The sequence below is a fragment of the Ostrea edulis genome, chromosome 8 (assembly GCF_947568905.1).
Source record: "Ostrea edulis chromosome 8, xbOstEdul1.1, whole genome shotgun sequence".
In the NCBI taxonomy this organism is placed as follows: domain Eukaryota; kingdom Metazoa; phylum Mollusca; class Bivalvia; order Ostreida; family Ostreidae; genus Ostrea; species Ostrea edulis.
In genome coordinates this window covers 36593066-36711057 of record NC_079171.1, presented here as the reverse complement: position 1 = coordinate 36711057, position 117992 = coordinate 36593066, and the positions used below count along the sequence as shown (strand labels likewise).

Below are 117992 nucleotides of genomic sequence, written 5' to 3'. Positions count from 1 at the left end.
TCTCGCAAGTCGACATAGATAAGTTAAATGTCTACACAAATAAGTTGCATGTCAACATAAATGAGTTGCGTATTGATATAAATAAGTTGCATGTTAACATAAATAAGTTGCATGTTGATAAATAAGTTGCATGCTAACATAAATAAATTGCATGTTACATGTAACATAGATAATTAAGTTGCATGTCAATATAAATAAGTTGCATGCTGACATAAATAAGTTGCATGTCAATATAAATAAGTTGCATGCTGACATAAATAAGTTGCATCTAGCATTTTGGAAGTCACATGTGGACGATATTTGATAATTTTGGAATATTTTACAAATTCTCATCTGATTGAATTTTTCTTCCATGTCAAATTCAACATCTATATTGCATGTTGACATGATAATTATCCTGCATGTCCACATATTTATCTTGCATGTAGACATAAATTATAGAAAAATAGCTTGCATACAAGGGGCAGAAATATGTCACGTACGTAGTGTAATTGTGACGAGAAATAAATTCAGTTTGCAGTTTAATTCATCAGTTTAAGCTTACAGTAATATAGTCCAGGGGCGTAGCTAAGATCGACTATTTGAGTGTGTAGGCCGAGGGTTTCGTGGACGCGCCGAGGGGTAGTCCCCTTTTGCTAAGTTTTTCAGGGGACCATCCCCGAGAAATGTTTGAAATATTATAGGATTTATTTGCGCTACTCTGAGCATCACAAAAATTACCAAGATCTTTAAACTGTTGAGTCGAAAGTTTATCAATTTTGATCGCCATAAGTTTAATAGAAATATATCATCATGCCGATCGAAGTTCAGACGGGCCGAAGGCAAGGCTTTAACGGTAACACAGCACATGCATCTTACTAATTTGGATGAGAATATTTTCATCTTCATTAGTCAAAATATGTGTATAGGCACGTGCCTTAATTTAGAGCCTAATGAAGTTTAATTATAAATATAGGCCTACGTACGCCCCTGATTACTATGAAAAAGTGGGGGTGATTGGAAACAATCATGCATCTAACATGTGAAAATAAATATTAAGCTGAATTTGCGCATTTGCATGTCACAGGTCATGCAGATTACATTTGCATTTGATTGAGCACTGCACTAGCACCTAGCTGTTTGGTTTTCCCTTGTTCTAAAAATAATTAAAATATCTAGGCCTATACAATTTAGAATAATTAATGTTTAAACATATTTTTCAACTTTTATTTTTAAATAGTTAAAAATGAATTTCGCAAGGATACATGTCTTATATTCTTAAAGCTTTATATATATATGTGTACTTTCTGCAAATTATACAAAAATGTTTGAAGATCACGTGATGTTGTGATTCGCTGAGCCTTTTCGTTTTTTTCCGACTTGACGGAAAAGGCCGAGCGATAATTTAGAAAGTAGGTCTATAAACAAATATGGCGACGCGAAAGCGTGGACGTCCCGTAGGCGGAGGTCTTACGCGTTCGATTATAAGGGAAAGAAAAAGAGAATCGGACAGGGAAAGGAGCCGCGAGAAGATTTTTATTGGTAACCACATAGACCGCTGGTGTCGGGTGAAGAGGGAGTTAAATTTCCTGTATAATTATGAGCTCGCGGGCTATCTGCTTGACAGGTCGGTCTATTATTACTTTCTATTTGTTCAGTTTTGAACGAAACTTCAATAAGATGGAGATTACTTGCTGGTGTGCATGCGTGGAAAAAGAATGTAGAGAATATTTAACTAATTCAAATTCAAGGTATGATTAAAAAGGACATAACTTTACGTGACTGAACGGAGCATCAATGAAGAGTGTGGATTTGGTTTTGTTATTGTTTTGTTTTCTTCAAGGCGAGTCCTGGCCTCATCGGTGAGCAGCATGTATCTCACAAAAATTCAATGAGTCTCCAACAAATATTATCATGAGTTCCTTTTGTACAAGAAACGGGACAGAATGTGTTTGTTTTAATTTGTTAGTTTTTCTGTCATAGGCCTAACAAAATGTGTTTGTTTTTATTTGTTTTTCTTTCGTACATATTGTAAGTGAAAGAAAAAACAAATTCAATGCAATCTCCGAATTTATCTGAATACATAGATGATTTAAATTTCCAATCTCCCTAACTCTCACAATCTCATTTAGTACCAACTGCAAAATGACAATATTATAGTTATAACATGCCCAAGTGGTTAGAGCGTTCGCCCCGCATACAGAAGGTCGGGGTTCGAATCCCGGCCTCGACAGACCTAAGTCGTTAAAACAGGTAGTGACAGCTCCATCGCCAAATGTTCGGCATCAGGTGTGAATGTCACAGGTCTTCGGAGATGACCTTAAAAACGGATGTCCACAGAGGGTGTGGCACGCTAAAGAACCCTCACTGTTCAATGACCGTAAGCACCGAGCAAATAACTAAATTTTTATTTAAAAGACCTTCACCAGTGTTGATGATGTCTCCATTTGAGTGAAAAATTCTCGAGAGATGTGTTAAACAAGATACAATCAATCAATGGAAACATGCTTGGGTATTAGTTAGATTTATGATACTCTGTTACTTCTGGTTCTAACAATAGCTACTGGGGGATGCACTATTCAGTTTTATTATACCTCAGAATGTTTTTGCTATATAAATGTTAGGTGAATAAATTTGCTATTTCTTCTGGATACAGTCCCTGAAACGTTCTACTATGTTTACACATAGATAATAAAAATAGTAAATTTTGTACTTAAATGTGCATAAATTCTAGGATTATTTCCTTGGGTCGATGTAGCTGCGACAAATGAATGACGCAAAATTTAAGTAAGAATATTTAATATTGTTAGGAGTGTTTTAAGGTGTTGACACAGGGTATACCGTCCGTATTGTTTGTTTACGTACTGCATCTATCTTGACTCCTTTCGGGGGTGTTTGTTAATTACAGGTATCCCAAACGATCGAGCTCGTAAAGTTTGAAGCCATACATGAACACCTGTAAATTCTGGATGTCACTACGCATATAGACTATAGTGTTTTCCTTTTCACATGCATTGTATATATATTATACCCATGCATTAAATGTATCTGTAAACGTAATGGTACATGCATACGCAATGTACATACAAAATTTGCTTTTGTTTGTGTATGACTGTTGCGTGTATTAATGTACAATTTGCGATAATTTCATGAAATATATATACATGTGATGTATACTCGGCACTTGTACAAAAATATATTACATTGAGTATATCCAGAACTGTAAAATATGCCGTCCGGTTTATTTCATTTTTTATTAATTGATGAAATATACATGTATTTTATTACTTGATTATGAAATAAGTAAAATCCCAGGAAAAAATCCAAAACATTCCGAGTAAATAGACCATTTTGCGTTCAGCGTGCGCTCAGCGTTCGTTCACCATTCACTTTGCGCTCTGCGTTCGCTCACTGTTCACCAAATTGCGTTCACCGTTCACTCTGCGTTCGTTCACGGTTCGCTCACCGTGTGTTCACCGTTGGCTCACCATGCGTTCACCATTTGCTCACTGTTCAAGTGGGAAAGAAGAACGTTTCAGGGACTGTAACGATAGCCGTGAAACTATTTACCGAATGCTATATTTTCCTGCGTTTTCTTTTCTGTGACATCTAAGTCTGATAACTCTATAATTAGTTTACCACTTGGATCACCTTGGTCAATTCCATCTAGGCTAATGCCGTATGTTAGTTTACTTCACTTTGGTATGTCTGACACAAGTAAAGTCTACTTCGGTATAATAAAACACTTATTTACTGACTATTCGGAAAATAGCAAATTTATTGCCAATCACTGCCTATAAATACACTTCACCTAGAGAGTATGGCACAGGGTTATTATCAAAATACAAATGAAATGTTAATATAAGAAATGTCTAGTAGTTTTTAAAGTATTTATTAATAAGATGACACACATGTACCTGAGTGTCCGCTGTATCTGTTGACTTGCAATTGTTAAAAAAAAGAATTTTTCGGTGATCTTGTAACCATTGCCTTTTTTGAAAATTGTATAACAGCACTGATATATATATATATATAGATAATAGTTACTTTTCGCAATGATCGGTAAAAGTATAGGTAAAAAATAAAAATGAAACACGAAGACGTTTAGTTTTACATTTAGCTTCTGAAGATTTGAAATGAAAGCGCTAAAGCTTTACTAAACGTCTTCGTGTTTCATTTTTATTTTTTTACCTATATATATATATATATATATAAGTTCTGATTGTAATGAAGTGAGAGGGCCCTCCATAAAATACTAGTCAACTCAGCACCACCAAGTGAAGTGAATTTGGTTTCTAGTTAATGTGACTTGGCAAATGAAAATATTTTTCTTGATTTATAGTACATTTGTATTTGTATATTACTGCCTCCTTGCACTTCATTCTTGTCGGAGATCTATCAAAGTTCAGTTTCGTACTGGTAAAGGTTGTTTTCCCCTTTTGACAAAAAACAATTTCTTTCCCCTTTCACAGGTAGATATCAGTCATTTATACACTTGCTCTTAGATTATTGTAACCAAAGAAGTGTTGCCTTACCCCTTAGACTCACACCTGCATTCTTAAAAAATCCCCTAAATATGAAATGGGCAGTGACATCTAAAAGTTGGATTAAAATCCTCGTAGCAGTTCATTGTATTGGGGCTGTTGGTATGTTTGTGAGTGTGTGTGTGATACTGAACTGGTCGACAATTCACAGTATTGGGACCGTTCGTATGTTTGTGAGTGTGTATAATACTGAGCTAGTAGACAATTTACAGTATTGGGACCGTTTGTATGTTTGTGAGTGTGTATAATACTGAGCTGGTAGACAATTTACAGTATTGGGACCGTTCGTATGTTTGTGAGTGTGTATAATACTGAGCTAGTAGACAATTTACAGTATTGGGACCGTTCGTATGTTTGTGAGTGTGTATAATACTGAGCTGGTAGACAATTCACAGTATTTTGGCTGTTCGTATGTTTGTGAGTGTGTATAATACTGAGCTAGTAGACAATTCACAGTATTTGGGCTGTTCGTATGTTTGTGAGTGTGTATAATACTGAGCTAGTAGACAATTCACAGTATTTGGGCTGTTCGTATGTTTGTGAGTGTGTATAATACTGAGCTAGTAGACAATTCACAGTATTTGGGCTGTTCGTATGTTTGTGAGTGTGTATAATACTGAGCTAGTAGACAATTCACAGTATTTGGGCTGTTCGTATGTTTGTGAGTGTGTATAATACTGAGCTAGTAGACAATTCACAGTATTTGGGCTGTTCGTATGTTTGTGAGTGTGTATAATACTGAGCTAGTAGACAATTCACAGTATTTGGGCTGTTTGTATGTTTGTGAGTGTGTATAATACTGAGCTAGTAGACAATTCACAGTATTGGGACCGTTCGTATGTTTGTGAGTGTGTATAATACTGAGCTAGTAGACAATTCACAGTATTGGGACCGTTCGTATGTTTGTGAGTGTGTATAATACTGAGCTAGTAGACAATTCACAGTATTGGGACCGTTCGTATGTTTGTGAGTGTGTATAATACTGAGCTAGTAGACAATTCACAGTATTTGGGCTGTTCGTATGTTTGTGAGTGTGTATAATACTGAGCTAGTAGACAATTCACAGTATTGGGGCTGTTCGTATGTTTGTGAGTGTGTATAATACTGAGCTAGTAGACAATTCACAGTATTTGGGCTGTTCGTATGTTTGTGAGTGTGTATAATACTGAGCTAGTAGACAATTCACAGTATTTGGGCTGTTCGTATGTTTGTGAGTGTGTATAATACTGAGCTAGTAGACAATTTACAGTATTGGGGCTGTTCGTATGTTTGTGAGTGTGTGTAATACTGAGCTGGTAGACAATTCACAGTATTGGGGCTGTTCGTGTGTTTGTGAGTGTGTGTGATACTGAGCTGGTAGACGATTCACAGTATTTGGGCTGTTCGTATGTTTGTGAGTGTGTGTGATACTGAGCTGGTAGACGATTCACAGTATTTGGGCTGTTCGTATGTTTGTGAGTGTGTGTGATACTGAGCTGGTAGACGATTCACAGTATTTGGGCTGTTCGTATGTTTGTGAGTGTGTATAATACTGAGCTAGTAGACAATTCACAGTATTGGGGCTGTTCGTATGTTTGTGAGTGTGTATAATACTGAGCTAGTAGACGATTCACAGTATTGGGGCTGTTCGTATGTTTGTGAGTGTGTATAATACTGAGCTAGTAGACGATTCACAGTATTGGGGCTGTTCGTATGTTTGTGAGTGTGTATAATACTGAGCTAGTAGACAATTCACAGTATTGGGGTTGTTCGTATGTTTGTGAGTGTGTATAATACTGAGCTAGTAGACAATTCACAGTATTGGGGTTGTTCGTATGTTTGTGATACTGAACTGGGAGACATTGTACATACTTTTTTGCTCAATTGATTTCATCCTTCACATGTTGCTTTGTTTAAAGTCATGGTCACTACGGACTTCATTTTGTAGATCAGGGAAATTTTGTAGATCCTTTACAGGTAACATTTTTTTTCCATAGTTCACATGCAGTTTTGTTATCAAAAGAGGAAGAACCCTAGATTGATTTTGGGGTTAAAAGTTCAAAGGTCAAGGTCACTACGACTTTGGGGTTGAAAGTTCAAAAGGTCACTATAAGACTTCAGAGATGAAGCTTGTAGACTCTCATTGTGAAGGGACATGCCCCGTATTGTTCAGTGTTGTGGTTTTCTGTCATTAATGAAATAAGAAAGGAAGATGAAAGTCACATAATTTAAACACAATAAAACATTGAAGTTAAGTTGATAAAATTTTTGCTGGAAAATAGTTAAATATTCTTAAGGAAATTGTTAATTTTGTTGGGAAAATTAAAAATTTTTTTTTTTTCAAGTTTTGATGCAATATGTTATGTGTTGATAGTGTGTTTTAAAAAGTTAATTAATCTTGCATAAAGAAGCGCAGTTATAGATTTTGACTATGATGTATGGGCAGCCTAAAATAAGCTATGCCTGTTACACAATCCCATTCACTGTGTAATTCAAATGAATGTATAAACTAGTTTATTCTGCAGTATTGTTTTAACATACACTTTTCATTGCTGGTATTGGCAGTGTGGGATTATTGAAGCCCGCATGTGGACTGAACTCTTCATTACCATCCTCATAAGGGTGATAGCCTTACCTTGTTTATTGGAAATACACCATTCTAGCCACCATGCTGTTTTACTGATTTAATCAGTGGATACATAGTACAGTGAAAACTGCCTAATCCGACACCTGTGCAATCTGTTTTACTGGGCATTCTGACCCTTATTTCATATTTTCATTGTTTTTACATCGTTTATTCCAACACACTGAGTGTGTATTCTGACCAAAAAAAAAAACCAATTGTCTCCCAGTGCATGTCAGATTACTAGACAGGTTTTCCTCTACAATGCACTTTGATTTAACAATTTAATTCAACCTTATTAATCACTCAAAGTTTTTCTCTATAGGATCAGCTGATATAGATTAAAAAAAAACACAACAAAAATGTTACCTGTAGAAAGGAATTGTCATAAACACACACACACACAATAAAACAGTTGCTAGTCGACCAGATAGTGGTGCTGAATTCTGTAAGTGGTGAGTTAAATGAGTGCTGAATTCGCTTCATTGTGTTGAGTTTTATTGGGTACTGGCTGAGTTGACTTGTACTGGTCTGCCTGAAAGGTGTTATTTTGATGTTTGTGTAAGTGTTATTGTAATCATGGTAATATGTTTGTATCTCAGGTATGAGCATGATGTGCGATGGCAAAAGACCACACAGGTGGCGCCCTCTACGCCACCGCCTGACCAGTCTCATCTCGGGAAGAGGGTAGAGCCAGCATCGGAATTCTCATCCATGGAATTCGAAAGACATGCGACATTGTATGTTACTGATTTAGCAACACAATATTGATTGAGACTGATTGCTTTAAATTTTTTTTAGTCACCTGAGTCACTCAGGTGACCCATCACTATTGGTCTGTGTCGATTAACAATTGAACATCAATTTCTTCTTGATAACCACCTTTTCAATACTTTTCAAGTTTTGTATGAAACATCTTTTGGACAAGGGAGACATAGATTGTAAATTTTAGGATTCCTGCACCCACAGGTTCTTAAAGATGGGGCAAAGACTGTCAAAAATTGACCGATTTTCAAATATTTTCTTCTCTTTATCTGAAAAACTAAATGCATAGTCATGTAGAGCAGAAAGGCCTCTACAAAATTTGTAAATTTCATGATTCCTGGGGAAGAGATTCTTACTCTAGGGTGGGGCCAGTTGTAAAACAATTAGATAATGCCTTTATTGTTATTGGTAGTAAATTTAATCTAAATGGATATTTAGAAAGAACAGGTTACCCATTAGGCCAATTCAACTTAATTGATAGATTATCATCCCCGTCCGCCCCTCAAAAATGGACCCGCCCCGAATTTTTTTATTTTGCAAAACTTGCGATTTCCGGAAAGTGTTCATGTCCAACTCCAGTATTTACACTTCTTGTTTACATTTCCAGTAAAACAACGTGAAAAGCCACGTGAAGAAAACAGATGCATGGTTTTCTTAATTTCTTTCGTTCTTACGGGCATAAATCTTTGTGTTTGAAATTAAGGAATTCTTCTGTGGAATAAGGATAGATATATCCATCTGACATTAAATGATGCACTTCTGTTGACAAAAATTCGTTTGTCATTAATATTTTTCTCAGAAAATAAAAATTAGAAAATAAAATCCTCCCACTCGCCCCATACTTTTTGGTGACCCTGGATGATAATATACTAATTAAGTTGAATTGGCCTTACCAAAATTGTAAATTCCAGGGGGTAGGGGTTTTGGTATCAGGGTCAAAATGGTCAAAGTGATTAAATACTTTTATCATTTGAAAGAATTCTTCAATTTTACTCCTACTGTATAAAAATAGGAAAAGCAGAATGGGATGTACCAAAATTTTGAATTTCCTAACCCCAGATTTCAGACTCTAGGATGGGTCTAGAATAGTCATGTAGTGTCCATATATGAAATAGTGATTTCAACAGTATTTTAGTCATGTATTTATATAGAAAATACATACATAATTAAGATTTGGCAGCAGACACAATGCCTGTATAAGCCCTTTCCATATGAAATATACGATATAAGCAGAATTTTTAGGAAGGATTTAATTTCGTCGTGATTAGCGAGAGTATGAGGTCACTAAAATTTAATATCGCTAACAATTTATTCCATATTGGAGGTCATAGTTATCTTTCCTGGATTAAAGTCGCTAAAATTAGCTCTCGCGAAATGTACATACCCATTTTTGATGGGAAAATTGCTTAATTTGTGTCTGGCTAAAAATTGCTTTTATACGGTATGATAGTATATAAAATCTTTCATCAGTTGAGCACTTTATGGGAGCAGTAGTGTTTTTGAAAAGAACACATCTTGTTTTATACTGTTGCTGAATAGTAAACTTGTAGATTTTTAATTTTTTTGGGGTAAATGTCTTGTGTATTTGTAATTAATTATTTAGAATGTTGATATGACTCGCATCATGTCCTAGGAGGTCATGAGTACTGAGCCCCACTCGTGCCATGGCCGCATCAAACGTGAGATGTAAACTTAACTAGTGATATCTCCTTTGCCGAACACTTGGCCAGACCTGGTTTTCTTCCGCTTTTTAGCGGAATTCCACTCTTTAAATTTGTGAAGTCTGCATATAAATTTGTATTCCGCTTTTTAAAAATAGATAAAGATAACCGTTTTTGTCCGGTGAATCTATTTTAGATCCCTTTTATACTATCTTTCTTCATTGGACGTAACACGCAATTTCATTGGTTCTTGGAAGCTAGTAGTGTATTGTTTAACCAATCGTTGGTAATTTAACTGAGAATGTTGGTCGCGGTAAAAATCTAATGGATGTCAAAATTTTACAACATGGGTTGGAGAATAAAAGTGTTCAAAAAGTCAATAAAGGTATCAAAACACCATGGAGATGGGAATGGTTGGAGAAAAGGTGAACGATGATTAATGTTAGCGGGAAGGGCTTTTGCCAATCATGCCATGAAGAAATCAATTACTCGTCACGTAGATGGTTGGTACTGAAACAGTACATCAACAAGACAATTGCATGAAATCTGGTAGAGCCAATCAAAGCTTTTCTGGTAACTACAAAATAATATAAATCCATTGATTTACGATAACAATTAACAGGGATTTATCAGTACCTTCTTGCGGGAACCGAAATTCGTCTCCCTAATATTTTTTTTATAGTCTTACCTCCCCTAAGTGTACAGTACCTTTCATGAGAAAACAAAGTAAAACTGTCATATCATCCATAATTCCCCCTTATTCACCTTATTTAGCAATACTTCATGATTAATATGTTATAAAGGGACTATGTAAAAATCTGCCAACTTTTATAACCCGAATTTTCTTAATTTCCTCTGTTATGGTAATTGCTATGAAGATAGCTCATGATATCATTTTTATGCCCCCCTTTGAAAAAGAGGGGGCATATTGTTTTGCACCTGTCGGTCGGTCGGTCGGTCTGTCGGTCGGTCGGTCGGTCTGTAGACCATGTGTTGTCCGCTCAATATCTTGAGAACCATTCACTTGATCATAATGATATTTCATATGTGGGTTAGTTATGAGTAGAAGAGGATCCCTATTGTTTTTCAGGTCAAAAGGTCAAAGGTCAAGGGTCAATCTACTCTCGACATAGGAATATAATGTCCGCTCAATATCTTGAGAACCCTTTGCTTGAAAGACATCAAACTTGGCACACTGGTACATCCTAAGGAGTAGATGACCCCTATTGATTTTGAGGTCATATGGTCAAAGGTCAAGGGTCAAACTGGGCATAGGAATATACTGACCATTCAATATCTAGAGAACCCTCTGCTTGACAGACATCAAACTTGGTATGCCAGTACATCTTCAGAAGAAGATGACCCCCATCGATTTTTAGGTCACATGGTCAAAGGTCAAGGGTCAAACTGGACATAGGAATATACTGTCCGTTAAATATCTCGAGAACCCTTTGCTTGACAGACATCAAACTTGATACACTGGTACATCTTCAAGAGAAGATGACCCCTATTGATTTTGAGGTCACATGGTCAAAGGTCAAGGGTCAAACTTGACATGGGAATATACTGTCTGCTCAGTATCTTGAGAACCCTTTTCTTGACAGACATGAAACTTGGTACACTGGTACATCTTCAAAAGAAGATGACACCTATTGATTTTGAGGTTGCGTGGTCAAAGGTCAAGGGTTAAACTGTACATAGGAATATACTGTCCGCTCAATATCTTGAGAACCCTTTGCTTGACAGACATCAAACTTGGTACACTGGTACATCTTCAGGAGAAGATGACTACTAATTATTTTAAGGTCACATGGTCAAAAGTCAAGGGTCAAATTGGACATAGGAATATACTGTCCGTTCAATATCTTGAGAACCCTTTGCTTGACAGACATCAAACTTGGTACACTGGTACATCTTCAGGAGTTGATGACCCCTATTGAGTTTTAGGTCACATGGTCAATCCACTCTTGACATAGGAAGACATTGTCTGCTCAATATTTTGAATTGATGATACGACTCTCAATTAAATGATGTGTGTGTGTATAACCCTTTTCAATTTTGCACCATGGGGGGCATATGTGTTTTACAAACATCTCTTGTTACTTTCTCAGTTAACTTATGAGTTATCTAAACCAAGAGGAAGGCTAAGAAACTATGACAAAGCTTCAAAAAAGGCTAGACTGACTCACATCAAACATGTCAGATCATTGTACTGACAGTAGCTGAAATTAGGAAACAAAATAGAAAGTGAATTAGGAATTGGAATGCTGCAAGAATTAATACAGTCACGCATATTTCTAAATGCATGTAAATTGTTGTGTCTATGTAATAAGGTAATACTATGTTGATTAAAATCCCCGTTTACATTGATACATGAATCCATATTAATTATTATTGCTGTAATAATCTAGCGGTAAAGAAAACATAAGAATTAAGGAAGTATATGTATAAACATAAAAGTTTTGTATAAGAAATAGACAATTTGAAAGTGAAAAAAAAGTGCCAGGAAATGCTCAGAACGCAGGATTTTGGACCATTTACCCCAAAGCTTCTGGGGGCCTGGGCCCCCAGACCCCCGGCCTATTACAGGTGATCTTTAAATCAACTTCTTTTATTTCCTTCTGCTTGGCATTAATTTATGAATTTTTCGGATTTTAACCTTAGAAACGGAGGTCCTGTGTTGCGTCAGGCATTGGCAGATTAAAGAACACTCATTGCGACAGCCTTGATTAATAAGCGTGTGTCTAGATCTGTGGTACTTCACCTATAACTTAATGCAAGTGAAATATTCTGGGAGGGATGTATGGACAAACAAATCGTGCTAGACATATTGCACAAATGATCCTGTACATAGTTATCCCAGAATGACTGTCATCCTTCTCTTTTAGTGTAAAGACGGAAGTGGAAGACTTTGACCCAGGTCCACCCAGCAGGTATGTGTCGTGGTTTAAGGAGGAAGGCAACAAGAGATATATGATATAGATGAAAAGTAGAGGATATGTTTAACAATATTTTGAAATTGAAAACTTTAGATTTTACTTTATTTAGAAGTAAAATGCAGTTTTAGTACTAACTTAAGTAGTAATCTGGCCTGAAGGTTATAAAACTTTCTTGAGGACGTTTTCATATTCAAACTTAAACTCCATGCTCTAAATCGTACTCATACTCAAAAGTGAAGGTTATAAAACTTCTCTTAAAATCATTCTCACTCTCAAATGGAGTACATGTGCAATATTTTTTGAGTATGCTTTGGAACTTGCTCAGAGTATACTCAAAACAAACATGGCTGAGTTTGAGTGTGAGTACGGTTACCCTATAAGTTTTATAACCTTCAGGCCTGCTGAAAAAAAAATTAAAACCCCTGCTGGACTTGAACCTGCAATCTATAGATCAGCAGTCGATGTGTTGACTGACTGAGCTACGCAGCTAGACAATTAAAAACATGTATATGAATGGAATAAACAAATATTGTTGATATTTATATTTCCATTCATGTTTTCAAATGAAGTCAGCCATTACGATGCTGTAGTATATACCTCCTTAAAGCTAAGTCTTATATGTACATTGATGAAAAGTGGTTAATTTAAGCTATAAGCTTCATCTTTATTCATTTCAGCAAAAAGGCTAAAGAGGCAGAGCATTCACCATCGGAGGAACCTTTTGAGTCAGTATACATGTATTTTAGAAGTGTTTCATGTTGGGAAATATTGTACCTATAAAGAAGACAATTTGTAAACGAAGTTTAGGGTGGATTAGCGGGTTATATAGGAATCCATTGTCTGTTTGTCCGTGGCATTGTGTCTGGGCCATAAATTCGTAATATGCAAGCACTGGATGCTTGTCTTTTGATTTTTAAAGAAAAACTTTAAGAAAGAGTCTCGAGAGGGACGTTAATCAATACACAATCAATCAAAAATTGCTAAAGACCTTTGGCATATTTTTAGTAATTTTCTGAGAAAGAGATCGTCAGATTGGTCAAATTGGCAAGGATTTTTTCCAAGTATTCTAGCTACATTTGGATTTCTAGAGTCGGAAGTATTTGTTTCATGATTTCTGCATTGCCCTAATTTTAAAATCGAGACAGGCTACGACAAACAAGTTGATGTTACAGGGGTTTCAACAGTCTCGTTTACAGTATTTTTTAAGGTCTGTGATCATTATAATTATACCCCATGCAACAAAGTTGCAAAGGGAATAAATTAAATGTATTTGACCTGACTGTCAATTCCTTTGTTTGTCAGCGCAACTCTTTTAAGACCGCTCAACAGAATTTCATGAAACTTTGTAGTTAATAAGGACACACTGTGTAGATGAGCATATGATGAAATTCGGATTCGATAATTTTTCTGGGAGTTATGCTACTATGGAACTTAGAATTTTGAGCCCGTCTGCCCTGTTCTTGCAGTATTGCATAGAATTATCATTCATTATGTGAGGCGTTGTCAAGCAATGTTGGAGCGTGGGGTATGTGAGCTAGCTCACCTCTGCTTTCTTTCATTATCTTTTCTGCAAATACTACCTGACATTAGGTTGATTGCTGTCCGACGTGTTTCACAACGAATATTAAGCTGTTCTTTACCATACTAATTTTGACTATGCCCAAACTAAATACTACTAATCCAGTGTCAGAGTACTCAATTAACTGACTGACAATAAATTCCTGAGTTTTGTGTTGCAGGTCCAATGTCGGTACAGAAGAATCGGAAGTGGTGAGGATAAAAGAGGAAACGGGTAAATTTTATGGCTTTGTAAACAAGGCTGAAACATTGCATACTGCAGCAATAGGTATTTTTATACCCCCCGAATGAAGTTCTGGGGGGTATATAGGAATCACTCTGTCTGTCTGTCCATCCGTCCTTCTGTCCATCTGTCTGTGCATATTTGTGTCCGGGCCATAACTTCTTTGTTCTTTGACTTAGGCATACCATATTTGGCACACAAGTAGATCACCATGAGACGATGTGTCGTGTACCTTCATGACCTCTATATGACCTTGACCCTTACCCTCAAGGTAAAAATTAAGGTTTTTTACAATGGATTCGTGTACGGGCCATAACTTCGTTCTTTGACATAGGCATACCATATTTGACACATGAGTGTATCACCATGAGATGATGTGTCATGTATCTTCATGACCTCTATATGACCTTGACCTCAAGGTCAAAATTAAAGGTTTTTACAATGGATTCGTGTCAGGGCCATGACTTCTTTGTTCTTTGACATAGGGCATATCATATTTGACACCATGAGACGAAGTGTCGAGTACCTTCATGACCTCTATATGACCTTGAACTTTGACCTCAAGGTCAAAATTGATTATAGGGTTTTGACATAGTCATACCATAAGACATGGGTGTATCACCATGAGACTATGTGTGATGTACATTCATGACCTCTTTATGACCTTGACCTTTGATCTCAAGGTCAAAATTATAGGTTTATGCCATGGATTTGTGTTCGGACTATATCTTCCATTTTCTTCTACAAAAGCATACCATATTTTGACACTCAGGAAAGAGGTAATTTATACCTATTAACAACACCCATTGGGAGATTAGGGTAAGCGGGGGGTATTCTTAGTGAGCATTGCTCACAGTACATCTTGTTTGTATTGGGGGGTGGGGGAGGGGGTAAAATAACAATGAAAGGACGGGTTACTACATTTTACAGTGTGGCCATTATTCCTCATACTTGTGTCCTATTATATACAGGATTTTAATGAATTAGGTTAAAGGTCAAGTGTAATAAAATTAGATTGAAAATAAAGTTTATAATTCATTGAAACCCCTTTTGAAAAGTTAATTGATGTGTTTATTATTTTTTTTAAATCCAGGTGAATGCACAAAATACCTATTTCAAAATCGTTGTTTATAGAAACGAATGAAGGAATTGTTGCCCTTTCTTATTACGCCATTTGAGACAATTGTAGTTGTTTACGCCTGTATATCATCGTTTTAATTTCTGTGAGAAAATGCCAGTTTTAGCAACACTGTGGATAGTGACGGTGAAATACCGTAGATACCCTTGAGTTTAGGGATTCAACCTTTTATGTTTGTACCTGCTCCCGGCGTTTCGAAACCATCAGATAGTAATATTTATATGATATATACATGTATATGTTCGACAAATATCTCATCGGAATCTCAGTTCAAAATTATTTACCAGGCCAGTCCATAGAAAATGGGAATGATATTGGAAAAAAAATGTTCTATCAAAAGATAACCTTGGTATTTTACACAATCTAGGCTAATCAAAATCAGACTTCATAGATACTCGCCGTATACTCTATTGTAGCGATTGTGAGCGTACTTTAGGATCTGATTTTAACTAGATTGACTCTCACAATTGTATTTTTTATGGGATATACTAGTATGAGATTGATCAGATTCAGATTCAAATGTGTTTCGCTAGATGTGTATCTAATTGAAAAATGCCTTTTTGAAAAAAGAACAACAAAAGACAAAAGAAAAAAAACAACTTATTGTGCACGTTATTTGTAACCCCCCCTTTTTTAAACATCTACATGTAGATACAATATCATGAAATGTAAATTAGGCCTATTAGTACATGTAATTTATTCACAACACACGTCAAATGCAAAGTTGAAATATTATGGCACAAAGTTAACGAGTAGAAGCATTTTGAGGTGTGAAATTTTGCCTTAATGATTCGTGATATATTAATTACTTAAAAGCATATTAGGAAAAGAATGAACTTGTACTTGTTTGCACAATGAACTTGGAAAAAAAGCTTTGGAAATTGGACTGACCTCGCAATAAATAAGGTTTTATCAAAATGGGTTTTTTAAATTGAATTCGTTTCCATATTTAGTATATTTTATTTTTTCAAATATAATAGTGAAGAAATGAAATGATGAGTCCCTTATAAATATAGTATGAGTACGACAATATTCAAATTCAAAGATATTTCATCTGATAAATCAGTTCGAAGTAGGTAATGGGTGACATTAATTTTTATGTGCAATCACAAACCCAATGAATACAATGTCGCATTTAAGCATTCAGTGTTGGATGTAGAGATGGATGGATTGCATCCCCCGTTTTGGGTTGAACTTTTTATAATTGAAATACATCCCTCCACTTGTTTTGTAGGATGCCCAGTTAATATCACTTTGCACTTTGTTTGGAGTCAAACAGGATGATGCGTCAGGATTGATGGGAACCTGATCCTCGTTAATTATAAAGTGTCGCTCACTGATCCTCATGGCTTGTCACAAATCTCAGTGTCTCTTTTCAGTTTCAGTGTCCAAATTCTTCGAAATTTAGGGTCTTTTAGGAAAAGAAACATACTTAATCCCTGTATAATAGTGAAGAAATGAAATGATTTCACATTACAGTTTAAAGCAGCGCGTAGTACCATAAATGCAGGACTATTCTATGTAAACACTATAAAAGCCTATCAATGCAATCGTAAGTTGTCTCAGATGACGTCATAAGCTACGAGCGATAACTCACGTCACAACACATTTATCGATCGCTCAGGTAAAAGTTTGATAGCGCCGTGTAATTCACGCCAAGTGATTTTTATCAAAATTGCCATGGAAATTAATCCATAAGTGTACAACAGACATTTTTCTGTATAAAACTCAAGTTTTAGGAAAATCACCGTACTTGACTGTTAATGTTTTTATCAAGAAATAAAACACACTGAAATGATGTAAGTTAATTTTTGACAAAACAACGTTTAAGGTAAGGTTTGCGACATTTTGACATGTAGCGAACAAAGTCATGTTGCATATCAGTATGTTCAGTAGGAATTTATCTTTTAAAAATTAGCTTTTTTAGAAAAATTGCCCGTGTTGTTTTTTGACCAGATGGGCTTATTTTTGTGATGTTTTACATTTTCGGGATCTTTGTACAAAAGGAAATACTAGTGGTATAAAAACTACACCAGGCAAACTTATGGAGTAAAAAGCTGGCGGAATTTTTAAAAAGGGTATTATTTATACTATTATACTAACTGGTAGAAAAAAATGTTATTTTAAAACACAAAAAATAGCACTTTTTATATCTTGAGTAAAATTTAAATCGGTTGCCATGGCAACAAAAAATGTATATTGAGCAGCTTTACAAGGTCTACGTCAGAGAAATTTCACTTCAAACATAATATTTTTACCATAAACATGTAAGAAAGCACATAGAATTACTACCCACTGGGCTTTGTTTCCATGGTAACAGATTAAAAAGAATTATTTCATTTATGCGATTTGTCACTTTGTTTGATATTTGTACAACTTATGAAGAGTGCATTGAGCATTTTCATGAATAAGGTACAATTCCAGCCCAAAAATGATAAAAGATATTTATATTTGATTGTCAAGTATTGTAGTATCACATTTGAATTAAGATGTTGAGGTTTTTTTTCTGAATACAATACAATATTTTCAATATCCCGGCGAGTTTTCCACGATCCTGTTTCGTCATAAATTCATTGTTACATTAGCTCGAACCTGTCTTATATACTACATCTTTGAAATAATTTCCCTTTCCTTGTTCCATTGCTTGATGTTTGTTTACATAGTTGAACTTACAACTGTAACCTTCGCGACAATATAAAGCCCGGTCAGTGGTGGATCGGGGGGGGGGGGGGGGGGGGGGGGGGTAACGTAAAGTTAGTGAAAATGATACTAATGAATCTGTTTTATGTCGACGTTATGCAGGTGTTCCTTAGTCAAAATTAAGACTAAGTTAAGATATGCTAGAGAAGACCCCCCCCCCCCCCCTCTTTTTTTTAAAAAAATTCTTACATGGTCATATCAGTCGCGTTTTCTATATTTCAAAGTTCATGCGGTAAATCGCTCTATCAGCGCAAGTAGGTGTCATAGCATTGAGATAAAAAGTGGATGTAATTAGAGAGCATTGTCAGATTTATTTTAAAAAATGCTTGGGAATAAAAATTCCTAGCATCGTTAATGTCTAACCTTGTCTTTGAGGATACTATTCACAAACAATGATTGATTATGACAGCATGAAAATAAGTCCTACTTTCCCTAGCAAGATTCGCAGAGATTACATGGTCACAGCATAATTTTAATGGAAATTAACCGTAGCGCATACTACATATGTATATATAAAAATTGTAGACTTTTATAATATCAAAGAAAATAATCGATAAATGATCATTTGAGAAACATTAATATTATTTTGTCATAGAGAGTTACACATACGCCGCTTGACACTTGACAGCGGTAGTAGATAACAAGTAAATATTATGTCATTTTCCCTCTATAATCTATGACGTGACACATTTTTTCATTATGACGTCATAAAGCATGAGGGGCATTGAGGTATATCAAGAGTTATCTCCCTGTTGTTGCAAACCTTACCTTAAATGTAATTCTATGAAGATATAAATTTTCAGTTTTTAAAACATCTGCTTGGACAGAAAACAATACCTAAATATTAAAACAGAAATGAAAAAAAAAACAACAATAATTTTTGTTATGTTTTTTGGGCCACATTTAAAAATATGTTTGTTTCCCCTCTCCCGACCCTAAATTTCAGAGGAAGGTCGGTAGGTAGGTAAAAAGTTTTTTTTTTTTTAGCTAGCAGAATTTTATTTATTATGAAATTCCCATAACCATTAACAATGCCCGATACCAAACGTCGTGAAGCACATCATCCATGTTTCCTCATCAAACTCGTATAGTCAGTTCTCGCGTAAATTCTGCTTTGATTGCCACGTTTTGCAATTAGGGAAGGTGTCGATATTTCGGACAGTACTTCATGTATTTTGGAAATGCTCATTATCTAACCACTAAACATAGGCATTGGACTACATGTATACATATTGGTTGATTCGACGAACATTGGGTTTCATCAGAATTTTCTCTGCTATTTATGCCACATACTAACACTTAAATAAAGTTAGGGAGAATGTTGCAACTATGGACAATGGTGTTAGTTTTGGACACATGGTGTTATAAAATTGGTAAACTCGGTTGCTGTCTTTTATTTATGGTTCACTGACATTTTATGCTTTTGTTTTTTGCACATTATCTTAATTTGTATATGATAGTGATTTTGATTATATTTTTAAATGATATCGGTAGATCTAGTTTACCAGAAAACGTTTCAACGGGACTTGATTTTGCCGATCAAACAAAATGGATGCTGACATCAACCAATCAGAGCTGAGTTACACATGTGCATATAATTAGGTGTTTTCCAGTTTGTAAATATAGCATTAGTTCAGAAATAAGTTAAATTGAGAATGCTTCTGATTGACTGTCAAAAATATCGCATCCGTCCGAAATATCAACACTTTCCCCTACTGAAGAACACAACTTGCACACTGGATGCCCCGAATTCTCTTGTTTCCTCGCTCCTCGTATAGACAACATTTCTCCATCTCGATCTTGCAGATCACTAGTCCGAATTGCGAGCCGAATTCAATGTTAAACTCACTTGTAACTAATCAATAAAACAATCATGATTCTTGTACTTATTAATATCGATTAAAAGAAAATATCAATCCAAAATTCGATATTAAACAGAAACCAACAGTTGTAGTCAACCGAATTTTCACTGCCATTTGAGCAAACGAGTCTCGTGACTCAAAACAAAGCTCGACAGTTTGATAAAATGTTTTCAAGAGACTGTTTATGTGATGAAAGAACCCATAAAATCGATATTAGTAAGTACAAGAAGAATCATTTTATTGATTAGTTATGAGCTTAAAATTGAATTCGGCTTGTAAGTATTTGAAATCAGCCAGAGAATGCCGCCTCCAGCTGGAGGCGGCGAAATTTCTAGATTTTGGACCAGAACACCTCCTGTATTCGTATTATTATTTTTTAATTTTGGATCGAAACCAAAGAAGATATAGAAAATTTTTGTCATTATAAAATACTGATCTGCACCAGAAACGACCTTGAAATTTTCTTAAAATTAAATAAAAAAACTTCACCAGAATGGCGTAATAAAAACTTATGGATCGGTGTGAATTTTCAGACTCGGTCGGGCGAGGGGAAACAAACAATATTTTTATTTTGGCCTTGGTTGTAGCATTAACCTGGTTGGTAAGAGTGTAAAATTTTTTTAATTAAAAGAACACAATGAGTCAGACCGGTAATTCTCTGTTGTTGTTTTGATTTCAGAATCCCTGACGTCGGACCATGAATCCCAAGATGTGTCTTTGCATTTAGAAGGTATGATTAGTTTTAAATTCATTCTTCAAATTATATTTCAGTCTTGGGTCGACAGACAGATGCTGAAGGTCGATCACTGAATACACTATATCTAACCAACATCATTGCAATTTAAAATACAATATACAAATTTTTATGCCTATGAGATTGATTATTGAATAATAATGTCTACCCTCTCCTCCAGGTATACATGGTCTACATATAATGATACCCTTAAAATAAATAGGGGGAGTGTGTAGCCAGGGGATATATATAACTGTTTTTTGCAGTACTCGCAGAATGCATTTTAATGTGAAAATTCCGATTCACATACCAAAGCTCAATGCAAGAAATTAAATACAGGTTTCAAACTCTTACCTTCCAAAGTCAGCCGTGCTATGATTGGCTAAATTAGTCCCATTAATACTTATTTTGTTGGGTCACCAGAACCAATGTCGGAAAGTACAGCAGACCAACAATACAAAATCTTTTTATGAAAGAAATGAAATACAAATACGGAGTAAAATAAAAATCAAGGGTACGTATTTTTGTTACTTTGTTGTTGGTTTATAGTAGATCTGTCTGGTCTAACTGCAATAATGTAGCCCTCTCCCAATTTTTTTTTTGGGGGAGAGTCGGTATAAAAAAAAATCGGATAGGACTACATTATTGCAGCTAGTCAGGTCTGTAGAAGTTGTGATGGACCAGTTGTCTATAGTACAAGAGAGTATGTTTTACACAGTGCAGATAGTGACCCTCAATGCTATTTTGTTGGGGTGAAACAGTATGCCTCATTCATGATGTGATACATATTGCGGCAATACTTATGCCATGATTCAATATTTTCAATACAATACATTTTACAGAAAAAAAACCCAACAATTACTTTGAAGAAAAATTTAATTAGGAGTAAGAAGATACAATCAATTTTATACCCAATTTTGAAAATAAAACATATCAAACGGAAGATCGAGGCAATGAATCGAACATTGAATTGAGCTTTTATTAGCTCTTCTGAGCCGAAGTCTCAAAGAGCTAATCATATGTCTGATGTGCGGTGTGCATCAACTTTTTGGAAAAAGGGTTATATCTCAAGAACCCCTTGGCCAATTTTTGTCAAATTTGTCAAAGGGTATCCTTGGCCCAAGGGCTTTCATTTTTACTAAAACAAGGGTTGTGACCCTTTAACAAGGGGAGATAATAAGGAAAATGCAAACAAATGTAGTGGTTGCTAAAAAATCTTCTTCTCAAGAACCACTGGGCAAATTATCACCAAACTTATGCATAAGGATGAGGATAGGTTGTAGATAAAAAAAATTGTTCAAGGCATCATCCTGGGGCAAAGGGTGTGGTCTCAAGGTCACTTCAAAGTTGACCTTAAATTTTGTTTTGTTAAAACTTTGATATTTTGCTTAGTATAAGGACTAGGATCAAATTTTGTCAGTTGATGCATCTTAGGACCTAATATCATTTTGTCTCAAAAGTAGGTCATGGTGACCTACTTTTTGAATTTCGCAGGTAATTATTATTAAATGGATTTTGATGCATATCTTGGACACTTTTGAGCCTATGATCATCAAAAGTTGTCAGTTGATGGATCATGGGACCTTGAAGTGCGTCATGTGAAAAGTACGTCACCATGACCTACTTTCTGAATTTTATGGCTAATCATTTATGAATATATTTTAGGTACTGTGACCTACTTTTGGAATTTGACATTTATATCTGAATATTTCAGATACTATTTGACTTCAATTATCAAAGTTTGTCAGTTGATGCATCTTGAGTCTTTGGAGTGTGTCGACCAAAAAGTAGGTCAATTTGGCCTTCTTTTGGAATTTGACAGCTATATTTGAATACTATTTGACTTGTCAGTTGATGCATCTTGAGTCTTCAATGTGCCAACCAAAAGTAGGTCACCATGACCTACTTTTGGACAGTTACATTTAAATTTTCAGGTACTATTTGACTTAACATCATCAAACTTTGTTAATTGATGAATCTTGGTTAGTGAGAATTTTTGCCTGTTCTACAATGTATCAGAAGAGCGATTCTAGGCCCATGGGCCTCTTGTATTGAACAGTATTGATATTTTAGTGAATCATTTCATCCCTACTATTTCATTAGATGTTAGCATAGTGTTTGTTAGCAGATCCCACTTGCGATGTTGTTAAAAGTCGGGGTACAGTGAAACACAGTTACAGCAAGCACACTTATAATGAATTCATGTTTACAGCGAAGTAATTTTCATAAAATTTAAAGCATATTATGAACGTAGCGGATATAACAAAATATGTTTACACTGATCAAAATTATTCATCCCGAGCACTTCGCTAAAAGTATAGTATGTTAGCAGTTCTAACTCGTGATGTCGTTAGATGTCCGTGTAGTTTGTTAGCAGTTCTAACTCTTGATGTCGTTAGATGTCCGTGTAGTTTGTTAGCAGTTCTAACTCGTGATGTCGTAAGATGTCCGTGTAGTTTGTTAGCAGATCTGACTTAAATTTATTGAGACCAGTTTCATTTCATTGTAATTATTTGGGTATGAATTATGTACTTGATATCATTTTTATTGACAGTGGAAGATGGAGCTGAGTCCATTGATGATGATAGCAGTGGAGAGAGTGATTCAGATACAGAAAGTGGAGAGGTGAGGAAAAGTGTTCAGAGTAATAGTGGAGAGAGTGATTCAGATACAGAAAGTGGAGAGGTGGGGAAAAGTGTTCAGAGTAATAGTGGAGAGAGAGAGAGAAGTGTTCTGAGTATTAGTGGAGATAGAGAGAGATAGATAGAGAGAGAGGTGTTCTGAGTATTAGTGGAGAGAGAGAGAGAGGTAGGTGTTCGGGAGACTTTTCCTTGTCTTTACAATGAGTAATTCCTACATGTATCCTTTCTCTGACTATCCTTTACAGACATTTTGATATTTTTTACAGGAAGTGTGCATTAAGGAGGAAGAGGACCCTTTTGACATTTTATTCAATATGGAGGTAACTACCAGGGATGGAAATCTCTACATGATGCCCATATCTGAGTCAAGGGAAGATAACTCTGTAACGACCACCGAGGCAGAGAATGATAACGATGCATGTCTCTCACAGATACCCCGTCTGGGAGAGTTTGAGGAAAATTATTCAGAATGTTTGAGAAATTCGGAAGTGGATGCAGATAGAACTGAATTGTCAAAGGTTCAATCCACAGAAGATGAGAGAAAGGCTTCTCTGCTCAGATTATTGTCCAACCCAACCTTCACACAAGCCAACCAACAGCTGAAGCTTCTGATTGGAGACAGCACAAAAGCCGGAACAAAGAAGAAAGGGAGGAGAATGGTCAGAAGACCCATAGCTACGCAGACAATCAAAGAACTGAAAAATTTGTTAGAGAAGAGGACAGTTACACAAGCAGACGGTTGTTTTACAAACCTGAAAACCTCAAAATCAAACAGAGTGATGAGAAGTATGAACAGAAATTCCTCTGACTTAAACAGGCCAACTGTAGGTACAACTGGTCCTACTGTTTCTGCAGTTCTCGCGTCACGGACCACATCATCACCCGCTTCAGAACCTCCGTCAAATGCTGCCGATTCTCAGCAGACAGTGAAACGTGATTCTAACGAGAAACAGGCAACCCTGAATTTAACGTTAACAATAAATCCTGTGACTGGGAAACTAATGCTAGTGAAGTCAGAAGATGTAGCAGTTGACGGCAATTTGAAATCAACAAATGCAGACAGTATGAGACAACTATCCTTAGCGTTAGTATCAAACTCTGAAACTCGGAAGGTGAGGGAGTCGTCAGAGGCAATGTCAAAACGGGAACAAACACTTATAGCAAATTCTAGTCGTGAGGAATCTTCGCTGGTGAAATCACCAACGACAAGTGAGGATGGTTTCAGTCGGCTGTCGCCGTCGGAGGCATCTGTGACATCAGATCCCAAGGTAGAGGTAATAGTTAAGCATGATGTTGCGAGTCGGTCATCCATCAATTCAACACTAGGCTCAGACCCACCGACAGGGAATTCGAAGTTATCGACGTCTTCCCAGTCATTTAACAGTGATTGTGTGAACCAGTCATCCGTAAATCTGTCTGTGCCCTCTGACCCTAAAGCAGTGGAACCATCATCAGAAGCAACAGGCTGTGAAAGTTTTAACCAATCACCTCTAGACCTGACGATACCAGACTCAGTGACTAAAACTTCTACAGTAGTGCAATCACCCGATAAGACAAAAGATCGTGAAAATTTCAGTCGGGACCCAATTATCCAAAAATCTGTGTTAGTGACATCACCCAATAGGACCAATGAGAGTAAAAGTCAGTCATTTGAAGGTCTAGATCCAGCGACAGAAACGTCACAAGGAGCAGTTTCAGGAACAGCAGATACTGTAAGTGATCAGGCTGGAGATTCTCGTACGCAAATGTCCGGGGCACCTGCTGGTACAGGATCAAAGTTAATACACAAAAACAACAAGCCGGCAAGGTCAAGGACACAGCACTCACAGCATAAGGTAAGCAGTCATACATCTCATGAGAACAAAGTACTGTGAGTAACATTTGTTTTTGTATTTTGTTTATAAGAACTTTATTTATGTGTGAAGAAATTTGTCGCATGAGACATGCGTTTTGTCTCACAATGCTAATGTATCAAACTTGGATAAAAGGACTCTTGTGATCGTGACCTTTGGCCTCCTTGTTCCAAGATTTATAACTATATTTAATGGTCAGCTACAATGAAAGCATAGTAAATTCATAAATTTCAGATTTGTTGAGACTGTGACCTTTGACCCCACTACTCTGAAAAGAAACATTTAATGTGTATGTAACTTACAACAAGTTTTGTTGATTGTCTTTAGCTGGGCCCTTCTTCCAAAACGGACACATTGTCTCACAGAGGGCAGGTGAAAACAACTCCCGTGCTACAGAATGCAGGCAATGCGGTTCAAGGGGCCGGTTCTGGAGAAACAATAGAGGTAACGAAACCTAAAAAGTATGTCAGGAGCAATCATACCTGCTGGGAGTTTTATGATCGAGAATTACCATAGATAATACACTATGCAGTTTTAGAATATCTTGTTAGCTCACTTTGCTGAAAGCTGAAGGGATTGCTCTGATTGAAAATCATCTGTTCTATCTGTGAACTTAATACATTTATTGCATGAGAGTGAGGGAGATATGAAGATGTATTCACCCAAGAAAAATTATATACAGTCCACTCCACTTATATTGAAGTCGGTTATATTGAAATATCTAGTATATTGAAGTTAAATTAAATCTCCAAGTAGCAATATTTGTGAATTTCAGCATTGGTTAAATTGAACTTTGGATATAGTGAAGAATTCAGGTCGTTCCCCTGAATTTCATTATATCCGGAGTAGACTGTAATTATAATTTTTCTTGGGTGAATACATCTTATCTCTATCACTATCATGCAATAAATTGTTTATTATGCCGAAACAAAGCAAGACTGCAAAAATTGCATTTGAAATTGGAGTCCGCTCATCTATACATTGTATGTAGCTGAGATTTCTTGTATTTCCTTTCTCCTTGAATGCTGATTTACTTGTTTTTGTATCAACCAAAACCAGGTGATTTAACTGTATCAGAAACCCGCATATAACCGAATGCCTCTTGTGCCGTATGAACTATGGAAGCTTATATTTTGATGTCGCAATAAACTATGTTTAGCTTGATGTAAGTTATGGAAAATTCATGATGCTGCCAAAGGGGTGAAATATGATAGGGAGATATGATTTTTGAGAATGAGATATGAAGTTTTATCCTCCCTTGCACCTGACTGTTTAGACCAATCAGATTACCCGTTGCATAGAATTTTCATACTGAGATATATTAATTCATATTTACAAATTCTTTGTGGGCTGGTGATAAGGACGCTTGCTTTACAACAAGATAAGGCTTTCGGAGAAAGTCATAGTGCTGTACAAAAATGACCTCGGTGTACATCACAATGAAAAAGTATGTCACGACGTACAGGCGCTAGAGTCGTATCCCGCGGAAAATGTCATGATATTTTATTATTATTATTATTCATTTATAAAGCGCAAAATTACATATAGTTTCTATGCGCTGAACAATGTTTGTGCTAAGAATCAATGATGATATACATACATGTACCAATAAAAAACCTGCAAGAGCTATAAAATAAATGATAAAACAATAGAAAAACTTTAAATAAAACATGGTAGTAAGATGACAAGGTGGTTAACTTTGACTAGACAAGATACAACTGACACACAGGTAATTGCATTCATATACTGGATCAATGTTCAATTTGTAAGAGATTGCACATGGGAGTCCTTGATATTGCACTGAATTTTACAATTTTACATTCACGCTTTAACAAGAGTGTTTTTAGCTTTTTCCGTAATGCTCCCTGTGCTTCATCTACTATCAAGTTTTAAGCAGTAGAATTACATGTGAGTGTAATCTGTGTGTCATACATGTATGATCATTTAATATTTTTTTACATTAATGTGTATCAAAATTGATGCTGTTCGACCTGTATGGTCAAGTGTTACCAATGGTAGGAATTTTCAGGTCACTTGAATCACCCCGGGGACCTTTTGCTATTGGTCTGCATTAGTTGTTGTCCATTATCCATTTACGATGGAACATTTTAAACTTCTTGATAATTAACCCTCCAACTCTTTTCAGATTTTGGAGTGAAGTCTTTTTGGGACAAGGGAGACATGAAATATAAATTTCAGGATTCCTGCATTCCCAGGCCTTGGGGGTGGGGCAAAAACTGCCAAAAATTGACCGATTTGCAAAAACCTCAAGTCTGTAAAAAAACAAACCCACGTATAGTGATGTTAAATAGGAACTCAAGGGTTCTACCAAAATTGTAAATTTCTTTATCCCAGGGGTTCCAGGATGGGGACGAAATTATCCTAGTAATTATTGTCTTTTTATCATTTGAAAGACTTCATTTTTTTTTCCGTATAAAAACTAAATGCATAGTTTATGAAAAGCAGAAAGGTATGTACCAAATTTGTGAATTTTACAACCACAGGGTTCTGATTGTAGGGTGAGTCAAAAATAGCCCTATAGTGTTATATCGATATGGCCACTTTTGATGGCATTCGTATCTTAAGAACCAATCTTGGTTAAGACTGCTGCTGAATATTAGAATTTAGCTTTGATATGCAGAACAGGAAAATTGTTACAGATTTCATAACTCTTCGGTCTAATAATGCTCAGTAATTTGTATTACTGCATACATCTGCATAGTTGAACAAAAACATCACAGTGTAATGCATTTTCAACAGTGAATACTTATAGGTTATAGACATTGTATGGGAAAATATGGCGACCAAGTTTTTTAGCAGGTAGACGAACCGAGCTTGCGAGGTCCATCTGCGTTAAAAAAAAACGAGGTCGTCTCATATTTTCCAATACAAAGTCCATAACCTTTTTATTATACACTTTCAGTTTCATTTAGAAACTAACAATACTTTTATTTTTAACAATTTTTTTATTGGTTTAAATGTGTAAAAGATGAAAAACACAACAAAAAAAACGAAGTGGTAATTTGATTGTGACGTAATGTATGCGGGCTGGAATGTTTCCGTGCAGATGCCTGCAAACTTTTAAAGAAAGAAGAAGAGATAAAATTGAAAGGATATGATAATATAATTTATCCACTGAATAAAACTGATATTTTCACTGCAGTTAAAACAGCTGATTGTGACGTTATGTTAACTCATTGTGACGTCATGTTAACTCATTGTGATGATATGTTAACGCATTGTAACGATATGTTAACTCATTGTGACGTTATGTTAACTGATTGTGACGTTATGTTAACTCATTGTGACGATATGTTAACTCATTGTGACGTCATGTAAACTCATTGTGACGTCATGTTAACTCATTGTGACGTCATGTTAACTCATTGTGATGTCATGTAAACTCATTGTGACGTCATGTTAACTCATTGTGACGTCATGTTAACTCATTGTGATGTCATGTTAACTCATTGTGACGTCATGTTAACTCATTGTGACGATATGTTGAGTAATACTATACATCCTTTAAGATTTGAAGTAAACATGTTCATACACCAAATGAAATGTAATAGAGAGAAAATTCAGTGCTTTGTAGTTGGATATGGAATTTATTTTACGAGTAAGATGAGATTTTTTTTTTATATTTTCACTCTTTTTCTTATATTTTCACTTGTGCTTCACACTCGTGCTTTACACTCATAAGACAGTATTTTTTTTTTTATATTTTCACTAGTGTCTTGCACTCGTGAAAATATATTAAAAGAAATCCTGTCTCACTCGTGAAATAAATTCCATGTTCAACCACAAAGCAGTGAATATATATATATTTTCTATGGGATTCAGGATTACATGCTGTTTAACACAGAAGGTCAGTAGATTTATCTTTGAATGAATTGTAGAGGCCTCCTTCTAAGACAGTGAAAGGAAAAAGGGATGAGAAACTGGCCCATTTATTTACAACTCCGAAGGACATGACCGTGTGGGGTATGAATATCTTCCAAGGTACAATTTCATTGTTCTACATGTAGAACTCATAATTGTTTTCTATAGTATTATGATGATAAGTCATGTGTTGTACGTGTATTTATAAATAATTCATTTATTTCTCCATTCATGATATTTTTTCTGTAGAAAGTTTTCAGCCTTTTTCTATTCATTTTCCAATAAATTTAATTTTGATACATCGTTAACTATACTTCTGTTTTTTTAGAAATACTTGCGTACATTTGCAATTGTTCAACATTTACATCATACTTTAACATGGTAACCCTCTTGTGTATGTACTGTTTTAGTATGGTACAAAAAACGTATTATTTATTTTTCGAGTATTTCCTTATTCCAATAGTGGACATTTACAAAGGAATGTACTGCAGTCGTAAACAATGTGCATATAGAACTTCTCTATAGATATGGTGCGTCTATTTTAAGGGGTGGAATTTGGACAGAAATCGAAGTAGAATGTAAATATAAGACATAAATTTCAGTTGTGAAAATACATGAGGGCATGAACTACAGTGCTTCATGCAGGCTTACTTTTCATGAAATGCCAATGAGCTTCATGATGCTGGCATGAAAGCATGACAGTTCATACCCTCATGTATTTTCAAAGGTGGAGATTACAGAAATTAACAAGTTTGTTTTTCTCCTATAAAATGAATAAAACGTGTTATAGACGGATAGAAATTTGATAGTTTGTTTAATATTTGCAATATATCATGAATGTAGTCAAATGGACTTTACACTTGAAATAAATCCCCTGGGTTCTCTAAAGTTGTTGAGGGTTCTTTGTATAGTAGGACCGAGTAGTAACAGACGAAGTACTGAATGACACGTCCGGAATTTTAATGTTTCATCAGTTCAGACTAATGTTACTGTAGATGAGATGAACAATGGGTTGGAAGATGGGAATCCTTCAAGAACTTGTGACTCCAAGGAGGGAAAGTCCGCTTCCAAAAGATTTGGAGAGGTCTCTGATGAAGAGTTGATTAAGTACTACGAAGGCAACCAGTCCTCCAGCACTAGGAAAAACACCAGATGGGGACTCAAAGTTTTCCAAGGTATGTTGTATGTTTCTGTTTTGTTGACTGTGGCTCTTAGCATACATTCAGTCATAATGTATCACGGATTTTATCGAATTGTTAGCTGCCATTGAATAATCCGACTGACATGCACAGACACCACCCAGTCTGTAGGTCTTATTTTTATGCCCCCCCCCCCCCCTCCTCCTTTGAAAAAGAGGGGGCATATTGTTATGCACCTGTCGTTCGATTTCTAGACCAAGTCATGCTCTGCTTGATAGACATCAAACTTGGGACACTGATACATCTTAAGGGGTAGATGACCTCTATTGATTTTCAGGTCACAGGGTCAAAGGTGAAGGGTCAATCCAGTCTGGACATATTGTCTGCTCAGTATGTTGAGAATCCTTTGACAGACATCAAACTTGGTACGCTGGTACATTGTAAAGAGTAAATGAACCTCATTGATTTTGTGTTCACATGGTCAAGGTTCACATTGGTCATCTAATGAAGTATTATATTTGTAAATGTCTTTTCTATATTTTGAGAATCATTTGCTTGATTAACACCAAACTTGGTACACTGGTACATCATAAGGAGTAGATGACCTCATATTGATTTTGAGGTCACATGGTCAAAGGTCACGGGTAAATCCACTCTGGATATAGGAATTCCTGATATTGTCTGCTCAATATCTTGAACCATTTTGGAATTACTATAGTTTAAATGATACATGTGTATAACCCTTTTTAATTTTGTAGCAAGAGGGGCATACATGTTTCTGAAACATTTCTTGTTTTCATTCTTATTAATTCAGAATGGTGTTTGGAGACTCAAGAAGAAGCAGTGGATTTCTCATCAATCAATTCCCAAGATTTGGCGACATTACTTACGAAATTTTATTGTGAAGCAAAGCCCAAACCGCTGAATTCTCGACAGAATGCATTTACAGCAGAAGCGGCCGGGGAATACCATAAGAACACCCTGAAAAATATCCGCGGGGCTATCAACCGCCATCTCCAGGATTTAGGACGGAACATTGATATTGTAAACGACAAAGAATTCAGGGCAACGAACAGGACCCTTAAGGGCTTGCTAAAGCTGAGAATGCAGGAGAGACTTTCAAGGCCCTCCTTGCAAGACGATGTTATTAGTGAGGAGGATTTAAAATCTATTTTTGCTTACTTCAAAAATGCTGAATCGCATCCTGTATTACTGCGGCAGTGTGTCTGGTTTAATCTCGCAATTCATTTCGTTACGCGGGTGACAGAATTTCATCCCCAGTTGAAAATCAACTCATTTTTGTTCAAGAGTGATGAAACGGGTGAATACGCAGTCTTGTTGCATGAGATTAAACAAAAAAATGCCCAGGGCGGATCAAACGGTGAGGACGTACTCAGTGATAAACGCATGTATGCTACACAAACACGACAGTGTCCTGTAAAAATGCTCAAACTTCTAATAGAAAAAACCGATAAAAACGCAGATTCATTGTTCAACCAGTACAACAAACCTGCTGTGGAATACCCCACTTTGGAGTCTACATGGTACATCAACAAACCCTTAGCAAAACGATCATTCGCCAACTTTTTATCGGACATCTGCAAATACGCAAAAACAAGCAAAATATATGCCCCGCATTGCCTTCGGACCACAGCTATACGGCATACGAACAACATAGGTCATCATACCGAAGCATCAGTTACATCGGACAAAAGGCACGGCTCAACAGAACAGAAAAAGACTCTCGGTTCGACACTGCCAAAGGTTACAGTAATGGAAGATGACAACTCACCTCCGGCTCGATGTCCGGATCCGGAAGCAGACATACTGGCTCAATGTCCGGCTCCGGAAGCAGACACACCGGCTCAATGTCTGGCTCCGGAAGTAGACACGCCGACAGATTCGTGTTCAGTTCAATTAAGCATGAAAACTCCTGTTGGTTCAACTTCTGGTGATTGCAGCTCTGCTGTGGCTAAGGAAACAAACTCAGATCCCATTAAAAATGATGATTAATCTCCTGAATTCGAAATCTGTGTCAAACACTGTCCAAGGGATCTTAACACGTTCATTTCTTCATGGTTGCACATCCAAGATGATAACCGAATCGCTTTCTGCTTGAATATACCCCGGGTCTGTAAAATGTAGACATACCCACTTGTGATCGAAGTCCAACTTTTATAAAAGGAACAGATAAAGTCAACAAGTCAGACTGAGATCAAAAGTGAGCTTGCCGAATTTTTATGGTCCTGGGGCCAGAACTATTGGCTTTTTAGCTCATCTGAGTTTAAAGCTCAAGTGAGCTAATCTGATTAATTTTGTCTGGTGTTCGTCAATCTGTGTCCTTAAACTTCCCTTCTCCAGAATCATAGGGCTCTTGCTTGTGTTAAGAGGAACAAGTGTGTTCAAATGAAGTGACATGCCCTTTTTTTGAGTGGAGTTGATTAAAAATTAGTAAAATTGTGGCATCTTATAAAGTACACTGGGTCAATTTCAGTCAAACTTGGCACATCTTGAGCTAAGGGGATTCAAGTTTGTTCAAATGAAGGGCCATCCATGTTACCTCCAAACGGGGAGATAATCAAGATAAGGCAAAATAGTATGGGGTCATTTAAAAATCTGCTTCTTAATAACCACTTGCAAGACGGGAGGGGGGATAGAGGATCAAAGTGTTACATGGGTATATATATAGAAATTTTTTATGAAAATCTTTAGAAGAACAACAGGGCCATGATTACTCATATTAATAAGCAAGCATCCCTGGGTAGTGCAGATTCAAATTTGTTCAAATTTGGTCCTTGGGATAGGATGTTGGCCACAGTTTTACGGGAGAATACATAAGGCAAACATCTTCAAAAATTCAACTCAAGAACAGCAGGGCTGTGAATATTTGTACTCATGTTAATCTGCAGGCATCTTCAGGTAGTTGGGATTCAAGTTTGTTAAAATCATGGTCCCCATTGGTAGGATGGGGCCACAATAGGGGATAAAAATTTTTTAATGGGTATATATATATATATAGTGAAACATCTTTTTAAAATCTTCTCTAGAACAGTATGACCACAGTTACTTATATTGATATACAAGAATCTTTGGGTAGAGCAAATCAAGTTTCTTAATTTTGGGGCCTCAGGGGTAGGATTGGGTCACATAAAGAGATAAAAAATGTTATTGTAGGAATTGAAAGGAACTTAATTAAAGCAATTTTTTCATGATTACGTGTACCAGGGTCACACTAAATCATATTAAAATGCAAATGTTGCAAGAAGCTCTGTGTATTGAAGTTTTTAGTATGCCCCCACACCCCCTTGACCAAAGAGTGGGGGGAGAGGGTGTCCTAACTTTTAAATGGTGAGCGATAAGGCTCTCATTTGCATGTGTATTCCTTGTGTCAAGACCTGTCATTTAGCTCCAAAGTTTTTAACCTTGTGACATTGACCTAAGAAAACCTAACTTATTCAATGTCTCCTAAATTATTTATAGTAGGGCTTTCATATTTTGTCTATAGATTTCTTATGACAAGGTCTTGCATTTTATACCATAGTTTTTGACCTTTGTCATTATCTTGTATTATGCATTGCTGTATTTGGACCTTGCAATTGTGTATTGTTGCATTTCATTAAAGAAATGAAGAAATATATACTTTGTATTTATAATTCAGTGGTTACGATTGTGTCAGATGGCATTTTTTAGTGTAACAAAGAATGGAATGGTGTTGGACCTGTGTTTGCATGTTTATTTCGTAAATCACAAATATTTGAGAGAAAAATTGACAAATAATTTAATTTTAAGGAACATCATATTTGCATCATTCTTGTTGGAGGTATTTCTAGCTGTAATAAAAGATGGGTGTGTCTAATAGCGCCATCTGTTGGACAGAAAAAAACAGCCACAAGAAAATAACTGAAAAACAACTACATTATTATCTTTTCTACCTTATAAATTAGAAACAGGATTAAAAATACTTGGTAAGCAGACCTACTGTTTTTGGTACCAGAAAGATAATATTTAAACAATACTTTCTGTGTTGTTATATCAGTAGATGTAGGTACATGCATTCCAGAAAAAATTCAAATCCTGAGTTAGCAGGTTATGCACATTTTTTATCTGCAATGGTTGCTACCTTTATCGACTGGTAAAACAATAGAGACATTTTATTGTTTATATCTATGTCATTTAAAATAAACTTAAACTATAGATTTTATTACTACAGTTGGAAGAATTGTTTTAGCACACTAAAACTGATGTCTCCTCATTTGCCATGGTTTTTATAACCATATTTTAGGGATCATCTATAAAGTGGAAAATTATGAGTTACGGTACATGACAGTTTCCTATAGACTGTAATATGTATAAGTGTTTCAACCAAGGAACTGTTGTAAACATATGATAGTAAATTAAACTTACTAATATGCTAAATATCGAAGACCTATGTCAAAAGACAAAAACGTTATGTCCCAGACAAACTATGTATGATAATAGGAAGAAGAAGAATTCACACTATTTAAAACGATACGTCTCCTTCTGGGAAGGGGATACATAAATATATCGTTGACCCATTAGTTACTTTAAACGGAACAGTCACTGCACCCCTTGACCTTGACGACGTGTCATTCGATAATGGTTACGTGGACAGGTGGTACTAAAAACCGGGCCTGGAGGTTATAAAACTTTTTTGAGGACATTTTCATACTCAAACTCTGTGCTCTAAATTGTACCCGCACTCAAAAGTGAAGATTATAAAACTTTTATAAAATCATTCTCATAACCAAATGGAGTACACGCTAAAGATTTTTCGAGTATGTTTGGAGCTTGCTCAGAGTTGTACTCGAAACAAACATGGCTGAGTTTGAGTATGAGTACGGTAAAATTTTATCACCTCCAGGCCCGGTTTTTAATACCATCTGTCTGTGAAGGAATTACTTTGCAACATACTTGTATTCATTGTCGCCGATGAAAGCAATGTCCATTTCAAAAGAAATACCCGTTATAAGAGAAAAAATTCAGTGGATGTACTGTATAAACATCAGTGTAGTGAAGGGCTGGTGTCAAACATTTTCATTGGTTATAAAGATAATTCATTGCAGTGGTCCCTCAGTATCTATGTTATAAGGTCACCCCCGCTTATTGCCTGAAAATCTTTTAAAAAACAGATTTGTCCTTGTGGTAACACCCCCGCTATATTGCCAACTCCGCATTATGCCATATGCCGCTGATTTGCACAAACAAATGGTCAAATTCTATAGGTTTACCCTTGAGAACCCATCGGTAATCACTTCTGTACAGGGAAGTGCATTAGGTTAATTATTAATTATTGAATATAACTCATGATTATCAAAATGTTTATACAAAATGTTCAGCCCAAATAAAGTAGGTAACTGAATTTTTTGACTGCTCAGTGAATTGTCAGTAATGATGAATTAGATACATTGCCACCCTCACATTATTGAATAAAAATTGTCGATCTATCGAGGGGACACTGTATATCCACAAAGTTCATACATTTGTAATATGATTTAAAACTACAGGGAAAGAAAATCACTGAATACTATTAGCATGAATTCATTATAAGTGGGTTTGCTGTAACCATGTTTTACTGTAAGCATGAATTCATTATAAGTGGGTTCGCTCTAACCGTATTTTACTGTAAGCATGAATTCATTATATGTAGGTTCGCTGTAACTGTATTTTACTGTAAGCATGAATTCATTATAAGTGGGTTTGCTGTAACCATGTTTTACTGTAAGCATGAATTCATTATCAGTGGGTTCGCTCTAACCGTATTTTACTGTAAGCATGAATTCATTATGTGTGGGTTTGCTGTAACTGTATTTTACTGTAAGCATGAATTCATTATAAGTGGTTTTGCTGTAACTGTATTTTACTGTAAGCATGAATTCATTATAAGTGGGTTCGCTGTAACCATATTTTACTGTAAGCACGAATTCCTTATAATTGTGTTCGCTGTAACCGTGTTTTACTGTATGTAGGGTGATGTAGTATAGGGGGAAACTAACGCATTGGAGCTTCAAAGGGTTATCACAGAAAAAACAGTTGAAAGTACATGTATACATGCACTACAAAATGATGCACCATTTCAAGTGAAAGATATACGATTGTTCAAAGCTCATATTGAAAACCCGTGGTATTAAATCTACAAAATATATATTTTATTTACAAACAGCTTTGAAAGACCTTAAAAGAAATTTTAATACTACTTTATCATGAAACTGAATTGTTAAATTACCTATCACGAACTACTGTCACAGGGGAGTAATTACTGTTTTTGCTGTAATGTCAGCACTATCTGGAATTGACTGAGTTACATGCCATAACAGAACTAGTTTTTCTGGCAATGAATTATTTCTTATCTTAGTTTATTATGCCCTCCCCCTTTCTGAAAGGAGAAGCAGATTGGTTTGCTTTGGACGCGTTGGTCGGTCGGTATATCAAGTGTTGCTCGCTCAAAATCTCGAGAACCCTTTGCTGGACAGATATCAAACTTCATATTTTGGTTCCCCCTAAAGTGTAGATGACCCTTATTGATATTAATTCAGGTCAAGGGTCATTCCACTATGGACATTGGACATTGCACAACGACTTTGCCATAAAAAAAACCCAGTAGAATTTCTCCCTGTACTTTTTCAAACAAGCTCTTGGACAAAGACGTATATAAACTGCGAGAAAATGGTTCTATCGAAGCTTCTCACTGTTACATATAGGCCTACCGCATATGCATTCCGTTCTGCTCTCAAATTCAATACACACTCTCACCAACTGACCTTCACCTTGTAACAACATATAGGCAGAACTTTGCTAGCAGTGTCTACCAACTGGTGGTTTTAAAAAAGAAATTTAAAGACAAAAGATAATAGAACTTTCAATTATAAATAATAAAATATGATATTTCCCAACTTTGAATTGAATTATAATGCTTTCATTTTTTTTTAAGGAACGCGTACGTGTTTACAACAACAGCACGCCGCGCTCCCACTTCCTAAGTAACAACGTGTAGATAACAAAATATAATGATTAATAAAATTGCTTGAATAAAATAATTTAAAGGTATTGTGATTTTCACAATAAGTTTGATCATTTTTATTATATTCCCCCCCCCCCCCCCCCCCCCCCCCCGAAATGCACCCGTGACAGTAGGCCTAGTTGTCAATGCTACATAATCGTATTATAATTTAGGCCTATCTAACTTCTCCAAAAATAAATGTTATAATAATTGCACTGTTTATTTTAGAAAAGCAACAGCGCTAATTACAGTTGTTTACAGAAATGGCATTACCAAATAGTGTTTAGACAGTGATCCCATGTAAACATTATTTACTCGCAAATTTATGCAGATTTCATACTCGCTTTCCTCGCTACATTTGGGTCGCTATTTGTATGCACTGGTGGCTAAAAGATATAGGACTCGGGAAATTTGTCAACATCGAAATAAATGTTATCCATGGTAAATAAATTAGGCCCCTAAAACCCGAGTTTTTAAAAATATCTACCACTACTATTACAACAAATTGATCGACGAAGGTCGCATATGACATCACTGTACCACGTGACTACCTATCTAATTAACTAGGCTTTTTGAAATCGGGGCTTAGATTTAAGTCCGTATTGTGGCAAATTATCGCAATACTTTAGTGAACGAACTATTACAATTAATTTCTATAAGCATAAGGAAGACAAAATGCATATAATTCTGTATACTTTGAAAACACGAGATGTGTCCTTTAACATCTGTCTGGATTGTATTTAACTTTTCCAATATATGTTGTCTGGTGTGTTTCATGCCGATTGTTTGGCCGTTCGTGGCACACTGATTTTGACTATGGATAATTCCGTTTACCTAATCAAGATATAGGGTTCACGGCGGGTTTGACCGGTCGATGGGGGATGCTTATTCCTCCTAGGCACCTGATCCCACCTCTGGTATATCCAGGGGTCCATGTTTGACCAACTCTCTATTTTGTATTGTTTATAGGAGTCATGAGACTGATCACTGTTCGTTATCTTCACCTTTATCCTTTAAATACCTTGAGAACACTTTCCTTGACAGACACCAAACGTGGTACACTGGAACATCATCAGGAGTAGATGTACCCCATTGGTTTTGGTGTCGGTATATAATCAATATTATATCAATATGCAAACATCCCCAGGTAGTTCAGATTCAAGCTGGCTCAAACTAAGATCCCCAAGGGTAGCAGGGGACAACAAAAAGGAACCAAAATTTTATATAATAATATTTAGGGAAACATCAATAAATATCTTCATCTCAAAAGCAGCAGGGCTATGGTTAGTCAAGCATCCACAGGCAGTATATGCAGATTGAAAGGGGGGGGGGGGGGGGTAAGAGTACGTGGGACACAATGGGGATAGTTTTAGAAATCTTCTCAAGAACAACAGAGCCATGATTGATCATACTATTATGAAATGATCTTCAGGTAATGCAAATTCAAGTTTGTTAAATTCAAGGGCCCAGGGGTAGGGTGGGCCATAAGAGGAGATCAAAGTTTTATATTGGAATTTTCAGGAAATTGTTTCACGAATAATAGGGTCACACTAAATCATGTCAAATAGCGAATGTTACTAAGTTGTGTGGATTCGCGTTTTTGGCTCACTTGATCAAGTGAGCTAGTTTGATCCCCCGTTGTCCGTTTGTGTCTGTCCGTCTGTCTGTAAGCTTTTCACATTTTCGACTTCTTTTCCAGAACCACTCGGCTAATTTCAAATAAAATTGGCAAAAAGCACCCTTGGATAATTGGTTTTCAAGTTTGTTCAAATGAACAAAAATGTCCATCTCCAAGGGGAGATAATCACGAAAATAGGATGGGGTAATTTAAGTCTTAAATCTTCCCAAAAACCAATGGATCAAGAAAGTTGAAATTTTCACGAAAGCTTTCTTACACAGAGCAGATTCAACTTTGTACAAATCCTCTTCCGGAGCTGTAGGGTTGGGCCACAATACAATTATATAGGGGACATCTTAAAAATCTTCTCAAAAACCAATGGGGCAGAGAAGTTGAAAATTACATGAAAGCTTCCTGACATAGTGTTGATTCCGGTTTACACATTTCAAGGCCCCTGGGGGATGGAGTGGGGCCACAATAGGGGATCAAAGTGTTATACGTTCATATATAGAAAACATCTTTGAAAATATCTCTGAAACAATTTAAGCTTTTGTTTAATATACATTCTTTACGGAAATACCTTTCATGTAATGCAATAGTGTGTTATCTTGTGACCTTGACCTGGAATTTTGGCCTACTGTTGTTGTATAATACTTTAACTTGATTGACACTTGTGACCTAGATTCTTCAGTAGAAAGATGACGTAACACTGATTACATAACTGTGTCTTTCATGAATGTTCCGGAGAGCTCATTTTTGTTATGAATACGCTGTGAATATTATGATGTAAACCCAGGGCCGTAAATTACATGGAGGCGGAGGAGGCAGCTGCCTCCTCCAACTTTTGAGCCAAAAAAAAATTAAAATTTAAAGTTCATTAGAATTTATGTTGTTTCCAATAACTAAGAACATGATACCTCCCTTAAAAAGCATTCCAAATCTTTCTTTTAGAATGAGTTAGTCAAGTAACATCTTAGAAGGCCCTAGAATCAAGGATTTTGCACGAAACGTGTTCAGTGTGCACAAAATGTGCTCAGCGTCTGGGGGCCTGGGCGGCCCCCAGACCCCCGCCTAATTTCCTGCCTCCTCCAAATTGAAGGTTAATTTACGACCCTGAAACCTCAGGAAGAAAGGCACATGAACATTGGTGATTAAACGCATTTTCAGATATGTCTGGGGAGCTATATAAATTTGATTGGAATTGACAACCGCTTTGTGACAATTTGTGTGTAAATTCAGTTCGACATTTAAACATGCAACGGACGTTAACATTGTATGTCTGTCTTAATTTAGTAATTTGTTATTGTTGTACTTTTCTTTCAATAATTGTAAATAAATCGTGTAAATTGTTTAGTTTGCTTTGTTATTAAATTCTGTTGTGTCATTACAGGTAAATTCTGACCCATAACACTTTTAATGAAATCTGACGCATATGATATAACCTGAACTATTTGAGGCAGATCTCTTATACCTTGTTTGATTTCTTATGGCAAGACCTCTCATTTGATATCATAATATGTGACCTTGTGACCTTGAACTTGGGAGTTTGACCTACTTCAAAGAAAACACACTATTAATATATTCGAAACTATTTTAGGTGGGGCTTTCATATTTTGTAAATTGATTCTTTATGGCAAGACATACTTACTGGTATTTGATCTTTTGACCTTGGAGATTGACCTACTTAAAGAAAAAAGTCCTGACCTATTCAATATATCTGGAATAATCAAAGGTAGGGCTTTCATACTAGTATTTTGTATAATTATATGACTTTAAGGCAAGACCTTATCATTTTGTGAAGTTTGACCCTGTGACATTGACCTTAATGATAGACCTACGTTTTGAATATCTAACTTATTTAATATCTCCTGAACTATTTAAGGTAGAACTTTCATGTTTTGTGTTTAGATTTCTTGTGGCAAACCCCTTTCATTCACACTATGACTTTGTGACATTGAAACATTTGACCTACTTTTAAGAAAACGTAACCTGTTAAATATCTTCAAAATTATTGTAGGTGGCGCTTTCATATTTCGTATACATTTTTTTTATGATGAGACCTTGTGATACAATCGTATTTGATCTTGTGAACTTGACCTACTTTCTTTATATCTCCTATTACTATTCAAGGTAAAGCTCTTATAGTTTGTACATAGATTTTTGATACACTTCAGTGTTTTACCTTGTAAACTTGACGTTCCACCTACTTTTAATTCAAAGAAAACCTATTCAATATCTACTGAACCATTTAATGTGGGGCTTTCATATTCTGTATGTATGTAGATTTCTTAAGGCAACGTCTTCGTATCATACCACGATTTATGACCTTGTTTTATCCAGAACAGCTAAATCATGTCAATCATATTCGTGATGAGGCATCTCCGTTTTATGTGAATTCCTTTCCATTTATGTTTTCATTCTTTTGGGGTTAGGTTGGGGCCACAACATGGGGTCAAAGTTTTTTTTAATGAGAATAAAGATTGATAAAAAAAAAATCTTTCAAAAATCACAACAGCTGAACAATGGCAGGGCCAAGGTGACTCAGATGAGCCTCTTGTTTCCACGCCCCTGCAACTAAAGTTGGAGGGATAATATTTTTGTCCTGTGTGACCGTCCAAAACTTTAACCTTGCTCTTAACTCTGGATTAGTGAGGGAAAGGGTTCCCATTTTTCATATGAGTATTCCTTTCCGTTAACACCAAAGTCTTTAACCTTTCGACCTTGGAGTTTGACCTACATGTAAGGCAGTATCTCCTGAACTATCTTATGTGGGACTTTCTTATTTTGTAACTAGATTACAAAGGAAAAGACTGTATATTTCATAACACATACCATGATGTTTGACATAGAGGTCTTGATCTAGGAGTCTGGCCCAAATTTCAGAACGTTTATTTAAAACTGAACCTTGCTCATAATTTTTGAATGGTGAGTGATAGAGCTCTCATATTTCACATACATGTACATATCTTGTGACAACGCATTTATTGTACAAAGGTTTTTAACCTTGTAGTAACCTTGACATTGGAGTTTAACCCACTTTTAAGAAAAACTAAAGAAGACAATATCTCTTGAACTATTTCAGGTGGATCATTCGTATTTTGCGCAAGTCTTCTTATGATAAACATTAATCACTTCAGGTTAACAAAAGATAAAAAAAACTTATTAAGCTGGATCTGGTTTTAGTTTTTCCCCAAAGCTCATCCATGATCAATCTAGACTCACCTAAGGCTGAGTAAATATCGTTGATTGTTTTTCAATGCCTTCAATCTGTGGGCACATATATAACGTTTGATAGACCTCTTGCAACGATGTCCTTGCATGATGCATACATTCTTTAATGCATTTTAAGCTCTGCATGGTATTTCATATTTTTGTTATGGTATACATTTTCCGAATAGCTCCCTACTTAATGAAAGGTGAAGATAACGAACAGTAATCAATCTCCTAACTCCTATAAGCAATACAACATGGAGAGTTGGACAAACACGGACCCCTGGATATACCAGAGGTGGGATCAGGTGCCTAGGAGGAGTTAGCATCCCCTGTCGACCGGTCACACCATTCCTGGTAACAATAAAACGTGTTACTGATGCATATTTGAATGATAAGAATGGTAATCTGAAGAAATACATGTAGATACAGCACTATATTTGTAAATTTATGTTGTTAAAACAGATATTAACTGTTCCATTGCAAGATGGTCGACATTAAATGTAAAAGTCGCAGGTCTTTAATTCGGATACAACCTTCAGTCAGTTGTTATAGGTTACAGAAATTGAGGTGTCTTTTTTTCAGTAGAAATCACATGTTCTGAGTATGATGATATTTATGTAGCAATTTTCCATTATCACCTGTATATTGTGTTTATATATCTCTTTCAATTGATTCGATATGCAAGAGCATGTTCTGCGTATGATCAGACTTTAGATCGAGAAAGGTTACTGATAAACAAGTTGATGTTGCACAGGTTTCATCAGTCTCGCTTAAAGTCTGTATTTTGCATAATCTACGGCCGTTTTAATGATCTAGTTTGCCGATACAACCTAGCTTTGGATCAAATGATGACTGTCGTGTCTCATAAAGATTGTTAGTCCGTTCTGGCATATCGATTTTGATTTCGGATTACCTCTTTTACCTGATCAAGATATGGGGCTCACTGTGGATGTGACCGGTCGACAGGGAATGTTTATTTCTCCAAGGCACCCGATCCCACCTCTGGTATGTCCAGGAGTCCGTGTTTGTCTGTCTATTTCTAGTTCCTTTTAGGAGTTATGAAATTGATCACTTTGTTTTCGTGACTTTTCATGAATAAAAATAGTAGTTTTATGGTTCTCAAGTGAATAGAAATACATTAAAGGGGTATTCTGAAGTCATAAGTAAAAGGAAGGTTAAATGAAAGGTACAAATTCGCTTTGGGTATAATTTATAGGATTACGCTATATAGCCGAATTCTATTGTACAACGCTACCACACTTTCCCGAGTTTGAGTTGCTTCGCTTTCCCAACACGAGTATGTATGAAATAACTATTCAACCTACATAATGCAAGGTGAAGATAACGAACAGTGATCAATCTCATAACTCTTATAAACAATGCAAAATAGATAGTTGGGCAAACACGCCAGAGGTGGGATCAGGTGCCTAGGAGGAGTAAGCATCCCCTGTTGACCGGTCACACCCGCCGTGAGCCCCATATCATGATCAGGTAAACAGAGTTATCTGCAGTCAAAATCAGTGTGCCAAGAACGGCTTAACAATCGGTATGAGACACGTCAGACAGCATTTGACCCAATGCGAGGTTGTATTGACGAACTAGATCGTTATAACGACCATATAATTTGCAAAATGCTGACTTCAATCGAGACTGTTGAAATCCCTGTAACATCAACTTGTTTGTCAGTAGCTTACCTCGATTTAAAAACTGACTATACCCAGAACAAGCTCTTGCATATCGAATCAGTTGAGATATATAAACATCATATGCAGGTGATAATGGAATATTGCTACATAAATGTGGGAAGTTGACGATGGAGAAGCTGAAATCATCCCGTTTGTCATACAGTTGAGTTGTCAGTTTGCCGTTAATGTCTACTTTCAATAAAATATTTAAGTATGAAGCAGAAGTGGAGGACTCTGTGGTGTCCTTTATTTCGAGCTCACAGGGATATATCAAATCTACATATGAATGAAAGCTATCATTGTTAATAGACAAAACGTCATCGATATATACTGTTAAATATAATGACAAATCACATAATAAAACATTTTTATTGTGCCTAATATTCTCCAATTACATGTACACACAATGAAAGCGTATTGAACACAAGAGTGTCACGTCAGTAAAGTGATTATGATTTCGACAGGCCAAAGTGGGTTTACACTCACTAAACAATAGATAACTTGCCTGTAGTTTGAGAATATATTTTTTAAATTAGATATAAAACAGAAATTTCCGTTTTATCTATTACAATGTAACAATAATGATTTTCACTCATACGTCCATTCGATATATTCCTGTGAACTCAAAATAAAAGTCACCGTAAAGTCTTCCGCATCTACTTCTTACTTAATTATTTTAATGAACATAGATGTTTACGAGAAACTTACAACTTAACTTTATGGGACTACTTCAGCTTCTCCATCGTCAACTTCTTATATCTATGTAGCAACATTCCGTTATCAGCTGGATACGGTGTTTGTTTCTCTCGACTGCAAGAGCGTGCTCTGTGTATAATCAGTTTTTAAGTTTTAGGCAGGCTGCTAATAAACCGAGGCCCGTGTCAGCAGATGTTGTATGATAAAGGACCCTTTTCAAAGGCTGAATGCGCCTAGCATAGGCGTAAATTTTACAGCCATTCACCGGCAATGGTCTCCATATGCAGGGGTGAGTCCAGGAATTGCGTTTACGGGGGGTGGGGTGGGGCGCTTCATGAGACAGGGGTTGGGGCCGCCTTGACGCCCCCAGTGGGTCCAGGTGAGGATCCAGGGGGCGATACCCCTGGAAGCTCCAGGATTTTACAGATTTTAAAGGGTTTGAAATATGTTTCCTATTTAGTCATTTGTACTATTTTCTATAATTTTCAATAAGGTGAAATGAATAAAATGACGCCAATTTTAATGCTTTTTGGAAAAAATTAAGTTCTCTACCAATAAAGTAATTCAAGAAATTAAAAGATTTTGTCATTTATTTCTCCGGGAGTGGAAGAAATTATTGCTTCTTTTATCGTTTAGTACATTTTTCTAAACAAGATATCACGATTTACCTTAAATTTGAAAATTTTAGGAGGGGGGGGGGGGGAGCCGGTTGCGCCCACTTAAATCCGCCACTGATATGAGTGAAAAAATCCCGAGCGAATATATAAGAATACATAATACGCAATACCAATCGAGCAAATGATATAATACCTGATTAGTTCACGTCTCTGGGTAGGAAAGGCACAAATGAAAGGTCAAAATAGCGAACAGTGATCAATTTCACAACTCCTATAAGGAATATAAAACAGAGAGTTGGTCAGATATACCAGAGGTGGGATCAGGTGCCTAAGAGGAATAAGCATCCCCTGTCGACCGGTCACACCCGCCGTGAGCCCTATATCTTCGTCAGGTAAAGGGAGTTATCCGTAGTCAAAATCAAAGTGCATAACAATCGGTATGAAACATGTCAGACAGTATTTCACTCAATGATAAGTTGTATTGGCAAACTAGATTATTATCATGACCATTGCATTTACGAAATGCTGATTTTAAACGAGATTGTTGATACCCCTGCAACATCAACTTGTTGGTCGGAAACCTGCCTTGATTCATAAATTGATCATACACAGAAGCTCTTGCGTATCGAATCAATTGAGAGATATAAACATGATAATTGAATATTGCTACATAAATATGTAAAGTTGACGATGGAGAAGCTGAAATCATACCGTTTGTGATAAAATTTAGTTGTTAGTTTGGCGTTAATATTTATTATTTTCAATAAAATATCGAAGTACGAAGCAGATGCTGTGGACTCTATAGCGTCTTTTATCTCGAGTTCACATGGATATATCGAATCGACATATGAATGAAAGATATTAATGTTGACCATATATCTAAGCATTAAACAGCTGAACATTTTGTGCTTTATTCTACTGCCCGTAGGACATTTCACAAATAAATGGATTAAGGTAAGAACAAGGTCGATCATTCCACTTGCCAGTTCTAAGCAGGTCGATACAGTCTCTAATTTCTGCTCCTTTTGGAGAGCCTAGACTCGGTTCTCCTACCTTCCAGGCGTAGAAGGTTATGGGCACATTGGAGTAGCTCCATCGATATTGACCTTCAACATCGACATCGTTTCCTCCCGTCCAAGCTGTGCAGTCGTTAAAAAGGTTTGCAGGACAAGTGCCTAAAATAGATATAACTGATAAGGGCCTAAAATGAATGAAGTATATATACATGTAGTTGTCTATTCTTCAAAATGTTTTTCTTACATAATTAGAAGTTATGTTTATGTGGTAATAAATTAATCTTACTTGTAACACGCAATGAAAAACAGTTTATATTGTATAATGTAGCTGGTATTGGGCACACCCTCTTTACAATGAAGATGACAATACTTTTTTAAATTTCAGCACTTTTGTGAAGCTGCTATGACATTAAAAAAAAACAAAATTAAACTTGCACGATAAAATGCATCGCGGATTATAAAGCGTAAACTTTCCCACGTGATTATATCGTGTAACATAGGTCAAAATTAGGGTCATTCCCTAAATAAATTAAACTAGTTTCCACAATTCCGACATACCTGTTTTTATATTCATATGAAGCAGAATTTATTCAAAAACTTCTACGTGAGAAGAAAAAATCTCTCGCTGTGACCTTCAATTCGACTTTTAGATATATCGATGACGTTTTGTCTATTAACAATGATAGCTTTCATTCATATGTAGATTTGATATATCCCTGTGAGCTCGAAATAAAGGACGCCACAGAGTCGTCCACTTCTGCTTCATACTTAGATATTTTATTGAAAGTAGACATTAACGGCAAACTGACAAATCAACTGTATGACCAACGGGATGATTTCAGCTTCTCCATCGTCAACTTCCCACATTTATGTAGCAATATTCCATTATCACCTGCATATGGTGTTTATATATCTCAACTGATTCGATATGCAAGAGCTTGTTCTGGGTATAGTCAGTTTTTAAATCGAGGTAAGCTACTGACAAACAAGTTGATGGTACAGGGATTTCAACAGTCTCGATTGAAGTCAGCATTTCGCAAATTCTATGGTCGTTATAACGATCTAGTTCGTCAATACAACCTCGCATTGGGTCAAATGCTGTCTGACGTGTTTCATACCGATTGTTAAGCCGTTCTTGGTACACTGATTTGACTGCGGATAACTCCGTTTACCTGATCATGATATGGGGCTCACGGCGGGTGTGACCGGTCAACAGGGGATGCTTACTCCTCCTAGGCACCTGATCCCATCTCTGGTGTGTCCAGGGGTCCGTGTTTGCCCAACTATCTATTTTGTATTGCTTGTAGGAGTTATGAGATTGATCACTGTTCGTTATCCTCACCTTGTATGTGCACATGAAAGACGAAGATAACGAACAGTGATCAATCCCATAACTTCTATAAGGAAAACAAAATAGAGAGCTGGATAATCACGGACCCCTGGACACACCAGAGGTGGGATCAGGTGCCTAGGAGGAGTAAGCATCTCCTGTTGACCGGTCACACCCGCCGTGAGCCTTATATCTTGATCAGGTAAACGGAGTTATCCGTAGTCAAAATCAGTGACAATCAAAACGACCCTAGAGAATGTGGTGTTGTTAACATTCGTGTACGTCGGTTTTAGGTAGATACGTTGGTATGACACTGTACACATGATTAGCGCTCATTTACTACAACAATTCACTTTTCACTCTCCGGGGGTCCGTGTTTGCCCAGCTGTCTGTTTTGTATTGCTTGTAGGAGTTATGAGATTGATCACTGTTCGTTATCTTCACCTTGCATTTAATTCAATGTAAGGTAAAGATCCGAGTTATAAATTACCGTTCACTAAAATAGACAGAATCCGAGCTATAAATTACAGTTTACTTACTTTTGTAAAGAAATGTGGAGGCTAGCCAGTCTGATGTTTCTTGGTCCCCGATCTCCACCAGATGAGAACATCTCTTCGCACACTCCATCTGTAACACGTTTTATTAAATATCATTTCTATATACATGTTTGAATTAGATATACATAGTTGAGCAACTCTAGGAAGAGTAAGCATTCCCTGTTGACTGGTCACACCCCACCGTGTGCCCTGTATTTTCATAAGGTAAACAGAGTAATATGTTATCAAAATTAGCGTGTAGTGTACTGCCTAACAATTGGTATAGACCATGTGACCCCCGGGGGTTTCGGTAAGATCAAATTTTATATGGAAATATGTAGCTGAGTCTTAAACTTTTTTTGAAATTGTTATGAAGTCCTAGGTTATTGATTAGTCATATTGATGGGTAAGCATGTTAGGGTAATGCAGACTCCAGCTTATTGAAATCATGACCTTGGATGGTAATTTTGTCCGGGGCAATGTGTGGGGGAAGTGTCGAATATTCCCGAGAACATCAGGGCCATGACTAGTCATATAGGATAAAAAGTGGAAGAGGAAAATTAAAATCCCATATTTGACACATTAAAACAGAAGTACGTACCATCAATCCTTCTGTATTCAGTAAGTCAGAAATGATGAAAGAATTAGATAGGTTACACGAGGAATATGTTTTGGTTTCAGCTGACAAAGCTTGTAACAATATATGCCTTGTAATGGTTTTTATTGCAACTGTATCTTAAACGAACTTGGCATTAATGCCACATTTGGTACTCCTACTCAAACTGTCCTTACAAAAGATGAAATTCTTCCAAATCAATACTTTAGTTTTAGACACATTTAATATCCCAGTCAATGGGTCGAATGATTATGAGTTACCATACCTATATTGGATTCCTAAACTTCATAAACCCCCCCACAAAAATACATTGCTGGATCCAGTAAATGTTCTAACAAGCCACAATAGCTGCTCCTCACGAACATATTACCAGCTGTGAAGGAGAAACTTCAAACGTACTGTACCACAACATATGACAGATGTCTTGTAAATCAAATTAATGTGAATTCTAAAATTTCTGAAGAAGTAATAGTAAATTTGAAATAAAATACTGATCTCAAATCAACAGCATAAAAATGTATGACTTTCCTACACAACAATTCCTCACGATAAATTATATATCAAACGTTTTCACATACATAGTTGCTTCTTCAACAAATATGGAAAAAGGAAATGTTCCAAATATAAAGGGATGATTTCAGCTTTTCTATCGTCAATTTCCCATATTTTTGTAGCAATATTTCATTAGCATCTTCATATGTTGTGAATATGTCTCTCAACTGATTCGATACACAAGAGCTTATTCTGCGCATGATCATTTTTTTTTGAAAAATCGAGAACAGGCTACTTATAAATATGTTGACGTTACAGAGGTTTGAACAGTCTCGTTTAAAGTCAGCATTTCGCAAATTGTATGGTCGTTATAACGGTCTAGTTTACCAATACAACCTATTATTGTGTCAAATGGTGTCTGACATGTTTCACACCGATTGTTAAGCCGTTCTTGGCATACAAAATGTTAGACCGTTCTTTACACACTGATGTTGACCATGGATTACTGCATTCACCTGGTCGATATACAGGGCTCACGGCGGGTTTGAACTGTAGATAGGGGATGGATACTCCTCCTAGACACCTGGTCCCATTTCTAGTATATTCAGAGGTCCATGTTTGCCCAACTCCTTACTGTTTGTTATCTTCACCTTTTCATTAATTAGCAGGCAACCAAGTTAATGCATATCAAGTTTATGTCTTTTATTTCGAGATGTAAAGAATCGATTAATTGATCTTTTGTTTTACGCCCGTCAGAAATTTTTCACTCATCTTGAAACATCACCAGCTGTAGGTGAAGTACCACAAATTTAGACATATGCTTAACATTCAGAGTTGGGATACGTCTAAATGTTGATCGTTTGGTAAAGGAGCAATTACTACCTATGTTAACATCTTAGAGCGCAGAACTCGAACTCTCGGTTACGAAGCAAACACCCTACCACGAAGCTACCATGAACGACCCTGTATAGAATCGACATATGAACTGAACACAATACAATTGTTACTAGATAAACTGAAAAGAATACAATTATCAATAGATAAAACGTGGTTGACAGGGGATGCTTACTCCTCGTAGGCACCTGATCTCATCTCTAATTTATCCAGGTGTCCGTGCTTGCCCAACTATTAATTTTGTAGATGAGATTGTTCATTGTTCATTGTCTTTAGATTTTCATTACTATGCAAGCCTCATCAGTTACTGCAGAGTTAAGTCCCCTTGAATCACAACCAGAGGGGTCAAATGGGACCTCAGTAGAGGGGTCAAATGGGACATCAGTAGAGGGATCAAATGGGACCTCAGTAGAGGGATCAAATGGGACCTCAGTAGAGGGATCAAATGGGACCTCAGTAGGAGATCAAATTTTAAAGAATTTTTAAAAATAATTATATTCCCTGAGTAGCTAAATCAGGTTTAATCATAAATACAAATCTAAAGTTTTAACAGACATATAAAACAAAGACAACTTCTATAAGTCTCGTTTTATCTCGCGGTCTCCTGTTTTCGGTAAATACACTTGTTTAACTTAACTTACATCCCAAGGTCAAACCTTCCAAATCCTATCACCAAAGCATGAAGAATATCTAGGCCTATGCTCGGCGCTTAAGACCTTTTGCAAACAGGGATGTTTATCGTGCCAAACCTGCTGTGACATGGGACCTTGGTTTTTGTGGTTTCAACCGAAGGACGTACCATCTAGTCGCCTCTTATCACAGGCAAGCGATGCTGAGGACCTATTCTAACCCGGATCCCCATGGGATTTTGCATTCGAAAAAAGGTACGACATTAATTGGTTTGCGAAAAAGTACGGCATCAATTTAGTTGCAAAAATATTTCTAACCTAAGTCGTTTGATGTTTTTGTAAATTGGTCCCGGAATTATTAGGTGACATGAGAAAAATTCATGGTGACTTTCAAACACGCCATTGGCTGAATTTGATAATTTTTTCTTCAGAAAGCGGTGAACTGATTCCAAACTTCAACTTACTTGCTGTTTTTAATAAGTGTATATTTTCTTTTAATAGCATGTCATGGATAATTTTTAAAGTCCTCATCTGTGTTGTTTTTTAATTTGAAGTCCGGATCCGTGTGTATACATGCATTTGATTTAAAATCCAGATCCGTCTGTATATTTAAAATCCGGGTTCGTGTGTATATTTAATTGTCGCAACAATTCTAATTGCATGGATGCATCTCAGAAAAGATAGTGGGAACATAGATAAAAAATAAAAAATACAATTTCTTTACCTTGGCGTGTGTCCAACTGACTCTCTTTTTACCCTTGTAATAGCAATTATCCCGGTACTCTATCCAACCTGGTGCACATCCTGAAGATTTCATCATCATGAATATAAAATTTTAAGTATCGATCTAATTATCCATTCTTCTATCTATCTATCTATCTATCTATCTATCTATCTATCTATCTATCTATCTATCTATGTATCCATCCATCCATTCATCCATCCATCTACATGTATCTATTTCTATCCATCTAATTAACAGTGCAACATTTACTCCGGACACGACAAACTTTTTACACATTTTGATGATAAATATTTTGAGAAAAATCAAAGTGGATATGGTGAGATTTACTTTGCATACTCCAAGTTTGGGATACCAAAGACAACAATCCTACAGGATAATGGAAAGGTTTTTTTCCGATTCCGAAATTCTATTATTATCCTATGGAAAAAAAAAGTCTGGGATAATATATCTGATGAAAAGTATTATCAAGGAAAATATTCTATGTGTATTTGGATTATATTGCAAAGGTGTCGTTTTCCATGATTCCTGACTACAATGCTCATGTTTTAAAATCCATAAAAGCCACTTCCTCTTTGATATACAAATGACAACTTTTCGCCCAGCATTGACCGCTTAATAAACTATCAAGGTATTCTTTTGCAAATAAATTCATTGAATGAGGCTTGTGACCTTTTAGTAGTACCTGTAAGGTGAAGATAACGAACAGTGATCAATCTCATAACTCCTACAAGCAATACAAAATAGATAGTTGGGCAAACACGGACCCCTGGACACACCAGAGGTGGGATCAGGTGCCTAGGAAGAGTAAGCATCCCCTGTTGACCGGTCACACCCGCCGTGAGCCCCATATCCTGATGGAGGACCGATGATCGGGTCAAGGTGGTGAATTAATTGTTTAATTGATTTTTTTTCGAATAGAAATCGCTAATTTCCTATTTATTCATATTTTCTCATGAAAACCCATTCAGTGAACACTTTAACCTTTCTTAATCTGCCCACTTGAACAAATATTGCGTTTGCGATCATGCTTGATTATCTTGCATTAGAGCTCGAATGACTGCATTAACAGAAAGCCGAAAATATCGAACAGTGATCAATCTCATAACTCCTATAAGCGATATAAAAAGAGAGTTGGGCAAACACGGACTCCTGGACATACCAGAGATGGGATCAGGTGCCTAGGAGGAGGAATTATCCCTTGTCGACTGGTCACACCGGCCATAAGTCCTACGTCTTGATCAGATTAACCAATTCGTTTATCAAATTTTGATACAAAAGAAATTAATGTCATATAAAGTATATTGAATTTAGTGGAGCTTTAATGGCACAGTCAACATTTATAAAAGTGCATCACTAATATGCCAATTCTGCTCTGCTAGGTACAATGTTTTTTTCAGAGTTGGATTTTTTGGCCTTGAAATTTATGATGACGGTATTAATGGAAGTAGCTCGTACAGTTATCTTGTTGATATTGAAATGTTTTAGTCACGCGCAATATCACAATAAGGAAAGTCTGTAACATTAACAAGTTGTACATTTTAGAAATGTTTAGATGATCTAACTGCAGATTCAGATATCATGTTTACACTTATTGTAACCTTAGATCTTTGATTATCAATTGATGTCGTAATTTGAGTGATGAATGATGATAATAATGTACTTTTATCCTCACGTAAAATGTTAAAATTAAATTGAATAGTTCAAGAAAGTTAGATTAAGATATTCTGTGTGTATTACCTTTTCGAAAACGCCGTAATCCGTCGTCATCTGGGAGGAGTACCGTCGGACCCGAGATGCCTCCTCTTGGTAGTTCATGAATGCATTGCCTGCTGCTCCTATTGTAAAGATACCCTAGGCAACACGGCTGCTCTGTACACAAAACCGCACACTGAGGGAGTCTGAAACTTCCCGGGGAGAGGAGTGTTTGTGATGAATTCAGTCCTCCATTACTGTTATACTGGGAGAAGAGTACATTATTGTACTCACACGTCACAGGCATAGAAAGACAAATCAGAATATACAACCATTCCAACGAATGACCCATCTAATAACCTTGATGCCCCTCTTCACGAATATAAAGCAGTAGTTTGTTTTCAAGCGGACTTTTATACGAGGAATGTACAATGATATCGAAGTGACGTACATCAACTGTCTGAAAGGATGTGTAGTCTGTGACGTCAATCAACTGTCTAAAAAGTTGTGTAGTCTGTGACGTCAATCAACTGTCTAAAAAGATGTGTAGTCTGTGACGTCAATCAACTGTCTAAAAAGATGTGTAGTCTGTGATAATATGGATACATCGATAGATTTACAAAATTAAAGTTTTGGTCTGAAAATCAATTAAACGTGGGGGATAATATAAGTACTCTGATTGTACTGGCCTCTTACAGTCAGAATAAACCACGACTCACTGAGTACGGTTCAGCTTCATTGAATATAATATAGTGAGTAAAACTCAAGGTAAATAAAAGTACAGAAAAGCGCTAAGGTGAATTATGTTTTAGATATCAATGAGGAGGAGGAACAGGAGAAGAAGTTCGTACATTACCCATGCATTATTCTCGATTTTCACACAACTAGATAATACATTTTCTTTTAGAAAATAACAGATAGAGATGGGAAACATACACTGTTGATAGTTGATAAACAAACAAGTCACTCAAATAATTTAGCCTCATCCGGCAATCAGAACCCTACCCCTGGGATTAAATTACATACACTAAGTAGAAAATGTCAGATATTCATGTTCAAAAACACCAGCATGATAATGAAGAGCTATGAAATATTAAATACCACTTTCCAGAAATCATTTAGATGTACTTAAGTATGTATTTTATACCTTGTACTACGGTAGCAATCAAAACATGAAAGTATAGTTAATTGTTTATTATTAATATTAAATGAGGTCGATTTCAAATCAAAACCTGGTTGGAGAGAATGGGAATCCAAAGAAGCCTGAGATATGCATGTACAAATGAAAGCAAAGTTTAGGAAGTTATTTTAAAAAGTTCAGTATACATATGGAAAACTGATAGCTCTAAACATGAATGTAACTGATCAGTAAGAGTGGAAAGAACTCATTTGTTAAAGGGACACGTTTACGAGTTTTTAATTTCTGATGTAAATATTAAAAATACACCTCATTTAATGTTGACAGCCAAAATTTTGCCCTTCTGAATGCAAGAATAAAAACAGTTTTTTAGCCTTAACTCTGTGTTATGTAAACAAAGACTCGAGTCTTCTTATGTTACAAACAAACCAGAAAAAATATTGATTTCGTACTATAAAGCATAGTCACACATGAAACTTTTAGATAAAACATTTACCTATAGAATACTTGGAATGTGATAAAATTAGACCGATATCCATATGTTTTTAAATTATTGTAAACAATAACATACCACAATCTTTGTTTAGAAAACAATAGATATACTCTTTGAAATGAGCTTTTGTGATAATGTATAACCTTAGTTTTTGGTGAAACCTTGTAAACACATTGGACACTTGATTTTGATCCTTAAAAATGAAAAAAAAAACCTTAATTTTGCGAAAAATCGTGAATCAGTCCTTTAACATGAAAGTTGTACAGTTCATGTTACAAGTGCAAGGGGATATATACATTAAAAACGTTCAAAAGCATATGCTGTAAAATTCAACGCATAACGCGTTACTACTTGGATGCAAGGTGAAGATAACGAACAGTGATCAATCTCATAACTCCTACAGGCAATACAAAATAGATAGTTGGGCAAACACGGACCCCTGGACACACCAGAGGACACACCAGAGGTATTTCGCACACAAACACACAACTTTTACTTAGATACATCATATTTCAATTTCGAGTTCCATAAACATGAATGATAATACATGTACATATATATATATATATAAAACTTATACGGTACCAATTTTGATGCACCAGCACCTTGATATATATCTAATTCACTATCTACTTAGTGTTCTGCCTAATGTAAAACTTATAGGGTACCAATTTTGATGCACCAGATGCGCATTTCGACAAATAATGTCTCTTCAGTGATGCTCAACCGAAATGTTTGAAATCTGAAATAACTATGAAGTATTAGAGCTAAATATAGCCAAAAACATCGTGCCAAAAAAAGTGGAGCCAAATTCGTCCAAGGATAAGAGCTATGCATCATGGAGATAATCCTTATTTTTGAAATGAATTTCTAAATTTTATAACAGCAATTTTAAAAATATACATCCGTATTTTCAAGCTAGTAACGAAGTACTTAGCTACTGGGCTGTAGAGACCCTCGGGGACTAACAGTCCACCAGCAGAGGCCTCGACCCAGGGGTCATAATGTAAAACTTATACGGTACCAATTATGATGCACCAAAATAATTTCAAAACATACCTAATATAAAGCGACTAACATCTATGTGTGCGGATTTACTATCATGCACTGTAGTGATTGTTTGTGATATGGAAATAAAAAAAAAAGACTGTACAAAATTACCTTGTACCCATCAACATGTGTGTATTGCATCTTTTCAAAGTTGCTCAAAATAAACCTGTAATATTTTCTAATGTAGTGATTGCGGTCTCATAAAAAAGATTTTGGATCAGTTCTTTGGACGAATAAGGCATGTCCTAATTCGCTCCTAATTCGCTCCACTTTTAACATTGATTGGCAAGCCTAAAGACCAAAAAACATATAGTCTGCGTTGTAGATACGTTTGTAGATTAGTGTAGTTGTAGTGTTAGATGTATTTATAGGTAGTTTTTGTTTTTATGCTCTGTTGATATTGGCCACATTATGTAATTCTTTTCGTTTGTCCTGAAGAAGGGACGGGTCATCCCGAAAATTTGACAATTTGGTTGTTCGTGTCGTTGGTCATTATAGTGCTTTGTATAATTTTTTGTATTTGACCTTGTATCCATGTTGTGGATCCGACACTTTGAGATATCTATCTATCTATCTATCTATCTATCTATCTATCTATCTATCTATCTATCTATCTATCTATATATATATGTGTGTGTGTATCTGGGAATAACCACCACCCTGTCACTAGATAGAAATAAGATTAAAAAAAATTATGGGATTTAAAATATACGTTCTTTGGAATTCACTTTTGATTTACACCACTTTTGGCTTGTTTATGATGATAATAAGATACAATTGTTTGCTGAAATATATATTGGAGAACAAGAGCAGACATTCTATCTATGTAATTTCTGGTATCACGTTCGCGGTATATTGGGACTGCCTGGAAAGGAAAAAAACGATTAATATTTAATGGTGGAAAGACGTTTTGTGATTTCAGTGTCGTTCCTATCCACTTGTAGATATACTTCAAATGAGTCCATTTATCATTCTACTGGAGCTCATTAACAATTCAGAGGTTATACTCCTGTACCAAACCGTTCTCAGGATCCATGTCAGAGGGGAAATTATACAGGATACGAAATGTCAAAATTAGACAAATATAACATTTGATGGTTGTCAAATAAATGAGATCAATTGATCGTGTTGTGGAGCATCCAGGGGTAATAAATAATGAATGATAGACTAAACATTTTGACATCATAAACAGTTGCTTCTTAAACAAAAATGAAAAAACAACCCAAAATATTCATTTCTAGTGATCAGTCACCCAAAAAATGACTTTGTGAAACACCACTCTGATTCCACATAGAAGTACTCTGAAGTTGAAATAAGCTATATTCTGGAGTCCTCATTGACAATATCTTCGTAGTCTTTGGTGATCAAGTTAACCAAGAGTGTTTAAATTTCCATGGGGACGAATTCTGCTCCTTTGTTAGCTGACCTGTATTTTTGTTCTTATCAAGAGGAATTTATTCAAAAGCTTCTACATCAGAAGAAAAAATATCTTGTTGTGGCTTTCATATCGACATTTAGATATATCGACGACGTTTTATCTATTAACAATAACCATCTCCATTCATAAGTTTAATTAGAATACGAAATTTTGATATTCCTCAGATTCTCCTCATATACAGCCGATCGTCTAGAATAATGTTCAACATAATTCATAATATAAGGAAGTTGTTTCTGTGAATTAAAAGACAGGACTCTATGGAACGAACTTTTAAAGTGATTGATTTTCAATTTTTTTAGTCCCGTGGAGACCCGGGTTCGAATAGGTCCTCAGTACCTCCTTGCTTGTCGTAAGAGGCGACTAAATGGGTCGGTATTTCGGATGAGTCCGTAAAAACCGATGTCCATTGTCACAGCAGGTGTGGCACGATAAAGATCCATCCCTGCTCAATGGCCATAACCGCCGAGCATAGGCTTAAATATTACAGCCATTCAACGGCAATGGTGACGTCTCCATATGAGTGAAATATTCTCGAGTGAGACTTAAAACAATATTCAATCAATCAATTAACTTTATTGACATAACCAGTTATGATATATTAGAAATGCAGGGGCGGATCCAGGAATTGCGGTTAGGGGGCGCAACCTTTTATGAAGCAGGAGATCTGGGGGCCACCTTGAGGTCTCAGCGGGTCCAGGGCGAAGCCCTGGTGGGGCCCCAGGGGCAAAGCCCCTGGAAGCCCCTTGCATTTACATATTTTATAAGGTTTGAAAGCTGTCTCCTATGTAATAATTTTTACCATTTGCTGTCATGAAATTAATACAATGACGCAAATTTTAATGTTTTTTTTTTGTTGAAAAAAAAACCAAGTTCTTTAAAACTAACTCAATAAATAAAAAAAATTGACATTTATTCCTCTGAGACTGGAAGAAATTATTGCTTCTTTTATCGTTTATATTTTTAGACAAGAGACCACGATTTACCTTAAATTTGAAAATTTTATAGGTGTGTGTGTGTGGGGGGGGGACTGCTGTGGCCCCTTAAGTCCGCCACTGGAATGGACTACGGACACCATTGTACCGGAAAAACCAACTTATGGGTTACGTGTGTCACAATTTTGGTAAAGATGCTTCCTTTCTAATTATTATCACGCATATAATATTTGTATTAAACCCAGCCCAGATCTGATACCACCGAACACTTAGCATGAATTTTGCAAATTTGGTGAAGATCTGCATGTTCACTATATACCTAGGTAATTGATTTGTTTTCTAGATGTTCGGGGGTAGATAAACATGATGAATGAGTCCCAACCCGGGATAAGCATGATCTATAGTCTATTTAGAACCTTCGTTAGTTGAACATAAGACCCTTAGTCGATGAATTTCATAACTTTAGTCAAGCCTCCATCCACTGCAGAACTGTACCCAGTTTTTATGGCGGAGGAGCAAATGTTTGATTTTCGCTACTTGGGGAATTGTTTTTACTCATATTCAGAACTCACCAGCGATAGATGAAGTGCCACAAATTTAAACCTATACACTCAGTGTGGTAGCAGTAAAACGTACTCATCGTACAATTGAATTTCTTGACTCAGGAACTCAGTTTTTGTTAGGTCTCATGGTGAATAGCGAGGGTGTGTGGAAAGATGTCCTTTGTTATTCTTTAATTAGGTTGACAAGATATAAACGGGACTCGAACCTAAAATCTCCCTGTTACGAAGCAATCGGTCCTGTGGGATCCCGCGTTAGAATAGGTCCTCGGTACGCCTTGCTTGTTGTAAGAGGCGACTGAAGGGGACGGTCCTTCGAATGAGACCACAGAAACTGAGGTCCAGTATCACAGCCAGTGTGGCACGATAAATATTATTTCCTGCTCAAAGGCTATAATCGCCACTCATAGGCCTAAAATTTGCAGCCCTTCTCCGGCAATGGTGACGCCTCCATGTGAGTAAATAATTCTCAAATGGGACGTTAAACAACATACAACAAAACATACCAACGTAGGAAATAATACAACTGACAGGTTCACGTCTTTGGGGAGGAAAATGAACAACTATCAAACATTTATAGCTGATGATTTGGAGATTTATTCTACTGTCCATAGGGTATTTCACAAATAAATGAATTAATGTAAGAGCAAGGTCTATCATTCCATTCCCCAGTTCTAAGTAGGTCGATACAGTCTCTCTCCTCTGCTATTGTTGGTAAACCTACACTCGGTTCACCTTCCTTCCAGGCGGTGAAGGTTATGGACAAATTGGAGTAGCTCCATCGATATCGACCTTCAACATCGACATCGTTTCCTCCCGTCCATGCTGTACATTTCTCAAAAAGGTTTGTGGAACAACTGCCTGAAATATATATACAGGATAAGGGTTTGTAATTGCTAAAAGGAATGGATTATATACCTGTTTATTCTTCAAAATATTTTACGGATAGTTAGAAGTTATGTTTATGTAGTAATAAATTAATTTTAATTGTAACACGCAATTTGATTGACTGAGCGAAATAAAAAAATTATCTTGTATAATGTAACTTGGTATAGGGACACCGCCCCTTGACAACCAAGACGGCACTACTTTTTATAAATTGCAGCACTGTTATTAGGCTTCTATGAAATTGAAAATTAAGAACATTAAATGTGCACAATAAAATGTTTCGGGGTTTATAACGAACGCGTAAACTGTATTAAGTTCGATCATATTGTATAACATGCGTTCCAAATTTTCAGGAATTAGAGTTGTCAGAGGACACCATACCTCACCAGGAAGCATGCCTCTATACTGAACATATCCCATTAGGTTCAAAAGGTTATATTTTTTGAAAAAGGTCAAAGTCCAAGGTTACTAAGACAAAAGTTTTGATATAATAAGAAAGGCCTGATCATGAGGCATCTGAATATGAAGTATCAAATCCCTATCTCCTTGGTTCAAAGGATATAGCCAAGGTTAATGTTTTTAAGAAGTAGGTCAAAGTCCAAGGTCAATAGGTTTGGTAAGAAAAGAAGTGTCTTGTAATCAGACATCTATTTTTGAAATATCAAAGACCTATCACTCTTGATGCAAGAAATATAACCAAGGTTAAAGTTTTTGAACAGTAGGTCAAAGTTAATGGCAAAGCTCATTAGGTTAGATGTCTTCTACCAAATCAAAAGTCTGTTCATGAGGCATCTCTATGTAAAATATTAAAGCCCTGTCCGTATTAGTTCAAAATATATAGCACAGGTTAAAATTTTTCAAAAGTAGGTCAAAGTCCAAGGTCAAGATCACTAGGTCAAATTTCCTGGAAAAAAACCAAAGGTCGTTTCATGAGGTATCTACATGTGAAAGATCAAAACCCTATACCTCTTGGTTCAAAAGATATAGCTCAGGTTAAAGTCTTTTTACTGAAAGTGGGACGCCGACACCGACACCGGGATCCTGACAATAGCTCTTCGGACAGTCGTTCCGACGCGCTAATCCAAGTAAGATGCATTAACTTGTCATTAGCAGAGTATGAAAAGGAAGAAAGCAAACAGTGATTCTCTCATGACAATCATGCAAAGAACACGAAATCGAGAGAGAACAAACAAATACCAAATGTCTAGATCATGTGCCTAGGAGGAGTGAGTCCCTTATCTTGAACAAGTAAACTTCAGTAATCCACGGTCACAATCAGTAGGTAAAGTACATTTAACAGCATTACACTTCTACCTAATGGTAGCTTGTATATGCAAATAAGATCATTAAAACGGCCATAGAATTTGCCGACATGCTGTCTTTAAACAAGACTGCTGAAACCCCAGTGACATCAACTAGTTTCTCAGTAGCCTGCCTCGGTTTGAAACATAATCACACTCAGCACATATATATGAGAAATTGACGATGGAGAAGTTGACATTATCGTCCAAATATGAACCAGATTTAGAATACCTCATTCTGTTTTTTATTTCGAGTTCACTTTGACATATCAAATTGACAAATGGAATTTTTGGAAAATAATTGTCAAGAGATAAAACACGGCTTACAGGGGATGGTTACCTCTCCCAGGTACCTTATCTCACCCCTGGTATATGCAGTGGTCTGTGTTGACCAATCTCTTAATTTTGTCTTCCTTATAGGAGTTATGAGTTGATCCCTGTTCGTTATATTTTTTATCTACCGTAAATATAGAGCTGAATACCTCTGCAAGAGAGTATATTTCCTAATGTAGAAGTCTGCCTCATAGGATTACAAAAACAGTACAGCTAATAAAGGAGCACAATTCGTGTCCATTAAGAATTACTATCGAAAGAAGTGTTTTACTACAGTGTAAACATAAAAACAATGTCATATCTGCAAGCAATATCTTAGATATAATACATACGAGCAACGAAATAACGTGATCGATATAATAAGAATCTCATGTATATAATTACTACCTGAATACTTATCACTAACTTAGCTTGCGTACCAATAGAGTTCAGGTCAAGGAAGAGTGTTTATGAAAAGCTTACTGAGCACATTCACTTATGCGCTATTTGTTCCACTCACTCCTATAAATAAATCGTGCCTTACTGTGTACGAGAGTTATCCGTTTGGAAGGACGCATCTAAAAACTTTCATATTTAAAGATTTGGACCCCTTTAATGTCTGTGGAACAATATGTAAAGTGAATTGGGATGTACGTATTCAGACCGCCAAATCTGACTCACATATATACTCTGATCCAACATCGTGCATAATTAAGAACAGTCTTTTGTGACATTTTAAGGATAAAAACAAGATGTTTAGGTTTGACGTCAGTTTGAATCGAACTGTACATCGGTTTGAGATAGATACGCTGGTTTTACACTGTACATGTGACTATCAGTGTATGTTATCACACTGTCCACGTGACTAGCACTGTATGGTATTACACTGCACGTGACTAGCACTGTATAGTGTTACACTATACACATGACTAGCACTGTATGGTATCACACTGTCCACGTGACTAACACTGCATGGTATTACACTGTACACGTGACTAACACTGCATGGTATTACACTGTACACGTGCCTATCGCTGTATAGTTCGCGCAATCCACTTAACGTCCACTCCCTTATTTCTGGTTCATGGTGTTCTGTAAATCAGTGATCATTTACTACAAAACTAAGCTTCCCCTGTTGATTTGGGTAATATGTGTCTCACACTGCGATATATTAATTCAGTGTGAGGAAAGAGTACAAAATAAATTTTAAAAAAACAGAGTCCGAGACATGATTTACAGTTCACTAAAATAGACAGCATTCGAGCTATCAATTACAGTTCTCTAACGATAGACAGAATCCGCGCTATAAATTACAGTTTCCTAAAATAGACAGAACCCGAGCTATCGGTTACAATTCACTAAAATAGACAGAACCCAAGCTATATATTACAGTTTCCTAAAATAGACAGAATCCGAGCTATTGGTTACAGTTCACTAAAATAAAATCCAAGCTATACATCACAGATCATTAAAAGTAGACAGAATCCGAGCTTTTAAATTACAGATCATTAAAAATAGACAGAATCCGAGCTATAAATTATAGTTCTCTAACGATAGACACAATCCGAGCTATCAATTACAGTTCTCTAACAATAGACAAAATCCGAGCTATCAATTACAGTTCTCTAACAATAGACAGAATCCGAGCTATCAATTACAGTTCTCTAACGATAGACATAATCCGAGCTATCAATTACAGTTCTCTAACGATAGACACAATCCGAGCTATCAATTACAGTTCTCTAACAATAGACAAAATCCGAGCTATCAATTACAGTTCTCTAACAATAGACAGAATCCGAGCTATCAATTATAGTTCTCTAACAATAGACAAAATCCGAGCTATCAATTACAGTTCTCTAACAATAGACAGAATCCGAGCTATCAATTATAGTTCTCTAACGATAGACATAATCCGAGCTATCAATTACAGTTCTCTAACGATAGACATAATCCGAGCTATCAATTACAGTTCTCTAACAATAGACAGAATCCGAGCTATCAATTATAGTTCTCTAACGATAGACAAAATCCGAGCTATCAATTACAGTTCTCTAACGATAGACATAATCTGATATATCAGTTACAGTTCACTTACTTTTGACGAGAAATGTAGAGGCAAGCCAGCCTGACTCTTCTTGGTCCCCGATCTCCACCAGGTGAGAACCTCTCTTCTCACACTCCAGCTGTAACATGTTTTGTTGAGTATCAGTTATGTGTACATGTATAAATTATATATAAATATCGCATCAGTTCTAGGAAGAGTAAGTATTCCCTGATGAGTGATCACACCCTATATTTTGATAAGGTAAACGATGTAATCTGTTATCAAAATTAGTAAGAAAAGAACGGCCGAACAATTGGTATGAAACATGTGATCCCCCTGGGGGCTACATTCACAATAGGGGATTAAAGTTTACATAAGCATATATTGTAGGAAGTCTTTTTAAAATATTGATGAATTGCTAGGCTATGATTAATCACACTGCGGAACAAGTATCCCCTTTATCGAAATCATGACCTTGGAGGGTAAGATGGAACCACAACAGGGAATTAAATGTATACATGACAATGTTAGGGAAATAGTTTATATATTTTTGGAGAACGGCAGTGCCATAGTTAGTCATATTATTATGCAAAGATCACCAGGTACTCCAAGTCCTTCAAAGCATTATCCGAGTAAATCTTTTGAAAATTATTCTCAAGAGTAGCTAAATCAGGATTAATCATACATGTATCAATATGCAAGCATCTTCATGCATTGCAGATTCAAGTTTGATCAAAGCACCAGGGGTAGGTTTGCACAATTCAAATTCAAAGTTTTACCAGAGTCATACATAATAGAGATTAGCAACTTTCCCAGTCTCGTATTATCTCGTGGTCCCCTGTTTTTCGGTAAAAATGCACACACTGATTCAAATTACACATACCATCCTACGAATGAAAGATATCAAGTTCAAATCCTCCTCCAAATTATATAAATCAAACATCGAAGATTCAATATAATTGGAATATGTTTCATTTTAATATGACACATGATTCAAATTCTGCCATATCAGCGATATTTCTGGAAATGCTGAGCATTTGCCTACGTTTTAGTTTAAAGTATATTTGTTGATTATCAAATCATTTGAAACTTTGATGCTTTTCAATTGAACACAGGAGTGACATAAACTAAAATCAACATTTCAAAATTTACCAAAATTAACAATTTATAGGTGGGAACGTCACATATTTTGAACGATAAACATGCCACCGACAGAGTTGTTCATCTCTTTTATATATGTGTCTGGTTTTACATATGAGTATCTAGGGAACATTTGAAAATCTTCTCAAGAACAACACGGTGATTTGTAGAATGCAATCATCCCCAGGTTTGAACCAGTGGTAGGTGAGGTAGGTTTTGGCATAATGGGAATGATATTTGTACATAGGAACATCTGTATAAAATCCAATGGACTACTGGCCATGGTTTATAGTCATATTGATATGCATGAGATATGTTATGCAAAATGTTAGATGTACAAAAGTCATTTGTAACTATTTATATAAATTCAAATGTTATAAATCCTTCAGGAATTCTGAAGTAAAATATAAAATGATATCATCATAAATGAGTTCATTTTGGAATTATTAGCCGTTGAAATAGAAATCCAATATTCATCAAGATCCATACACGTTTTTCGTTCATAAGGAAATGGCTATCATTATAATTTGTAAAGTTATCACAGACAAAAACATTGAAAAATGCAAACATAGCAAATACGATACGGTTATTTCTGCTACACCATTTGAATCAACATTAAAAGCTATATAACTTAGCAATATAATGATGTCAAAATAGCGTTAATACGTCAATGTATTATATTTCATTGATATATTTAAAAGGAAAGTGCGTGTAGGGAATGGCAAACATTAAATAGTTTTGGGAAGCAGATAACCCATTCACTCAAACAATTACAAGATTTTGGGACTGTCATTTCTAAAAGATAATTTCTGGCTTGAGTCCTTTACTTGAACACCATTGTAATACTAAATATTCCTAAATATACACAAGGTATTTATCATCGCGTAATTTCGAGAAAGGTATTGCTCGCGAAATAAAATTACTTGCTTTTAATTTTCTGTTGCTAAAATACATGTAATATCTCTTGATTAACAAACGACACGGAAATTCACCTTCACGTGATTTTATGTGAAGGAGTCATTTCGCCATATTATGGATAACTCCGTTTACCTGATCAGAATATAGGGCTCACGGCTGGTGCGACCGGTCTACAGGTGATGCTTACTCTTCCTAGGCACATGATCCCACCTCTAGTTTGTCCAGGGGTCCGTTTGCCCAACTATCTATTTGGTATTGCTTATATGGTGCATCAAAATTGGTACCGTATAAGTTTTACATTATAGGAGTTATGGTATTGATCACCTTTCGTTATCTTCACCTTTCATCAAGTACTCGCGTAAATTAAGGAATTTACAGTATATGATATGAAGTGGTTCTATTTGTGTATGGTTGATTTTAGTTGTCTTCTTTCGATTTGGCATAATTTCGCATTTGAAAAAAGTAAGATATTAATTGAGTTGCAAAAATATTTATCATCTTAAGTCACTTGACATCGTTTTGTAAATTGGTAATGAGACTACTAGGTGATAAATGAGAAAAGCGTTTGATAAATTTAAATATACTTCATGCATTGACTGAATTTGAATTCTCTTTCATCAAATAGCGCTGAGTTGATTCCAAATTTCAACACACTTGGTTTTATTTTTATAGGTGCGTATGTTCTTTTGATTCCATGCGAAATGGAGCTGTGCGTATATTTAATTTTCACAATAATTTCAATGGTACGGATGTATCCCGATAAAACATAGTAGCGAATTATAGACACAAAATAAAGATAATGATAAATATTGTAATTGAAGGAAAGGAAAGTTTACCTTGGCGTCTGTCCATTTGACTTTCTTTTCACTCAGGTAATAGTAATGACCCTGGTACTCTATCCAGCTCGATGCACACACTGAAGATTTCATCATCATAGATATAAAAAGTGAATTATGAAAGGCGAAGATAACGAACAGTGATCTCTCATTACTCCTACAAGCAATACAAAATAAAGAATTTGGCAAACACAGACCCCAAGATATACCAAAGATGGGATCAGGTCCCTAGGAGGAGTAAGCAGTCCCTGTTGACCGGTCTCTTGATGAGGTAAATATAGTTATCCGCAGTCAAAATCAGTGTGCTAAAAACGGCCGAACAATCCGTATGAAACACGTCAAACAGTATTTGACCCAATGATAGGTTTGTGTTGGCAAACCAAATCGTTCAAACGACGATGACATTTGCTAACTGTTGACTTTAAACGAGACTGTTGAAATTCCTACACCATGATGTTGTCAGTAGTCTGCCTCGATTTGAAAACTGATCATGCAGAGAACAAGTTCCTACGCATTTAGTTAGTTGAGAGATATAAACACCATATGCAGGTGATAATGGAATAATGCTGCACACATACATGGGAATTCCAACAGACTTGATTACCGCCAATGAGGAACTCCTGCGTATTTTTATTTCCACTTTAGAAAACTTGTGCGTGGAATCAGAATGGTGTTTAACAAAGTAATTTTGTGGATGACTGCTCACTAGATATGAATATTTCTGTTTTCCATTTTTGTTGAAGAAGCAGCTGTCTATGATGTAAAATATGTCTAAAAATATCATACATGAAATATATATATCTACATATTCATCTATATGTGTATCTATCTATCTGTGTATGTACATATCTACAGGTATATATCTCTATCAATGTAAAAGTTATACGGTACCAATTTTGATGCACCAGATGCGCATTTCGACAAATAATGTCTCTTCAGTGATGCTCAACCGAAATGTTTCAAATCCGAAATAATTATGAAGTTTTACAGCTAAATATAGCCAAAAACAGCGTGCCAAAAAAGTGGAGCCAAATTCGTCCAAGGATAAGAGCTATGCATGGGGGAGATAATCCTTAATTTTGAATTGAATTTCTAAATTTTATAACAGCAATTAATTATCCATCCGTATTTTCAAGCTAGTAAGGAAGTACTTAGCTACTGGGCTGTAGAGACCCTCGGGGACTAACAGTCCACCAGCAGAGGCCTCGACCCAGGGGTCATAATGTAAAACTTATACGGTACCAATTTTGATGCACCAGATGCGCATTTCGACAAATAATGTCTCTTCAGTGATGCTCAACCGAAATGTTTGAAATCCGAAATAACTATGAAGTTTTAGAGCTAAATATAGCCAAAAACAGCGTGCCAAAAAGTGGAAAATTCGTCCAAGGATAAGAGCTATGCAACATTCAACTCCGAACAGGACAAAGTCTAGACGTTTTGCTTCCCTTGTACATTTTAAGAAAAAACCAAAGTGCATACCATTGGATTTATTTTGCAGCATTTCTTAGTTCAAGGTTGGTTCTACACATTTCTGCGTATGATCAGTTTTGAAATCTAAACAGGCTACTGACAAACAAGTGGATACTACAGGCGCCCCAACAATCTCATTTAAAGTCAGCATTTCGCAAATTCTATGATTGTTGAGTTGATTTTCCTTAGAATGCCACTACAAAATATTTTTAGTTGAAATGCAGTCTGACGTGTTTCATACCAATTATTAGGATATTTTTGACAACGGATTACTCCGTTTACCTGATAGATACGTAAGCCTAACGATGGGAGTAACCGCTTGACAGAGGATGCTTACCCCTCCTACGCACCTGATCCCATCTCTGGCATATCCAGGGATCCGTGTTTTCCTAATTCTTAATGCTGTATTCTCTTCAGGAGCTATGAAATGAATCACTGTTCGTTATATTCACCTTTTCATAATGTAAACTGATCTAAATAGTGCATATAAGGTGTTTCAATCAATGCCCATGAAATACTGAGCTTGAATTGATGTATGTAGTTTGAGGTCTAATAATTGGTGTATGAAAGTAAAATGTTCCGTAATAGAACGCTCTCGAAATAGCAAACAATCTTGGAGTATTTTAATATTTTTCCTGTTAATATTTTCTATATGGAAAGCGATTCATATACAATGGAGTTCTACTACATATAGGCACACTGATTTTCACTACGGATAACTCCGTTTACCTGATCAGTAAATAGTGCGGATGTAACGGTAAACAGGGGATGCTTAATCCTCCTAGGCACTTGATCCCACTTCTGGTGTATCCAGGGCTCCGTGTTTCCCCAACTATCGATTTTGTATTGCTTCTAGGAGTAATGATATTGGTCACTGTTCGTTAAGAATCGGTGTGAAACACGCCAGACAACATTTGACCCAATGATAACTATGAATTGTCGTACCAAAACTGGATTCCTAAACTTCACAGAACAAAACATAGATACATTACTGGAATCAGGTGCCCAGGGAGTAAGCATTCTCTGTCGACAGATCAAACTCCCCGTTAACCTAAGTCGTATCAAACCTTACACGGAACACAACGTACAAAATGATGAAATGAGAAATGAATAATCAAACATCACTGGAGATCACACCGGTTACTAATTATTAAGCAATGTAATAAAAATTTTATACTAAAAAAATACCGCATTTCAAGTCCGTTTCCCACTGTCCGTTTGGTGCGCAAACAAACAACCGTGAACCAGACTGACTGCAATTTTGGTAACAGTCAAACTTCATGAATCTTTCAATTCCAATTCCTTCCCATCTACCGACGCTGCTCAAATTCATTCCCCACTGGGATGGAATGCCACAATCTGATGGCAATAAAAATACGGTAAAATTAGCGTGTTTTGAGTGGGTCAATCATTTGTTGTTAACAATTTTATTCTGCAATTGTCTCTTAAATAGTTCACTCTAATCTGTATGTTCTTGCAGATTGGCATTCAATGATACATATACTCACAGTGGAACGACGCTACGTCTTCGTAAAGCATAATGAAAAGGAAAGCATAATTCATTACCTGATAAGACACATTCAAACTTGCCCATTGGTAAGGGTTTGCATTTTTCATTGATGGAACAATTTGATGCCGAACAAGAAGATACAATACCCTGCAATAGGAACGGAACAGAAGTAAAAAATCAATAAACTTTAAATTAACGCGAAAACGTCGATTGAATATATTAATAATTAAGATATATATGTATCTCTGGTAGATTTCCTTGAGAAAAAATAAACCGATATCATAATGTAAAAATACTAACAAGTACTCTTGATAAAAATGCTCACACTTTACAATCATTAACAAAACATATTTCCACTAACTTCTCTATGCATCAATGATATCGTTGTTTACACTGAAAGTTCCTTTTTTCAGAAAGAATCACAGGGAACATATGGTGGATTATATTGACATTGACTTTTTAATCCTTTGATGAAACGCTTTAGAGAGTGCTTAATGATGTTTTTTCATAAATGAAAAGACCGAACCACTTAATTCTGTTAGTTGTACGAAAACTGTCGACAATTTTTCAACTATTCCCTATATAGAAGTGACAAACAGATACATAGACACAAGCATATAGACACAGAATGTAGCATGGGTTATTGCCAATTTATCATCCCTGCAAGTTTCAAGTATTTTTCGTCATTCATCTTTGCGAAAATGTCTACATCTCGGCCCACACGAATCGGTAATTTTATAATAATAATATTAAGGGTCTATGTCATACCACCGCCGTAATTAAAGTATTGTTAACCCTTATTATGGAGTGGCATATAGTAGTATAAACCCCTACAGTTATTAGTGCATGCAAACATATACATAGAATATCATAAATAATGTATGTCGTAGTTACATTTGCTGTCGTTTATGTCCCCACTTATCATTTTTTAAAATCAATAATGATGGTACATGTTTCAGATTTCATTGATCCAATATAAAACACATTATTAATAAAAAGTGGCAATGTTTTCTTCATATTCAATAAAGTTTAGTCTTATCATCGTCGAAAGCCACGCCTATTGTATCCGTTGAGACTACGTCAAATGCTGTGCTTGTATGATTAAGAATATCCTTGACGTCATGAATAATGATGTTCATTAGTCAACCAATCGCAACACATCCACTTTACCCCGAATTTCCTGATTAAGCTTCATAATACGATTAAGTTTATTAACACGAAATTTACAAGGGTAACCAATGCTGTTAATGCGAATTTAATTTAATAAACACTTATAACTTTTACTTGCTTTTGTAAAGAGGGATCTCTAACCTGTTTGTTCGTCAGTACTTGTTATGAAATTGATCACTGTTCGTTATCTTCACATTTCTTTAAAACAAATACTGCACGTTTTAGTTGTGGCGCAGCCATTAAAATATCGGAAATCTGTTATTGTGACTGCAATTGGTCAAAAATAATTATTGTGTCATTCCATGAATATTCATAAAAATCGAGAGTTTCTATGATCATGCAGCCACGGTTTGAAGTAGCGTAGGTACAACCGGACTCAGTAACCGTGGCTAGCGATTACGAATCTGATATGTATGTTTACGCTCGTGCACAAAGCTTGCCAATTGAAAATCTGTTATGACATATCAACGACTGCATTTTCAAACACTAATTGAGTATTTGGAAGGGAAATAAACCGATTTTAAATTCGCTATGCTTTTATCTATCAAAACCATCAAAACTATCACATTATTCTATGATTCCACCACAGTGTTGGAAAGACATTTACAATAGTGATCATTTTCACTAAAGTCTACGTGGCACAAGATTTGCAGATGAAATTTAACTGGATAGTTTCCATGTTTGAGAATGTGTAAATTAAAATTAGTCGTCCAATTTTTTCAATCCAAGACTTTATCCAGGGTCGCGGTAAAAAGATCAAAGAGAAATGATTATTTTTGGTCAGCCAATAAAACAGAAGTTGTCCTTGAACCTGGCTAAGAAATATAAAATCATACTCACAATATCCCAATCCTCTTTTTCACTGTAGATCCACCTCGGACTTTCCAAGAATCTGTCATTGGCCGAAGATTTGTTCTCATAGTTTATTTCACAGAAATGTGCTCCTTTGTAATAATTCACTGATTTACATCGTGTTGTTCTCAAACACTCCTCAGCACAGTCTAAAATGCTGAAGTTAACAAAAGAATTGATCAACTTTCTATCCAGTCTGTGTCCATATTGTAACTTTGAGTAGCTGTCTTGTAAACTGGCGTCGCAGTAGATAATGACAATCATCACAAGTACCAGGGTCTGCTTCCTTGCCATTTAGAAGTCGTCGTGTGCTAGTTTGTACAATACATCAGAACGCAGTTTGTACAACACCTGGAGGAATTTCATTAATACTGTAACTCTTTCTGGATGCAGTACATGGGGATGAATGCAAAGACGGGTGAGAATGAGATAAATTGTCATTAGCAAATTGACTGAATGGGTTTATATCAAGATGTATCTACAGGCAATTTAAACTTCAGATTCAGTCCTTTCGTTGCACATTATTGATTTTTAACAACGTTATTGATTTAACAACGTTAGAGCCAACAAATTTTACAGCTTTTACTGTATTTGATGTTCGGGCTCACACTTACACTTGCTGATACGTTAGCTTAAGGGCATGCTTTTTTATTATCTGGCCTGTTTTGATATTCTTACGAGACAGACTGTTTTCAAAAGCTTCTACATGAGGAGGAATTATCTCTTACTGTGACATTTAACTCAACATCTAACCATATCTACAGCGTCTATTTTATTAATACTAATCAATTTTATTCATATGTCGACTCGAAATATCTAAGTGAATTTGAAATATTAAATTCGCAATATAAGACACCGCATTTGCTTTATACTTAGATATTTTATTGAGCATAGATGTAAACGGCAAACTGACAATTAACCTTTATGATATCGGTCGTGCTATGCACGGTGGTTTGCGTAGAAAGTCAATTGTAACACTACCATGGCCTGCTTGAAGTCCAGATATCAACCCTATTGAGCTTATTGGGACATAAATTGGTTACCGAGTTCGCCAGAGTACGCTGTCAGTTCAATATTAAATGAACTGACACAGACACGCAGTAACACAAGCGACAAGCTCTACCACAACGTCAAATTCAACGTTTGATCACTGACGTAAGAAAATACCAAGAGTCCGTCATTCGTGTAAACAGAAGTTAAACTAAATTATGAAAAACTTTTTAATTTGAATCAACTTATTATGGACTTTTGAATCAACAAATAGAGGTTAATTATTTACTGTGAATTTTCCGCAAAATACTACAAGGAATGTGTTTACTGACGGTGATTTTGTTTTTTAGAATATCATAAGTAATGTCAAACATGAATACTGTTATTCATGTTACGGCGTGAAATTAATTATCATACTTAAACTAAAAGAGAGAAGAAAAAAAAGTGTGCTAAAATATTTTTTCCTGTGTATATTTACAAGTATATAGTATTCAGTTATTGACTGGATTCGAGGACAACAACTCTATTGTTTGGCCCGAGGACGTAGGCTGAGGGCAACTGATCCATTCGAGGGTCACCCTAACAGCTGTTGTCCGAGGACACAGTCTATAACTGTTTTGTTATACACTTTCTTTTTTGTATGTTGTTTTTATTTTCTAAATGCACATGGGTTGTTGACTTTGAACTTTCAACAGGACAGTGTGATTGCATACATTTATCACCGTGTCCTTAAGTTGAAAAGAAAACGTACCCAATATCCTAATATCATATCAATAATAATATTTTCCGTGTTTCTGCTCTGCTTTTCGTCTAATAAATTCTGTGTTTCATCATCAGTTAAATCAGTGAACTTCGCAATTACATGTATGTAAAAATAGCAACAGATCAAGAAGTACGTGCCTTGCGTTGTTTATAGAAATAGTCCACGAGTGTGAGAGTTGCTTTAATAGTTTAAATGTTGGTTTTAAATCGTATCAGTTTTATATAGAAAAAAATTAAGATGTATACCAATAATGAATGTACTTATTTTATGGAGACAAGTGTATGTTGAATGACAACACTCCAAATATTTTTTCTTCCTGCTCATTAGTGCCCATTTATATTATATTTTCAGACATTTTGTTTAGACATGTTGTATATATATACCTTACCGTTTACACGAAAACCTATTCCAATTGTATGGCAAAAAAATCTGTATACGTCAAATCACGTGAACATGAAGTCGCGTGTCGTCTGTTAATCAAGAGTTCTTACGTGTATTCTAGTTTAAGAAAATCAAAAACGAATAATTCTATTTTGCAGGTGATACCTCACGCGAAATTATGCGATGCTAAATTCCTCACGTATATTTAGGAATCTACAGTATAGTATCAAACTAATTTTTGTACGAGTTAACTATTAAAAAGTCTCGACCTTCCACGTGGTTCTAAAATTTACGATCAGATACTACTACATTGTTAGTTGAATGTAACTCTATCAAATGCAAAAATATGATACATATAAGTCAAACTGTAAAATCTCAATGAAAAGTGAAGATAACGAACAGTTATCAATCTCACAACACCTATAAGCAATACAAAATAGATAGTTGGACAAACACACATATCCCTGTACACACCAGAGGTGGGAACAGGTGCATAGAAGGAGTAAGCATCCCCTATGGACTGGTCACATCCACCGTGAACCCTATATCCTGATCCGGCAAACGGAGTTATCTGTAGTCAAACTCACTGTGCCAAGATATGCCTAAATATACCTGATAAATTTATTATCGCATAATTTCGCACGAGGTATCACTTGTAAAATAGAACTATTCGCTTTTGATTTTCTTAAACTAAAATACATGTTTGAACTCTTGATTAACAATTAAATTCTAAAAAAAAATAAAGATTTGGATCAATGGTGTTTATATTTACCAAAGTATGCCATGCGGGCTTTGTGTGGTATGATAAGGTGTATGATTTAAATTCTCCCAAGGCCAAAACATTAGCTTTTCAAACAAAATGGATTTTATTCCCAAACATATGCGCTTTAACCATAGTCATTTTATTCAAACTACAGTCAGCGTACATACGATTATATGATTGCAGAGTTTTGTAAATTTAGATTATAGGAATTTTTAATCTTTAAACAGTTTAAGCAGAAGCGATTAAAATCCTTACGTTTGATAATTGGATGAGTAATAGTGTTATTTTGTATGCGGTTCACTAGGTTAGATATATTTTATAGAAACTGATTTGAACATATTTTATTGTCTGGATGTTATAACAAACGGATTGAGCGCAAGTTCTTAAAACTTAGAACGCCCTCTCCTGTAAGAACTTATAGAAACTATATGGAAACTATATAGAAACTTTATAGAAACTAGCATGACTCTTCATGATGACATTATTTCTACAAGACTGTAATGACTTCTCTCTAGAGGACTGTTATGATCCATTCCTACAAGGCTGTAATGACCTATTTCTACAAGGCTGTGATGACCTATTTCTACAAGGCTGTAATGACCTATTTCTACAAGACTGTAATGACCTATTTCTACAAGGCTGTAATGACCTATTTCTACAAGGCTGTAATGACCTATTTCTACAAGGCTGTAATGACCAATTTCTACAAGACTGCAATGACCTATTTCTACTAGGCTGTAATGATCTATTTCTGCAAGGTTGTAATGACCTATTTCTACAAGGCTGTAATGACCTATTTCTACAAGGCTGTAATGACCTATTTCTACAAGGTTGTAATGACCTATTTCTACAAGGCTGTAATGACCTATTTCTACAAGACTGTGATGACCTATTTCTACAAGACTGCAATGACCTATTTCTACAACACTGTGAGGAACTATTTGTACTGTGACACAGGAAATCCGTTTTAATGTAATCTCCGAGGACGCGCGACATTCACATCTGATGCCGAGCGATTGTTGATGGAACTGTCACTACTTCATGTACTTGATTTAACGGTTTAGGTCTGTCGCGGTCGGGATTCGTACCCCGACCTTTTGTATGCACGGTGAACGCTCTACCTCTAGATCACCGTGTCGGTTTCAGAAATAAGAACATTATTGTCACCAAAGGCAAAGCCTAACAACAATGATACGAATTATCATTGTCTCCAGTTTGCAGTCTACGGCATGCAGTATACAACGAGAGATATTCAGAGAATTAGTTAACTTCAAGCATAAACAATTTGTGTATTATAAGAGGAGACTAAATGGGCGATCTTTCAAAACTGAGGTCCTGTTTCACAGCAGCTTCGGCATGGTAAAGATCCCTCCCTGCTCAAAGGACGTAAGCACTGAGCATATGTCAAAATCCTGCAGCCCTTCATCGGTAATGGTCAGTTCTCCATACCTGTGAAAGATTTTCGAGCGAAACGTTTTAAACCATATTTTGTACTACGAACTAACCTAAACAAATCATAATGATCATTTCATTAGCACATAACAACATAAAAGAATATGCATTTACATCAGATGCAATTGATTAACATGATTTATCATTTGATACATGTTCAGCATATCATCTGTCACGTAAAAATGAATTCGAACTATCATGCATATTATGTTACATGACCAAATTCTGAACAAAAATATGTACATGTGATGAGTATGAAACATTCTATAAAATGAATTAAAATACCAGATTTCAAGTTTGTAATGACAATTTTCTACAAGACTGTAATGACCTATGTATATTTCTGAAGGCTGTCATAAGAGGATAACTCCTCACGTAGAATACTGCCCATTTACTTTCCTTTGGCAGGACTACAGGAGAACAGGTCCCGTCCTTTAAGTTAAAAACATTTATAATGAACACACTAACAATTCATAAAACTGTTTCACATTTTATCTGTTTTAGTGTCGAAGTAACATGAAATACTATTTTCATGTAAATTTTAACTTCCATATATGAATCTCATCTTTGTTCAAATCTTCATTTCAATTTCAATTTGCGTATGAAAAACAATTTTAAATGATAAAAGATTGAGAAGTGTGTGTTTCGCCTTTCAACAAAAATAAAGAAAAAAAAAAGAAAAAAAGAAAAAAAAAAAGAAGAACAAAAGAAACAAACAAAAATTCCAAAGTTTTCACAATCGAATATCAAGTATTTTACATCTTCCGTCAAGTTACAGTTATTGAATACATAAATTTGATACGTTTTTATTCAAGGTACTCAAAAATAGAAGTTTAAAAGTGAATTCAGCAAGTTATTTGTCTTTAAATTTTGATATTATTTTATGCATACATTCATTTTTTGTGTTGTTTGAAGTTCACATTGAAAATTTTTGTCACAGTTCTATCAGAATATGGTTTAATCATTGTTTATAGAAATGAATTAAGAAATAAGGTATAATTTTAAAATATTTATCGGGGAAAATACGGGTTGGTCACGTGATCAAATTTTGATCACGTACCAACCCGTATTTAAAACCCGATGAATATTTTAAAATCATACCTTATTACTTATACAATGTATTTACATTTTTGATCGGCAATATTGCTGAATTGTGTTAACAACACGTACCGTTTCCATACATTTCAAATTGTTGACGTCCACAACGAAGCGTTATAGATGTTCAAAATGACGACAACACAAAACAAAGTTCCATCAAATGAAGAACTAGTACTGTTTTAATTATTAAGACGGTAGAAAGCAAGTATATCATCATATACATATCCATTAACTCGGGTTTATGATTGAAAACTTTTCCATATGTCTAATTTTAGGGAATGGGGAATTACGATTTAAACGGGGTGCGCAAGGTTACACTTACAGTTGTGATGCGCTTTCACTTTGAAAAGTGAAAACGTTGAAGATCGACTTTCAACGATAATCTGTGGATATTACGGAGTTAACAGAAGACTGAGGTGGAGGAACATGAAGAACAGGGCGGCAGTCGTCAGGTGTAGGCAAATCATTTATAGACAGGACAGATGACACAGCTCAGACGAATCTCCGGAAAGAACTGAACATTGCAGAGGATGTGGAACTACTTGAAGGTAAGGGACGGTTTGGATTTGGATATGTAAAAATTGACAAACATAAGCTCACTGAACGCTTCTTTCGACTCCATAAATTTCTGCATTATGTTTTTAACGACGCTTCGCTTCGATGTCCCGACATAAACTTGGAAACCGACATCAATCACCTTATGGCTGCTGTGGCACGGAGGCAGTGCGGTGTGTAGGTCTAACGCACTTTAACGACTTATCGGCCATACATCCTGTGAATGACCTTTTTGCTAAAGCCTAATGTCATCGTCTAGCAGTAGGTACAATTCCGCACCACCGATCACCGATGACCAGGCTGAAGTTGTAGCAGACGAAAGTTCAGACATACATTAGGCCTAGTAGGCTAGTAACTAAAGACATTGTTTACAGTTATGCTTTTATCAATTATTGATGAAAGTCCACTACTTATAATACAAATAAAACCATAAATATATTTTGTGATGTTGATTTCATCTATTGTTAGACTTCTGTAGTAAGTGAGGGCGATTGCTAGATGTGTATTGCCTAAGTAAAAGTACTACCAGTTACAAATGTTCATACGCACAGCCGTGACCTCTGTTGACCCCGTAGTGGATTTATGCAGTGATAACTAGTGTACGTATTGCTCGTAATAGTGCTATGTGGGAGAATACAGTTGAAAATGTAAATATAATGCTATAAAACCTCTTATAACGAAGTTTATCTAAATATGTTTGTTCATTGTTGCTCAATGATAATTTGTTACATTTTGTTATATTAATAAACGTTTTTATTGGTGTTTTGTTATCTTTTATAATGGTTTGAAAGTTCGTTTAAGCAACATATACTAGCAAATCCAGTTATATTTGTTTTGTATCATATTAAAGGAATATTCTATATCATGAAAGTTTCATTCTTATATACTGTACGCATAGAATCCCCCTCTTGCCCAATGGGTGTAAAATAATGACTTTTTATTAATTGGAAATTTTCAATTAACCAGATAGGTTGTGATGAAGCTTTGTTTGCTGAGGCATGCGTTTTTTGTTTAAGTTTGCATTTATTAAATGCATAAAAAACTTCAGAATAAAAAGTTTCAAAAAGTACTTTTTAAAAGATCACAGATGTTGGTATTGCAAGTTTTCAACCGATAAATTAAATCTGATAATTTTTTACTTATACATGATTAAAAAATAATAATAATGTAGAATTTGTTTTGGATAAGCGCTTTATCCACACAACTTTTAACAACATGAATTTGCTTTCCAAATCGGCTATCCAGACTCTATCATAATCATTATCAATTTTCCCAATTAATGTTTTTGTATTTTCAGTCTATTACGTTTCCCCCATAGAAAATCAAAAATCAATTTTTGAATAGTCGTCATTTGGGAAATTCAGAATCGTGGTACTATGATATAATTGTGCAAGTACTAATGTATTTATAATTTGTACATTTGCCGTTTTTCTTATAGTATTTTTTTTTCAAGATTTTGTTCATTATATATGTTACAAATCGGACTGGTTCATTTATAATGTTAACATTGAAAAAAAGTTTCATACCTATCTTAAGAAGCCCAACTAAAATACCCCCTTGCTTTCTTTGTTTAATTGTATGCCTGAAGCACGACTAAAGATATCGATGAAAAGTGAAAATAATGAACAGTGATAAATCTAATAACTCCTAATAACTCCTATAATTAATACAAAATAGAGATTTGGACAAACACGGACCCCTGGATACACTAGGGATTAGATATATAGGAAGAGTAATTACCCCTATCACACCCACTGTGAACTCTATATCTTGATCAGGTAAACGGTTAACTGCAGTTAGAATCAATGTGCTAAGATCGGCCTAACATTCGGTATGAAACACGTACGACAGCATTTGACCCCATGATAGGTTGTATTGGCAAAATAGATCGTTATAACCAACCTATACCGTTTTCCTGAAATTTTACATCTAATAATGACAATGCGCAGGATCTGCATACTGTAGAAGTTATATCTCTGTGCCCATAGTGTCGTTGGTGAAATTTTCTGATATTTTCAGAGGATTTAATGTTTAGTGGCATAATTTCTACAACAAGGAGAAAACCATTGCTTAAATTGGACATCCTCTTCTGAATCCCCTTTTCATTAAGCATGTTTTAGAGATCCAACCATTATTGTTTATTCGAAAGACTGGATTTTCATAGAAGTTTTATTCATTCCAAAAACTGAGGACGAAAATTTATTTTTGCTAATGTAAAACTTATACGGTACCAATTAAGCTACTGTGGTCTGAACATGACCTTTTTGCACTTAAAATTCCTTCAATTAAACTTGATTTGTCTGTTAGAGTCAATGCAATATAGGCAACAGAAATCAATCATTACATACATGTGACAATACAGATGAAAAAGTTTAATACAAGTAATTGAAATACATAATGACCTTTTTGCACTTGATATAGGAAAAAAAATTCATGATATCAAATTTGAGAGTTTAAAAAGACGTATTAGGATTCTAAAATTTCACATAAAAGTCTTGTCTTAAAATTTAAAATGGAATTTAAAAAAGTGGGAATTGGAGTCCAAATGTTTAAATTATTGTCAAAAGTATTGAATTTTTATACAAAAATTCAAGAAAATTGATTTAAACTTTTAAAAGAATTGTGTTCTATTTGGAAAAATATATCCACCAAATTAATAAATTAGAACATTTGATCTAGTTCCAAGTCGGAACTACTTATACCATAAATTGTAAACTTGAAATACGAATACAGGGGTATAAAGATATAAGATATATTACATGAAACAGAATCTGTAATACCACGCAGATTTAGAACTTTTTGATTAATGAATCCTTCCACCACAAAATATAGTCCATGCAAAACTCTTTCAAAATTTGAATTGACACAGTTGTTTCAACTGAATAGGGTTCAGTAATATAATATGTACTATGTTTGCACCAATGGGATTAGTGTTGAACCAGTAAATACTTAGTTGTAGCATCCTGCATAGGTGTGCTCAAAAGCTCAGGAGCTAACTTTTTGAAGACGTTCAACCCTTCTGTAACTTGGTCCCAGGATTATTAGGTGATATATGAGAAAATTAATCGTAGCTTCACAATGTACACCATTGACTTTTTTCTTTCAAAAAGTGTTTTGTTGATCGTAAACTTCAACACTTTTGATTTTTTTATAATACGTATTTTCGTTTAATTTCATATGTGTATATTTAATTTTTACAACAAGTATAATGTACGATTGTGTCCTGATAAAGTATAGAGGAAACATAAATTAAGAACTAAGGATAAGACAAAGTATTGTAGAAAAAGGGCAAGAAGTTTTACCTTGGCGTCTGTCCAGTTGACTTTCTTCTCACTCAGGTAATAGCAATGACCCTGGTACTCTATCCAGCTCGATGCACATCCGGAAGATTTCATCATTATACATGTCAAACATGAAACATGTATCTATGTCTATCTATCTATCTATCTATTTATCTATCTATCTATCTATCTATCTATCTGTCTGTCTGTCTGTCTGTCTGTCTATCTATCTATCTATCTATCTATTTATCTATCTATCTATCCACTGATTGCTCCTTGGCCAAACACTCGGTATTTAGAAGTGAGAATCACGGGTCATGAGACGTACATGTATTTGAAGAGCCCATACAACTGAAAAAGAAGAGATTATAATTTTCATAGAAGTTCTCTGGAGATTTTAATAATGAGTTATTTCCCCAAAAGAAAGAAAATATTACTATCATATACTGTAATAAATAGTTTGAAACTAATTGATTTGATTTTAATATAACATAAATGTAACTTTACAAGACTTACAGATGTTTTACATTGACTTTTGCAATAATAATATTTGAAAAACGTTATTCTGTCTCGCATTGAAAATGCATCAACGTCTGGGGATCGAACGTGAATAGGTCGAACCCAATCTCAGTCGGAACAATTTACGTTTTTCCGTCGGGTGTTAGAAAAAATACTCTGAAGTAAATACAGAACACATTGGAACTACTTCTGACCCATCTAATATAAAGTTCCGTTTGTATCATATAAGGCAACACTTATGGACCTTTGTTATTGGTTTTGGTATAGCACATCCTTGCATTCATAAGCTTTAAATCATGAAATATATCATTAAAGTCGAGCTCAATACCAATGCAATCCTCAAACTTGCATATGTATAACATGTTTTCGTTTTCGTAATGTATTTGTTTCTTTTGATATCTACGCGAATATCAATATCATTTAGATAGTAAATATGTACTTCCAATTTACCATTTTGTACATGTAGAATAGTTAACAATATCCCTAAGTTCTAACTGGCTTTATACTTTGTCTCAATACTGACTACTTCTAACTCGTTCGCTGAAACTTTATCCGATTGCCCCAATCTCTACCCCAAAGTCATCGTTCCTGATACACACATATACCTCTGTCAACGTATCAAGAGATTTTCAAGCTTTTTGGAAACAGTAAAATTGTTTCAATTCCAAAAAATATACGTAACTCGATATCAAGGAAATGTCAATTATTTCTGTGACAAAAGAAACATTGAATTGTGTTGAAATGCGTACATGGACGCTTACACTATATACAGTCCCTGAAACGTTCTACTTTCCCACTTGAATGGTGAACGCATTCAGAGCGAACGGTGAACGCGAACAGAACGAAACGGTGAATGCAAGCAGAACGAACGGCGAAGGTAAAGCGAACGGCGAGTGTGCGGTGAAAGCAAAGAGAACGCAAGATGGTCTATTCATTCGGAATATATTGACAATATCTTCGTGGTCTTTGGTGAGCAGGTCTTCAAACATTCTGTTGGAATTCCCAAGGACACAAATTGTGCTCCTTTGTTAGTTGACCTGTTTTTATATTCACATGAAGCAGAATTTATTCATAAACTTCTACGTGAGAAGAAAACATCTCTTACTTTAGTCTTCAATTCGACATTTAGATATATCGACGACGTTTCATCCAAGTTATCATCAGATGCGTGACTTCAAAATTTACGAGCGGGGTCGATTAGATTACACACAATTCAAAAACACCTCCAGAAGGAATCAAGATAGATGCATTAAGCAAACGAAACAGCCAATATAGGTACCCGTATGCCGTGTTGACATTTGAATATTTCTAAATACAAACTGTAAAAAGTTCATTCCCACTTAGATTTTACGTAAATCACGTTATTGCAACTGCATGTATAGTATATCGACTGAGGAAGTAATCCCAGAATCAATGTGCGTACAAAATAGTGTGAACATGAATTGGATTTTGATTGTGCAATGTCTGTATACCTTTGATGCAAATAAAACTGTTTATTTTACTGAACCACAGGATTAATATCTTAAAAAATACATATCATTTGTGTGGAAGAAATGTACGGGAGAAATTGCATCTTTATATCAGAGACAAACGATACAAAAGATTCAAAGTTGGCGAGAGGAGTAAATGTATTTATTCATAATGTCGTCCATAGGTGTAAAATAATCAGAAATACTTGTCAAATCATTGAAATGTAGTATCGGTATTCTTAAGTAGGGGGCGCTTAAGGAAGAAGTTGACTAATGCAAAATTCTTGTCAAGTAAAACAAACCGATAACGATAATACACTGTGATTTTGCTCGTAGTTGGAAATGCTAAAATGATAATTCGGGGGTAGATGAGGTATTCATTAACTGAAACTGTCTAATTATTTTGTATATATACCAGCACTCGTCCTTCGATATATTAACTGCAGGCTCTTACATTCTTCTCTCATTTAAAACTACACCCTCCACTTTATAACCAAATAATAGGTATGTTCTATGATAAGAAAAATGATTTATTCTATTCATACATATTGGTGAGTGATCTGCAGTTTTTCTTGAATTTTCAGTTAATAATCCTGATATTTTGTACAGTACCCGTATCGTTATTCTTGACGTTATAAACAATATAACACGATGCACGCACGATAGGATAGGATACACGATAAACCTGATGAACGGAAAACCTGGTAAACGATCTTCACGATAGACCTGGTAAACGCAAAACACGATAAACGATATTCACGATAAACGGAAAACATGATAGAGATGTTGTAAATTTAAAAACAATTTAGACAGAACGAAATTTTGATACCTACACCTTAATTCCATTACATTGATAATGATATTGAAGGATCTAAATATTCAATATATACAAAAAATCCGTATAATTTCTTTAAACCACGGTCATTCTGTTTATTTTTAAGAAATATCTTTAATTGTATTTATTTTTACGACATTACAGCTACAATAAGAAAACTAAACTATATAATGTATTCAATTCATTATTTGATATCTATATGAATTTTCGCAGGCAATTATTCTAAAACTTATATTGTCACCTATTATTGAATATATAAATTATACAGGGGATTAACTAAATGTAATATAATATAGTGGTACCATGCTTCAGTAGCTCTCTTATTCTAATGTCCATTATCTTGAATGCGAAATAAAACCATGTAATATTTTGTGTGTAGCAAGGAGGGGTTATTTTGCATCAAGCTCTAAGTTTACTGGTCATTCAACAATTACAATTATTTTCATAATGACCGCTTTACAAACAATTCAGTGCACTACACCATACCGTCATACGTCTGATATGAGCGATAATTGATAGTCATGTGTAATTGGAACATATCTATTTGAATTGATATCTTAATAACAAAAAATAAGCTATAAAATATACAAAACTGGACCTTATTTGAAATTCGCAATTTTGAAACGCTTAAAAATATTTGTGTTTAGTAAGTAAACAATTCAAATAATCATGAAAACTGGCATAAATTTCCAGTATATACCTGTACGACTATTGATACATGGTACAAGAGTACATTTACAAGTGGAAAAAAACCCCCCAAAGATGACAGCTGAGTCGTGCCCAATTGAGCAGACTTTTGGGAGATGCAACATTCTTGCACCCTTTTAAAATTTACATGTAATCTTCTAAATATTTGAAATACAAAGTCCCTGATAATGTTTGCTTTCAAAACACGGGTGACACAAAAAATCAGATATAAGGACGCACACAATTTCAGAAGTTGGTATGTAAGTAGACTACAGGTGGGGGAAAATCGGAAGAAAAAGAGCCTGTATTAAATAATATGTAATAATCAATGTACTTTGCTGATTTTGCCTTTCAAATCGTAACTTCCTATTTGTGTGTTAGTCTTATGAAATTACAGATAATTGTTTTTAGACAAGCAAATGTTTATGAACTTCAGATGACGGAGCTTTCCGATTAACTGTCCTCGATTTGCTCGGGAAACCACTGCCTACTTTCGAGACTACTTAAGATGAAATTGTGCTAAATTTTCACCGTCTCTGAACAGACAAATATATCTTTTGCCTTAAAATCAACAGCTTTATGTTCTCCTTCAAATCTAATGTCTTTCCTTGATTCCTAAAAATAGCTTCTTTAACAAAAGGAATAAAGCTTTCGGAAACTATCGTACTTTTTAACTAGATTTAATATACAATCCCGATAGTTTCCGAAACTACACGATAAACGATTTTCACGATAAACGGAAAACCTGATACACGCAAAACACGGTATACCTGATAAACGCAAAACACGATAGAAAACGGAAAACCTGATAAGTGCAAAACACTATACGATAGGATACACGCAGGATACGATAGGGTACACGCACATTACGATAGGATACACACGATACGATAGGATACACGCACAATACGATAAGATACACGCACGATACGATAAGATACACGCACGATACGATAGGATACACGTAAAATACGATATGAATGTCAAGAATAACGTTGCGGGTACTGTAGTTCAAAATTGAATTTCTGAAATATTTGTTAAATTTACTTTCACTCTTCCGCACACGTTCTTTTTTCATTTTTTGCTTGCTATGAAGATCGATCCTTCCACTTTGGTGTTCATAATGACAATGAACGGTTAACGCTTTGTGAACGGTGAACGCACGATGAACGATCTGTGAACGCAAAACTGCAAACGGAGAGCGCATGGTGAACGCGCGGTGAAAGCACGAATCGTATTGCATATGTGTCATTTTTCATGATTCCTGACTATTTGATATACATAATTATGTCGATTTTTCCTCCCGCTCTGACCAATTATATATAAAGCAAATACTTTGTTATTAAATATTCTTTTACAATTAGGTTTTATATATTTTGCATATTTCTTAAGGTATACTATATTTCCCGTGCAATATTGTAAATTGATTTATTTGAGTCCACATTGTTTAGCTACCTAGGACGTGTTGAACTGCAGCGTTCGTCGCAACAAGTGGTCATCGCGTCTGAATTTTTTTTTCTAGATTTGGGATCCCTTGAGAAGAGGTACATCACCACCTCCTTCTGTGACCCAATGTTGCTATTAAATGCAGCACTCTCTGATCTTTTTAAAGATATGCGGTAAATATTTAGTTACACCATGTTACGCCGCACAATGGGTCTTTCCTTACTTCATCAGCAAGGGAGATATGCCGATTTATATCAGATAATTTGTGGTCGAGTACAATTGATCACCTTTTATGACCTTATATTGCATTGAAAAAATAAAATAAAATTGAATTCTTGTTTAACAAACTATGATTAATGAATTGATATGATCTTTAAGGAGTAACCGAAAATGTAAACAACAGAAAATTCAATGTTTTTATTGTTAGATGTATAATTTATTTCACTTGTGAGATGGGACTTTTTGCTTCACACCCGTCAAAATAATAATAAAAAACAATCTTGTCCTATGCGTGAATAAACCCTATATCCAATAAGAAATATTGAATATCCATGATTCATTTTAAATTTCCCTTTGCTATATTACTACGCTATATGTGATTTTTAAAGTACAACTGATTCATAGACATGTCATAACACAAAACAGACTTCAAATACCCAAAACATCAACTGAAAATGAGAGGAAAAATTGTTAAATTTACACAGGTACTGATGGTGTGTTCTTATATGTATAAATGTACATCGTATTTACTAAAATAAAATATAAAAACAAAATAGTGATGTGTTATTTCATTTAGAAAATAAGTCACCAGCAAGGGAAAAAAGCTGTGATTATCAAAGATAATTTTTGTTCGCAAAAATGTGGTTTTCGATATTCTAGATCTAGACTTTTCACGACATTGCGTATTCCAAGTAGACTCAAGCTCAAGACAAGTTACATGTATATCCCTTTTTATGAAGTGAAAGTAAACATTTGTGAAACTTAATTGTACATTGAACTATGCTAATGTTTATCAGAGATTGCCGTGCTCTCGATGGTTAGCTTTCAATGATGATGTAACGGGTGAATTAACTCTGCGATCGTAATGGCAAAACATATGGACATATTTCTGACTGAGAGGATTACCCGAAAAGGAATTGCACAATGCCACCATAATACCACTTTATATGGGTATTGATTTTGTTCTGTTTCATAAAATTACTAGACAATAAATAAATCCACAATTTTTGCAACATCAGGGTGCCCCGTGTCAAGGATCACAACCCCTCGGCACGCAAAGGATCGTTTCCCTGAAATTTGAAAAAGAGAAAGCTCACTGGGGGCCGTCAAGGAAACTCAAACAGTCACAACCAAACATATTTCAGTTACGTAACCGCCGTAAATGATTAAAATATTGCCAAAAACGGTGCGAAACCATAAACAACCAATCAATCACAACATATCACATGAATATAAGCTTGAAGCAAAATATTAAATGAGAATATCGTCTTCAGGTAGGTGTTTATGAACAAAATACACCACATTAACTTTATTAATTGTAAATATCCATGAATCGGTCAATTCATTTCCGCTATGAATTAAGCAGTTGATCATCAGGGATATATTTTCTATATATATTTTCAGAAATTAACTATCAGGAATGTCTAATTACAACTGTTACTCCGTTTATCTGATCAATGAAAAGTGAAGACAATATAAAAGGTTCTCGGTGGATGAGACCGGTCAACAGGGGATGTTTGCTCCTCCTAGGAACCTGATCCCACCTTTGATATATCCAGGTGTCCGTGTTTGTCATACTCTCCTTTTTGTATTCTTTATAGGATTTATGAGAGAGAACAATGTTTGTTATAATCACATTTTCATATTCAAACACAATTCTGGCAAGTTTTATTCTAGAAAAAAATATGCTACTGAAACCTCATATTCTAACATCATCGTTCTAAATATAACCAAATGTGTTTACAATTGATGTATTGTTGTGTACTACTTGCAATCGATCGACACCTGTGACCTAGTTTATTCTAGAGTTCATGGTAACTTCTTTAATAGAAAGATGACGTAATGGTTGCATGATTGTCTTTCAAGATTGTACCAGAAAATTCATTCTTATTATAAACACACGGTGAATATTTATGATAAAAAGATCTGTGTAGACAAGTACTTTAGATATTTTTGGATTATTTTCATAGCTGGGAATTAGGATTTTGGAATTAACTGTTGTGTATGTGTAGATTCAGTTCGTCACGGATTATGATATTTATTGTTCAACTACAGTAAGTTAGTATTTTTATATTGTTACATATTTCTTTTAATTACTAATTGTAATCTTATTACAAAAGTAATTCCTTCATTCTCCCCCCTTTTTAGTAATTTTTGCTGCTGTATTATTAACGGTAAATCTGACCCATAACATAATTCATAATTCTATCGAGGTTCAAATAAGTCAAAGTAGTACACAACAGCTGACACACATACTTATTTTAAGAATCTTCAGGAAATGATACATCATCTTTGATTGCAATGAACTTGAAACCATTAGTTTGATTAATTATCAATCGTAGCTCTAGTTGTAGGTTAATTCAATTTTAATGAAAATGAAAAAAAAAATCCCATACCGCTGAACAGAGAAACAAAATTTGTTTCTAGGGCCATACACATTATAAGACGAAGATGCAGACAACGATCAACTCCGCTGAGGATTAGGGAGGAAACCCGATTGTCCGGAACTATCTAATCATTTTAAAGAGCATATATTTTTTGTTTGATTTTTTTTTCAAATATTAAATCCTGACATATTTGACAAGAAAGATAGCTGGCTTTTTTTGCTGCCGGGTTAGGAACATATACCTATTAAACTTCTGTAGTGTTTTACGTCCTATTTAAGAATTTTTTCCGTAAGGTATTAAATGTATCACGATCATATTTCATATCTAGTAAATGGATGATGGGATTTTTGTGATCATGGTATCATTTTGAAGGGTTTATCAAATAGAAATAATCCATGAAAGGACGTTTCAAAATTTTGTTTACTCCTTGATTTAATTCACTTAGAATTTAATGTCGAAGTCTACGGAAACAGCATGTTTTATCAAAATATTCTTTAAAAAAATAATATTGTCATACAAATCTCTTGGTAGAAAATAAAATACACGTTCTCTTTATAAAAATATGAAATAAAATCAACCATTTACCGCAAATTTTTTAGAAAATTGGATTTTTCTTATGTTTCCAAAATCCAGATAATTCTTCAAAAAGTCTCAAGTGAAAAATGGGCGGCTTCTAATCGTTTACAGTCATGTGAATTTCATCTACTTAATTTTCATCATTATTTTATAATAAAAATTTATATTGATTTAAATCATTCAAAATTGTAATATCCTTTCGTTATACATTGAATACTTTAAGTAGAGAAGTTACCTTATCAAACCAATGGTGTTTGTACTTTAATAACTATTGATTTTAAGAAAGGAAAAGAAATATTCCGACATTAATTATCAATCATTGTAACTAACGGGTAGTGTAGGCGGTGTATGGTTGGCTCCGATATAATGATGTATCGCTTATATTGAGAATTTTAATTTCATATTTGAATACTTCATATTCCCAACAACGGTCATAGCAAGGTCGCTTATAACTAAAATCCGTTTATAACGACTTTTTATAACGCTTTTTTCTCTGCTACATGTGTTGAATATTACAAATGTAAACATTGCAAATATTTTGCAAAGAAATGCTCTGACATACGATTTTGCACACTTGGTTCACACATACATAAAATCAATTTAGTTTGCAAAAACAATCTATCATTTGTTCAAATACTGTCTGACGTGTTTCATACCGATTGTTAGACCGTTCTTGGTACGCTGATTTTCACTACGGAGAACTCTGTTTACCTGATCAGGATATAGGGCTCAAGACGGGTGTGACCGGTCTACAGGGTATGCTTACTCCTCCTAGGCACCGGATCCCACATCTGGTGTGTCCAAGGCTCCGTGTTTGCCCAGCACTCTATTTTGTATTGCTGATGGAATTTGTGAGATTGATCACAGTTCGTTATCTTTACTTTTAATTAGCAACGTCAGATAAAAAACCCATTTATTTCACCATTTTTGCAATTCGCTGTAGTTCATATATTTCTTAATGATAGGTGATGATAACGAACAGTGATCTAAGTTCAGTTTGAACGCTGTTACCGTCCAAAACAAAATTTCACCCTCCACCTCTGGTGTGTCCAGGGGTCCGTGTTTGCCTGCCCCTCTATTTTGTATTCCTTATAGGAGTTATGAGATTGATCACTGTTCGTTTTCTTTACCTTTCATTTAAAATGTTGATCCAGGAAAACCATGCTTCAGTTTTAGACACATTTAATATTGCAGTCAATGGGTCGAATGAATATGAGTTACCGTACCTATACTGGATTCCTAAACTACATAAAAACCCTTACAAACGAAGATACATTGCTGGATCCAGTAAGTGCTCTACCAAGCCCCTATCTTTGCTCCTCACGAAAATGTTAACAGCTGTGAAGGATAAACTTTAAACTTACTGGGTGACTACATATGCCAGAAGTGGTGTTAATCAAATGTGGATTCTAAAAAATTCTAAAGAACTTTTAGTAAACTTGAAATCACAGAATTTTTCCCAAATCAATAGCATTAAAACCTATGACTTTTCAACACTATACACGACCATTCCTCACGATAATTTAAAGACTAGACTTTTTGACATCATAGACAGTTGCTTCTTCAACAAAAACGGAAAACGGAAATATTCATATCCAGTGATCAGTCATTCAAAAACTTACTATGTTAAACACCACTCTGATTCCACGCACAAGTACTCTGAAGTTGAAATAAAAAATATGCTAGAGTTCCTCATCGACAATATCTTCGAGGTCTTTGGTGATCAAGTCTTCCAACAGTCTGTTGGAATTCCGACTGTTGGAATTCCCATGGGCACAAATTGTGCTCCTTTGTTAGCTGACCTGTTTTTTTTATTCATATGAAGCAGAATTTATTCAAAAACTTCTACGTGAGAAGAAAACATCTCTCGCTGTGACCTTCAATTCGACTTTTAGATATATCGATGACGTTTTGTCTATTAACAATGATAGCTTTCATTCATCTGTCGATTTGATATATCCCTGTGAGCTCGAAATAAAGGACATCACAGAGTCGTCCACTTCTGCTTCATACTTAGATATTTTATTGAAAGTAGACATTAACGGCAAACTGACAACTCAACTGTATGACAGACGGGATGATTTCAGCTTCTCCATCGTCAACTTCCCACATTTATGTAGCAATATTCCATTATCACCTGCATATGTTGTTTATATATCTCAACTGATTCGATATGCAAGAGCTTGTTCTGGGTATAGTCAGATTTTAAATCGAGGTAACCTACTGACAAACAAGTTGATGGTACAGGGATTTCAACAGTCTCGATTGAAGTCAGCATTTCGCAAATTCTATGGTCGTTATAACGATCTAGTTCGTCAATACAACCTCGCATTGGGTCAAAAACTGTCCGACGTTTTTCATACCGATTGTTAAGCCGTTCTTGGCACACTGATTTTGACTGCGGATAACTCCGTTTACCTGATCAGGATATAGGGCTCACGGCGGGTGTGACCGGTCGACAGGGGATGCTTACTCCTAGGCACCTGATCCCACCTCTGGTGTGTCCAGTGGTCCGTGTTTGCCCAACTATCTATTTTGTAATGCTTGTAGGAGTTATGAGATTGATCACTGTTTGTTATCTTCACCTTGCATTCATACCAAATCCACAAAATGTTAACTTTATAAACAAAATGGAATCAAAAAGGTTTTTCAAAGTCAGTAAGAACTAGTAATCCGGGTATATTATTTTCTTTCGTATAAGACATACGATCATAAATGAATTGTGTGTTTTCTCCGATAGATCTCCCTTTAATGAAACCTGTTTGCGTGTCTGAAAAAAAAAGTCCAGTAGGGATTTTATTCTATGGCTAATACACTCAACTATATATATATATATATATATATATATATATATATATATATATATATATATATAAAGCACTAAATAATCAGAACTAGGTACTGAAAATTTTCGCCCCAGCCCGGGGTCGAACCAGCGACGTACGGCACCTACCGTCTAGCAAGATTGTCAAACCAGTGCGTAAGTCCACTCGGCCACAACGACTTATATATAATGACCTGATTGGTGCAAACATATTACGCGTATATTTTTTAAACCTATCCAGTTGATTTTTTTTGTGTCAATCCAAATTTTGAAATTGTTTGCCAGGGAATATATTTTGTTGCGGAAGGGTTTATTTATCGAAAAAGTCTAAGTCTTTATGATATTACAGTTTCTGTTTCATCCAATGAAAGGTGAATATAACGAATAGTAATCAATCTCATAACTCCTATAAGCAATACAAAATAGATAGCCGGGCAAACACGAACTCCTGGATACACCAGAAGTGGGACCAGCTGCCTAGGAGGAGTAGGCATCCCCTGTTGACCGGTCACACCCGCCGTGATCCCTATATCCTGATCAGGTAAACGGATTTATCCGTAGTCAAAATCAGTGTGGCACGAATGGCCTAACAATCGGTATGAAACACGTCAGACAGCATTTGAGCAAATGATAGGTTGTATTGACAAACTATATCATTTTCACCACCATAGAATTTGCGAAATGCTGACTTTAATCGACACTGTTGAAACTCTTGTACCATCAACTTGTTTGTCAGTAGCTTGCCTTGATTTAAAAACTGACTATACACAAAACAAGCTCTTGCGTATCGAATTAGTTGAGAGATATAAACACCATATGCAGGTGATAATGGAAGATTGCTACATAAATATTGGAAGCTGACGATGGAGAAGCTGAAATCATCCCGTTTGTCATAGTGTTGAGTTGTCAGTTTACCGATAATGTCTACTTTCAATGAAATATCTAGGTATGAAGCAGAAGTGGACGACTCCGTTGTGTCTTTTATTTGGAGATACATCGAATCGACATATGAATAAAAGTTATTACTGTAATAGAGAAAACGTCTATTTATATACTTATATACATGTATTTCAGTTTTATAATTCAGTTTTATAATAAGTTTTAAATTCGTTATCATGAATTTGTTTCGCATATCAAGTGCGAAAAGGTCATTATTTATTTCCATTACTTGTATTAAACCTTTTTATCTGTACTGTTAGAAGACATTATTATGTATTTCATGTAGATTGTAGTGATTGATTTGTGTTGCTTGCGTTGTGTTGACACCGACAAACACATCACGTTTGAATGCACTAATCTTAAGTAAATTCTAAGATCAGAAAGGAGATGTTTAGAACACTGCAGCTCAATAACAAGCATTGCAACCCGTTTTTCTATTTTGATTTCTTAATTCTCATTCAATGTGGAAATCAAACATACACTTCCAGAAAAAAATGAGGTTACTCCAAATCTCATGTACGAACTTCTTTAGTAGTAAATTTCGTACGATATTTAATTAGGGCGGTTTAAAACCTTCAAGAATTGTGATCATTATATTGCAATGTTTAAAATAAAAGAACTGCTAATGATAACGTATGTAGTTATGCTTGATTCCATTTGTGTACATGAATGGATTTCTTCTTCCTTTGAGTTGGTTTGAACTTTGAAAATAACATGGATGAAACAGACGCTGGTTGAATTAAAAATATCCTAGCTTGTACCACTGTTAGGACAAACAAGTGCATGAAAGCTTTGTAGAATCCTCATTTATTTTAGAATGTTTACCAGTGGCAAATGAAAGGTGAAAATAACGAACAGTGATCAATCTCATAAACTCATAAAATCAATACAAAATAGAGAGTTGGGCAAACACGGACCCCTGGACACACCAGAGGTGGAATCAGGTGCCTAGGAGGAGTAAGTATTCCCTATTGACACAAAAATATTGTGTATGTGGTTTTTAGGCAATCACTGTAGAAGAATATCAATCCTGTAATGAAAAATTAAGAAAATAAATTGGTGAATCAGATCTTATCATTTTTATGTCACATGTTTAGGTACATATATATATATATATATATATATATATATATATATATATATATAGATGTCTTCTGGTTGAAAAGATAGCATACCATTTTTGTATCTTTATGTAGGTTCAGTTTAAAATCTACATTTTCTATCACTCAACCTGCCTACCTCACAACATGTTGCTTTGGTAATGAACATGGTTAAAAGATTGATTGTTTTGCTGTTTTCCGCCATACTCAACAATTTTTCAGTTATCTGATGGCGTCCAGTTTTTATTGGTGGTTCCTTTGCTTAAAAGAAGTACATCATTTTATTCTAGTATAAAAAAAAGTATTTACAATGAGAATCCACATTATGTGCAAGTGTATTTATTGGTCTGCATTTGTTCTTGCATACATGTATGATAAAAGCAATAGGAATTTAAATTGCACCAATGATTAATGATGGCATGCTGGTATGGAACCTGCCCATGTGCAAAGTTTCTTGTTGACTGCAACATACCACCAATACATGAGTCGACACTGTGGCGAAAGGAGAAAAAAAAAAGCTTGCATCAGTCATAATACATGCAGCAGAGACATCTTGTGAGAGAACAAGAAAAGAATTCTATACCATAAGGATTTGAATGTCGTTTTTATGCCAGGTGGTAGAAAAAGGTATCATGGAAGGCAAAATAATAGGAATACTGGTATGTCATTGTGTGTGTGTGTGGCATAGTATGATTAAAATCGTGATTGTTTTTAGAAGATATCTTATGATAGTTTGATGTCACTTACACATGCCAGGTGAAGATAACGAACAGTGATCAATCTCATAACTCCTACAAGCAATACAAAATAGATAGTTGGACAAACACGGACCCCTGGACACACCAGAGGTGGGATCAGGTGCCTAGGAGGAGTAAGCATCCCCTGTTGATATATTATAAAAACGTTTAATTATGGGCAGCAAAATCTAAAATCATAGATTCAAAATATTAATGCATCATGTTAATCATCCCTTTATTTATTATCCAATCAGAAACGGTGTGTCAAACATATTTTGATTGTTTCCTACCAGTTCAATCATCCCCAATAAGGGTCATATCTTTCAAAAAGCTTTCAAACAAGGATGGGTTGTGTTATTTCACAATGTTTGAAATGTATGTTACTAGTTATAGGGATACTTTGACATGGAATGCGAGTCCATATACCCTGCTATGAACCCTTATACATGTAACGAAGATGACATCGATCAGGCTGAAAAAGTGTTGGTATATACACTTGTATGCAACCGCAAATATATAACAACCTCTTTGAAAATGATAAAAAAAAAAAAGTGGCGTTCACGTGAAGAATGGCGATATTTCTCTTCAGAATGTTGTTTAGAGTCTCAATGTTTAATACATTACACCCTCTCTTGAAAGAAATAAACAAAATTCTAAAGATGCACATCTCCACTCTTCACATTAATCCATGAATGGCACCTGATCCCACCTCTGGTATATCCAGTGTTCTATGCTTGTCAAATTCTTTTTTTTTTGTATTGCTTATAGGAGTTATGAGATTGATCACTGTTCGTTATCTCCTCCTTTTCACATAGCGCTTTACTAGAATAAGAATGTTTCACAAAAACAGTTCCGAATAAATTTTGCTGTTACTTGGTACCAAGTCCTGTACAATTAGTTCATAGTATTGACTGCTGTAACATCTAATTTTTGTTTTCTTTTATCTCCCGAAGTTGTCAACCTTATGATTCCACCTCGGCCATTCAAGGGTTGATGTGAAGAGTCGGGATATGCTTCATCAATCACTGTCTTACTCCGACATTTCGAGAGACATCCACCACAAGAAAGATTGATACTACGCAGATACCATAAATACCACACACCTGGTTCACACTGCGATTCAAACATACATAAAGGTAATTGGAGAAAACTATGACATCTATTGAGGACCCTAAACAATATTGTCTTTTTTCATTGTTCTGTACGTCAACAGAAGCTGACGAAAAGGTTTTCCAAAAATTAGCTTTTGCAACCAAGAACCTCGCGGAGTCATTGACTGTGTGTTCTGTAATGTGTTCTAGGAGTAGAAAAGGCTGCAGTTGTTTCGGGTTCCGACTGGGAGGAGAATTTTCGACTCCATGAAATGTGTAATACAGAACAGTCGTTAGTATATGCAGAGGGAGAGAGGAATTACTGTCTCGACGGTATGTTTATGTATTTATACAATACCACACAAGGGGTATTCTCCAAACAACAGAGATGAAAACTGACGTTATTTTTAAATGAAAGGAGTATTTCATTATGTATAACATGACATGATTAGGCAGCAGGCAGATTATATATAAGCATTCTCCTTAAAGATACAAGGTACATGCAATGTCAACATAATGATACACGTGAGAAAAATAATTCATTCCAATTTTTTACTCAATCATCCTCAATATGGGCCAACCATTTTTCAATACTGTAAATAGACAAAGGTCACAATAAGCTTAAATTACTTATATTAACCGTATTGTATCCAGTTCCTTTCATTTCATGACGTCACATTATTTCTGAAAACGTTACACTGTCAATCAAGGTCACGTTCTCGAATATCAAAGAATAAAGCGAATTTAAAGACTTATTCAGAGTAAAATGGCAACACACATTACAGACCCAGAAGCGTACTACTACACCAAATGAACCGTTCCGTTCCCGACGAGAATCATTCCGTTGCAATATCAATTCATTCCATTCAAACTGTTCAGCGTTCCGTTTCCAGGCCAAATCATTCCGTTTCCAGACCAAATCTTTCCATCGTCCTTTAAAACCATTCATTCCCGACAGCCGTTCATTCAGAATTATCAAGTCATTGTAGATCAACATGGTGCTCGGTCATTTCAGAATTATCTAGTCATTGTAGATCAACATGGTGCTCCGTCATTTCAGAATTATCTAGTCATTGTAGATCAACATGGTGCTCCGTCATTTCAGAATTATCTAGTCATTGTAGATCAACATGGTGCTCCGTCATTTCAGAATTATCTAGCCATTGTAGATCAACATGGCGCTCGGTCATTTCAAAATTATCAAGTCATTGTAGATCAACATGGCACTCCGTCAGGGTCGAAGAAGACAGCATGAATGTGTTGGTGAAAAGAACTAAAATATTATTTTATTCCGAACGCAGAGAGGTTTCGAAAGTAACAAAATAGCAAACTGTATACTTTGTAAGTGTAAATTGTGTTTACGTATAACTTAAAAAATCCCATCTATGTCCACGGTCCGTGTTTCTCCAACTCACTGTTCTGTATTGCTTTGAAGGAGTTATGAAATTAATTACTCTTTCCTATTTTCATGCAATATTGGCGAAATTGTTGGAAAATGAAAATCACAGTAAAAATTGCCATTAAAAAACCCATATTTTTATAGGTCACCGATCTTCGTATTGCCAGTTTTCAACTAATAAAGTTTCATACATATTTGTTAAGGAGTCCACATAAAATCCCCTCTGTTTTCTTATTGCTTAAAATATTTTGCATGACTTACGCACGACTAAAGTTGATGATCTAACATATCGTGTTTTCCATAGATTGCACATTTAATAATGGCAATGACGCATCAGATGCATGCTGTAGAATTTTTATCTCTGTGCCCATAGTGTCGTTCGTGAAACCTTTTATGTTTTCAGAAGACTCTTAGTGTCCTTATTTTACAACAAAAAGAAAAAGTATATTCAAATATATCTAACAGAAGCATTTGTGCCAATAAATCTACTTTTAACGTATGCCTTTTGATATTGACTTATAAGTTTATCAACGACTCGCTGCAACCATTTTGCAAAGATAAACCCGGGTAATATTACGATTGCAGTTAATCAAGCAAATAGGTCTATAATTGCGTAGGTAAGTTTTTTCAACTTTTTTGTGGATCAATGATATTATTGATTATATCTGTGTAAAAGATTGTTTTTATTCAAGATTATTCGATTTTATATCAAATAGTCAACTATTAATGTTTTGATTTCCTTGTTCATTAAGCATGTGTCAAAGATCCAACCATTATTGTCTATTCGAAAGACTGAATTTACCTATATTAATCTGTTCCATTTCAAAAACTGAGGAAACAGTCATGTTTATATCTTAAACAAAAGTTTCAATCTATATAGACAAAACTTTTTAAAAGTCTAACAATAAAAGAATACCCTTTAAATTATTCGATTCAAAATATTCAAATATATCTAACAGAAGCATTTGTGCCAATAAATCTACTTTTAACGTATGCCTTTTGATCTTGACTTATGAGTTTATCAACGACTCGCTGCAACCATTTTGCAAAGATAAACCCGGGTAATATTACGATTGCAGTTAGTCAAGCAAATAGGTCTATAATTGCGTAGGTAAGTTTTTTCCAACGTTTTTGTGGATCAATGATATTATTGATTATATCTGTGTAAAAGATTGTTTTTATTCAAGATTATTCGATTTTATATCAAATAGTCAACTATTAATTTAGTACAGGTTTCCACCCGGGCTGTCACCCTGGGCGCCCTTAACAATTATACTACAATGATATTACCTTACGACTACGTTATGGTACGACTATGCTACGGCACGAGTTAATTAACAACAAACAGTCCCCGGATGTCGCTCTCTTTTTCAAAATCCGCCGAACAAGAAGGACGTTTTCCCCCAACCCACCCACCCATTATATTATTAGGGCATAATTCTATTATCTGCTTTGCTGCTTTCTTTTTTTTTTCCATTGCAGAATACCAAGCGATATGTGCCCATCCTAGCCGAGAAGAATGGAACGCGTACTGAATGTCATAGCTACCTGTCAGTGCCTCAAACGGATTCTTGCCAAAGCCAATTTTGTAGGGGATATACAGTATTAATTTTGTTTGCTTCTATGGGATAAATTAATATCACAGCTACCCCCAAAACAAAGTATAATTCATTGTCGCAATTACGGGTTGGGGGGCTGGACTGGGGGATACCGTAGTGTAGGCTGGGATCAAGTGGCCCCATAACCTAGTGGTCTCCCCACCCTGCATACAAAGCAGGGGGCGTGCTCAAAGTAACAATGTGTAGTTGTGCAAATAGAGTAACAATAGTGGGTCATGGCCTGTCAGGACTGGTCCCACCTCCACCTCGTTCAAGTGGGGGGAGGCCAGAGTCTGGTAAATGTAAAACCAGATGGCGCTGGAGACAGGGAGAAGGGCGGTCCCACCTACACTGGTCCAGAACGCGGTAATCGTTCGGATCAGGCATTTTTGCTTACACTCGGCCTCCTTTGTGTCCATACTGTCTTGGTACAATTGTATGTATCCCCCACAAAAATTGCGGCCTTTTCATCCACTTACAAACCTTGTTCCATTCCGTATGTTGTATCGTGTAAATTGTGCTGTTGTACCTTTTGAAGCATCAATAAAGTCATGTTCATATTCACGGGTGTTATCATTTCAAGGCAATGCTGATGCATTAAACAGGCTGGGATCCGACTGGTCCATCGGACAACATTTGGTTCAAATATCGAGCAAGCGGGCATGTGTTGCGGAATGTCTAGCTCACTGGATCTAATAATTAATTATTTAAAAGTTTGTTTAAGCGAATTGTAATAATGATCTTTGATTTCATTTCAAAATGTTTTGTAAAATTCAGCAGATTATCCATCTGAGCCAAGGAGACTCAAGTTATTTCTCATCTGTGTTATAACTTGTTCACATTCAGTAAACGTTGATAATTCATCACAGAGTTGTCTTTCTTACCATGATAGCTCTGTACATTTCATATTATTTAAGTACGCATGGGTAATATTTTCATTATCAATATTATTACTTGCATATGGCGGTTCACACAATCCAAACAATATTTATTCATTTTATCGCCGGTTTTATCAACTTGTTCTTATTTCTCTTTGGAGCATAACCAAGCGACAGCAGGAACAATAAGTTACCTATAAGTTTGGCTTCCAACGCTGAGTCGGCTGATCTAATTTTTTCTGCGATGTCTCCCGATTGTAGGGATTTAGATCATTGGAGCGAATGTTCATCAGATTAAACCTCCTCTCCAAAATCAGTTAAAGAACATGGGAAGAAGTTTGACAGGACATTGTCTTCACCATGGTATATGATGATGGGGGAATTATATTGTTTATGGTATTTAGGCGATCCTCATACCCCGGCTTGTTTTCAGCTTGCACTTAGATCATTCTATGCACTCATAAAATGTTGGTTACTCTAGAGAATTCGACATGGCTTTGTGGTGTAGCCTTGTGTTGTCTCTCAAGATACGCTGGTGACCCAAACAGTAGCTTTTCCGAGAAAGGAATTAATTTTCGGGTTGCGGTTCTATGAAAGTCGATCATAACGAACTGCAATCAATCAAGATTTGTTTACTACTCTGTTTCCATTCATGGTTGACGTCATCTTACGTGCGTGAGTTACGGATCCTCTCAAATTCAACCTTGCTCTGACACCTAACTTTCTAAGCATATTTTCAAAACATTTTCAATTTCACTGTTTCCGACTGAAAGGGGGAGGGTCACGCAAGAAACAGCTATTTATAGAAGTTCATTTCCTTTGGAAGCGGTCTAAGGAGAATAGGTTTCTAACAAGACAGGTATATAGTTTTGCCGAGCGTACAAACATGAAGGGAGGACAATATTAGTAGTAAATATTTTAATTGATACCTCTTCGAAGTTGATGGAGATACATGACCTTTCCTGCGTGGAATATGATGATAGCAAATTATTATACAATCTGCATATTATGTACATATATGTGAACATGGGTATAAAAACTTTCTTTATTATGGAAATTCCAGTGACTGACTACCTAAGCATTTTGAAAAGCTAAACTTCTCAAACTACTAAAATACCCAATGTAATGCATGTCTACATGAATGCATGGTGTTGCTGGAGTAAAAATACTCATTTTAATAGTGATTGCAAACAAATTACTCCATGGGTGTTTAATGGCTCCAAATTCAACGTTAAAAAAAAACTAGAAATATATCCACGGGGCATGAATGTTCCGCCCAATGTGCCACTTATGATACAATATAAAAAACAGAAATGTATTAGTACCTTTTATGACCCCATATTCTGCCCTTTTCATAATGAAAAATAGGTTCATTTTTTTCATTTGCGTAAAAAAGAAATAAAATCTGAACCTCTACCCCTCTCTTTTTTAAAGAAAATCATGACTGGATGACCATAGGCGATTGAGGGAAAACAGGAAAGACCACCTTCATGTCACAAGCTTTCTAGGTTTTCAATGCAGAGAGAAAGTAGCAGCACATATTGTTCATTCACCATAGCAATGGATTAGAAGAGAAATACGAGGGTCATCCAAAAATACGTAGACTTTGCTATATTTATTCTAAACGTCACATTACATCCAAATTTGGTGGACATACTCAGACAGTAAATGGTTTCAATCATTCTGAATAAAATTAAGATATGTTACGATATACATGTATCAGAAAATATTTCAAAAATTAAAACCGAAAAATGGTATGGTCAAATTTTGGTAGTTACAAAAATACATCAGATAGTGTTAATTGTCAAATCTATCAAAAATGGTACCAATCAGAATATAATTTATAGGTTTTAGTAGAGAATTATTGTATCATTTTATAAACAAAGTTTTCACGTAAAATACCGAGGTATGTAATGGAAATCGAGTACAGAAGACGCGCAGTTCTCTTTCGTGAAGACAAAAAATATGACGTCGCGAGAAATCACGGAGCAATAAATGGCCATAAAATTTGATTTCGCAGTCTGGAAAAATCTAATACAAACTGTTGGAATGCTGGAAGAAGGGGCTATTATGTCAAAGGTGGGTCCTGCTGAAGTGTATAAATGGCATATACGATTTCTGTTTGTGGACGAGACTCTATTTTCGATGACGATCGTCTTGGTAGGAAACGAATCATTTGTGAAGAACTTGTAAAAAGAATAAGCAACGAGATGGAAAGTGATGCCCCGTGGCAAAAGAGCATACTGTTTTTAGAATTATGTATATGATCAAATAGCATGAAACATCCCTGGTCGATTAAATAAATGATTTCAAGTAGTGTATTGATTTTTATTCTTTAAAAATGTATATACGGGAGAGACATTGTACAAGTATATCTGAATGCCTTTCGTGCATTGCATTCTCAATAGGAAATTCACTTTGTTGTGTTATTAACAGGGTTAGAACCTTCAGTGAATTTAGTCTGGTGTGGTGCTACCTTTTATGCTGGTAAATCTGAGCTGTCTTCAAGCTATATCACAAATGTATACGCTATAAAAAAAACTTTGCAATACTTCATGTTTAAGAATTCTCTTCTCCACTGTTATTTACTCTGAACGCTTCAATACCAGGCAGATCTTCATTTACATAAATGGATAGGAGAAACACTAAATGTCCCGAAAATATTCAGAATCTGCATTAATTGCTCTGTAAATGAACCAGCCATCGAATACAGACAAGTGAGACTACAGGGAATGTCGAGGTAAAAAGAAGTAATGCCATATTTGAATAGCTACCACTAATATGTATCGGTGTAAGCCTTTTTATAAAGAACATTGTCAATAGTTGCTTTGAAAGTTAGCTAAACACCACTAAAAAACAAGTGAGTTCAAGGTCATAGGAAATGTCAAGGTGAAATGATGCATTTGAATAGATGTCATTAATATGCAGCAGCATGTAAGGTTTGAAAAAAAACTTTCTTGAACAGTTTCTTTGAAACTGAGTTAAACACGAAGTGTGATAGACGAACAGAAAGATGAGAGGTCGGAAGATGGAGTTGACAAACACTGACTTTCTTAAACTATCATATCTGGCCTTAATTTGCGTGTGCCGTTCTGCTAATGTTCCATAGAAAATGGATGTCGAACTTTTTGCCTCTTCTTGTGCCTAAACATGGACACAAATGTCTACTTGAAAAAATGCTTAAAAACCTATTTTATCCAAGGATGAGCTGAAGAGGAAACATCGAGTCGGTGAATTCACAGCAAGTATGGATGAAACTATCACGACGGGTGTGTCCGATCGACAGGATATGCTTACTCGTCCCAGGCACCTGATCCCACCTCTGCTATGTTCAGGAGTCCGTGTTTACCCAACTTTTTATTTTGTATTCCTTTTGGGAGTTATGAGATTGATCACTGAAGAAAGGTCAGATTAAGTCTGACAACTTCACAATAATCTTCCAGTATCCAAAACTCCGTATCCAGATATTTTTGGCATACATTATTGGAATACATTATTCACGTCTGGCGCATCCACGTACACGTAAACAAGCTAATTAGCGGTCATGTGACTGGGGTCGTGGGCGATATGGAGGTTTGCTGGCGATCTTTGTACAGGAATAATGAGTAGCCGGGAATCGATTATAAAATTTAATAATTACATGTAGTTATTCTGCACATCTTCGTTTCTGTACAAAACACAGAAGTCCAAATTTTGTGTGTTGCTTTTATCTTTTCAGAATTACCTTTCACTTATTTCTGACAATACAACGAAACAGGTTAAGTTTAATCACTACATTTATTTCATTAACACCACTTCTGACTTGTTTTCACATCAGTAACTACATTCAACTGAAACAAGTATTTTAATTGATATTTCCAATTGTGAACAATATTTCATCAATAGATTGTGATTGATCGTCAATATAACAGTTTTCCTTTAAATATATTTTTTTCTAAACTTATCATACCAGTTAAATTATACTTCGATGTATCCAATAAAATGACACCAATCAAACAGTTTCAATTGAAACATAAATTTTAATTGGAATTTCCACCTCCGGATATTTTCATTACATAAATGATATTTAGTCCCCTCCCTAAATAAGTTTTCCCTTTAATATTTTAAAGTCTTTAACTGGTTCGAGTCATCAATGACACGACCACTAAGCCCCCGTGACTGGTTCGAGTCTTCATGATATAACCACTAGATCCCTGTGACTGGTTCGAGTTTTGAATGATATAACCACTAAATCCATGTGACTGGTTCGAAACTTCATTGCTATAACTAAATGTACTAAGCCCAGGTGAATGGTTCGAGTCTCCAGGGAGGAAAAGGAAAAACAGCGACAATTGTAACATTTTCTCTAAAATTATTTTTTCATATCCTCAATATGAAAATGTCTTGCATGGTTTCCGAAAAAGGATTAGATCTTATGTAGTAAAATTACCATACTTTGTATGCCAAACTGGGTAGCTGAGTGGTTAGATATGTAAGAGCCCCGGTGTTGTAACATATATTTCCCCCCGCAGACTCCCCCCCCCCAGAAAAACGGGCCCGGGATAGGTTTCCTCAGTATATATTTCTCCCTATGTACAAAGTCATTATAGAGTTTCCTCTCGGGCGGAAAAACCGCCCTGGTATAGAAATCCTCCTCCTATTTCCGGATTTCATTTGTTATAATTTAATGAAATAGATATGTTCTCAATGATATTGTGATATTCATAAACAATATACTTCCCAAAAGACTTTAACGATGTTGACCAATGTTGATATTGACTATCATTAGGATCTTTCGTAAAAAGTTGACTAAAAGATATACAACTAAAATATCTGAAAAGTAAATTACATTGACTGTACAAATAAAAGTAATCTATTTTTCTCATTTATCTCAATTCAAAATTTTGAATTTAAAAAGCATTAACTTCTTTCCAACTTCACTATTTCAAATGTTAGATACTATGAAATAACGATAAAGACTTGAGATGTCTGAATGAATTTTGATATTCCATTATACGATTTGAATAATTTCGTTTAAAAAAAAACACCATGAGATTATGATTGTTCACGATACACAAGACAAAAAAAGATTATAAGACTCTCTTATGAGTAGCCATGAAATATAAAGTGATTTCACCCGAGGGTTGCAAAAAAGCTGTGAAATCCGAGGCTTTGCCGAGGGTTTTACCGCTTGTTTGCAACCCCGAGGGTAGAATCACCTTAATATTATTATTATAATATAATATTGTTAATGACAACTCATAAGAGAGTATTTTTCTCTTATATTTCTAGAGTTTTCCATTTTCCTTGTGCCTAGCGACGCCATTTTGAGAATTTTCCAATTAATTAATTATTCGCTGTACATTAAAAATAACACTAGAATCGAATTCTACGACCTTCATTTTGGCAACTAGGTTGTCGACAAAAAATCGGCCGACGAGTTTATAAGTGAATTGTATTAGAGTTATTCCTCTTTGAATAAATCAATAATCAGGATGATGCGTGACGTAACTCGACAGTCCATCAGTGCGAAACATTTTGATAGACCTAATCAGAATATGAACCCACAACTGCACGTATTTTTCTTAGAGGATCATTGCTATTGATATTAATTGAGCAGAGATATTCCAAATGTTTTTTGTTGGTGAATATGGGCATGGATAGACTTTCGTGTTCCGCGCGTAAACGTGCAAGGACTCGAGTCTGATGGATATTGAAGGCATTTATTTCACCTGAGACACAAACAGTAGACGTTGACAGAGTGAATGTGGAGGTAGGCCTAGAACTAATAGACCCTGTGGGCTGGGTTTTTGTGAACTGGCATAATGCACCGGATGACATAGGTGTATGAGGAATTTGTGATTGTTGTTGAATGTGCAGTAATTGTTCAAGGAATGTGCACTTTTGTGTTCGGTCTCATACACCTGGAGATTATCAGGGACATTATAATATGTCAATTTTTTGTACAAGAGCTTTGCAGACGCTAGTGTTCGTCAATCGAGGCGAGGTAAATTGCAAGTTAGTTGTGTATTGATTATGACGTCACGGGATATGTAAGATAAACGTCACGTGATATGAAAGATAGAAATATCTTACATACCTTTCTTTTATAGAATATCTGTATCTTACATACGTAGATAGGAGAGAAAATAAGAATCCCTGGATCTAGGTAAGCAAGATACTTCTAGTAATAGAACTGGAAACGTATACATAGCTTAAATGTAAGAAGGGGAAAGGGTTACTGTCATTTCGTGGGAAATTTTATACTGGGATGGTTTTTCCTAGGGGGATTGGGCCTGGGTGAATTCTTCCTATGGGAAAACTCTATGCTACAACACCGAGATGAATACCGGGTAGTTCCACAAATGTGTCGATACTTCTTTGTTACATTTGTAGAACTTGGTACAACGCATAAAAGTGAACTTTACATTTTTACTTGCAACTACCAGGTACTATGAAAATACGCTACCTCTGAAATAAAGATATTGATATACCAAAATATTTTTTTTTGTAGAGACGAGACAGGATCTTAATGACTTTGTGCCGTCCATTATCTTCTTTTCCATTTAAATATACATGTATTGTGCAATATTTGTATTGAATTTCCCTTTGAAATATGTCAGTGGTATGCAAGGTGAAGATAACGAACAGTGATCAATCTCATAACTCCTACAAGCGTTCTTTGTGAAGTCTTGCGAATTATCTCTCCCAAGTGGAAATCTTTTGTATCAGGAGTTATCTCCCTTATTTGCTCGTGCAAGTCTTGCAGTTTGACATTACTATTCCACATGTAAAGATTCTTTCATACAAGTTTTGCATCAACTAATGGAATAGTACACTTTATTTGCCACACTCACTCGCTCACTTGAGTCATTCATACTCTATTCCATTATTCAGCTCATGCATAATCAATGTGGAACAATTCAGTATGTTGTGACTTTTTGTGAGGTTTAGCTAGCTGTTTAGACAGCATACAGATGTGAAATGTTGTGAAAAAGTACTTGATGAAAAACGTCACCTATGTATTTAAATATTTCATAGTCAATTGAAGCTTTATTCTACTATTCAAGAGATATTTCACAAATAAATGAATCAAGGTAAAAACAATCTCGATCATTCCATTTGCCATTTCTAAACAGTTCAATACAGTCTTTTTCCTCTGCTTTCTTTGGTAAACCTAAACTCGGTTCACCCTTATTCCAGGCGGTGAAGGTTATGGGTACATTGGAGTAGCTCCATCGATATTGACCTTCAATATCGACATCACTTCCTCCCGTCCAAGCTGTACAGTCGGCAAATGGGCTCCTTGGACAAGTGTCTGAAATAGATATAAATGATAGTGACCTGCGATTGGTAATATGATTGAGTGTATTAGAAGTTATGTTTATGTGGTAATAAATTAAACAGTTTTCTAAAGAATAAAAATTCGACGTTCCAAATAAAATTAATTAACTTATTAACAGAGTACGAACAGGGTAAAGAAAACAAACAGTGGTCGTTCTAATATCTCAGACATACAAAGAACACAACACCAAGAAAGAGCAAACAAATATCATTGATTCATTTATCAAGATGAGGTGCCTATGAGAAGTGAGTCTTGATCAAACGGAGTAATTTATCGTAAAAAACCCCAGGTCAAGTATGGATATAGCAGCCTTACAATTCGACCTAATGATATCTTACATTGGGAAATGATATAATTAAAATGGATATAGACTATGCAAGATACAGTCTTTAGATACAACGAGGTACGGTCTTTAAACCAGATCGTTCAAAGCTGATTTGTCATTAGCCTGTTTCTGTCTCAAACTTTATCATACACATAACAAAAAATATGAGAAGTTGACGATGGAGAATCTCACATCATCAACCAAATATGAAACAGATTGAGAAGATTTCATTCTGTATTTTATTTCGATATATCAAATTGACACATGAACTTGTTGGAATAAAAATGGTATGAAATGATAGGCAAACACAATAAACAGTGATCGATTTCATATCATCTATAAGGAATCTTTATCGTGCCAAACACGGGGCCTCAGTTTTTGAGATCTTATCCGAAGGACCGCCCCAATTATTTGCCTCTTACGACAAGCAAGGGGTATCGTGAAAATATACATTCTACGAAATAAATCAATATTTATCATGTTTACTCATTGTGTATTCTGGGGTGGGGGTGGGGTGGGGGGTGGGGGTGGTAATGAAAGGCGAAGATAACAAACTGTGATAAAACTCCTAAAAGCAATACAAAATAGAGTTTGTCAAACACGGACTCTTGAATACAATAGAGGTGGAGTCAGGTGCCTAAGAGGAATAAGCATCCCCATCGACCTGCATAACCATCTTGAACCTTATAAATTTATCAGGTAAAAGGAGTAATCCGCAGTCAAAACCAGTGTGCCCAGAACTGGCCTAACAATCGATATGAAACACGTCAGGGAGCATTTAACCAAGCAGTAAGTTGTCTTGGCAAATCAGATCATTATTATGACCATATAATTCGCAAAATGTATTTTTGTATTCAATCAGCTGAGAGATGTAAACACCATCTACAGGTGATAATGGCATATTGCTACATAAATATCGGGAATTAAAGGCGGTCTCTTTTATTTCCTGTCCACTGGGATATATCGAATTGACGTATGTATCAAATGATTAAACAGATAGCTCTTACAAGTTTATTGTTATTTCGGATTTCAAAAATTTCGGTTGAGCATCATTGAAGAGACATTATTTGTCGAAATGCGCATACGGTGCATCCAAATTGGTACCATATACGTTTTACATTAAACGTTGGCGATATATCTAAATATCGAATTGATGTCCACAAGATATTTTACTCATGCAGACGCTTTTGAATAAACTTTTATTCTAAATAATAGAAAAACAGGTCAGCTGACCAAGGAGAAAAATCCGTGCCATGGAAATTCCGACACACTGTTGGAAAGCATGATCATAAAAGACTACAAAGATTTTGACACTATTAAACACCAGCTTGATTTTTATTTCAATGTCAGAGTAATTTTGCGAGGAATCAGAGTGTTGTTAAAGTAATTCCACCCTCCTGTGATGTCATCAGATTTTGCAATGTCAGTGATGCAAGGTGAAGATAACGAACAGTGATCAATCTCATAACTCCTATAAGCAATGCAAAATAGATAGTTGGGCAAACACGGACCCCTGGACACACCAGAGGTGGGATCAGGTGCCTAGGAGGAGTAAGCATCCCCTGTCGACCGGTCACACCCGCCGTGAGCCCTATATCCTGATCAGGTAAACGGAGTTATCCGCAGTTAAAATCATTGTGCCAATAACGGCTTAACAATCGGTATGAAACACGTCAGACAGCATTTGACTCAATGCGAGGTTGTACTGACGAAGTAGATCGTTATAACGACTATAGAATTTGCGAAATGCTGACTTCAATTAATGATTTATTTATATTTATGTATGATAGGAACATTAATTTTGTTTGAGTCTTTTCCTATAGTTATTGTAAAAATCTTGTTAGAAATAAACTATTTCAAAAGTCTAAGTTATAGATGAATAATCAATGATACGTTTCAAAATATTGAATCCAAGGACAGTAACTCTGTTTCTTTTGATTTCTTCATCAAGTGTATTATGTGATAAATTTCCTTTATTTTTTAAAGACATTTTGTATATTTTTGTGAAGATCCAGTTTCCTGAAATTGTTATGAATGATACTTTCTCGTCATAACCAGTTTGTATGGAATCTTAATAACGCTGTTTAAGAAAAATTGCAATTTTCTGACGGTGATATATGATTCTGTTTATGTACGTCTCACATCTTAAAAAGTGTGATGACCTATGTATTTTATTGAATAATTTGTTGGTTTTAACTCTAAGGAATGGAAATAAATACACTTTTTAAACTTGTATCAGCTAACACTGCGAGTATGGAGTTACCTTAACAAAGTAATTTGTCGGGATGGCTGGTCACTATATAAGAATGTTTCCGTTTTTTCCGTTTGTGTTGAAGAAGCAACTGTCTATGATGTCAAAAGTCTAGTCTTTAACTTCTCACGAAGAATGGTCGTGTATAGTGTAAAGTGATACGTTTGGATATGGCTGATTTGAGAAATGTTTTACGATTTCAAATATACTAAAAGTTCTTTAGAATGTTTTAGATTCAATCGATGTGCGTGAGCGGATCAAAGAATCTAATTTTAATTAGATTGGATTAGAATCCATATTTCATTTACACCACTGCAAGCAAATGCTGTGGTACAGTGGTTGAAACAAGAATAAGAGCATATAGGTGGTAAAGTATAAGGCGACCTACATGTAGAGAATGCAAAGTTTGTAATTAGCAAGTTTAGATGCAGAAGTATAAGTATATCTGTAGGGAATACTGGGTGTAGACTTGAACTTCAAGTATGTTGGCATACAGGCCTGAACTTTTTGGCAGCATCATTATAAAAACGTGGTCGACAGGGGATGGTTACTCCTCCTAGGTACCTGATCCCACCTCTGGTGTCACTGTGTCCAGGGGTACGTGTTTTCTCAACTCTTAATTTTGTATTCCTTATAGGATTTATGAGATTGATTATTCTTCGTTATCTTCCACTTTCAATCTAAGTATAGAGCTGCGGACCACTGTATGGAATTTTCTGTAAAAGTGCACTGTAGAAGTCTATCTTATAAGAGTACGAAAATAGGTCAAGTAATAAAAAAATCCAATTCGTCTCCATTACAAATGACTGTTGAAAGATATATTTACTAAAGTAAATGTATAAATGTTATACGGATCTGCAAGTGAAATGATACGCATGCGCAACAAAGTAGTGTTAGCGTGATGCGATAACAATTTCATGTATTTAATTATTCATCTGAATACTCATAATTTACTTAGTTTGTGTATCAATCGACTCCAAGTCATGAAACTGTATGAAAAACTTATTGAATACATTCACGTATGTAGTGATGGGTATTTTAGACCATGAGTTAGTAAAAGTAATGGGGGACCCCCTAGGGAGTTTTGCAAACAAGTATATTTTGAAAGTACATAGTCCCTAGATTATAAATCAGGTTGTTTGACATTTCTACGTGGGGGCGTTTACGAGTTTTGGGGCAAAAACATGAAATTTGAAAAAAATTATAGCCGAAAACTGGAAAAACTCTTCAGATCCCATATAGATGTCATTGACATTTGCAAACAAGTATTTTGTGAATGAATGTAACCCTTTGTTTATATATAAAGTTGTTTGACACAAATATGTGAGGGCAATTACGAGTTTTGGGGGCTAAAACATGATTTTTTTTTCCTTTAAAAATTGACGAAAAATAGATCCTATATAAATGACATGCACATTTGAAAACAATTATTTTCTGAAATTCTGTAACCCTTTAACTATAAATCAGACTGTTAACATTGAGACCTCTTCGATTTTGGGGGCAAAAACCAAAAATTTGTAAAAAACAATTGCCGAAAACCGGAAAAAAAACTCTTCAGATCCGATATATATGTCATTGACATTTACAAACAAGTATTATATGAACTTATGTAACCCTTTGATTGACAAGATGTTTGACATAAATAATTGGGGACGTTTATGACTTCTGGGGCTAAAGCATGATTTTTTTCTTTAAAAATCTCCGAAAAATGGAAAAGTTCTTCAGATCATATATAGATAATATAGACATTTGAAAACAATTATTTTTTGAAAGTATGTAAACCTTTAATTGTGAATAAGATTGTTTGACATTAATGCAAGGGGACCTTTTCAAGTTTTGGGGCAAACTCATGAAATTTGTAATTAAAGCATTGTTTAGAATTGGAAAAACTTCGAGAATCTTACAAATACAATATGGACACTTGCAAAAATGTATTTTGCATTAAAGAACTTAATCCCTTGTTTATATATCAAGTTGTTTGACATTAAGGCGAGGTATATGGATTACTGAGTTATTTGTAAGAGATATTCTTGCATGCAATATTAATCCAGAATTTGTAATCGCATTGCAAATAGTAGTTTCAAACTCTTGAGTCTGTGAGTAACTTCTACAACCAGCCGCGAGAAACCTAAGTCGTTAAAACAGGTAGTGAAAGTTCCATCGCCAAACGCTCGGCATCAGATGTGAATGTCACGAGTCCTCGGAGATGACCTTAAAAACGGATGTCCCGTGTCGCAGTAGGTGTGGCACGCTAAAGAACCCTCACTGGTCAATGGCCGTAAGCGCAGAGTAAAGGCCTAAATTTGAAGCCCTTCATCGGTCCTGATGACGTCTCCATATGAGTGAAAAACTCTCGAGAGGGACGTGAAGCAAGATACAATCAATCAATCTACAGTGACATAACATGTTTGATAGTGTAATTAACTTAGTAGTTCTCGTCAGATGGTGCATAGTCATTTTAAACAACTTAGGTAATATCCATTTGCCATCCATAGCTGATACACATATGTCCTCAGAGTACGATTTGGGACACCTTTTTGCCATTGAAAATAAGATGGGTTGTCTGATACGACTTGAGAGAGACATGCAATGAGATATTATATACACATGTACATGTATTCAGAGATGATGGAGAGGTGGCCTTGGTAAGTTATTGCATAACAATTTTGTGGCAGTCAGAAATCTGCCTTTTGATTATCATAGCAGATTCTTTGACTTGAAAGAGCTAACTCAAATCCAGTAGCAACACATGCAGATTATATAGTTGGCCTTTGGAGTTTTCCGAAATTCAATTTTGCTACCAAATTTTCTTTGTGTTTTTGATTTAGGTTTCAAGTTTTGTAATCACGGTTATATGAATCGGGATAAATGACAAGTATCTCTCTCTGAGCATTGGCATACTCTCAACCACATAATTCTACACGATATTTATCTCCATATATTCGGATAAAGTCAAATGCCTTTCCATGATGCTCAAGAATTATATCAATTTTAGGTTCTGACTGGTTTAGATCATCGGACGTATTGTACATTTTTCTACAGGTTGGATAAAACATCCCCTCTTTAGCAACCAAATCAATATACTGAACTTTACTTATAAAAAAAACCCATTGTCCCGTCAGAATCCAGGTTAGAATAGGTCCTCAGTACCCCTTTGCTTATCGTAATAGGCGACCAAATGGGGCAGTCCTTTGGATGAGAACGCAAAACCCGAGGTCTCGTTTCACAGCAGATGTGGTATGATAAAGATCCCTCCCTGCTCAATGGCCGTAAGTGCCGAGCATTGGCCTAAATTTTGCAGCCCTTCATCGGCAGTCGTGATGCTTCCATATGAGTGGAAATTCTCGAGCGGTCCGTTAAACAATATACAATCAACCAACTAATTTATTGTGTCACTTTTATTCTATGCAGAGTTTTTTAAATGGCTTCTATTGCTTTTGTCACACTCTTTACCATTTTGTGTTTTTTCCTTGTACTTGAGTTCCTTTGTTACAGAACAGCCATTTAGGGGTGGGGAAAAGTGTCGATAGTTAACACAGGTTGACTGAATGTCTCTTAGTCTTACAGTTCACTTGACTCGGCGCAACTTTGTCAATGCTCAGGTTTTACTTCTAGTAACAAATATTTGTAAATTATTATAACACCAGCGATAGAAACCATGCAAGGCACCATTTAAAGCTAGTAAACACTCTATTCCTTTATTATTCTTGGGACTTTGTCTTATGTGACATCTTTATAAGTAAGTTGAAAATTGAAAAGGTGTTCAATATTACGTATGACAATATATTTATCTATTTTACAATTGCAGATTAATATAATTCATTAATCTAAATTATTCATAAATTAGTTTATTGTTTGTAATATGTCATATTCTCAATAGTCGAGCCATTATTTATCAGGGTTTCCCCCATTTTTGCATTGTATACGCAAAAGTAATCCATGTGCTTTTTTATTGATTATATACATTTACGGGCTTCCATACATGAGATATATCGTGTGAAACTTGGAAATGTGGACAACGATTTTTATGTTGAAAGTTATATTTACTAACTCAAGATTGCATATATACCATATAAAGATAGGGTCTATGGATTATAGTATTTAGGAATGAACCGTTTTTCATACTGTTTATTTAGTATTGAATTTATATGTTAATAGGTATATGTTATTTTGGGGATGTAGTATACACTGTATAATTTCGTAAGACATGAATTTTGTAGACATTTAAAAATATGTACCACTTTCCATAATACACTGTTTTCTATTTTTATACGTATTTCTCACAAATGTCCTCTATGGGAAGTCCCTATCCCGTTGTTTGTGTTTACAATGTGTCGTCTTTATTTCGGTATGGAACACCGTAGCAGTCGTGTTGAATTTGCCAAACATTTTAAAAATTCAAATAGCCATATCTTGAAAACGCCCCAACATAAATTTATCAAACAACCTTCATTTACCTTTATTTTATACACACTTTCAAAAAATCATAGTGTAGAAAAATCCCTAGAAGGGGGAGGTAATGTGTTACTGGCCCATGGTCTGGTTCCACCCAAGTATGTTGACAATTTGTTTTGCGCCTTACTGTGAGAGTTCTCAAAACCTGGGGTCCCTTGGGTGTATGTGAAGCAATATGAAAAGTAAAACGAGATTCAAGTACATATTCAACCCCGCAAGTCTAACTCGTAAATACTCTAGTCCTGCAAAGTGTATGACTAAGAGCAGTCTTTCGGGAACTTTAAGGAATTCAAACAAGATGTTAGTAGAGGTTTCGTGTCAGTTTCAACCAACTTGCACCACCTATGTTTGGGTAGATATGTTCGTATTGCTCTGTAGAGTTGTTTGCCCAACTCTCTATTTTGTATTGCTTATAGGACTATGAGATGGATGGCTTTTCGTTATCTTCGTCTTTCACTGTGCATGTAACTAGCACTGCATGATCATGGGATCAATTTAACGTCAAATCCTCACATTTTCTGTACATTAGAGTTTATTTACCACAACATCTCACTTCACCTTATTGTTTAGTGAAATTTGTTTCTTACTTTATCATGTTTCTAATCTGGTAAAGGTAATATAAAAGTACAAAGGAAATGAAAATAAGAGAAAATTCAACTTATGAATTATAGTTCACTAAAAATAGACAGAATCCGAGATATAAATTATAGTTTACTGAAAATCGAAAGAATACGAGCTATAAATTACAGTTCACTAACAATAGACATAATATGAGCAATGATTTACAGTTCTCTAAAAATAGACAACACCCGAGCTATAAATAACAGTTCTCTAAAAATAGACAACACCCGAGCTATAAATTACAGTTCTCTAAAAATAGACAACACCCGAGCTATAAATAACAGTTCACTTACTTTTGAATAGAAAAGTGGAAGCAAGCCAGTCTGACTCTTCTTGGTCCCCAATCTCCACCAGGTGTGAACATCTCTCCTCACACTCCAGCTGTAATATGTTTGTTGAATATCAGTTCTACATATAAATCAAATACGAATATAAGGTGAATCCTAGAAGTAGCATGTATCCCCTGTTGGTAGGTCACACACGCCGTGAGTCCTGTATTTTGACCAGGTAAACGATGCAATATGCTGCCAAGATTACTGTGAAAAAGAACGGTCTAAAAATATGATGAGACATATGACCCCTAGGATAAGGTAAATTCACAATAGTGGATAAAAGGTGAATATAACGAACAGTGATCAATCCCATAACTCTTATATGCAATATGAAATAGATAGTTGAGCAAACACGGACCCTGGACACACCAGAGGTAGGGTCAAGTGTCTAGGAGGAGTAAGCATTTTCTGGATCAAATTTTACATCGAAATATATAGTAGAAAGTATTTTTTGGAAACTCTTCATGGATTGCTAGGCTGATTAGTCATATTGATGGACAAGCATCCCAGGGTAATGCAGGTTCCAGTTTATTGAAATCATGACCTTGGGGGGGGGGGGGGGTAGGATGGAATCACTAGTAGGGGATTGGATCTTTACATGACAATGGAAATATGTTTTCCAATCTGGAGAACAGCAGAATCATGGTTAGTCATAACAAAATACAAGAATTCTCAGTTTCTGCAAAATCAAGTACCTTTAAAGCATTACCCGAGTGGTCAAATGGAGCCTCAGTAGGAGATAAAAAATTTAATAACAAAAGCTAGGAAAAAATCTTTATAAATATTCTCAGGGTAGCTAAACCAGGTTCAGTCATGAAAAGTGAAGATGATGAACAGTGATATCAATCATATCAATATATAAACATCTTCATTCAAAGCCCCCAGGGGGTATGTTTGCACAATACAAATTCAACAGCTGTTCAAAGTTTTAATCTAGACTTATATAACAGATTAGAAACTTCCCCAAGTTTCATTTTATCTTGCATTTCCTTGGTGTTTTTGGTAAAAATGCACACATTAATTTAAATTGCATGCATGTATACCACCTTAAAGAGATTCACACTTGATATTTGGAGAATTTAATTTCTTTAAAAGTGTATTTTTGATTTCTACATTGAACTAGACTTAAATAAACTAGAATAAAAAAAAAAACCTGGGGTAGAAATGTTTGTTACTGAGCGACAGTGTTCTGTGTTAACACAACAAAAACAGTGCAAATATTTTTTTACAGAAAATAAATACATAATCATGTTTTCTAACAATACAGATAAAAATGAATTCAAGCAATCGGAATAAAAATAATGACCTATTTGTACTTGATATGCGAAAAAAATAATCAAGGTACGCAAGAGTTTATTCTGCGTATAATCAGTTTTTAAATGCAGTCTACTGACAAAGGACTTGGTGGTGAAAGGGTTTAACAGTCTTTTTTAAACAGCATTTCACAAATTATACGGTCGTTATAATGATCTAGTTTTCCAATACAACCAATCACTGGGTCAAATGCTACCTGACTTGTTTCATACCGATTGTTAGGCCGTTCTTGGCATACTGATTTTGATGACGGATAACTCTATTTACCTGAACAAGATATAGGGATCATGTCAGGTGTGACATGTCGGCAGAGAATGTTTACTCCTCCTGACCCAACCTCTATTTTTATATCTGCTGCATCAAAATTGGTACCGTATAAGTTTTACATTATGGCCCCTGGGTCGAGGCCTCTGCTGGTGGACTGTTAGTAACCCAGACTCTCTACAGCCCAGTAGCTAAGTACTTCGTTACTAGCTTCAAAATACGGATGTATATTCAGTTGCTGTTATAAAATTTAAAATTCATTTCAAAATTAAGGTTTATCTCCCTCACGCATAGCTCTTATCCTGAGACGAATTTGACTCCACTTTTTTGGCACACTGTTTTTCCCTATCATAGCTATAAAACTTCATTGTTATTTCGGATTTCAAACATTTCGGTTGAGCATCAATGAAGAGACATTATTTGTCCAAATGCGCATCTGGTGCATCAAAATTGGTACCCTATAAGTTTTACATTTTAGGAGTTATGAGATTGATCACTGCTCGTTATCTTCATCTTTCATGCAAGGTGAAGATAACGAACAGTGACCAATCTCATAACTCCTATAAGCAATACAAAATAGATAGTTGGGCAAACACAGACCCTTGGACACACCAAAGGTGGGATCAGGTGCCTAGGAGGAGTAAGTATCCCCTGTTGACCGGTCACACCCGCCGTGAGCCCTATGTAAAGGAGTACGAAACAAGAATACATATTAGATGAAACAAAAACTGTAATATCATGCACCTTTTGACCAACCAATCCTTCGATCACAAAATTGAATGCCTGTCAAAACCTATTCAAAATTCCAATTGACATATTTTCCCCAACTGGATAGGGTTCAGTAATATATGCTTAGTATATTTGTACCAGTGGGATCAGTATTGAACCACTAAAACTTAATTGTAGCATTCTACGCAGTTGTTCTCAAAAGCCAAAGAACTAATTTTTCTGTAAGAATGAAATACATCAAGTTCAAATCTTTCAAATCATATTAATACAATATTTTTAAAATATGTTTCACTTCAAAGAAACTACAGTGAAGTCTCAAAAGGCGCTACATGATTCAAAATTGGCAAAATCGACTAAATTTCAAGAAATGCTTAAGATTTGTTTACCTTTGTTAGAAGTGTATTTCGTGATCATAAAGTCATTTCAATAACTTTTTACGTTCGATTCATATTGATCATAGGAGTGAAATCAAATCAAATCAACATCAATTTATTAAAATTAACAATTCAGGCGGGACCATCACATATTTTAAACGGTAAACATGTCGCCGAAAAAGTTGCTAATCTTTGTTATATATGTCTCTGGTTTTACACATGAATATTCTTGGGAAAATGTTGAAAATCTTCTCAGGAAAATTGCAAGGGGAACATACAATTTTCTCGTGGACTATTGGGATGATTAGTCATATTATTATGCATGCAAAGTGTTTTTCAAAATGATGGATGTACAAAACTCGTTTATATAAATAGAAATGATATAAATCCTACTGCAGTATCGAAGCAAGATATGGAATTATCTCGTCATGGGATGATTTAATGTCAGAATTCCCAGCTGTTGAAATAAAAGTTCAACACTTCTCAAGATTCATACGCGCAATGTGTTCTCCAGGAAAGGGCGCTCATTACAATGTGTAAAACTATCAAAGGCCAGAATATTGGAAATGTAAATTGTGTTGGAGATCCGATAATCTTTTGACACTCATAACATTACAAGAATTGGTCCGCACTTTCTCTAAATTCCTTTGTCTAGACACACGTGTAATATATGCATCTGATATGAAAGGGTTCCATATGTGTGCACAAATATGGTTGCTTTTAGTTTTTATGTCTTTTTTTAGAAATGACAGAATTCTACAATCGAAAGAGGTACGACATTAATTGAGTTGCATTTTTAAAATCTTAAGTCGGTTGTTTTATGTAACATGGCCCCGGGATTATTAAGTGCTATGTGAGAAAATTAATGGCAACTTTCAAATACAAGCCATTAATTGAATGTTGATTTTTCTCCTTTAATTC

The 117992-nt window shown here is 35.5% G+C and overlaps 2 protein-coding genes across 4 annotated transcripts; one reads left to right on the top strand and one right to left on the bottom strand.

The window, feature by feature from the left end:
* Positions 1 to 1386: 1386 nt before the first annotated feature.
* On the top strand, positions 1387 to 33875 carry LOC125661544 (uncharacterized). 3 transcript variants are annotated; one of them, XM_048893587.2, is made up of 12 exons: positions 1387 to 1606; positions 7728 to 7865; positions 12440 to 12484; positions 13168 to 13215; positions 14230 to 14282; positions 20671 to 20721; positions 23279 to 23349; positions 23633 to 25201; positions 25547 to 25663; positions 29119 to 29221; positions 30097 to 30276; positions 31055 to 33875. In XM_048893587.2, the coding sequence occupies exons 1-12, from the start codon at positions 1410 to 1412 to the stop codon at positions 32251 to 32253; spliced, it is 3771 nt and encodes a 1256-aa protein (XP_048749544.2). In that variant the 5' UTR covers positions 1387 to 1409; the 3' UTR covers positions 32254 to 33875. The 3 variants fall into 3 exon arrangements, with proteins under 3 accessions (XP_048749544.2, XP_048749545.2, XP_048749546.2); XM_048893588.2 differs by having other exon boundaries at positions 1396 to 1606; positions 29119 to 29203; XM_048893589.2 differs by lacking the exon at positions 1387 to 1606 and adding an exon at positions 1631 to 1841.
* A 12127-nt stretch (positions 33876 to 46002) lies between these two features.
* Positions 46003 to 71371, bottom strand: LOC125663156 (macrophage mannose receptor 1-like). The gene is made up of 9 exons (XM_048895461.2): positions 71084 to 71371; positions 69130 to 69220; positions 68752 to 68922; positions 66091 to 66170; positions 63248 to 63335; positions 59273 to 59509; positions 51325 to 51392; positions 47973 to 48060; positions 46003 to 46262 (listed from the first exon to the last, which is right to left on the bottom strand). Exons 1-9 carry the CDS (start codon positions 71357 to 71359, stop codon positions 46003 to 46005), a joined length of 1359 nt encoding a protein of 452 aa, XP_048751418.2. The 5' UTR covers positions 71360 to 71371.
* Between the last annotated feature and the right edge of the window lie 46621 nt (positions 71372 to 117992).

Coding starts and splice junctions, on each gene's coding strand:
- LOC125661544 (XM_048893587.2), top strand. CDS start 1,410: ATGGCGACGCGAAAGCGTGGACGTCCCGTAGGCGGAGGTCTTACGCGT. Junction 20,722..23,278: donor TGTGTCTTTGCATTTAGAAG/GTATGATTAGTT, acceptor TTTTATTGACAG/TGGAAGATGGAGCTGAGTCC. Junction 23,350..23,632: donor CAGATACAGAAAGTGGAGAG/GTGAGGAAAAGT, acceptor TATTTTTTACAG/GAAGTGTGCATTAAGGAGGA.
- LOC125663156 (XM_048895461.2), bottom strand. CDS start 71,359: ATGATTGTCATTATCTACTGCGACGCCAGTTTACAAGACAGCTACTCA. Junction 51,393..59,272: donor TTACATTAATTCATTTATTT/GTGAAATACCCT, acceptor GATGTGCACCAG/GTTGGATAGAGTACCGGGAT. Junction 46,263..47,972: donor CTCCACATTTCTTTACAAAA/GTAAGTAAACTG, acceptor TATCTATTTTAG/GCACTTGTCCTGCAAACCTT.